This window comes from Arachis hypogaea, chromosome 4 (genome assembly GCF_003086295.3).
Source record: "Arachis hypogaea cultivar Tifrunner chromosome 4, arahy.Tifrunner.gnm2.J5K5, whole genome shotgun sequence".
In the NCBI taxonomy this organism is placed as follows: Eukaryota; Viridiplantae; Streptophyta; class Magnoliopsida; order Fabales; family Fabaceae; genus Arachis; species Arachis hypogaea.
In genome coordinates this window covers 17,957,454-18,101,632 of record NC_092039.1, presented here as the reverse complement: position 1 = coordinate 18,101,632, position 144,179 = coordinate 17,957,454, and the positions used below count along the sequence as shown (strand labels likewise).

General features: G+C 34.1%; 10 protein-coding genes across 16 annotated transcripts; 7 read left to right on the top strand and 3 right to left on the bottom strand.

Annotated features, from left to right (window-relative positions):
* The first annotated feature begins 10,743 nt into the window (after positions 1 to 10,743).
* Positions 10,744 to 17,192, top strand: LOC112796426 (condensin-2 complex subunit CAP-D3). The gene is made up of 9 exons (XM_025838859.2): positions 10,744 to 12,327; positions 12,973 to 13,713; positions 14,234 to 14,725; positions 14,806 to 14,897; positions 15,151 to 15,238; positions 15,380 to 15,494; positions 15,580 to 15,706; positions 15,802 to 15,976; positions 16,185 to 17,192. The coding sequence occupies exons 1-9, from the start codon at positions 10,816 to 10,818 to the stop codon at positions 16,878 to 16,880; spliced, it is 4,038 nt and encodes a 1,345-aa protein (XP_025694644.1). The 5' UTR covers positions 10,744 to 10,815; the 3' UTR covers positions 16,881 to 17,192.
* A 2,183-nt stretch (positions 17,193 to 19,375) lies between these two features.
* LOC112796425 (chaperone protein dnaJ 49) lies at positions 19,376 to 25,396 on the top strand. 5 transcript variants are annotated; one of them, XM_025838855.3, is made up of 3 exons: positions 19,376 to 19,516; positions 19,674 to 20,838; positions 24,798 to 25,217. In XM_025838855.3, exon 2 carries the CDS (start codon positions 19,736 to 19,738, stop codon positions 20,831 to 20,833), a length of 1,098 nt encoding a protein of 365 aa, XP_025694640.1. In that variant the 5' UTR covers positions 19,376 to 19,516; positions 19,674 to 19,735; the 3' UTR covers positions 20,834 to 20,838; positions 24,798 to 25,217. The 5 variants fall into 5 exon arrangements, with proteins under 5 accessions (XP_025694640.1, XP_072091289.1, XP_029153640.1 ...); XM_072235188.1 differs by lacking the exon at positions 24,798 to 25,217 and adding an exon at positions 21,410 to 22,034; XM_029297807.2 differs by lacking the exon at positions 24,798 to 25,217 and having other exon boundaries at positions 19,674 to 21,011.
* A 35,037-nt stretch (positions 25,397 to 60,433) lies between these two features.
* Positions 60,434 to 68,290, top strand: LOC112796424 (putative E3 ubiquitin-protein ligase LIN-1). Of its 3 annotated transcripts, none has more exons than XR_003818087.2 (16): positions 60,434 to 61,335; positions 61,734 to 61,806; positions 62,130 to 62,248; positions 62,829 to 63,899; positions 64,025 to 64,166; positions 64,632 to 64,871; positions 65,241 to 65,535; positions 65,664 to 65,785; positions 66,144 to 66,263; positions 66,430 to 66,561; positions 66,650 to 66,772; positions 66,957 to 67,067; positions 67,151 to 67,297; positions 67,387 to 67,528; positions 67,797 to 67,913; positions 68,027 to 68,290. XR_003818087.2 is itself a non-coding variant. In XM_025838854.3 (16 exons), the coding sequence occupies exons 1-16, from the start codon at positions 60,650 to 60,652 to the stop codon at positions 68,042 to 68,044; spliced, it is 3,639 nt and encodes a 1,212-aa protein (XP_025694639.1). In that variant the 5' UTR covers positions 60,434 to 60,649; the 3' UTR covers positions 68,045 to 68,290. The 3 variants fall into 3 exon arrangements, 2 of the variants coding, with proteins under 2 accessions (XP_025694639.1, XP_025694638.1); XM_025838854.3 differs by having other exon boundaries at positions 65,241 to 65,529; positions 67,400 to 67,528; XM_025838853.3 differs by having other exon boundaries at positions 67,400 to 67,528.
* A 25,411-nt stretch (positions 68,291 to 93,701) lies between these two features.
* On the top strand, positions 93,702 to 101,756 carry LOC112796422 (protein pleiotropic regulatory locus 1). Its single transcript, XM_025838852.2, has 17 exons — positions 93,702 to 93,958; positions 94,058 to 94,082; positions 94,247 to 94,361; positions 94,958 to 95,039; positions 96,655 to 96,720; positions 96,994 to 97,078; positions 98,819 to 98,911; positions 99,409 to 99,472; positions 99,546 to 99,631; positions 99,766 to 99,867; positions 100,004 to 100,087; positions 100,310 to 100,370; positions 100,498 to 100,564; positions 100,671 to 100,748; positions 100,937 to 101,001; positions 101,184 to 101,261; positions 101,363 to 101,756. Exons 1-17 carry the CDS (start codon positions 93,819 to 93,821, stop codon positions 101,533 to 101,535), a joined length of 1,464 nt encoding a protein of 487 aa, XP_025694637.1. The 5' UTR covers positions 93,702 to 93,818; the 3' UTR covers positions 101,536 to 101,756.
* Positions 101,757 to 109,648: 7,892 nt separating this feature from the next.
* LOC112794712 (uncharacterized) lies at positions 109,649 to 114,217 on the bottom strand. Its single transcript, XM_025836694.1, has one exon. It carries the CDS (start codon positions 114,215 to 114,217, stop codon positions 109,649 to 109,651), a length of 4,569 nt encoding a protein of 1,522 aa, XP_025692479.1.
* A 3,960-nt stretch (positions 114,218 to 118,177) lies between these two features.
* LOC140184065 (UDP-glucuronic acid decarboxylase 2-like) lies at positions 118,178 to 118,791 on the top strand (the record flags this gene model as incomplete). Its single annotated transcript, XM_072234347.1, has 1 exon — positions 118,178 to 118,791. A coding segment is annotated over one exon (573 nt), but the record flags the coding sequence as incomplete, so codon positions are not given.
* Positions 118,792 to 119,460: 669 nt separating this feature from the next.
* LOC112794711 (UDP-glucuronic acid decarboxylase 4) lies at positions 119,461 to 121,207 on the top strand. The gene is made up of 6 exons (XM_025836692.3): positions 119,461 to 119,603; positions 119,708 to 119,787; positions 119,882 to 119,965; positions 120,061 to 120,135; positions 120,306 to 120,398; positions 120,650 to 121,207. Exons 1-6 carry the CDS (start codon positions 119,468 to 119,470, stop codon positions 120,872 to 120,874), a joined length of 693 nt encoding a protein of 230 aa, XP_025692477.2. The 5' UTR covers positions 119,461 to 119,467; the 3' UTR covers positions 120,875 to 121,207.
* LOC112796421 (probable 3-ketoacyl-CoA synthase 21) lies at positions 121,195 to 122,987 on the bottom strand. Its single transcript, XM_025838851.3, has one exon. The coding sequence runs from the start codon at positions 122,985 to 122,987 to the stop codon at positions 121,509 to 121,511; it is 1,479 nt and encodes a 492-aa protein (XP_025694636.1). The 3' UTR covers positions 121,195 to 121,508.
* Positions 122,988 to 129,107: 6,120 nt separating this feature from the next.
* On the bottom strand, positions 129,108 to 131,730 carry LOC112796420 (pentatricopeptide repeat-containing protein At5g50990-like). Its single transcript, XM_025838850.2, has 2 exons — positions 131,527 to 131,730; positions 129,108 to 131,408 (listed from the first exon to the last, which is right to left on the bottom strand). The coding sequence occupies exons 1-2, from the start codon at positions 131,660 to 131,662 to the stop codon at positions 129,892 to 129,894; spliced, it is 1,653 nt and encodes a 550-aa protein (XP_025694635.1). The 5' UTR covers positions 131,663 to 131,730; the 3' UTR covers positions 129,108 to 129,891.
* Positions 131,731 to 140,292: 8,562 nt separating this feature from the next.
* Positions 140,293 to 141,659, top strand: LOC112796419 (phylloplanin). The gene is made up of 2 exons (XM_025838849.2): positions 140,293 to 140,535; positions 141,233 to 141,659. The coding sequence occupies exons 1-2, from the start codon at positions 140,346 to 140,348 to the stop codon at positions 141,508 to 141,510; spliced, it is 468 nt and encodes a 155-aa protein (XP_025694634.1). The 5' UTR covers positions 140,293 to 140,345; the 3' UTR covers positions 141,511 to 141,659.
* Positions 141,660 to 144,179: the final 2,520 nt, after the last annotated feature.

The following is a 144,179-nucleotide window of genomic DNA, read 5'->3' as shown; positions in this document are numbered from 1 at the left end:
TGCTTGGGCTGAGCATTGAAGCTTTCATGTGTAGAGACTTTTTCTGGAGTTAAACGCCAGCTTTCATGCCAGTTTGGGCGTTTAACTCCAATTTTTATGCCAGTTCCAGCGTTAAACGCTGGGAATTCTGAAGTTGATTTGCAACGCCGGTTTGGGCCATCAAATCTCGGGCAAAGTATGGACTATTATACATTGCTGGAAAGCCCAGGATGTCTAATTTCCAACGCCATTGAGAGCGCGCCAATTGGGCTTCTGTAGCTCCAGAAAATTCACTTCGAGTGTAGGGAGGTCAGAATCCAACAGCATCTGCAGTCCTTTTTAGCCTCTGAATCAGATTTTTGCTCAGGACCCTCAATTTCAGCCAGAAAATACCTGAAATCACAGAAAAACACACAAACTCATAGTAAAGTCCAGAAAAGTGAATTTTAACTAAAAACTACTAAAAGTATACTGAAAACTAATTAAAATATACTAAAAACATACTAAAAACAATACCAAAAAGCGTATAAATTATCCGCTCATCAGTTTCCTAGCAAACATGAAAGTCACGGGAGTCACTCTCGCTGGGCAAGCCTTAGTTTGAGGTTGGTGAAGCACTTTGATTCCCTTTTTTATATTTTTATATTTTATATTATGGATAGTTTAAATATAATAGTTTGGAATATTAGGGGTGCTTCTAATAAGTTAGCATAGGTGAATTGTAAAGAGCTTGTTAGAAAATTTAAACTTGTAATTTTTATTGTGGTTGAAACTCACTGTCCTTTTCAACACTTGAAACTATTTTTGGAAAGACTTGGTTATCACTCTATTGGTATAATGGAAGCGTCGGGACATAAAGGGGTATCACTCTATGTGTTGATGCTTTCAATCAGTGTGTTGCAGTTGAGGTTCAGATAAATAATGTGATTTGGTGGTGTAGTGGTATCCATGGTAGTCCTCAATTTAATACCAAAGTTCTGCTAAGGGTATTATCTTGTTACTCAGTCCTCGTCTTTCTACGGGCCATGGATTATTCTTGTTAATTTTAATGAAGTATTATTCTCTCACAAATCTAAGGGTTGTCTCTTTTCAAGTCGCCATGCAGATCGGCTTGCTATCTCTCTAGGGGATAGTGATCTATTTAACTTGAAGACTATTGGGAGACGGTTTTCTTGGTACAAAAGGGTTAAAAGTTGTGATGAGGTGGCAAAAAAGCTTGACCGGGTCTGTATCAACAGGAGATGGTTATCTCTCTTTCCAAAGGCTTATGCAGAAATTTTAAATAGACTTTACTTTGATCATTATCCTATCCTAGTGCACTGTATAGGTCGTCCCCAACTGAAAAAGAATAGACCTTTTTGGTTTATTGTGGCTTGCGCAACTCATCCAGAGTACAGAGATATTGTGAACCAGTTATGGTGGGCTGGCTACAGAGAGGTGCATGGCAAGCTTTCAGAATTGAAGAAGAACTCTTTAGAGTTTAATTCTAAAGTGTTTGCCAATATTTTTGTTAGGAAATAAGAATTGGAGAGGCAGATTAATTTCCTTCCGAAGCGACTAGAAGTAATGGAGGATTTGTCTATTCGGCAAAAAGAACAATAGCTGATTGAGGAATTTAATAACACGCTTGTGCAGGAGGAACTTCTATGGTTTCAGAAATCCAGAGAGTAGTGGGTAAAATTTGGGGATAGAAATACCAAGTTCTTTCATGTCCAGACTCTTGTGCGGAGAAAGCATAATAAGATTCATGGTCTCTTTCTTCAAGACGGGTGTGAAAAACGGATCCAGAGGTCCTTAGAAGGGAAGTTGAATCCTTCTATAAACGCCTATTCTACCAGTTGGAGGATGAGAATTTAGGTTGTCTTGGTGATGTGCTGCTGCCTTCCCTGAATGATGAAGCCCGTTGTAGCCTCGCAGCGCCAGTACTTTGAAAAAAGTTAAGTCAGCTATTTTCATTATGCATTCTTTTAAGGCACCGGACCCTGATGAATTTCAGGCTTTCTTCTTTAAAGAATACTGGGATATTGTTGATTTTGATGTTTGGACTATGGTTCGTCATGCATTCTCTGGTTTGGATATGGATCCAAAGATGATGGAAATTTTGTGGTTCTTATTCCAAAGGTAGAAAACCCAGTTTCCATGAAGGATTTCTGACCTATTAGCCTCTGTAATTTGGTTTACAAAGTTATAACAAAGGTCTTGCTCAATAGACTTCGTCCCCATCTCAAAGAGATTGTTGGCCCTTTCTAAAAGGGTTTATCCCCTGAAGAGAAACCCCAGATAACATCATTGTAGCACAAGATGTTCTCCATTTCATGAAGAAGACAAAGTCAAAGAGAGGCACCTTTGCCTTTAAGATTGATCTAGAGAAAGTGTACGATAGAGTGGATTGGAGATTTCTGAAACAAACCCTTGTGAGTTTTGGCTTTTCTCTTCCGACAATCAATCTGATTATTCGTGGTGTCACTGCTTCCTTGCTGTCTATCCTCTGGAATAAGGATAGACTAAATAGCTTCACTCCGAGTAAGGGTCTTAGACAAGGAGATCCTATGTCAACATATCTATTTGTGTTGTGTATGGAGAGATTGTCCTGTTCTATTAATCAACAAGTTGATAGGGGCTTGTGGAAGTTGGTTGCGATTTCTAGAGGTGGTCCAAGAATTTCTCATTTGATGTTTGCCTATGATTTGCTTCTTTTCTGAAAAGCCCAAAAATAGCAAGTTCAAACTGTAATGGTAGCTTTGGAAAACTTCTGCAGAGCTTCTGGGATGAAGGTTAATGTGGAAAAATCTAAAGCGCTATGCTTTATGAATGTTTCAACAACAAGAAAATATATTTTCATTGAAGTGTTCTCCATCTGATTAGTCCAGAACTTGGGCAAGTATTTAAGGGTGAACCTTAATCACTCTCGGGTGACACGCGCAACTTTCAACAATGTTCTGGACAAGATTTGGGGAAGGCTAGCCACCTGAAAAGGGAGATTGCTTAATAAGGCAGGTAGACTTTGTTTGCTCAATTCGGTAGTGACTGCAATTCCTACTTAACGCATGCAAGTATCTCTATTCCCTAATGGGATAACTAATAAGATAAAATCCATGGTACAAAATTTTCTATGGAAGGGTCAAGCTGATGGTAGAGGCCTGAATTTAGTTAACTGGAAGGTGTTAGTCACCTCTAAGAAGTTTATGGGTCTGAGAATTAGATATCCTTTTGTGCTAATATTGCTCTTCTTGGAAAGCTAGTTTGGCAACTCTTTCACCATCCTAACAATCTTTGGGTTCAACTGTTGACAAAAAATACCATTCTTTTAAGGATAATTGCTTCAGTTGGTCTCAAGGCAGGGGATCTTATGTTTGAAAGAGTATATGTTGAGCTTGGTATATCTTAAAGGAATGTTTTATTTGGTGCATTGGGATTTAGAACATAACTTTTGGTTTTCTAAATGGAGAAGAGAAGGGCGACTGTGTCATGAGATAGATTATGTTCATATTTCTAATTCGAATCTTCGAATCTTGGACCTTTGGTCATCTGGATAGTAGAACCTTGAGAATATCTATTCTCCTCTGAATTAGACTTTGCAAAGCAACATTAACTCTTCCAACCTGAATGTTCACGCTGGTTCAGAGATTAGATGGTGTTGGACTGGTGCGACTTCAAAGGTTTATGACGCTCATAGTGGTTATTTGTGGCTCAGAAAGAAGATGTTTAGTTGGGAGGATAGAGGGAACTAGTTTTGGCTTTGACGTCAACATGTTCTAGAAACGCAAACATTTTTGGCCCGACTATATCTTCGAGAGGCTCTTCCTACTATTGCATTTCATTTTAGGAGGGGCATTTTGCACATGGATAGCTGTACATGATGTTTCTCAGGTAAGGAATCAGTTTTACCTTGCATTCGAGATTGTCCAAAAGCCTAGCTAGTTTGGCAAGCTTTGGGGATCTCTGGTCAACCACTTGATTTGATGAGTTGATTCTTACATAATAGCAAACAATGCCCCTTTAGATTCTTTTCTGGTCTCTGGTGGATTTGGTGTTCGAGGAATCACGAGATCTTTCTTTCCCACGAGCCTTGGACCACGAACAAGGTGACTGGTATGGCTTTGTCCTTGGAAAAGAAACTTCAGAATATTTTTAAGTTACAACAAGTGTCTATTTCCTCCACCATTAGTGGCTCTTAGATTTCTCCCTCGGTGAGTACCTTTAAGATTAATTGTGATGCTAGCTATCCTGGCAATGGTCTCGGATTAATTTTGCCTGTGTTAGCAGAGATTGGAAGGGAAAGTGGCGACGAGGCTATCTGGGAACAATTGAGAGTCATAGTATTCTGCAACGAGAGTTGTTTACTATTTGGAGAGGCTTTCTTTTAGCCTAGGACTCGGGACAAAGAGATATTATATATGAGACAGACTGTGTGGAGGCCTTTATTATTGTCAATAATTTACAGGATTACTCTAGTTTTATTGATCTTTTGGTGCTAAAAATCCGAGATATCATGTCTTGAAAATGGCGTGCTGATTTCCAGTTAATCTTAAGAGATGCAAACACAGTAGCAGATATCATGGCAAAGACTGCTAGGGGTGTGCAAAAAAACTGGTTTCACTGAACTGAATTGAAACTGAACTGAAACTGTTTTAATTAAATCGGTTTTTTTTAAATAAAAAATTGAACTGAAACCATAGTTTTTATGAAAACCAGTTTATTAAAAACCAGTTTTTATGGTTCAGTTTAGTTTTAAACCAAATTAAAACTGATTTTATTTAAACTCTAAAATTAGTTTTTACATACTCTTTCTCTCTCTCTACCTTCACTCTTTCTCTCCCCTTCCTCTCTCTCCTCTTTCTCCTCCTCCTCTCTCCCTTCTCTCTTTCTTTCCCCTTTCTTCCTTCTCTCTCTCTCTCTCTCCCTCTCTCTCTCTCTCTCTCTCTCTCTCTCCCCCTCTTCTTTGTCTCTTTCCCCCTCCCTTCCCCTCTCTCTCTCTCTTCTCTCCCCCTTCTCTCTCTCTTCCTCTTTCTCCTTCTCCTCTCTCTCTCTCTCCCTCCTTTCCCTCTCTTTTCCCTTTTCTCTCTCTCTCTCTGTCTCTCTCTCTCCCTCCCATCTCTCTTCGTCTTTCTCTTTCTTTCTCTCATTTCCCTCATCTTCCTCTCTCTCTCTCTCTTTCTCCTCCCTTCTCTCTTCCTCTCTCTCTCTCCCCTATTTTCCTCGCTCTCCCCTTTTCTTTCTCTCTCTCTCTCTCCCCCCTTTCTTCCTCTCTCTCTCTCTCTCTCTCTCATTCTCCTCTTTCTTCCCCTCCCCTCTCTCTCTCCCTCTATTTCCTTTTTCTCCCTCTCCCTCGCTCCCCTCTCCCTCGCTCCCCTCCTTTTCCTTTCTCTCTCTCTCTCTCTCTCTCTCTCTCTTCCTCCTTCTCCTTCTCTCTCCCCTTTTGTTTCTCTCTCTCTCTCTCCTTTTTCTCTTTTTTCTATTTCTCTCTCCTATTTTTCTTTCTCTCTCCCATTTCCCTTCTTTCTCTCTCTTCTTCTCTCTCTTTCTTCTTCTTCCTCTCTCTCTCTTTCTCCTCTTTCTTCCCTTCTTCTCTCTTTTTTCTTTCTCTCTCAACCTTTTCTCACTTTATATCCCTCTTCTCTCTCTCTCCTCCTCTTTTCTCCAAAATAAAGAGAAGGAGAGAGAAAAAAGAAAAAAGGGAAAATAAGAGATAGGAAAAGAGAGAGAGGAGGAGGAGGAGGAAATAGAGAAAGAGAGAGAGGGAAGGAGGAGAAAGAGCATAAGAGAGAGAGAGGGGGAAGGGAAGAGGAAAGGAGAGAGAGGGAGAGAGAGATAGAGAGGAATATGGATAGGGGAGAGAGAATGAGAGAAAGGGATAGAGGGAGAAAAGGGAGAGAGAAAGAAAGGGGAGGGGGAGAAAGAGGGGCAGGAGAGAGAGAGGAAGATAAGAAGAGAGAGGGAGAGAGAGAGAGAGAAAAGGAAAAAGAGGAGAGAGAGAGAGGGAGAGGGAGAGAGAGGAAGACAAAGAGAGGGGAAAGAGAGAAAGAGGGAGAGAGAGAGAGAGAGAGAGAGAAGAGGAAGAGTGAGAGGAGGAGAGAGAGAAAGGGAGAGAAGGGGAGAGAGAGAAATGAGGGAGAGAAGAGGGGAAGAAAAGAGAAAAAGGGAGAGAGGGAGAGAGAGAGAGAGAGAAAGAGAAAGAGGAGGGAGAGAAGGAAAGAGAGAGGGAGGGAGAAAGAGGGGAAGAAAGAGAATGTAAAATCTAATTTTATATATGTTAAGAGAGAGAAAGAGGGAGAGAAAGAGAGAGATGGGAGGAGGTGGAGAGAAAAGGAAAAGAGGGAGAGAATGACAAAGAGAGGAAGAGGGATAGGGGAGAGAGAGGGGGGAGAGGGGAAGGGGAGAGAGAGAGGGAGAAATGAGGGGGAGAGAGAGAGAGAGAAAGACAAAGAGATGGGAGGGGAGAAAGAGGGGTAAGGGGAGAGTGAGAGAAAAGAAAAAGAGAGAGACGAGGGAGAGAAGAAGAGGGAGGGGAAAGAGAGAGAGAGAGAGAGAGAGAGAGAGAGAGAGAGAGAGAGAGAGAGGGGGGGGAGAATGGAGAGAGAGAGCTGGAAGAGAGAGAGAGAGAGAGAGAGAGAGAGAGAGAGAGAAGGAGAGAGAGGGGAGGAGAGAGAATGAGAGAAAGAGTGGGAGAGAGGGAGAGAGAGAAAATGTAAAAACTAATTTTATATATGTTAAAAGTTAAAACTAATTCTAGCCTATAAACTAGTTTAAACTGGTTTTTTCAATTAAAACTAGTTCTATTTTTATAAACTGGTTTAAACTGGTGCACTGTATTGTAAACTAGTTTAAAACCAATTTCTTATTTAAGGACTCTTTCTCTCCAAGTGGAGCTTCTGTTCCCTTGGAAGGAGTTTGAGAGTAGTATTCAACGGAACTGTCTTTCTTAAGCAGTTTCTTGTTTGTTTTTTTCTTTCTTGGTTGTTGTTTGTTTTCTTTTCAGTCACAAACAAAGTCACATAATAATTTTTTTCAGTTTATTACTTAAATATCTAAACTTTTGGACCATAAAACTTGAAAATTTTTTTATTTAAATTAAATAAATATAGTAATTACGAAAATGAATAAACGGTGGTATTTATAAATATGCATCCTGGGACACATCTCGAATGCTGACGATGTAACCCCAAAATGGCCATATCTCGGATGCTGTGACTCTGTGCTATGATAGAGTGACGCTGAGTCACATCCTGGGTACAACCAGGATATATGTAAGGGCTGAAATTGAATACTGAGCATTCGAGATAGGCGCATAATGTGAATGGGGTCTTAGCACCCAAGATATGAGCAATCGTCATGGATGGGGTCTCAGCATAAAGCTCGCATGCATATATAAGTCACAATATCTAAGAATTATATGCATAACCACCATTTTTTCCACTTTTGTAACCTTCTAAACACGTGAATTTGAGCTCCTTCAAAAACTATGACACCCGACAATATGTCCACGAAGTAGACATCAATAGACCGAATGCTACTTAGCATGTAGTTGGAGCTTTAGACTTTGAGGTTAGTAGTTTAACATTTTTTTATTGTTAGTGATTAATAAGTTTAGATGTTTAGTCTTAGTAACTTAGTTAACGGGATAGGTATAGTGAGAAGACTAAGTTAAAAGATCTATATTAGTTTCATTGGTATACCTAGTATGATTTTATACTTTGTATAATTGATTGTGATTACTTAAGTTAAATAAATAAAATAGGTAACTAATTATAAGTTAAGTTAAATAAATAAAATAAGTAACTCTCATTTAACATGTTAGTCCAATAAATAGGTATCTGTTGCATTTAATACATAAGATTATCTCGGTGGTTTATAAGTTTTAGTAATGTTTAGCAACAATTAATGGTTTAGTCGTAATTAATATGTGTGAGTAAATGTTTTAGAAATTGCAGAGACCACCGTTACTGTTGCCACTCTGTGTAACCCTGGGTCTCCTACTGCCGGCCATCCTATTTCCCTATATAAGGGAGGCTGGATTTGGACATGCAGTAGAGTTGAGGAATTTTATATTTGACAATTCCTTGATCTCTACATTTGTCGAGCGGCGGAAGCCCGAGACCCACAAGTTCCCCGTTCCATGGGGTGAGGCCAAAATTACGCTCCAGGATGCTGCTTACCACATTAGTCTGCGCATTGTTGGAGAGCCCATTGGGGATTGTACCAGAGACTTCCAGTGATGGCATAGACACCCCATGTGGGAGTGGGTTGAGGATTTACTTGACGCTAGGCCACCATCACAATCAGAGGGAGGGAAGCAGGTTTTTGGGGTGAGGATGACCTGGCTCAGGGACAGGGTTACACACATTCTTGCTGGGGCAGCCCTAGATACAACCCGTCAGTATGCCCAGTACTACTCGATGATACTTATTGGGGGGTTTCTGTTCACAGACAAGTCTACTACACTTGTCCCTTTGAGATCACTGGCGTTACTAGAGAATTTCGATTGTTGCAACCAGTTATCATTGGGGTCTGCACTACTCTGTCATACATACCACTCATTGTGCATCGCGACATCACGTGATGTGATTGACATTGCATGGTATATGCCGCTTTTTGTCTCATGGATCTTCCATAGGTTCCCGTGTTTTAGTCCGGCAGATACGATGTCTTTAGGTTCCCACTTGCTTCTAGGTACGTACATATTATGGAGTAATATGTTGTCTCAAATTCGAGTGAAAATACGACCATGATTCTATTGTCTCAAACTCAACTAATGAGAAAGCTATAGGAAGAATATTATTGTTACCATCTTGAGCCACAACAATTAACAGCACGCCCCATACTTTCTGTACAAGTGTGTCCCGTCCACAGATACGAAAGGCTTGCAATGCTTAAACGTTTCAATATATGGATGAAATGTCCAAAAAATCTTATCAAACTGATTCCACTCTCCGTCAACCATGTCCCAGTTGGAATAAGGAACAACAATGCATTTATGAATCGTACCTAGGAGGCACTCCTACAATGCTTATAAGAGTGCAGGTATCCTGTTGTACGACTCTTCTCAATCGCCATAAGTCTTGACAACCGCTTTTTGCTTTGCCATTCACACCTTTCGACACGAGGGCTTGAAATGGTAACTCTGATGAACCGTACTTTGTAACACCATGATAGACACTGACGGGTCAGTCTTTATCATAGGTAACACGACCTTGCAAATCAAACCACTACCCAGCTGAGCATGATCCTAAGACATGGTAGATGCCAGACAGGTATGTGATCCACCGAACCTACGCACCTCCCTACAAATTTCACGTGGATGTCAACATTATGCAAAATACAAAACTAACGTAATAGACTCTAATGCATCCAAAATAAATTGTAACATATACAAGTAATTCAAGTTCTATTGTAGTGCCACACGAAGACTCCATGGACGACTGTTGGCAAATTGCTTGCAACGACAGTGGTATTTAAGCCTATCTGACTCCAAAATTCTGTACTCCGCATTCTGTCGAATACTGTAGTTCTTCACTGTCATTAGAATTGCTTCACGGTTCCTGAACCTATGCTCAACTCGGAATTTCATCCCACCATCAGTATTGTAATCCTCCTCGTCACTGGCGTTCAGAAGATCGTTTGGCTGCATTGCGTCCAAGTCAGCATCTAATAATGACTAAGAACATCAGACAGTCAAGGAATGGCCAAAGGGGGTGGCAGGAGAAACCTACCAACACCACTGTCGGGAGTCTCTGGCACATACTCATCTTCAGAAGTTGTATTACTTGACAACCTGGACCCGACAACATAAGTTGAATCGCCCTCACTGCCTCGAGTGGGACAACTTCATGAGTCGAAAGAGATGGTCCACCACCAACAACCACGTTACGGACCGCAGCATACAACTCCATCACATGTTGCGGCATTAGCTGTGCATGAACGTCGAACATTACCCTCACTCTGATCCCCATCAATCCAAAATAACTGGTTGGTAAATCCACTGTTTGAATGCGCGTGCAAAAATCTATATGCAACTCACCCAACCTCCTTCGTACCTACTCCCCCCATATTGCTCAGGATGACGGTCTTTAGTCCATCCAGGCTATCAATCAGATTTATGCACAACATGACAGTCTTATCAAACTCGAAAATCACTCCTTCATCATGATTTTTAACTATCCCATTGGGATAAATCACAACAAAGAAGAATTGATTATTCTCCTTCAGAATAAAATGGAAAGAAGAGAAAGAAAAGATTGGTTTGTGAATTGTGTGAGGGTAGGTATTGGGATGGACTCTATAAATAAACTTATTCTCCAACATATCTTGGGTGCAGAGACATCTAAACCATAATACACATATCCCGTGTGCTAAGATCCAAACTAAATCCTTGATTATATCTCGAACGCTGAGGAGGGAATTAGAAAATTGTACATATCTCGGGTGCTGAAATCCCCTTCACATTTTGCGCCTATCTCGAATGCTTAATATTCGATTTAAGCTCTTACACATATTTCGAGTGCACCCAAAATGTAACTTAGCGTCATCCTATCACAGCACGAGATCATAGCATTCGAGATATGACCATTTTAGAGTTACACCCTCGACATTCGAGATATGTCTTAAAATACATTTTTGTAAGTATCTCACCGTTTATTATTTTCGTAATTACTATATTTATTTAGTTTAAATAAAAAAAAATCTAAAACTTATGATACATTAAAATTAAACTCTCTATTGAAAAAGAGAAAAAAATAAAAATAGAAGGTTTAAAATAACAAAGCGGGAAATGAAAATTCAAACGAGAAGAACAGAGAGGCGTTGTGGGTTCGTCTCAGTTTTGAAATCCCCATTCCCATGGAGGAAGCCATATCCCGCTTGGTCGCCGAGCTCGACGACCTCCGCCACCACTTCACCACCAGTTCCGCCGCCGCCAACCCAACCCCTCTCTCCCGCCAATCCCTCTCCGACCTCAACTTCCTCCTCTCCGACGCCAACGACACCGTCCCCATCGACGCCCTCTACGATGAGCTATCCGCCAAGTCCCTCTCCCCTTCCTCCCTCGTCCCCCCTCTCTCCGCCGCCATGGACTCCTCCCCAAACCCAAACCACTCCCTCCTGGCCTCCAACGCCTTCCTCTCCCTCCTCCTCTCTCCTAACGCCCCCGTCTTCACCCTCTTCACCCCTCTCTCCTTCCTCTCCCTCCTCCGCTCCCTCCGCCGCTCCCTCAAAGCCTCCCCAGCCTTCACCCAGCCCAATTCTTCCAAAAATCGCAAGCGCCGCCGTGCCGGTAAGGCTTCCAGGAAAAACCCGTCCCAAGACGATGCTGGCATGGACGAAGAGGAAGAGAATCAAGAAAATGGAGGAAGCAATTCAGTGGATGTTAAGGCTTTGCTCGTCGTGCTGGAGAAGCTGGTTTCGGTTATGGATCTGATTCACTTGGATCGGTTCCCGGAGAGTCTTAGGTCTCTGGTTCAGTCGATTAGCGAGATTCCTGTGACGGCAGTGGAACTTTGCGAGAACGGAGGGCAGTATGGTAAATTGTTGACACTCTGTTCCCGTGTTCTCAGGAAGGTTCTGAAACCTGAGCATGGAGAATCTTCGAGCAGCGCTTCTGAGGTGCTTAGGTCCCTTTCTCTGCTTGTTTTCATGCACAAATCGCAAGCAAGAACCTTCGCACTTGATTTTGTTAAGACGGAGATGACGAAATTGGCGAAGGAGAACGATGGGGTGAAGAAGGCAATGGTTAATTTTCCAAGGTATTTGGTTAATAAGGCACCGGAGAAGGCTGAACCGCGAGCATTGGCAGTGGAATCAATAACAGAGATTGTGCGTGTAATGGAGTTTGAAGATCAAGTTTCGTTTGTGAAGTACGTGGTTTCAATGTGTCAGGGGAAATCAAACCTCAGGCTCTTAGCAGTTGATCTTGTTCTTAGCCTTGTAATGTCGTTGAAGGATCCGTTGGGTTTGGATTCAGAAGAGGATGGTGGTGATGATCCCTGGGGGATATGGTGCTTGGAGGCATTGGTGAAACGATGTTCGGATGTTATTGCTGCAATTCGGACGAGGGCTTTGGCAAACTTAGCTCAGCTGGTGAAGCTTTTATCAAGGAGTGATAGGAGTAGTGTGGTGCTGAAGAGGTTTATGGGGTTTGGTGATGGCAATGACGGTGTTGAAATGAATAATATGCTTAGGCAAAGGTGTATGGATGACAAGGCAGCTGTTAGGAGGGCTGCACTTCATCTTGTTACTAACTTGACTGCGCTTCTTGGTGGCACAATAGATGAGGTGGTGCTCAAGACAATGGGGTTGGCTTGTTCTGATCCCCTTATTAGCATGAGGAAAGCAGCAACTACAGCTCTTTCTGAGGTACTTTTCTATGCTTGTTGTAATATGTTTGACCAATTAAAAAGGTATATACTTTCAATGTCTTGAATTTTAAAAGGTAAACAATGGGGTTGTCCTTTCTTATTTCTTATTGGTTGGTTATATAACATTTTTAAGTCTTGTCCCATGTTTGACTGTTTGAGAGAATCAGGCAAAGCTTGTTGAGAGAGTGAAAGGAAAAAAATTGATAACAGTGGATGAGAAAAGAAACGATCTTTTCTTTTGCATATTGCCCTTCTGTCAGGAAGCTTTTATGTGATGCTTTCATGGCTAATTAGTTGTGTCTGTTGGCTAAGGAGATACATACAAGTCACAATCACAATGGCATATGTGGAGGCCGTACGAATGTCGTTCCATTGTGAAATATTTGTTACACAAGATTAAGAATCAATGTTACTCGCGGTTTTTTGCATGAAGTTCCTAATGATAAATGATGCCCTATTGTGTTAGCATAGTGTGCTTAAATGTCAAATTGTTAGATGTATACTATATATAGGTATGCATATTTGTATAGCTTGCCCGAGTTCATCCGATTCATCCTAAGATGAGTTGGAGAGTTTAGTGTGTAAAAGAAGAGAACATTTAAGCCTGAGAATCTGAGATGAAGTATACATTGACTGTATGTAGGCATTTAGAACATTCGCAGCAGAAACAGTAATCATTGAATGGCTACATTCAGTTCCACGTCTAATTACTGACAATGAAACTAGCATCCAAGAAGAATGTGAGAATATGTTTCAAGAACTTGTTCTGGACCGGATATGTAAAGCTGCATCTGCAACTTCATCACATAGTGAAACGATGTCAGCCAGAAAAAATAAAGAGAAAAGTTTCAACAAAGTGTTGGAGATGCTCTTTCCTAAAGGAGTTCTGTATCTTCTGAGGGAGATTTGCAATGGCGAGGTGAGCCCTTGGGTGAAAAAGATTTGCACAAACCTGGGCAAAAAGAAACGGTTGAATCACAAAATTGTTATTGCACTTCAGAATATAATCAGGACATCTGAGTCTATCTGGCTGAGCCATTCCTTGCCAATAGAAAAATGGACAGCGCCACCTGGTGCTTGGTTTCTTTTATCTGAGGTGTCTGCATTCCTTCCAAAAGCAGTGGACTGGGAGTTTCTTCATCATCATTGGCAGCTTCTTGACAAACATGAAGTTGAAGGCGAGTTTAGAAGCCCGTTTAAACAAGTAGAGGCATTTGAAAACGAAGAAAGCATAGAATGTGATGCTGTTGCCTGGGCTAGTGATCGAGTTTTCCTCTTACAAACAATCTCTAATGTATCTGTGGAGCTCCCTCCTGAACCTGCGGCTAATTTAGCTCATAACTTGCTCAAAAGAGTTGAAGAATTCAATATGCATTCAACAGAGGTAATCATTTTTTATTTTTTTAACAAAATAAAGTTCATTATTGACTTAACATGAATAATTATTTTCCCTCTCTCCTTGAACGGCCATATGAATGGTATGAATGTGTGATACTATACATTTAGTGATGAACATAATGTAATATACTTGTCCAACTGGAATTAGAAGTTCTGCACCATGTTTTGCAATTTTTTGACATATTAAATATTGTTGATTACATCTGTCTCTGATCCTGATTTCTGATGATCTTTACTGAGTGTTGCCTTAAAATTTACACCTCTATTTGGTCTTTTAAGCTATGTATATGCCATCCTCTAAGTTTTACATAACTTTTCATGAAAAAAAAAGTTAATTGATAAACAGGATAAATAACAATAAAATCAAATCTGCACAGAAATCAACATGGACAAATTAAATTGGGTACGATAGCTGTCAAACAGAATGATAAGGGGACAAAAACATTGATACATTCACCTCTAAGTTCTAAAATGTAACATATTGAGTTGATGCTTTTGCTTGATAGGTTGATGCTCATGTGAAGGCACTTAAAACGTTGTGCAAGCGAAAAGCTTCGAATGTCACGGAGGCAGACACATTAGTCTTGAAATGGGTACATCAAGTACTTTCCAGAGCTTCTAAAATAATAGAGAAGTTCATTTCAGGGAATTCAAAGCAAAATGCAGAAAATAACTTTTTCACTCCACCTAGAAGTTGCTCTAGAAAAAGAAGGTCAATAGCAACATCCAAGTCATTGACAAAAGCAACTACAGCGATTTATACAATTGGATCTGCAGTAATTGTTTGCCCTACTGCTGATACGAGCACCATAGTTCCAATATTACATACTATCATCACTTCGGGGAGTTCTGGTCCCAAGATAAATAATCTAACGGGTCCTGCAACTTTTCTACAACAAGAAGCTCCTTCTTTCTATATTCAAGGGTGGTTAACCATGGGCAAGCTTTGCCTTGCTGATGAGAAGCTTGCAAAGAATTATATTCCACTGTTTATACAGGTTGGTCCTATGACTTTGTTTATGACTTAGTTCTGCAATATGTTGACTTGCTTCCTGATTGAAATGTAATACTTGCACAGGAGCTTGAAAAGAGTGAATCTGCAGCTCTTCGCAATAACATTGTGGTGATGATGGCAGATTTTTGTGTTCGGTACACTGCTCTGGTTGACGGGTAAGCTTGCAAATAGATACTGCATTAAGTGAATTTAAATTTTAGTTTAAAGTGTATAATAGTGTGGATGAAATTATCTGGAATTCTTACGCAAATAAATAAAACAATGGCACATTGTAAACAGATGAGTAATTTCTATTTTGTGCCAGGGATAAGCCATTATGCCATAGTCCAGCATTCACTTAATGCAGAATGCATAAATTGAACAATGTCACTCTTTGTATTCTAACATCTTTTTCGTGGAAGTTATCAGTTATATAACAAAGATCACCAGGTGTCTCTTGGATCCCTGTGAACTTGTGAGAAGGCAAACCTTTCTATTGCTGTCCAGATTATTGCAGGTATTGTTTGTTTCCTTGTTTCTGTGATTTGTCTCTATTTCCCACCATATTTGAGTTATTTTGGTTTACTGGTTATAATCATACAAAAGAAGAAAAAAATTGAATAGAAAAGAATGCTAAAATATATTTTCCTTTTACTAGAGAGACTATGTGAAGTGGAGAGGAGTGCTATTTCTTCGGTTCCTTTTATCACTTGTTGATGAATCAGAAAAGATTAGGCGGTTAGCAGAATTTCTCTTTGGAAATATTTTGAAAGGTTTGAGGCTTATGGTTATACTTGCAGTTATGTAAATTAATTTGTATCTTCTTTGTTAAACTGACTATTGTGTTTCTATCATCAGTAAAGAGTCCTCTTCTAGCATACAATAGTTTTGTTGAGGCTGTTTTTGTTCTGAATGATTGCCATGCCCATCATGGACATCGCGAGTCCCAAGTATCACGAAGGGAAAGCCAAAGTTTTTCCATCAGGTAAAGAGATCCTTAATTAGCAATTTTTATGAGTTATAGCCACTAGTATTTAGTTGAAGCGTTGTTTCATGCCGAGTCTCTGGGGTTCTTTTCAGGGGTAATGATGAACCGTCAAGGTCTAAAAGAATGCACATTTATGTTTGTTTACTGAAACAAATGGCTCCTGAGCATCTTCTAGCAACTTTTGCCAAGTTATGTGCAGAAATTCTGGCTGCTGCTTCGGATGGTATGCTCAACATAGAAGATGCAACTGGACAGTCTGTTCTACAGGTATTATTCTGCACTAGGTTACAGGCAATGCTAATCAAGTTATATACTTGTATCAGTATATGTATGCTATTGGCAATGGAAGAACAATGCAAGTGATTCTTTTCAGTATAACAATCCTGTTTTCTTTTTCCATCATTTTTACTGTTTTGTGAATTTGTCTAGTTTCCTATTCAATTTTTTTCAAAATTCTAACAATAGTTGTGTTCAGGATGCCTTTCGAATTCTTTGCTGCAAGGAGATTCGGATTCCATCGTCTCGCGCTTCATCATCCGAGTCAGCAGATATAGAGGAAGAAGGGGGAGAAAGTGGAGCTGCGGCTAGAGGAAAGGCTATAACTCAGGCGGTGAAGAAGGGTCTTATCCAAAACACAGTCCCAATCTTCATAGAGTTGAAACGATTATTGGAAAGCAAGAACAGTCCCCTTGTAGGGTCTCTCATGGAGTGCCTCCGAATCCTTCTCAAGGACTACAAGAATGAGATTGATGACATATTGGTTGCTGATAAGCAGCTGCAGAAAGAGCTTGTTTATGACATGCATAAATATGAGGCAGCAAGAGCCAAAGCAACAGTTGCTGAGGCAGCAGCGTCAACCAGGCCAAATACAGGTGCAAATCAATCACCTGAGGGTGCTGAGAATCCGGCCAAGGCGCAAGGACAAGACGGCAAGTTTCCAAGTGGTTCAAAAGTTGCTTCAGCAATGGCAGATGCAGCGGCTGCAGCTACAGCACGTTCTGTGCTGAGGGAAATTAATAGAGGTACAGGGACACCACCGTTAAGTTCTTTGAGTGTTCCTAAAGTCAGGTCTTGTACTGGTGTAATCAATGCTAGTCACGATAAGCAGCGGATGGATGATCTACAATCTCTGAAGAAAAGACACTGTTTTGATTCTGACGATGAAAGGTAACATCACATCACAAGACAAGGTATTTTACTAGAATCCTAGATCTGCTTGCTATAGTTAGGTGGATTGAAGCCTGATGAACAAATCTTTTAAGGTATTCTGTTGCACGTTGTTCCTTTCAAGTTATGTAAATATAAAAGGGCATGTGACAACGGATTTGTTCATTGGTAATTTGCTATCTTTCACTTGTGTAGCCTATTAGTAAGCTCTTGAAGAAACCTCCTTGAATTTAGAAGTGTGTTCAAGGACTGGAAAAAAAGCCAAAATGTTAGGCACATGCCAAAAATTATTCATTAAATCAATCATTTTTATTTAGATAGAGGTTGTTTAATTTAATTTTAATATGTATTTTATATTTTTATATATATTATATACAAATAATTAATTCAACAACTGATTTTTTTATACAAGTAGCATAGTTAGAAAATGAGAGATAATATAAATGTAGGAAGGCATTAGCAATGATTCTATATATATATATATTTTTTTTTTGAGAAGTAGTAGACAAATGTCAAATTATAAGTTCAACTTATTTATATTTTTAATTAATTTTATTATATTTTGCACTTAATTTGGTTTATATAATAAATATATTATTTTTATATTTAATTTAAATTTAAATGGTGAATAATTACTCTAAATTAAAACTTCACTAAAATGTCTCAATTCTTATGTTATGCGCCATATTAGGTGAGATGAGCAAAACATGGGAAATAAATAATGAATGTTTTACAATACAGAAATTCAAAATAAACCAAGCCAACACATGTAAACATAGAAGCACATCGTACCACCCTAACTAATTGAAAAGTACATTTTAATTTACAATTCTGTCTAGATTCACGAACTAGTCCTTCGAATTCATAACGTTTATCATTTTAATTCTTTAAATTTAAATTTATTATACTGATTTTTAAAATTTAGTTTTGGACATCATATTAATTTTTAGATTTTTTTAATATTGAATCAACCAATAAAATATTGTACTAACTTTAACTTACTACCTTAAATACAAGATTAAATGGTGTTATTTTATTTTAGTGTATAAATAAGACAAAACGAGAAAACGAATAAAAGTTTATATAATATAAAAATTATTTTATCTCTTTTTATTATCTAAAAACGATATTATTTTTACTTTATTTAAGCGTTAAAACAAAATAATATCATTTAACTTTGTGTCTAGTATAATAAATTAGAATTAGTTTTATATTCTGTTTGTTGATTCAATGTCAAAAAAAATTTAAAAACTAATATGATACTTGAAATTAGATTTTAGAAATTAATATAATAAATTTCGAATTTAAAGTTACTAAAATAATAAAAATCATATTATTTGAAGAGTTAAATTATGGTGTGATAACTTTTAATTCAGCAAACTATTTCAAAAATGAATTTGATTTTTTACGCAAAAGTTAATTAACATAATTAAAAATAAATAAAACAATATCTATATGTTTTGGATAAATTTTTAAGTTAAATATAAAAAAAAGTTTTTTTATTGATATAAAAATACATATAAAAATTAAATTTGTATAACTATTGAAAAATACGCTATGATTGATTAGATAATTGAGTTTTAATATATAAAGTATTTTTAATAAGAATTTAACTATTTTATATTTTAAAAATATATTTTAAAAGAGTAATAATAAATTTTTTAAAAAATTTTATGTATTTAATATTAGAAATATAAAAATATTTATCTTTTCAATAATTTTTAATAAAATAATTTTGTTTAGAATTTTTAAAATGTGTTTTTAGAGTATGTATTTTTTAGAATAACAATTCAATCTCTAACTTTTTGGTTTGCAGACATTTAAGTTTCTGAGAATTTAAAAATATATTTAAGTGTCCGGATTCTTCAAAATCTAGACACATCGGTCCTGAGTTTAATTTGTCGCATTTTAAAAATTCTCCTACGTGTGTATTCGTAATGACCAGATCAGTACAATTAAAATCACGCTTGATTTATCTGTTAGGTCTGACGGACCCAAGTGAACATAAAGAATCGATATGTCTCGATTTTAAATAAGTTAGGTAGCATTTAGAGAAGAGACTAATATTGAGAGACTGAGACCGGGAGATAGAGATCGGAAGAAAAGAGTTGGTTGAGTGTGTAGAGAAAAGAAAAACCAAATAGATAGGGTTAAATTTTTAAGTTTTGATGGGAAGTATTTTAGATACAAAATATTATTAAAATTTTAGTTTCTATCCTCAAAATTTTCAGTTTTCATTATCTCTACTTTTTAAAAGTATTAAAATACTGAAAATTTAAGGACGAAGACAAAAATTTTAATATCAGTCTCAAAATCAACAATCATAATACTGGATTTCAGTTTAATTTCCATTTTAATACTTTAAAACAAACACATTCCTTTATGAGTTAAATATATTTTCAAACTCTAAAGACTTAAATATCCGCAAATAAAAAAATCAACAACTTATTTATCCTTTTCACTTTTGATTTGGTGACTATTTGTTCTTTTCACTTAATTTTATAACAAAATTATTTTAAACATTTTAATTACTCTTACTGAAATAGTAAACTATTAATGCAACAGAAGAGTATCCTCATATCTTCACTGACAATTCTTCTTGTGTTGTTGCTGTAGCTGTCTTACACTCTTACTTCTCAGGTAAACTAAATTCTCTTTTTCTCTCCTAATAATCCATTTACCAAACCCTAATTTCAATCATTTTCCTCAATTCCCTCTATTCATACTTCATAAGTTCAACTGTTTTTTTCCTTTTACTAATCTGATTAGGTTTCTGAATTTTGAAATTTCGAGTTAGTGCGTTAGCTTAATCAGGTACCGAGCGAACTCGGCGCTGATTCAGTCGTCGCCGCCTCCGCCATGGACGGCAACAAGGATGAGGCGCTGCGCTGCCTTCGAATAGCTGAGGAAGCGATCGCAGCCGGCAACAAATCCCGCGCCCTCAAATTCATCGGAATCGCTCAGCGGCTCAACCATAACCTCCCCGTCGATGATTTGCTGAACATGTGCGAGCACCTCGATTCTCAGTCCTCTGCGTCTTCTTCTTCTTCAGAACATAAAGGTAACGAAAATCGCGTTAAGAGCAAACCGAACGGTATATCGAAAACTGATGACGAGGGTTTGAACGAGGAGAGGAATTACACGGAGGAGAATGTGAAGTTGATTAGGGAAATTAAATTGAAGAGTGATTACTATGCGATCTTGGGAGTTGAGAAGAGTTGTTCGGTTGAAGAGATTAGAAAGGCGTATAGGAAACTTTCCTTGAAGGTTCATCCGGATAAGAACAAGGCACCAGGTTCCGAAGAGGCCTTTAAGAAGGTCTCAAAAGCATTTAAATGCTTGAGTGATGATAGTTCTAGAAGGCAGTATGATCAGACTGGATTGGTGGATGAATTCGAGTACAATCAGCAGTACAGCGTTCCGCGCCGGAGGAGGAGAACTGCAGCAAGCCGGGATTTCTTCGAGGATGATTTCGATCCGGACGAGATATTCAGGGCCTTTTTTGGACAATCTGATGTGTTTGGGAGGCAACATGTTTACAGGACAAGGGCAACCACCCATGATCATCATCATCAAAGACATGGTTTTCAGGGTGTTGCAGGTGGAACGGGGCTTAATGTTATGCTCCTTGTTCAGTTGTTGCCGTTCTTGATCATTTTGCTGCTTGCTTACCTGCCATTCTCTGAACCTGAGTATTCTCTGTACAAGAATTACTCATACCAGTTTCCCAAGACCATAGAGAATTATGGGATTCAATATTTCGTAAAGTCTCAAGCTTTTGATCGTAACTATCCACAGGGGAGTGCTGCTCGCACTACCATTGAGGACAATGTTATAAAAGATTATAAAAATATGCTTCGGCGTTATTGTCAGATTGAGATTCAGAGGCGGAGTTGGAATAGGAATCTGCCTACTCCTCACTGTGAAAAGTTGCAAAACTTTGGAGTAGTAGCCTGATGAAGGTAACTCTAGTTTAAATGTAAAATTTGCCCAACATTTTTTGTTGTTAGAATTGGTAGAGGTTTTTAATGGATTGAATAGCATTTCCTTATATTTTTGCCATTTTTTGATACTTTTCTTGTACTTAAATAAGAGACTGCAGTCTCCAAATATATTTCATATTTACTTATGTTCATTTCATATTGTATTATTCTTTTATGTCTAATTCGGATGTCTAGAAATTTGTTTCCAATGATCAAGGTTATGCTTCTGTAGTTTGCTTGCTGTTATAATAGTAGGAATTCTTGGGAATTGTTTGTGAGTTGAGTTTTGGAGGGACAAAGAGGGGAAGAGAAAGCATGTAGTATAATCCAAAACTCTCCCTTTTCCTCCATATTCTTAACTCACAAACACCTTACACCTTAGGTATTTTATGAGCCTTCTGATGTCTGAAACTATGTCAATATTTTGCTTGTCATCTAAGCCATGGAGTCAATCCCACTTAGTTGAACAAGTCTTTGTTGTTGACTTGTTTTAGTTCTACTACTCTCACAGTTGATGTTGAATAAAACCTTATTCCTTATTGATTTGTAGCTAGAGCAAACAGTCACTCTCAAACACCCTTTGCTTCAATATGGTGTCAAAGTAGTATCATCCTTTGGTACCTGGTCATGTTACTATACTGGTATCAAGTTCCCATCTTGTTTCCTTGCCCCGTGTTGTCACAGCATTAGTGACTGTTATCCAGCGTGATTTTTCTTCTTCCTGTGGGTTCCTGTTTGGCTCCTAACCAATTGATATGGCATTCCCTCATTCGACTCCGGTATTCACCAGCATAGAAGTCTGAAGGGAAAAAAATAAAAAATCTCTGTTGTGAACCACCCATTGGTGGCCTTACAGATTAGCACATGGAGCTTTAAGCTTATAATACTTCTTTTTAGACTTGTTGATTGTTGGTACATAAAGCAAAGCTTTCCAAGCGTTATTTACTAGATAACTCATAGTTTTTCATCTTGGAGTGGCCTATACCAAAACTGCTATAGTAGTATAGTGGATAGTGGGACAACCTTATCAGAGATTTATTCCAACATAGTAGGATGGCTTATGGTGTCTACGGAAGCGGGATAATTCCACCTCAACACCCAGCTCATTGTTGCATCTCTTCCTTCTCTTGTAATCACTGATACCAAACATATGGTAAAAAGCAAATTCTTATCCCTTTCAGCAGAGTTTTATGGTCCAAACCCACCACCTAATGTGCCAAGGTCAAACAGTTGCTCTCCCTTCCCTGCTCCCACTTTTTCTATATTTGCAGTGGCGGTGGAGCCCCCAAAATGGTCCCTGAGATTCACAAAATGTACCGATTTAGTTTCTAATTTCCCAATTGCACTAATTACGTCCTTCAGATTGTAAAAAATGCATCAACGTGGTCCCTCTCGAATTTTTCGTTCATATTTCTTGCCCGCGGGAGTGACGTGGCGAATGATTGCCATACTGGAGTGTCTAACGGTTGCATGATGTGGCAAATGAAAGTTTATGATCCAATTTGGTCCCTGATCCCTTTTTAAACCCTAACTCAGAAGTAGCGCACAACTTCTTCCTCTTCATCATCTTCTTCGCCTTCTTCTTTTTCTTCTTCTTCTTCTTCCCTGCTCATTCTCATAGCCGTTGCTTTGCTGGTTGGATGATGGTTGGACGTGCTGATGAAGGAGAGGGAAGTTCTATGCGATCAACCACAAAGAGGCCAAGTCAGAGCAGAGGCTCGCGAGTACCAGATTAGTGTGGGTGTGGGAAACGTCCCATGAAGAGCCCATAGAAAATCATGTCAAAATCAAACTACTAAAATCTAAATCTTTTTAAATGTTTGCCAATAGTTTTCTCTTGGACTCAATTTAACTCTAAATCTTCGGATACCCTCCATCTAATTAAGCCAAACAAAAATTCATTCCCATGCCTTGCACTGGAGAAACGCAATGCCTAAAGGAAAGCTTTAAACATTTTCCTTGTTCTCAAGAAGGAAATATAGAATGGATAATGCATCTAAACCTTCTAAAAGATTCTAATTTCAAGAAGCCAACATCATAAATCAATAATTGAGCATTAAATCTGAAAAACTCCAATTTGATAACTGATGCATCAGAAGTTGAGAACACAGAATGAACACCAATGTTTGGTAAGGAATTAAGATTGCATCAAGTCTCCCAAGAATGATAAATGAGGGTGCTACAAACGAAAGGTAATGCAAGCTTTAAAATATTGGCTTCCAACATCACAGGTCAGCAAGAAGCATTAGGTTTCTAATAGTTAACTCAAGCATAACTCATTCACAACATCCAGGAAAAATAAAAACCAAGTACAACATTGCGTATGGGAACAGTTAGAATGGCATGTGCATTGTGCATGTCTGTTGCAATAGATTCTCTCCGCCAAACATGTCAAGCAAAAACTATTACTTCAAATTTTAGCCGAATTAATTGTTTTCTAACCTGTGAAAAGTCGTGTGAGCCACAACTACATCACCATCAAAGACACAACCAGCAAAGTGTCCACCAGATGCAAGCAGTACGATTCGCACTTTGACCTTATTGAAGACCAACAAATAGATTTTATTTAAGAATTTCTCTTGATTTATCACGCATTTCATTGCGATTTTGAGACTCATTTTCACAATTGCATTTCCAGAACCTCAATATTTAATTATTAAATAGTTTAGTTATTACACTGACAAGAGAACAAATTCCGAACAGTACAACAGGAATATAACACAATTGCAATTTCAGGTACCCCAATAAAAAAATGTTTGAACATTATTTTTGTTTGTATGGTAAATTTGACCCATATTTAGTGCGAGGATAAAATTGAGTGAATTTTGAAACTGAAAATTCCAAAGAAATTATTGAATCTCACATTGATTTGTCATCTGGCATTTCATTTAAGGTATTCTCAGGGGGTGTTCTTGTTGTTTACACCTCCAGGCTCCTCTTGTGGAACATAACTCAGATACAGAACAGCTTCTTTCTCCTCCATCAGTTTAGGCGTCGAAACTCCATGTTCGAAATAAACCAATCTTCCATCAACATTCTTCTTAAACATTCCACCATGATGGAACATGATATCTAGCAACTTTTCCATCTGTAAAGAAAAAAAAAATACATTTTATCTATGCCATTATAGAAATGCCTATATTTTTGATTTGAAAACAGAGCATTCCGATAACCCCTACCCACACCACCAGGTGCAAAAAACTTTAACTACTAACATAGCATCCATGATTTTTCATCAATCTACACCAAATTCCCAAGTAAAATCTATAATGATGGATATGTTACCACTATGAAAAACAAAACAACACTATCTAACATACTGCATGCCTACCTCTGTCACAGGGAATTTCACGCAGAATCTTTGCTCCTTCCTTCAGCGATCTTGAGCCAAGGATGACCAGGTTCCTCTGAACTCCAAAGTGTTTCACTCCGAAAAGCCTCGACAGGGCTCTCGAATGTTAGGGTTTGGCGCTTTCAGTTCACAGAAGAAGAGGAAGATGAACGTTTTGTTAATACTTCCTACTTGAAACGGCGTCGTCTAGTTATGGGTTTAGCGCCAAAACTCAATACGACGATGTTTCCCAACCTCCAGCGTGGCAATCATTCGCCACGTCACTCCCGCCGGCAAGAAATATGAACAGAAAATTCGAGAGGGACCATGTTAATGCATTTTTTGTAATTTGGAGGACGTAATTAGTGCAATTGAAAAGTTAGGGACTAAATCGATGCATTTTGTGAATCTTAGGGACTACTTTGGGGTTTAACTCTCTTTTGTTTTTTAAGGACTCTAAATAGGAGTTATACGACAGTTCAAATATTGTCTTCTTTTTACAGTGTACTCATAGGCCCGTGTGTAAGTTGCTACATGTATAATTGTTTACTTGTCTTTAGGAAGCCTGGTAGCAGTTTCTGAGCTTCTGTGCACATTTATTGTTCAGGATATCTATTGGAGCACTGCTTGTTAATTGTAACAGCTCTGTGCTACTTGATTTGTTGCCAGTTAAGTGTCATGTTCATCGTGCTCCAAGAAATCTCTGGCAAATATGCTCGAAAATGTGCTCTTGCCGCTGCTGGGACTTACTTGGATGGGATTATCTATTATGTTAAACATGGTTAACAATTGTGCTGAACATGACAGCAAAAAAGTACACAAGAAGTCGTCAGTATCATTAGAGAGGCCCTTGAAAATAAGTCCAAGATTTGAGCTGGGTAAAAAATAGTACTAGCATGTAACAACCTACATAAAGTAGATTGGGAGCATGCGTTGATACTTGATAAATTATCGTTCTGTGCTATTGCTCCTTCATTCAATTGAGTGAATATTCGATATGGTGGTAATATCAAATTGAATTTGTGAATTCTCCGTTCCTATCATCAGGAAGTATGACTTTCTGTGATTGGTGATGAACTTCTATTATCTTGTGGGACCATAATTCCACTTTACTCATGCTGACAAATTGGTACTTGGTTCTTGCTAGTCAGCGTGTCAGTTTTGAATTCCTTTACAATCTATCGAACTTCTATTTGGATGTGAAAACGTGGAATTACATTGCTTCCTTTGAATGAATGGACAACTGAAAAGATTTCTTTATTTCTTTCTTGGGAGACTGAAGCATCTCACATGGTGATTGGTGTTTTGTTGTGAACAGGCCTAGTCAAGTAGTCATGAGTAACGGGTTGACTGGCATTCACTTAGTTTTTCACTTTTTGGATTTTTTTAATTTAAATTAAATAAATATAGTATTTACTGAATTAAATAAACGTGGAAGAATTTATTTAGTCATATTTCGGATAGAGTGGGTAACTTCTAAAAATGGTCACATCTCGAGTGCACTGACCCTATTCTGTGATACAAAGTCTGAGAGACATATCTTGGATGCACGTAAGATATGAACATGAGCGCATACTATATTGAGATATATAAAAACTAAAAAGTATATTAATTTAAAATAATAAAAAATTAATTGAAAAAGTTTATTTTCTTTATTTTAAAATAATTAAAATTAATTTTATATATATCAATATTAATAGGTAGATAATATTATTTTTTATCTTAACCAATTTTTGAAAAAAATTAAGAGAAAAGGACAAATTAGTCCCTGACCTTTTAACCCGAAGACATTTTCGTCCCTGAGCATTGGAAAATACATTTAAATCCCTGACGTTCCTAAAAACCAGACCGATCAGTCCCTTCGTCCGTGAGCCACCGTCAGACCAGACGGAAAATGCTGACTTGGCTCCCCATAAGCTTACGTGGCTCGACGGCGTTCCAGCGTGGCACGTTAGTAGGTTGGAGGATTTGAAAACAGGACACATAAGTCCCTCTAACTCAAAACGACGTCGTTTTGAGTGCTGCCCCTTATATACAGTCTCGTCCCTTTCCTTGTGTACAATCTCTATTACACCCACAATCCTTTGACAGAATTACATAAAACCCTAAAGAAGACCAAAGATCAAAGACAGGAATTGCTCTGTTTCTCCCTCCAAAAAAAACCACCATCCAGACTTTCCAGGTTCCGACGTGCATTAGGTGTGAATCCAGTCTGATTTGCCGTCTTCGTCACTGAAGGTAAGAATCAGTTCCATTGCTTATTGAGTCGATTGTGTAGTTCAATAGTAAAGAAAGAATGAACTGTTGTACATGCATGGTGATAGCAATGGTAAAAACTGTATGTGCGTTGTAACAGTGAATTTGATTCAATGTTAGGGCAAAGGAAAGTTCTTGGTTGTTTTCTGTTTCTATTTTTTGTAGGAGATTGATGTATGAGTGTAGAGGTAGTTGATCGTTGATTTCTGTTCTTATTTTTTTCTCCAGATGGTAGATGTGTTTGTGGTGCCAGTTTTCCACCATGGAGGTAGTTTTGTTAGAAACAGTAATGGTTCCCTTGTTTATCAGAATGGAAAGGTAGAGAAATTCCCTGAAATGGACCTGGATTTTGTGAATTTTGGGGATTTGATCACACTTTTTAAAGGCTTGGGGTACCAGTCGTACAAGGCAGTTTATTGGTATGATCCATTGAGTGAAGATGTTGAGTCGGGGCTGCACAGTTTGACAGGGGATGCAGGGATCAATGCCATGAGAGAGAACAAAATGAAGAATACAAAGACGAATGAGTTTTACGTGTACTTTGACCACCCAGTTGATGAGCCTGAGATTGTGGAGGATGGTGGAAACAAAGGCAAGAGTCCTGTGTTAGAAGAGATTCAGAGTTCATCTTCAGATGATGGATATGAGAGCACCGAGGATGAGCCATATAAACCGCCACCACCCGGATATGAAAGTGAAAGTGATGATGATGATAATAGTCCTGAGGACAGAGCACGCAAGAGGAAGAGAGTAAGTAAGGGAAAGGAAAAAATTGTGTCTCCACAAAAGCCATCTGCAAAGAAGCCATGTGCCAAGAAGCCAGCTGCAAAGAAGACAGGTGTGAATAGGAATAGGAGAAGTTGGTTAAAAAAGGGACAAAGCAGTAGAATGGGGACATCTGAGGTGAATAGAAGGCAGCAGGCCAGTATGGAGCCCAATATGCAGGAGCAGGCCAATTCTGGGCCCAATGATCAACAGCCCAACAGAGGTCCAACTGTTAGGTTCTATGTCAGTGCAGTCCTAGAGGATGATGATGATGACCCCATATATGATTACCATTCTGAGGATTTACACACTCCTAACTCCACTGATGATGAGTCCAGCAAGCACACATTTCCTGAATTTGATGATCATTATGCTTTTGGAGAGGGCAGGTTTGAGTTGGGGACAAGGTTTGCAACTATAGAGAGATTTAAAGAAGTTGTAAAAGACTCTTTCATTTCTGAGGGTAGAGAGCTTAGGTGGATTAAAAATGATAGGGAGAGAGTTAGGGTGGGATGCATGGATGATGACTGCCCGTGGTTAGTTCATTTATCATACAATAAATCACTGCAATGCTACCAAGTGAAGACTTACAAAAACGATCATACTTGTGCAAGGGACCTAGGAAGTAACGCTGTTGATCAACATTGGATTAGTAAGAAGGTGGAGAAGAGAATGAGTTCACAGCCTCACATGAGAACAAATGAAGCAATTGACTTTCTGAGAGAGGAGTTCTCAGTCACTGCACATCCAAAAATGGTCTATAGAGCAGTTAAGGAAGCAAGGGAGAAGATAATGGGAAATGAGAGGGAGCAGTACAATAATGTGAGGGATTACTTGTTTGAAATTCTAAGAAGCAACCCTGGCTCCAGGGCAGAGGTGTGTGTAACTCCAATTCCTCAAACCCCTCCAGTATTTGATAAGCTGTATATAGGGTTAGAGGCATGCAAACAGGGGTTTAAGAGTGGATGTAGGCCTCTAATCCACCTTGATGGTTGCTTCCTGAAAACATACTATGGTGGACAACTCCTAACTGCAGTGGCACAGGATGCGAATAATCAATTTTATGTTGTTGCTTACGGAGTTGCAAGGTCTGAAACCAAAGAGTCTTGGAAATGGTTTCTTACCCTACTTCAGGAGGAGCTGGGGGATGTGCAGACTCATGGTTGAAATTTCATGTCCGACCAACAAAAGGTAACAATAACAACTACTTATAATATTGATAATTGTTCAATTATTTCAATATGAATTCAACTGCAGTTACACATTTATTCACTGAGGTGCCTAGTTTAATAATGCAATTGTTCAGAATTTACTAGTTATGTTTAATTGTGAAAACCTTTGTGTACTGTGTTAGGGATTACTGCCAGCTTTGAAGGAAGTGATGCCAAATGCACATCACTGAAACTGTGTGATGCACATTTGGAAGAACTTCATAAACCGATTTAAGGATTTGTACATTCGGGAGGTGGTTTGGGATTGTGCTAGGTGCACCACCATACCCGAGTTCAAAGAACAAATGGAGAAGCTCAAAGGTATTAATCAGGGGGCATGGGAATATCTTTCCAGGTTTGAGCTAGCAACTTGGGTGAAGGCGTATTTCTCCCACGGGCCAAAAGTGGACAACCTCACAAATAACATGTGTGAGGTGTTCAACTCGAAGATAGTCAACTACAGAAGCAAGCCTATCCTCACAATGTGTGAGGAAATTAGGTGCTACCTAATGCGGAGAATGGTTAAGCATAAGGAGCTACTTAGTGATTACACAGGAAAGCTTGCACCAGTTCAGCAGAAGAGGATGGAGCGTCTAATAAGGCCTAGCAACAAATGGCGTGCTGACTGGACAGGTGATGATGCACGCAAGCGTTTCGAAGTAACTCGTAAAGCTACAAAGGTGGATGTTGATCTAATGAGGCAGACCTGCTCCTGCAACAAATGGCAGCTGACTGGTTAGTTCTAATAAATGGCATTCAATATTTTAATTTGTTGGCTGTATATGTTAACTTGCTGGCTGAATTTACTTTAATATATCGTTTTCATGTTGTTAAGTTGTTGGCTGAATGATGGACTTATATATGGTTTTCATGCTGTCAATTTGTTGGCTGAATCATGCACTTATATATGGTTTTCATGCTGTTAAGTTGTTGGCTGAATGATGCACTTATATATGGTTTTCATGCTGTCAATTTGTTGGCTGAATGATGAATTTAGTGTTATATATGGTTTTCATGCTTGCTGAATGAATGCTTGGGTCAAGTCTAGTTCATGCTATTATATTTTGTGTTAGGCATGCCATGTATCCATGCCATAGCAGCCATAAGGAAGATGCATGATAATCCAGAGGATTATGTGCATCCATGGTTATGCATGGAGTCAATACACAAGACATATGCTCATTGTATTCAGCCAGTGCCAAGTGAGGAGTTCTGGACAAGGACTGAATATTCTAGGCCGGATCCTCCTATCATAAAGAGACCAATTGGCAGGCCAAAAGTACATAATAGACAGAAGGATCCAGCTGAGCCAATGATGCAACAGGGAGATAAGTTGAAGAGGTCATTCAAAGTCACTTGTAGTAAGTGTGGTTCAACGGGACATAACTACAAGACATGCAAGGACGCTCCATCTGATCCCAATTGGAAACCTAAGACAAAGAAGCCCAAGAAAGGTTCCACATCTCAGTCAATGGCAGTCATCCCACTGTCACAATCAGCTCCAAATGATAGTGTAAGTAATTTGCTTTAGGAGTTATATGGTTTGATTTCTTAACTATGATAGGAGTTTATGTGCTTACTTGAATATTTATTTACTAGTTCTGTTTTATATGTTTAGGAGTAATCTACTTGATTTGTTGTCTATTTTGGTCAGGATGCTCAACCTAGTCAGGATGCTCCATCTGTTCAGGATCATAACATAACTACTCAGCAATCCACACCTGATGTAAGTTACAATCTGTTCAATGTGCATGATTGATTATTGGGTGACTACCTTGTATAATTTGTATGACTAATTACAATGAGCATCTTGTCAACCCAGCACTCAACACAGGTTTCAAGTGGTGTCATCCCAGGTCCTTCCAATCCTGTGGCAGCAACACCATCAGTACCCCAAGTCAGGCCCGCACCAGTGACCAGAAGGACACCTTTTCGGCCTCCACTCCAAGTTCCATCTACAACAGCCCAAAAAACTCAAGCAGCTCCAGCGAGGATGAGGCCCAAGCAGAAGATATTCAGGCCACCAGCTCCACTATGCCCCACTCCACAACCCCCTCAAAGTCAGCCAAACTCCACTGGCCCACAACCACCTCAAGTCGTACCAGGAACAAGTGGATCAGCTACCCAGGAGACATTAGCGGCAGCAAGCCCGGCCACAACCAGATTGTTCAAATTCATCCCTAATCCACCTACCATTGTGCCTAAGAAGTGAAGATCTGTGTAGCTTTTAGTTATGTTTTTTTGTAGTTTGGCTTATGCCTTATATTTTGTGTTTCAGGCTTACTTTTGACATGTTAAGCTTCATCAAACTGTTCAGTTTAGGAGACTATTTCATTTTGGGAAGATTTAGTAAACAGTGGCTATGAAAAACTTGAAATCTTGTTTAGCAATATAACATCTTCTTTCTAAATTATGTATGCAACTACTGCCTCTAATTCCTCAATGTTTCCAAGTTTATTTACATATTCAAAATATAAGTTTAACACACTAATATTATAACTAGAGTTCCATTTAGATTACAGGACCCATGACTTGCCAAAATGGCATGTTTCAATACACAACATAAACCTACAAAATGCCATTCTCTATCATGATTGCTATAGTTCATCTCTCAAGCACTAGCTACATAAAAGGCAACAACAACAGCAAATATAATTACAGAAAACCACAAGGCTAATGGATTTTTCTTCTTCTCCAAAGCAATAATTTTCTCCTCCAAAACAGCCATTCTTGCATCCAGTTCATCTTCGTTTTCCTCTTCCTCTTCTACAACTTCAACATGTTTCTCAACCAAATCTCTGCTGTCACAGATGCAACAATTGCTTCCTATTCTGGCAAGATGCTCATTGACCCAAACAAAAAATTTGCAATGAGGTTCCTTTCCCTGTCAAAATCACCAACATCATCTACTGCCCGCATCCATCTCAGATCAAACCAAAGCAAGAATTTTTAAACTAACCTTGTAGAATGGACAACCCAAGAAGATTCTGTTAGGGTTGCTTCTGGTCCTCGACTTATACATTATTGCATAAACTCCACAAAAACACCTAGGGGCGACGGCGTCGTCTGGATGGTCAGCATGAACACCACCTGCTACTGAGTTTGAAACAGAATTTTCTTCTCTTACTCCACTAACGCTTCTTCTTGAGGTTGATGATGCCCCCTTCGTAGCCATTAATAAACTCTGAACAACTCTTCTCCTCAACACCAGCCACCACCATTAAGGAACGACCCAGATGAATTTTAGTATTAGGGCAGCACTCAAAACGACGTCGTTTTGAGTTAGAGGGACTTATGTGTCCTGTTTTCAAATCCTCCAACCCACTAACGTGCCACGCTGGAACGCCGTCGAGCCACGTAAGCTTATGGGGAGCCAAGTCAGCATTTTCCGTCTGGTCTGACGGTGGCTCACGGACGAAGGGACTGATCGGTCTGGTTTTTAGGAACGTCAGGGATTTAAATGTATTTTCCAATGCTCAGGGACGAAAATGTCCTCGGGTTAAAAGGTCAGGGACTAATTTGTCCTTTTCTCAAAAATTAATAATTTCACTTATGTTTAGACAATTAAATTTTAACTTAATAATTAATTAAGCTTGGTTAGTTTTAAAAAATATATTATATATCAATATTTATTAATGTTGAATATGTTCTTAAATTTTATATATAATGGAATTTAAAAATACTGATATGTTCTTAAATTTTATATATAACAATATTTAAAAGAGTTCTCATATTAAAATATTTAATAAATTCTCTGGGGAGAATGCTTGGTTAGTTTTAAAAAATATATTATATATCATCAATATTTATTAATGTTGAATATGCTCTTAAATTTTATATAAAACGATATTTAAAAGTACTGAAATGCTCTTAATTTTATATATAAAAAAACGGTTCTTTTTCCATATTAAAATATTTAATAAATTCTTTTGGGAGAATTTAAATTTACTAATTAAAAAGTTATGTTAACACAAATTTAATTAGTTATGTAATTTTTTATTTGTTATGCTATTTTTATTTATATTATAAGCATAATGGATCTTGACTATATATCGGATGCAGTGCTCCCGTCTTGCATCTTCGCACGTATTTCGGATATATTGGTCCATATCAGAATTTAAGTATATCTCGAATGCAGTGTATCCGAGATGCGTTCATGTTCATATCTTGGGTGCACCCGAGATATGATTTCTCAAACTCCGTATCACAAAATGGGATCAGTGCACTCGAGATATGTTCATTTTTTTTGTTTTTCCCACTGTATCCAAGATGCGACTAGAAACCTATTTTGGTAAATACTTACATGTTTATTTAAATTGGTAAATATTATATTTTTTAATTTAAATAAAAAAACTCATTTTTTTTAACGCTTCTCTACCAAAAAGTAGGGAAGAATGGACTCTTTTTATTTAAATAAATATTCAAAATTCATTAATTCTCAAAATGCGCACATTTAAAAAGTAGGACGGAAATACACCGTGCCAATCCAAGGGAGCTGCCCGCGAAGTGGAAATCACCTTCAAAACTCTGCCTAGGCACCCGCAAAATGGAGGCTAACATGTCAGAGCAGGAGCTAGCGACTGCGAGTTGGAGCTGGCAGGTCCAATCCTCGTCGAGGCGCATGCAAAATGGAGCAAACCAGGGGCAGCACCAGCGAATCGGAGCACCTCCATGGGGGCATTCGCAAAATGGGCCAACCCAATGGCGGCGACTGCGAATTGGCCTTGTCAACGGTGCCACCCGCAAAATGGAGCTCAGCAATCGAGGCTGCGATTCCCATTGCATGGCAGTCCCTTGTGCTGAAGGAGGCAAGGGTTGGAGGAGGCAGCATTGCTTCAATATAAAAAGGGAGGGGACCAATTTGTTGACACAACTTCCCTTTTTCACACAATGAAATGACGGGAGAGAGAAGGAAAAAAATATAATGTTGTGGTGAAAACAAATTAAACTAGACGAGTGGGATCAATGTTGTAGAAAATCTTAATCGCTTGGATCAGTTTCACATTTCTACGCCTATGAAGTACGGACACTTCGTTGAGTTGTCGTGTCTGCGTATCGGGCATATTTTGGACACGACACTCATCGACCTTCGTCCGACATGCGTGTCTGCTGTGTCCAATTGTGTCCTAATAAAAAATAAAAACTTCTTCTACGGACACACTTAGAGACAACTAAATAACGTGTCACTGTGGCCAACCTTATTCTTAACATGTATTCTTGAAATGAATTTAGAAATAATATATATTATTGTTTATTAAAATAAAAAATATTTTAAATACTTTATATAATTAAAAGAAGACATTAAAAATAGTTAAAATTTTATTTTATACTTTAATATCAATAAAAAAATTAAAATATCGTTGTAATTTATCTAAAAAATATTTTATATTTATATATATGTCGTGTCCCATGTCTTTTAAGATTTTGGCCATTGTCGATGTTTACACTAATATTATTTATGGGAGAAATGTTTATTAGTATTATTTTGGCCCTTGTCGATGTTTACACTAATACTATTCGTCTTTTTTGTTCTATTATTTTATATTGATAGTTTTTTAATGTTATTTTTACTGTATTTTTTATTTTTGTTATTGTGTTTATTATTATTTTTATTCTTTAATTTTGTGAAAATGATTTTGAATTTTTTTACTGGTTTGATTTTTCAGTCAATACGTCTTTTAAGTTCGCATGGTACATTAGTTGACGTTTTTCTATTAAATCCGCCTGATCCAAACATGGAGACTTGAGCCTTATTTACGACGTGCAGGATTCTATTATGCTTCTCTCATCGACCGTGAAGATTGACCTAGTTTTGTTGTACGATGTCACAAGCACTCGTGGAATCCCCTCTCGATTTGCATGAATTTCCTTTTGCAGGAATTGCGAGAATATCTGCCCGCATCCGATATGAGCTTGTGCCTGTTGACCTTTGTTCACAAACAATGCATTAAGACGATGGTAGGTAGACTTTACAATTGCGTACACCGAGAGGTGACGAGTTCCCTTGAGAACGGAGTTGATACACTCAGAAAGATTAGTGGTCATATGACCATATATGCAGCCCTCATCACGGTGATGCTCTAACCCTTGGATCCACGCCATCATTGCCGGAGACGTGATTGGATCCTCGCTGCTGATTAACTCAAGGTAATATTGTGCTTGCTCTTGCGTCTTCAAGTATCCATCGTTTAGTGGGTGCTCTTTATCCTCTTTACTCTTGAAATTTGCTATAAAGTTAGAGGCAAAATTTCTCATCCAATAAACATTATGTTCCCACCCAGACCCATCTCGCTCCAATGCTGCCTTTATTGCAGCATGCCTATCGAAAATCAGCAGAATCCCTGGTTGAGTAGCTATGTGCCTCCTTAGGTTGGTAAGAAAAAAGAACCACGAATCCATATTCTCTCTCTTGACAATCACAAAAGCGATCAACAGAATGTTGTTATTCTCATCTTGTGCAATTGCCATCAACAGGGTGCCTATGTACTTTCCATACAAGTGTGTTCTGTTGATTGATACCAAAGGCTTGCAGTGCTTGAATGCTTCAACGCACAATGGAATTATCAAAATACTTGATAAAACACAACACTATCACAATCTAACATGTTGCCAACGTAGTACAACCTAGTTTGTAGGTTAACGATTGTTCCTGAGACGGGTATGTTCATTTAATTAGGGGTGTTATCGGTTCGGTTTGGTTTGGTTTTGGACCAAAAATCAACCAAACCGATCTGTTTGGTTTTCACAGAGTACCAACCAATCGGTTTGCTGTCTGTACAACAACCGAACCGAAATAAAAGTGGTTTGGTTCGGTCGGTTTTTTTGGTTTTTAAATCCTAACTAACAGAAAATTAATTCCAGTAAAATGATGTTCAAAACAATCAATAAACTAAAATAACATTACATTACATTCAAATTCAACACAATTTCAACTCATTCCAACAACTAAACATAAAACAAACACATTTGTTAAGTCTAAAATTTCTATTTCAATGCATTACTAAGCCACTTCTTTGGTTTGGTTCGGTTCAATTCGGTTTCTGCCGAGCCAACCAAAAATCGAACCGAACCGATCATTTTAATTCAGAAAAAAAAATCAAAAAACCGATTTTTTTGGTTTTCTATTCAGTTGTTGTAAATTTCGTCTCGGTTTTGCGGTAAATTTCGATTTGATTTGGTAACTTACACCCCTACATTTAATAACAAAGGAGAAAGGATTCCAGTTACCAAGAATAACAAAAGCAAATAAATTAACATGTTTTATATACTTGGAACGAAAGTTTGCAAAGCATTGAAATACTTCCAGAGTTGATTGTATGAGTTGTCCGGATCTCCATGAATTTTTGCAATTGCTTTATGCTTTGTATGCCAAACCTTTTTGTACGAAACTTTGTACCCATAAGCTGACTCTACTAAACCCTGCAACCCTTTCTACCAATCATCGTGTCAACATGAACCATGGGGAATAGATGTTGGCATATGACACTACTATCAAGTTGGGCATGATCATGCGATATTGAATTTGCCAGACAATTGTGCGGCCCCTGGTAAGGTAAGGTGCACAATATGATACGCTACACCTTTCTTCTTCTTATGTTTCTTCTTTTTCTTATTCTGCTATTTGTTTTTGCTTCCATTTTAGCCATGCCAGAAGTAAGATATTGTCGTTTCACTACCGTCGATGTCGCTGCTTTATTTGTACGCTGGCAAGCTGTAACACCCCGTTACCCTATGCCTTATCTCACGCCGTAAAACGAAGGATAACAAAGTGTCACGACAGTTCTAAGGCTCATATATATATATATATATATATATATATATATATATATATATATATATATATATATATATATATATATATATAGAGAGAGAGAGAGAGAGAGAGAGAGAGAGAGAGAAATAGTAATACTAGAAGCCCGATAAAGGAATAAAAGCTCAAATTGCATAAAGTGAAATTACCAAATGTGAAGCGTTGACACACGATAACTAAACGCATATTTACGAACGTAACGAGACATAATATATGTAAAACCTTGTAGATAGCTCCAGGATACACAAGGTAATAATTAAAATAAATAAGATGTATATATATAAGTTTGATATACCAAAGAGAGGACTAGTCACAGCCTGCAAAGTTTAGGCCGGCTAGTCAAACTGAATACAACGTAGATTTGAAGTTTAAAATAACTTATACAACTTATCTCTCAAATCAAGCCTCTAAGGCCATAAAGTCTAAAACAGAACAGTGACAAAAAGTACTACAACAAAATAATAAAAAATACCAAAAGAGAGCATAAGATTCTCCGCTTCATTACCATCTCGTAACTTACCGAGGTGGGTCACGACCTGCATCTGAAAAATATCAACAACATATGATATGAGAACCGGAGGTTCTCAGTATGGTAATAGTTAGGGGTGGCAAAACGGGTCGAGCCCGTAGGGCTGATTTGCTAAACCCGCTAAAAAGGCGGGTCAGGCTAGGAGTTGGAGCCCGTCAAATTAAAAAAAACCCGCCAAACCCGCACTGCCAAATTGGTGGGTTTTGGCGGGGCGGGACGGCCGGCCCGTCGGGCCGAAGATTTTTATTTTTCTTTTTTTTTATTAAATAAAAGAGTAATTACTATTATAAAATTAATAATTATAGAAGTTTTAAACACTTTTTTTTCATTTTTTGTTTTTATTCTTCTTTTAGTTATTAACTTTATTTATTTTATTTTACAATTTCGTATATATGCTCAAATTATATGACTTATTTTTTAAAATAAAGATGATTATATTGACAAATATTATTTTGAACAATTTTATTAAAGTTTAAAATTTAAAAAAATAGTAAAAAATTTATATTATAATTTGACTATTTTTTATTTGTATTTGATTTTTTAATTATTATTTTTGGTTAATTTTAATGAATTTTATTTAAAAAAAAAAGTCAAGCGGGCTAACCCGCCAACCCGCCAATCCGCCATAAAGCGGGGTGGGCTAGCATTTTGAACCAATTTTAGTTGGTGGGGCGAGCCGATCCGCCCCGTTTATGAGGCGGGGTGGGGCGGGCCAGCCCGCTTTGTCACCCCTAGTAATAGTGCCTAATATATAAGATGTAAAGTTCCGGGACGTCGAAGGCAATACTAGAACTTCACGTCAATACTGATTTTCAAGCTTAACAAAAATAAATAACTTAAACCATAAACCATAAACTATAAATAGGGTTATCTAAACTTAGAGGATTTCTAACTAATATCAAATCACACTGTTGTATCCCACAATATTCGTCACCAACCTACTCTCCACGCGATCCTATCGCCGCCGCCTACCTAACCTCCTCAATACCAAACAATCACAAATAATACAAGCAAGTAAAACACAAGTAATATACATGTACAACAAGTAAAACAACTAGCAAATAAGCATATTATTCATTTAGGTAAGAGATGCAATTAGGTAAAGCAAACAAAACACATAGAAGATGCACATGATGAATGCCTATCCTATTGGCTTGTGATATCACTTGTCGGTCCATAAATGCCAACCCGACACACCCTTTCAGATGTCACCTTTCTGCCACGTCCAAGGATATAGCTCCTGGCACACTTTTGTATCGTTCCAAGGATATAGTGCCTGGCACACTTGCATGCTCCAAGGATATAGTGTCTGGCACACTCTTGGATAGAGAAGAAAAACAACAACATATGGTACATTATAAATCGTTCTAAGGATATAGTTCCTGACACACTTTCCACCTCCAACAAGTCTATCAACCTCAAATCATCACCAGCCATCATCATTTTCTCATCTCAATCCACTTTCAATCTTCAAGTCTCAATATTCCAAGGATATAGTTCCTGACACACTCTCCTTCAATAACCATCAAGCTCATTATAACCATCATCAGTTCTTAATTTCACAAGTTACCATCCATTCACAAGTTCTCAAGCCATTGCCAATAAAACACTTCGCTAGTTCACCCACAACTTCAAAAACCTAAGTTGCCGTCTTCTAAACCCATACAGAAAATTACCAGTTTAGCTCATTAACCCATCTCTATTAGTCTTAAGATCTAATTACTAGTTAGCAATCTTAAACAGTAGATAAAGAAGTTTGGAAAGTTAGAAAATCCTTTAAAAGTGAAGAAAAACTATTTTTCAGTAAAACACGGTGTATGCGTACGTATACATTTATGTATGCGTACGCATACATACATTTTGGCCCATTTTGCGTACGCATACACATGTATGCGTACGCACAGGTGCCAAACAAAATGGCATGAATGCGTATGGGGGAATGCATACGCATGCACTCCAGACTTAGAAAATTTTGCAAAGTTGCAGAAATCAATTTTAAACCCCAAACTTTAAACATTCATAACTTCCTATACAAAAATCTATTTTCATCAAATTTTATATCAATTTAAAGATCTTTTAATGAAATTTAATTTAAGATAAATTTTAACTAATTTTGAAAACTGAGGCTCAAGTTATAATCCGTCAAAGTTCACCAAAAATCAAGTTTTACACAAAAACATCAAAATTCTCAAATCTCCAAATTCCATAGCCAAAACAAACCGAAACATACCCAAACATCATAAAATACTATCACACACTACACCTTACCATTCTATTGTACTTTCATCACTTCCACACCTAATTCACTCAACCTTCTCACCATAAATCAACACAAATTCATAATTTCCAACTTAAGATCTCAATCATCAACAATTTGTACAATTCACTCGTCATAAACATCATTCATCATCTCCAATCATAATCCTCATAATTATCATTATTCAATCTCAATCTCCATAATCAACACCATGAACATAAATAGCACCAGTACTTGTGTTATCAATTCGGGCTTCTTTAATGGAAGAAAGAAATTGGATGAATAAACAAGTAAAAAATAAAACAAGCATTTAATTTAGTGGCTGTGGATGTGGTGGAGGGATGGGGTGGAGTGAATAATGGAGTGAGGAGGGCGAGGAGAAGGATAATGATAAAATGTATTTTGGTCCGAAAATTAAAAAAATAATGATTTTATATCATTTTGTAACGTTAAAAATGAAATTAATTAAAAAAAATTAGGAATAGTTTTTTATTTTGACCTACAAAATTATGGACAAAAAGAGTACTTACCTTAAATAGTATTATTATATTATTTAGTTTTACTTTCACCCAAGAAAGGTGTGTTTCTAAGGGACGTGACATAAGGGGAGAGTGGCGGTCTCGACTTCCCCAACTTTTTTTAATAGTAATAAGTTATTATGTATAATTTATTTTTTTTAATTTATTTAGTATTTAATTTAGTATAAATAAAAGTCCAATCTAATTTAAATATTAATAATTTTTAATATTTAAAAAGTAAGTAAGAATATTAAAAAAATCTGAAAAAGATATTATTACTAATATTTTTTAATTAAATAAAAAATTTTAAATCTCATGAAGTGAATTCTTTTTCTACTTGTCTTTTTTTATTCATTTGGTATTAATTCTCTCTATTTTAACTGCTACAATTAAGAGATCTTTTTCAACTATGAATATTGTGAAAAATAACTTAGAAACAAAATAAAAGATGAATTTCTTATTAATTGTTTTTTTAATTAGATTGAAAAGAAAATAATGAAAAATTTGATACAAATTCTACTATCGGTGAATTTTATGATACGAAGAATCGACCACTTCGTTAGTAAAAAGTATACACATATTTTTTTTACTTTAAAATATATTCTCTGTCGATATATTTTTGTAATACATTATATATCTTATATTATATAATCTTTTTACATAATTTTTAATATTATATGTGTTATTGGCTCCCCATAATATCATTTCTGGATCCGTCCCTTCTAACACTGTTCCTTTTTGGAGACATGGCATTGCTATATCAAAGAGGCCTTAGGTAGTTAAGCATGCGCATAGCGAACAAAATGGTCAACAAAGATATAAAACATACAGTAAATTAAAGTAAGAGAAAGCCATGGCTGTTTGGGCTGCTACATAATATATATATGGTGCACCGACACTGGAACATGTTGCCTCATCCTTCCTTTTCCCATGTTCATAGAGGCCTGACTCCTGAGTCCTGAGGCAAACTTACTATCTTCCTCTCACCGTCCCTTTTAGAAGATATTTACTAACATACTTCATTGTCCAAAATTGGGGTCCATAATAAACTACAATTGTTACAATTGTCCACGTTTTTATATAGTTGTTCAAATAACATCCAGTTTTAAACTGTTCTAATTTTGCACACAAATAAAATGCACCAAAATTAAATTTAATTGTTAAATAGAGCATATTATTACCCATTTGAAAATGCTTATTAATACAACTTACAACACCAGCGAACCATTATAAGTTTATAACATATATTATCATCATCATCGAACATTAAAAGTTGAAACAAAACAAAGAAGATGTAGAATATACATTACATCATACAAAATACATACAACACAATGTAGTATATATGAGAGGCAGATCTAGCAACGGCATTGATAACACATGATTAATTAGTTCAGCCATCAGAATCATCTCCAAAGAATGAGACCCTACTGTAGAGGAGGATCAAGATGAGGAGAAGAACGAGGGCGAAGGAGGCGCCATCCGAGGAAGGAAATGATAAGGTCTGAGAATGCTTCTGTGAAATAGTCACCGGCAAAAGGAAGGGAAGTGCCACCACAATGGCCACCGCTAGTGGTAGAACGAAGGATGCCGTGAGGTAGTGGAAATGGAGTTTCAAGCTTCAAAGAGTGAGCCACTCATGAGTTCTAACTTCTAAGTACTGTTTTGAAATACCTAGTTTAGCTAGCTTACTTTATCTTTAACCACTTTACCCTTTTGTGTTTAAATGTTTAAAGAATTAACTAATTTACTCACTTTTTCATTTAAATAAGTATTAAATGTTCTTGTACATATAATAATATATATCCTTTTGTGTTTAAATGTTTAAAGAATTAACTAATTTATTCACTTTTTCATTTAAATAAGTATTAAATGTTCTTGTACATATAATAATATATTAGCTAGTGATAAAATATTTCAATTTATAACAAATTAATATTTAATTTGTTGAATAAAAAATAATATAAATATATATATATAATTTTTTTTATCACTATATTAAAAATAAGGGAGTTATATGTTTTTAACTTTATATATAGAATTTATAATATAAATATAATGATATTAGATGTATATATGTTAGAAAATTAAATCAAGAAATATGCAAGTAATAAAAATTTAGAAAAGTCAAAAACAAAATTCAATTTGAATTCAAAGTGGTTACAAGTTTATGGTTTATCATCAAGATTTTACAAATTTTTTGTGCTATCTATCAACTTGCATGAATTAAAATTTTTATTAAACATGGTTAAAGAATTAAAGAAGCAAAGTTTGAGTTGAATACAATAATCATCAATTAGCTAGATATTGCTAGAAGCTAACATATTAGAAGCTTGAAGAGTTTTGAAGAATATTCAAGAGAATAGCACAACTACAACATTCTACAATATTGAAGAAATTCAAAATCAAATTGAATTGAAATTAGAAGATTATGAAACTACATGAATACAAATTGAAAGATGATTCATGAAGCCAACTCATAAAATGGTGGTCATTACAAAACTGAGTGATTTATAAATTATTATTTTAGTAGAAAGCATTGTCTATATAAAGGCACATATGCTTTGTGTATTGTGTGTTTCATATATGATTATGTGAAGTCCTTCTTTATTCTATTATTTTATGAATGTTAGTGAGTTTGAGAGATTACAAATATGATAGTATTACTTAAGAAAGTGAGTGATCTTGGGGCCAATTGAAGTGTGGATATTATACTAACAATATAAAAAGTTAATTACAAATTAGTTATGGTATATGAAAGTACGAATTTAATATTTTATAAAAAATTTAATTAATGAATTATAAAAAAAATATTGATTGCTGTTGTCAATTATTCTTTATATTAGTTATTTCTCTTTATAATAGCTTGGATATAAGTTCGTTGCCCTAATAATATTTTCGCAATTTTTCTTATATATTCAAAGAGAAGGTAGATTGGTGGTGGAGGTGGCTAACTATTTCTGGTGGTGCTAGGTGGACGGTTGAGTTAATGACTGTGTTGTGTCTTTTTGTGACATACGTACCTGAATGTTGTGGGCTCAAAATTAGTAGTAAGTTTCTTACAAATTAGCATGCGAATTTTACCTAGTCATAGCAATATCAATTATCGACCAAAAAAAAAAATAGCAATATCAATTAATGGATTAGTTTATTAAAAAAAACCCTTATTTTTACTCATATAATCGTTGCTTTCTATATTATTAAAAAAATAATTATGTACACATAAAAAAATAGATATTAAATTAATATATATATATATATTATTTTACATATTTTTAATATATTTTTTATGTTTTAATATTTAATTATACCGTTGAATGATTTAATGACTAATATTTGATATTATTAATAGAATTTAATTTTGACATATTAATAGTATAAAATATTTTATAAAATTATGTAATTATATTTATTTTTGTAGATATTTATTCACATAATTAATATAAAAAAATTATTTTTATTAATGTCATATTATATAATTTAGTATAAGTGTAAACTCACTTTACAAAAATTCTCATAAATATCTCAAGATGTCTAAAACAAGGGGCAACAATATCCTTACCCGAGAAAATAGGCATTAATTTTCTGCTTAGAGGGCAAATGAAACTTTGATGAGTGGGCGTAGACTAGCTGGGGCCTGGGGTTGATTATGTGAAATATGTTGCATTTCTAGTGTTCTGAATAAGCGTTTAATCCATTCATATCCAATAATTCAGACCCAATTAAATCCATTAAAATTAAATAATTAAATTTCTCTAGACAGTGAGCTGAAAAATGTTGTTCTACATTAGTAATATAATTAACCTGATCATATTTTATCTGACGCTAGATATTTAATCTGCGCATTAGATCAGTATGCTTTTTTTTTTCTAAACACAATGGTGGTATTTTATTTAATAGAAAAATAAATATAATATATAAAAATTAGGACAAAAGAAATAAAAAAATTTAAATATTCACGAATAAATAGAATAAATAAAATTGTAAAAAGAAAATAATATAAAGAAATAAATAAGAAAAAAATTAGAATATTATACATAAGACAAAATAGATAGTTTCTGATTCAACTTAAAACGATGTTGCTAGCACTTCTTTTAGAGACTCCTGAATATGCTCGAAAACTCATCGACACATCTCTTTCTAAATATTTCAAGCTATAATCAAAACTAGTCGAGCTCTATGAGAACTTGTTCTCTGAAGTCTAGTTTGTAACATCGAATCTCTCCACCAATTGAAAAACAAGGAACATATAGAGTCTGGGATGAGGTAAGATAAATGATTCTTCTTCCACACTAGATTAGCGTCTCCACAAAAAAAAAATAGACGGTGCATGAGTGATTCTGGTGTTGACTTGTAGATTGGGCAAGTTGTCGGAATGAATGAGAATCGTTGGTGGTTGAGAAGCAGAATAGGAAGCTTGCTATGGAGGATTTTGGACGCAAAGAGCAGAAGCTTGTGAAAAATTTTTAGCTTCCATAAATGACTCCAAACTGGCCTCTGTTGCATGAAGTTCAGACAGAATTCAATGGAAGTATGATAAAATTGGTAAACAATCCTGTACCTTGATACAACATCATATATTTTTGCTCTATTTATCACCAATTGAATTGTGTTTTCACTTTCTCCTGGGATTACGAAGAGGATTCGTTGAGCAATTTTTGAAGAAAAATGTATGAGATTAATGCTTGATTACACTATTTATTTGACAAAAACAGGCTTTTTTCACTTATAATAGATGTTAACTATCTGATAGTAGTGCCGCAGATGGTAGAACAGTGGAGTAAGGAAGAGGGAGCCATGATTCACTGAAGATTCGGATATCACCAAAACTTACTTTTCAACTAATGCATTTCTCTACAACTCGCCTCCCTTCAAGAATATTTTGCCAATCACAAGAAGGTAAGGTTCCAACTTCTACTGTAAGAATAAAATTAAATTTGAAATATTTATCTTTAAGTATTTTAGAAAAAAAAAAAGCATTAGGTTAAGTCATGATTTTTCAAATTTATTTACCTAAAAGAGCCAGGTTTTGAGTCCTAAGATCTTTGAAATCAAGTCCACCTTCTTTTTTAGACCTAGTAATCTTATCCCAACTAATCCACACTATTCGTCTTTGAGAACCTTGCTGTCCTATTAGAACTGGGTTAGAATACTATGAATTTCATTTAACAAGCTGTCTGGAAGTTTAAAACATGAGAAAGTGTAGATTGGTATGGCTTCACCAACTGCTTGAAGTAATACATGTCTTCCTTTATTAGATAATAAGCACATTCTCTATCCTTGTGTCCTTTTGAGAACCTTATCTTTGATTAAGTTGAATGTTTTTTTTTTCAGTAGATCCAAATATTTATCATGTGCATCTATGCGAGAAATATTCAGTTGGGCTGTTAGAAAAATTCTAATTAAGGGGTGGAAATAGGTCAGGCGGCCTGTCAGGTGCCTACAACCTGACCTATATTCGGCTTGGCTTGGCTTATCATAAAATAGTTTCAGGTCCAAACTAATTTAAAAGTCTAATTCTGTTAATAAGCCAAATCCAGACTCACAAAATAGTCTAATAGGCCTGTCAGACTTGTTTGAGCCTATTAAAATATAAATAAATATAAAAATATTTTTTATAACTAAAATAGTTATTAAAAATTTTAAATGTTATACTTTTTTATAAATATTTTTTCATATTTTAAACACTTTAAAAAAGTTTAGATATTATTATAAGAATTGAATTTAGTATATTGCATATAAATATTTTTTAAAAAAATTAATTTTTTTAAATATTTTTTATTTTTTATTTTGATAAAAAATTATATATATTAGACTTTTTATCAGGCTTCACGCCATGTTAGGTTCAATAACAGTCAGGTTTAGTACTTAAAATAAAATTGATAACAATCTACAGGCCAGGTTCAGGCCATTAAATACATTATAGGACTGATCTGTTAAGAGTGAAGTCTAACCTAGTCTGGCCTGTTTCCACCCCTAGTTCTAATTGGCCCATGAGTGTTATTATTGAAAAACAAGGCCGATTTATTAAGATTAACTCTTCGTTCACTAGAGCTCTCATAAGATCCCAATAATTATAAAATAGAGGCATAACTATCTTTCGAGACTTTACTGAATAGAATAGAATCATCAGCGAATAGCATGTAATTTATAGTTGGGCATCCTCTGTTTATTCGAATTTCTCGAATGAGACTGTTTCACTCTGTTTTGTGTAGCAAGACGAAAAGTCTTTCTGCACATAATAAGAAAAGAAAAAGGAATATAGGATCACCTTGATGGATGCCTCTATTTTATTTAAAAAAAATCATAGGGTTGACCTTCCACAATAATAGAGTAAGAAATGGTTGTCATCAATTCACGAATCTATTCAATGAATCTCGATTCAAAACCCAAATTCTCTGTAACAAACCATAGAAAATGCCACTCCTCCCTATTGTAGGCTTTACTCATATCAAACTTGAGTGTCATTTCGTATCCCAAGCCTCACGTCTTTTGTTTAAAGTAGTGCATACATTTGTATGCTATAAGAATGTTATTAGAAATAAGTCTACCTTTTAAGAATGCACTTTGAGTAGGAATAATTACCTTATTCATATACCATTGGAGTCTGTAGACTAGTACCTTCGATATGATTTTGTAGACGACAGAGGATAAACTGAAGAGCCTTACCTGAGTTATATCACTTGTATATGGGACTTTTGGTACTAGACAGATATTAGTGTGGTTAAAACTTTTCAAAATTTTACTTTCAGCAATGAAACTTCTCACAGTTCAGAATACGTCTTCTCCCACTATATCCCAGTAGAATTGAAAGAATTTAGTCGTTATACCGTCTTTTCCCGGTGCACTCTAAGGGTGGATACTAAAAATAGCTTTTTTCACCTCATGCATAGAAATAGGTCTTCTGACCTTACGGTTCATGTTAGTTATAGTCTTAGGCTCGAAGTTTTGAAAAAATATTTAGGATCCGCCTGAGTGGAAGACATGAAAATACTCTTATCAACCATCTTAACAATATCAGTATTGATTGTTACCACATTTCCGTTATCCCTTCACAGATGTCATATCTTATTTTTTCTGGTTCTAGATTTAAATGCTTGATGGAAGAAGTTTATATTTTGGTATCCTTCCTTCAATTATTTAATTCTAGATTTGTTTTTCTAATAAAATTTCTTATACAAATATGATTTTTTCAAGCCGATGTTCAAGCTCAAGTAATTCAGCGCCTCTCATGATATCCGATGACTGTTTTTGTTCTAAGAGAGCAGTAACTTGTACAATCTCCTTTTTAGAATTAGCAGAGGTGTTCTTTTGCTAGAAAATCAATCAGCGTCTAACAAATTTAAGCTTTTGAAATAATCTAAACATCGTTGAACCTTCTATATCTGAGTTCCAGACCTCGCTAATGAAGTTCCAAATTTGTTCTTCACCACATGAGCAGGATTAAAACTTGAATCTCCTCTTTGATCTCTCCGATTAATAGTTAATGTTTAAAAGGAGGGGTGTGATCAGAACCTGCCTTTGATAATGTATAGACCATGGGTTGAGAATATAATTGGGACCAAAATTAAATTCATCAACAAACACTCTGTCAAGCCTTTCTTGAATTAGTTCACCTTCTCTATGTCTGTTACTGCAAGTAAACGGTCTAAACCTACCATTCCCAAATCAATCAATGAGTTATCTCCAATAAAGTCATTAAAGGGAGCAATAGAACAATGAGATTTAGGATTACCACCAAGTTTTTCACCTTGATCAATAATAAAATTAAAATTATCAATAATAACTGATTTATCTTAGAGTTGGGAGAGCACCAAAAGAGTTTTTTAGAATTGGATAGCTGAATATTCTCATTACAATTTAAATAAACGCCTACAAAGTTTCATTCAATGTTAAAAGAGACATCTTTTATCAATATAAAACTCAGAATAACTAATAGTATGAACAACAAAATCATCCTTTCATTCCAATACAAGTCCACCCGCACTACCAGAAAGATCAATAATTTGCTAATTAGAGTAGCCACAAGCTTTGAATTTTCTTTCCACTTGTCGAGATTGGTTTTCTGTTTCGCAAAGAAAAACCAACTCGAGGGAGTAGGATTGAACAATCCCTTTAAGGTTGTGAACTATCAGGAGTCTCCCCAAACTTCGACAATTCCACGATAACACTCTCATGGGCCTTAAAGTTCTATTGACCGGCTGGCACCCTCCACCCTCTGATCGAAAATTGGCTTTTATTCAACATACATTTTTTTAGCCACAAGCTCATCTTCTTTATTAGAGACTCTTTGTTTTGTCCCACCCAATTGGTTAAGTGAATTATGACTTTGTCTTGTTATCTAATTTTTAATTTTTTGCTATTAACTTCTTTTATTATCATATGATTATCTTTCTGGATTTCATTCATGGAGTTTGTGATATCCTCTAACATAATAGAAGAATCAAATTTTATCAATAACTGCCAAGCTAATTCCAAAATTTAGCTGAGAGACTCTATACTCCTTGAAACTTCATTCCTTTCATCCTTCATATTCAACTTATAAAACTCTCAAACAACCAAGAAGGGGCAGGCTTTTTTTTATTGTGAAAGCTTAGATTGTTGATTGTTAAAATTACTTGCATTATCATTACTGTCATTGTCAATTATTTTTCCTACCTGATTAGTCTTGATCCAGTAGCTAATGCTTTTCACTTTAATATCATCTGAAGTAGAGTCTGACTTGAAAATCTGGCAGTGCTTTGAATCATATCTAAGATGAGTACAATAGATGCAAAAGATTCCAATACGTTTATATCTCAATCCAATTCCAGCAATTTACCTCCTGGAGCAGCCATTCGAATTGAGTCCTTCACCTTTTTATCACCATTGATCAAAACTCTAGATTTAAATATTCTGAATTTTTTTTCTCTAAAAGAAAAAAAGTCAATATCAATAATCTTACCAATTTTCTCATCCAATTTACGACCAACTTCAACAGTCTTGAATTTTTCTAAAATCTCCCATAATTGAATCCAAATGGGAAAAGAACTAATTCCTTCATACTCCTAAAAGTCAGCATCTGTCCACCTCCAAACATGTAAAACATAATTCTTAAAAAGTCATGGATATCCTTTCTCAATTTTGAGTATATCTAACTCGTTCTTAAAGAAGAATTAAAATTGGTTTGATCCTAATTCCGCTTATCTAAATTCATCCGACCTCCTCCAAATAATCTTCAATGCATTGTCAATAGTTCCTATTAAAAAGACCTTATCAGCAAACACATGATCAAATAGACTCTTAGTATATGCTTTCAGTCCCTTAAAAAAGTTTTTCTTTGTCACAAATATCAATTCCTCTTCTTCTTCTATACTCCTTGGGTTCAGATGTGAATTTTTTTTCTCCTTTTAGGTTCATAATACGAATTACGGTGTGATAATGATATAGTGAGAGAAAGATAAGAAGAATAGAAAGAGTGAAAAAAGGAGAAAAGGTTGTAAGGAATGAATTCGGATGAAAAAATGATTTAGAAGAATAAGAAGAGAATTAGAGAATTAATGTTGAAAAAAAAGAAGGAAAAAGAGTATATTCAAAATTATAAAAATGAGAGGTCAAACTCAAAATTTACTTCAATTGAACTTGGGACTCCTAACATAGAGGGATGCGTAGTTTTAGAGAAATTCTTTACTTTCTATTATATAGCCAAGAAAACCATCCGAATCAAATCTTTGAGATCCAAATTCTAAAAAAATCACTGATAAAGGTTTTTTTTTTTAGTTTTAGGATGACTTTTTGTATGTAAGAAATATATACTAACAATTTGACGTGGCAAATTAGTTAAAGTTGTTAGAATTAGTTAGAGTTTTTTAGATTATGTTATATATTATAGAGTAATGTTTTTGTCCAACATCAGTCAAATATTTTTAAATAGCTTGGTTTATCTTAAATTTTAAATTCTAAATCATAAATCTTAAATTCTAAATTATAAACTAAAATGCTATAGTTAGCTAATGATGGATAGCTAAAATTGATTTTTTATAATTTTTTACATGTATATATAGAGTACAAAAATATTATATATATGTATACACAAAAATTAATTATTAAATTAATTATTATTGTATAAATATATATTATTTTATTTATTTTTAATATATATTTTATATTTTAATATGTATTTTATACAAATAAGTAGTTATAGCTAGTTAATTTTAATATACATATAATATGGTTATATTAATATTGAACATCGATTTTAATGATGATGAATGCCACCATTTTCCCCTTCAATTCTAAAATCTTGTCCTTCAAATATTAATTTAACACGAGCAACAACTCAATTCTGAATGACACTTATAATTTGAGCCTTCACGTGCTAATTCTATTCCTTATAAGCATGCATGTTTGTGACCAAATTTTAGCTATTAAAATTAAACTAAACAGCTTGCCCTAATTAAACAGTATCTTATCTCGTGTTAGAATTGCTACAGCCTACACATGCTCACAAATTAAACAATGTCATAATATTGATCAATTTGTATTTTTCAAAAACATTTTTGCTAAGATTCTAATTAGAATATTAGAGTGATGCCAAAATCGATTTTGGATTTACCCAATTATTGAACCAATAATGAAGATCATCAATAATAATAGCTATTATTGGTAATAATAGAAAGAAACTCTCGTGAAGTTATAGCAAATATGATTTAATCACAATTCTTATTCATGAAAGCAACTGAAGAGTTGTTTCATCACTCACGTAAAATGCTTGTTATTAAAGTAGAAGAATAAAATAACTTATACCTCAGCTAGTTTTATATATCCAAACCAATCCTATTTTCATAGTTTGTGAGAAATTCAGAAATTTAAAAGAGGAAAATGTGATTTTCTTTTTCCCCCTTATACGTAAAAACTTGGGTTAATTCGTAATAATCATATTCATTAATATCAAAACACCACTAATAAATATTGAGAATATTTTCAAAAATACGAAATTGGTTATGAACATATCTCTATGTTGGCATTTAAAATCAAATTTGTATTTAGTTTCTTAAGAGTGGGGTTAGGTCAAACATATTAGGAGTCCCATTTATTAGGATTTTCACATTTGTTGATGATATAGTTTGATCTTTATAGATGTAAAACAATTTTAAAAAATGAGTAAGTTAATCATTTAATCAACTTAAGTTTAGTTAATTTTGATATCAAATGAATCAATATATATTAAAATGTATTTCCTCTAAATTGAACTAGGTATAGATATTCAGTCTAATGTAAAATAGAGTGTATTAAAAGAATTTTTTAATTTGATTGAGAATATCATATTCTTGATATTCATAACTTTTAAAAATGTAATAAAACAATTTTCACGCATCAACCTAGGTTTTCCGATTCTAATCCAAACTCAAATTAAAGTCGTGAATTTTAGTCATTTATTAGTATATTATTTTAGCTTCTAGGCTATGTATTCTTTTTAGTCTCTTATCTACGTCACGAGTGAAAACAACGTTTTATTATAATATTTCACACAAGTAACGTGGTGATGGTATTTAACTAATCGGACACTTCAATTTCTCCTAATGGAGCTACCTCACCAAAATTAAAGTAATCAAGTTTAATTTTTGCATAATTAACATGCTTTTTTAATACGACAAGTTATGATGATGATAACTTCATTCCTTTTAGTTTCAAATTCTTTGATAGATTTTCTTTGCTGTACTAACTTTTAAAAATTAATAGTCAAATTAGTTCTTAAATTATGATTCCTTTTTTAAATTTATTATTGAATGATTTTATCAATTAAATCGATCTTTTAAAAATTATAAATTAATCATTTTTGTCCTTCATTCATTCAATAAACAGTTTTCATTAACAATGGATGATATGATATGTTAACTCACATTATACATAACACCTAAATATTTAATAATTAGACATTAAACAAATATATTTATAAAAATATATCATTTTAGTGTCGTTAGATTATATTAGGATTATGCTTTATATAATTGAAAAAATAGATTAAATTGATAGATTTTTATAAATATATCTGTTCAGCATCCAATTGAACATGTTAAGTGTCATGTATGCCGTCAGTTAATATTTTATATCATCAATCATTGACGGAAACTATTAATTGAGTACGAAAAGACAAGAATGATTAATTTGTAATCTTTAAATGACTAATTTGATTGATAAAATTTTTCAAAAACAAATTTAAAAAATAACCGATCTTTTAGAGATTAATTTAACTATTAACTCAACTTTAAAATCATAATCATTTTTATTTTTTTATTTTTTATCTTTTTAAAAGAGTCTGTTTGTTACATACTTTTCAGGAGCAGAGTGAGTGTATATGTAAGGTATGGAAGAGAGTTCCTTTAGATGAGAGTATTATTCCAATAAATGAATGGTGTATTGGTGATTTGGTGTTGTTCCCTTCACAACTTTATGTAATGTCATTTTCATTACAGACATAAAGGCAGCCTCTTATAGCAAATAAATAAATAAATGACACCACACAATACAAAATACAAATGTACAATACTGTTTCATCTTTTACAGCTAAAGAATTTGAGGATCTTTGGGAATCTATATCGGTAACCCTAAAATCTTATACTTGTGTTAAAACGTAACTTCCCTTAATTTTAAGTTTCAAAATTATTACATGTGTTTTGATAGCTGAGTATTCAATTCAACTTAAATAATTCCCATTTTGAATAGTTTTATCAAACCAATTTAATCCTTAATGGTGTCAAATTAATTTTTACATTTTTTTTTGAATAATTTATAGAAACAATAAATTTCAAATTTTGTCTTTCACCAAAACTATGGAGTAGAGTTTGTTTTTAATTTGATAAATTTGTCACTTAATATATTTTTATTTGGTGAATTTGTCCCTAACTATTAAAAACGAGACAAAAAAAAAATATTAGTGGAATCGTGCATGTATTAATTTCTTACTAAAATATTAATTTGTCATCCTTCTTTTGAATAACAATGATTTAACTAATCATTTTTTAAATTTTAAGCGACAATTTTCTTATTCTTATAGTAACATATATGTTGAAATGTCACGCGTATATTCTTCATTTTAACTCATTTTATCAATTTCAAGTCTTGCATATAAAAGAACCACGAAGCTAGTAAAAATTATAGTTCTCACGAGTTATTTGAGTTAGGCTTTAAAGTAGTTTCTAAAATTAGTCACACGTATTAAAATAAGTTTTAAAATTTTAGTTGTATTAGTTACGTATTTGAGATTGACAAAAATATATCATATTAATCCTTATAAATATTTAATAAAAAAAGACTAAGAGATTAATATAATATATTTTTGTCAAATTTAAAAATATAATTGATACAATTAAAATTTTAGAAATTATTTTAATATAAACAGCTAATTTCATAGATTATTTTAAAATTTAATTTCAAAATATTTAATATTTATATGCAAAAAAATATGTATGTAATGGCGCGCGGAGCTTTAAAAAAATTTTAGGGGCCAATAAAAAATTTAAACATAAAAGTTATATAATAATATTTATATTATAGTAAAATTTATAAATAAAATTAATTTTAAAACTTGTCAAAAATATATCAAAAAATAAATAATTTTATAAATAAAAATAATTTTAAAATAATATTCTTCAAATTTTGAATGCGTTAAGATTTTTAATAATTGAATTAAAATAAAAATTTTGATAATTTTTTAATATAAATAACTAAATTATCTTTAACAAAATCTATTTTAACTTAATTTCTTAATCTTGTCTACATCAGCTTTAAAATAATTAATTTATATATTGGGAATGTTTAAAGATTTCATTGGTCTTTAATTAATTAATTGTTGTTATTTATTTGAAATAAAAAAAATGTATTAAGTGAATGAAAAAATATAAGACTTGAACACATGACATTTTACTTTGTTAGTTTTATAAAAAATTTGAGAGGGGGACATAACTTCCCATTGTCCCTACAAAAATTTACGAGATGACGATAAATAAATTTGTTTTTATACGTATTCATATGTATCTGTATTTATATTTAGAGAAAATGATAAATAAATTTTTAATTTTTTAACTCAAAAGTAAATAAATTTTTTATTAATTGAAATTACAAAAACGTCTTAACTTTTTAAAATATGAGACATTTAAATCTTTTAATTCAAAATATATAAAAGTTAAATAAATTTTATATAAAAATTTAGATGTCTTACATTATAAAAAAGGTAATATATATTTTTTATTCTTGAAATTTGTCAAAAATTTAAAAAATATCCGTAAGTTTTATTTTATTTCAATTTTGTTTTTGAAGTTTTTTTTTTGCATCAAATATACTTTTGACAGCTAAATTTTCATAAAGTTTATGATCAATCCAATAATAATACATAATACCTATATCTGATTTACTTGTTAAAAATTATTCTTGTAAAATTATTTCTAAATTTATCTTACATTTTTTAAAAAATTAGCCAAAAGTTGTATTTTGATGCAAATCAAAATTTTCTAGAACAAAATTGAAATAAAATAAAATTTAAGATATTTTTAAAATTTTTAATAAACTTTAGAAACAAAAAAAAATATACTTTATCTTTTTAAAAAATAATTTTTTTGTATTTTTTAATTAATTATAATTTATTTATCTTCTAATTAAAAAAGCCATGACCTATTTATTCTTTTTCCAATATCTATGCATGCTTTCATTGTTCTAAAACCGTATAATCTTATAAAAAGGTGATTAGAGAAAAATGAATATATTAGTTGTATTCTAACTAAGATAATATTAAAACCCTAACTAAGATATAAGAATGACACTTTTTTATTTTTCATATTGAGAAGAAGATGGAGTATCATAGGATTATGAGAGTACATGTTGCTTTACGCAAGTGTGATGGCTTAAAAATCGGTGAGTCCGATTTCATGACTTTTAAAATTTTTTTGTATTCAACAAAGAAATCGCTGGGTTCGATTTCTTTGGACTCAAAAAAATTTGAACGTAAAGCATAAAATCGGTGGGTCCGATTTTCATGCACTGACCTTTTATGAACCACAAATCAGACGGTCAATCGGACCGTCCAATTTCTTCTCTTCACTTAAACGCCGTCACAACAGTGTAAAACTTTCCCAAGTTCATAAATTGGACCGTCCGATTTCTTCTCTTCACCTGAACACCGTCACAACAGTGTAAAACTTTCCCAAATTTCATAACCCAGCATTACACCAAACTTAATCTCATATCGAACAAAATTAGCCATAAGAATGATATTGAATATTCGGAAATGGTCCAACTCAAAATAAAGTCCAATTCCGACAAGTCAACATAGTCTCTCTGTGGAAGCACGAGCCGCACAGTTGTCAAAGGAATCAAATTAAAGCCTCATAATGTGTTCTTCACAACAATACTTCCAAAACTCCTAAATTGACATAACAGCTACCAATGTTTTGCAGATTCATAACATTGCTACATGTCATCAACCTCTATATGTAGCTAAAATCCATTCCAATTTTTTGTTGGGGCTCAGTTCTCATCCCCCTGCTACCTCAATCTCACAATGATCCTTTTTCCGTTTGTGGAGAAATTATAACAACTCATAGAATGTTGCAACTTGCAAATCATGTAAATGTACATCATTTTGTCCTTTTAATATTATTCTTGTGTTAAGTAAAGATTTAATTTTATCTTTTACATCAGAGAGTAAGTATATTATTAGATTTTGAATAAAACTCAAATTAGTATTTTGAATAATAATGCATCGTTTTTATCTTAATTTTTTTTTATCAAAATTTAAAGTTGTCTCCAACGTTTTAAAGGATCTATTTAAATTTAGGGTTAAGTACGATTTTAGTCCATAAAGCATAAGTCGAAAATTTTTTCGTCTCTAACCTTTTATTTTCATACAAAATCATCTCTACATTTTAACTTAGTTTTAAAATCGTCCTTTTTACCAAAATTTTAATTTTTATTACTAAATTATTCTTAATAAAAAATTATAAATTAAAAAAAAAAAGAAAAAACAGAATGGATGAGAGAAAAGAAGGGACGATCACGAGAAGGGGGAAGGAAGAAGAGGGGAAAGGGGAAGGGGGATGGCGCTGGCGAAGCTTGGAGCCGCCGTCGCTGTTGGAAATCAGAACTAGGGGGATAGAGGAGACGCGAGCCTTGCCGCCATCCAAGAGCTCGTGAAGAGAGAGAAAACACACCGCTAGGGAGAGGAAGAGGGGTGCCTCGTCGTCGTCGCGCTCCGCCACTACTGACGGTGCTTCTGGTCCTCGCCGCTGCTTTTGGTCCTCGTCTCCGCTTCGCGTCCTCGCCCTGCTCTTCACCATTGGTCTTCTCCAGCGTTCTGTTTCTGATTCGTTCTGCTTTTACTTCTAATTTCTTCTACTTTTGATTTGATCTCCTGGTTCGGATTTTATTATTCTTGTGCTTCTGATTCTGATTTCATTGATCTTGTACTTCTGATTCGGATTCTGTTTCTTTGATCTTATTGCATGTCCATGAGCGACTGTTTCTGCGTTTGTTTTTGCTTCTGTTTCTACATTTGTTTCTGCAGGGATAGCTCCTTTGAGGGGTCAGGGGAAGAGGAAGAGGAACGACGACTGTGTAAGACGGTGCCTAGGACTGCGGCAATGATGACAACGATGAGGATTATGGAGGAGATCAGTGACTGTTTTTGCGTTTGTTTCTGCGTTCTATTTCTGCGTTTGTTTTTTGTTCTCTTTTTTTCCTTATTTGGTGTTTACAAGTGAAGAGTGAAAATAAGAAAAGAGAACTATAATATCTCTGTTTATAGAATAGGAAGAGATATCATTAGCTCTCTACTTCTGTTTTTATGTTTTTTTTTTTGTTTCTGTTTTTGTTTCTGATGAAGAAGAAGAAGAGATGTTGTGATGAAGAAGAAGAAAAAGAAGAAAAAAAATGGTATTTTAGTTTGAAGGACGATTTTAAAATTACGTTGAACCTTAGAAACGATTTTGTATGCAAAAAAAAAAAAGTCAAAAACAAAAAACATTTTCAGTCTATATCTTAAGAATTAAAATCATACTCAATCCTTAAATTTAAGTCAATAACATTTTAAAATTATTACAATATTATCTTACCGTTAACTCTATTAATAATTCTATAATAAAAATACACATTTGAACATTATAATCCATTGTAGTAGACTGATATCAAATTACTATTAGTAAAATATATAAAATTAAATAAATAAAAGAAAAATAATGCTAGCAATATACAAAATCCTAATTACATTTTATTCTCTCATATGCTGATAATATTATTTTTCTTTTATTCTCTCATATCCTAATTACATTTTACTACAGATTATAACCTTTATTATGCATTTTAGCCATAGAATTATTAACAAAGTTGATAATAGAATAATATTATAATATCTTTAAAATATTAAGAATTTAAGTAAATTTTTTAAAATATTAGAGACAATTTTAAAATTTATCCCAAATTTTAAGAAAAAAAATGATATTTTATTCTTCATTTAAAAACAAAAATCTAATCATGAATTCGAACTCTTATCTTAAGGTAGCGTTTGTTTTGAGATATTGAGACGAAGATTGGAAGATTGAGATTTAATATTATAGGGTAAAGTATTAAATTGGTCTTTTACTTTTGGACGTAATATTGTTTTGGTCCATAAGGTTTAAAGTGTCCTATTTGAATCCAAAAAAGTTTCCTTTAGTTTCAATGTAGTCCCAGCGTGAGGTCAAAGTTAAATAATTAACGGAATGTCCTATAGGACAGTAGTACAAGAACAAGGTCGATAATTTGGAGAATAAGTATAAGCTCCAAAGGCACAAAATCAACCGTGGATGCATTAATACATTTATTTATCATTCTTCTTAGTTCCATAGAAAATATTTCATTTAAATGGTAAGAAAAATGATAAATAAATGTATTGATGCATTCACGGTTGATTTTGTGTCTCTAGAGCTTGTACTTGTTCTCGAGATTATTGACTTTGTTCTTAACTGCTGTCACGTAGGACATTTTGTTAATTATTTAATTTTGATCTCACAGTGGACTACATTAAAACTAAATAAAACTTTTTTCAATTCAAATAGGACACTTTAAACTTTAAAGGTCAAAACAGAATTACGCCCAAATGTAAAGGACCAATTTAGTACTTTATCCAATATTATATTTATTGGTTCAGAGACTGGTATTAAAATTTCAATATCTATTTTTAAAATTTTAGTATTTTAGTACTTTCAAAAAATGGAACTAAAGAAACTAAAATTTTTAGTGACAGAAATTGAAATTTTAATAAAATATATACTTAAAATATCTTTATTTTAATTAATTAATTCTAATTTTATTTTTTATATAAATTAAATTAAAATTTTATTTTTATTTCAATCTTTATTTTTTATTTTAATTTCTATCTTTCAGTTTTAATGTCTGAATCTGTCTCTCTTCTAAACGCTAAGTAAGAGAGAGTAAACTATTTGATCACATTCAAGTGATTATTAATTACTGAATTGTGTATCTGATAGTTAAAGATAGATGTCGCTATTTACTCAATCCTATTATCAACTATTTTTTTTTTTTTTGTCATGACCCCATTATCAACTATTAAACACTATAAATGAATCTAACTTCAACATTACATAGGCTTTGTTTTAAGATGCATGACCCACAAACCAAAATCAACATTAAAATTTGTAAGAAAGTTGCTCCTCGGTGTCCTTAAGATCTTCACACAGATTTTTTTTCTCCCTTGCTTCCTAATAAAACGCATATAATTGTCAATTCGACTTGGACTATGTCATGTATAAATTAAAAATACTATTAAATCAGTCATATGTATAAGAAATAAATTTTAATATAAAATATACATTAAAAATTAGTTAAACAAAATATATAATTATATATATATATATTTAATTTTGATACATTAACTGTGTAAAGTATTTTATACTGTTGTGTAATTACATCTATTTTTTGGATGACCAATATAATTAATATAAAAAATAATTATTTTTATTGATGTGATGTTACGCAATTAAATACGCGTATAAAATTAGTTTGCATCAAAAATTAAATTTTATATATAAATATACAGTAACTAATTTTTGGTGTGCATAACTGCATATAATATTTTTATTGATATTTACATTTGATTTTCATAAGATAATCTAGTTTTTTATAAGAGAATCTAGTGTTTTTTTTTTTTTTTCTAAAAATGCAGTGCAACACTTTCCAATAGAAACGATGAATGAGCAGTTATCCCATTATGCAAATGGAAGAAAGAAAAAGTAAAGAGAGAAAAAAGCAAAGGCATTGTGATAAGGTACACGTGAAGTTGAGCACTAAAAATGTTAATGCTTGTTTTCAACCTTTTTCCCTCTCAACAGAAAAGAAGAAAAAGGAAACGGTCTATTTTTTGTCTGAAAGCAATGGAAGATCAAACGGTGCCAATAAATATTTGGAATCTTGCTGGAATAGTCACGGGACAGAAAATAATACACTCTTGCTATTTCAACCTTTTAAAAATGGTTCTTAAGTGTTTATCATACTATAGGTTTAAGGCTTGATTTGGTATTTAATTTAAGGTAAATATACAGATATATTAGGAGATATAAATACGTTTAAGAAAGAAGGTAGTTTCAGAAACAAGTAAAATATTTCTGTCTAAAAGTAAAGGTTTGTTTGGATGAATTTTTTTAAAAAAAGATTTTTTTTAGTTATTTTTTTTAAAAGATTTTATAAAAAAGTAAAAATAATTTTATGTTTAGATATCTCATGCAAAAAAATCTTTTTATTTATTAATTATGTTTTGATATAACAATATAAAAGTATTTTTTATATATTTATTATGTAAAAAAATCTTTTTTTTAAGAAAAAAGATCTTTTAAAAAAAGATGTAAATTATAACTTCTCAAAAAAGATGTTATTTTTTATTTTTCTAGTGTTTTACTTTTACTATTAGAAATTTGCCAAACACGCTAGAAAATTATTAAAAAAATTATAAATTTTTTTTTTACCAAAATAATGACACCCAAATAAACACTAAAATTTAATTATTTATGAAAGTTACTGAATTAAAATTATGCATGCATTAGGTACATTATAATATTTAGATACGAAAATAAAAAATAACAAGAATATAAAAAAGACAATTTTTTTTTATATCTGATTTATGTATGTTTGTACAATTTCTTTCGTAAAACTTACTAAACGCATCCTATTAACAAACAATAAGAAATTAAGAATGAAGATATTAAAGATGATTGAATTTAATTTGTATGTATTGTTAGTATAAAAGAATTTTAGCGTACTATTACGTTAGTAAATTTTGAAATTTATTATTTAAAAAGTTATTTAAAATGAATTATTCTAATTGAATAATTGTATAAATTTTTTTATAAAGTAATTATTTAAATTAGTTTTTGAGGTTTTAAAATCGAATATTTTTAGTCCTAAATTTTAAAATATTTTAGTGAAAATTTAAGTATAGTCAACTTCACGTGAAGTTGATAATTGAGAGTCGTTAGATGATTTGACTATTTGATTAAATTTTTATCTAACGGCTCTCATCTATTAACTTCACGTGAAATCTACTATACCTGAGTTTTCACCATATCTAAAATTGTCTTTAACATTTATCTCCGTTAGACAATATAATTCTTGTTCAAATTTGATTTAAAGAATATAGTATAAAATAATTTTTTAAAAGTTTAAAAAATTTTAAAATAATTTTTAAAGATTTTTAAAAATTCTAAAATAATCACTTCAATTAAACAAATCAAATTAAAAGAAGACTGAATTATCTAGGAGAGGTAAACATTAATAATTATTTTATATATTTTAAAACCTAAAAAATTAAAATATTCAAAAATTAATTGGAATAATTTCTCATTTTGTATATTATTCAGTGAATCAAAGCTAAACTCAGCATTGATTATACCAAAACCTAAAAGGACAGAATATGTGTGAATATGATATTTAAATATTAAATAAAAAGGGAAATTAATCGCTAATACTATATAGTTTAGAGAAGCTTGCATAGGTCCAGTTTCATCATCATCTTCACCACTCAAAGAACCAAAAAAGCATCAGAAGCAATAATCAGTTCTCCACCCTTTGATCTTGTTGATTACTATGAGAAGATGATAGACCTCAAGTACATTTGGGTTCTTGTTTCAATCAACAGATACATTCATGAAACCTTGTCAAATGAGAGAACAAGGAATGCTCTAAAGCTGAAATGCACCTCAAAACTAAGGATTCAAAAGCAAGAGTTCTTTGAATTCTCTGAGCAATCAGTGCTATCAAATTTGTACTGGGGAATTGACAGCATTGAAGCTGCAATTCAAGCTCAGAAGCCAGAGGAAAAGTCCTTCAGGCTCATGAACTCAGAACAAATGCTTCAGGTACCAGCAATGCTTGATGAGGAAGAAGTAACCGCCACGGTTTCAAACCGTTACTTGGTGTGCTGCTCCTATTTTTACCTCTCAGTTGTTAGGAACCTGCAGGGTGATGAGTGGCAATCTGCACTGCATTTTCTTCAAGCTGTGTTGGTGTCACCAAGGATTGTTTGCAATGAATTTGCAACTGAACTCTCTCAGAGCCTTTTCCCTCAAGAAACCATCATGTTGCTGAGAAGGAAGAAGCAGAATGTGAAGAACAACAGTGGAAGCATGAGTTCTAGTTCTGAGGATGAAGTGAATGAAGCAATTAGGGATATTGCAAGAAGTTATAAGGAAGGTTTGGTGTATTATCAGGTTATGCTTTATGGAGAGAATCCATGGTGGAGAAGTTATTGCAGCACCAAACACCAATCACCACAATATGTGTAAGAGTTATTATTCATACTTGTTGCTTTTCAAAACTACTTTGCCTCAACAATGATGCTATTTTCTGACTCAAGAACATAAAAAGGTTATATTTTTAGTTTTGAGTAACTAAATTTCCCCTAATCATGTTTTTAACACCAATAATCCAGATACAGATTGTGATGTTTGAAGAGATAAAAAGAAGATTTCAAGTAATTTTAATGACTAATAGGTTGAAATATGTTGCACATTTCATCAACAGTGCTCAGTGCTAACAAACATGAACATAATCGTAGTTATTATTCTTTAAGGTGATGATTAAAGTTAAATAAGAGACTGCCTTTTGAAGCCAAAAATAACACATTGGAGTTTGAAATGTTTACTTTGTCATCTGAAAATAACTCATTGCCATGCTCAGGGATGCACCAAATACCAGCTGTGTTTCTCCTAATTCATTTCAACATGAACCAAGATTGAAAACCTGCAATATGGTAAGTCTTTCTCTGATTTCTAATACTAGCACATAAGGTTATGTGTTTCAATTTGGGAAAAAAATTTGCAATTAAAATCTTGTATATAATTGAAGAAAGTGAGTTGGTTTTTCTAAGACTAAGTTTAAAATTTTATCAAAATATGTGAAAAAAAATCTGCTTTTTCTCCCAGTAAAAGGGGTTTAAAAAAGAGAAAAAAAATTCCAAATTTTACATTATGCAATAGTTTACTTAGAATGTCAAATCATAGGTGCATCAAAAACTTCTCTGTTTTGCACATTTATTTCCCCTTATGTTTGTGATATATCATGAATATAATGCAGTATGATAAAGTTCATCCACTTGGTCCCCAAGATGTGATGCATAATATGGAAGACAGAAAATTTCACATAAGAGCCAAAATAACAAAAGCAAATGATCTACAGAGAGAAACTTATGACAGGTTTGGCCACTAATGAAGTCTTAACATCCAAGTTTTGTTTGTTTGTCTCTAACTTTATATCAGTGCCTAGTAGTAGTATAGGTATCTCATTATTACAGTTCATAATTGTAACATTCACATTTTGTTTGTTTGCCTCCAACTTTATTTCAATAGTTAGTGTGTAATTGTAGTATCCACATTTTGTTTGTTTGTCTTTCATTGTATGTATATAAATTTTTAGTATTTGTAGAATGGGAAATTTATTGTTTTTGTCCCCATAAGATTTGTGAGATTTTGATCCAAAAAATTCTAGAAATAAGCGAAATTAGTCAGTATTGTTATCGTACATACAAATCAACTTCACATTTATGGTTCAAAGCATAAGCATCCATTTTCAGTTTAATCTTTATGGAACCCAATTTTATTTACTAAACGAAAATTTTTGCACCATAACCACAAAATTTTACAGGGACCAAAACCATATATCACTAATTTTGCACAGACCAAAAGCTTAAATGACCCATTGTTATAAAAAATAAGCCTATTAGAGGCAGTTCAGTTCTATAATTCATAATTGTCTTCTGGAATTTTATCTTTCTAGGAAGCTACATCAATCCTATGCCTTGGATCATGCTGTGAAATATTCCGGGCAAGAACAGCTGAATGAAAGAAGTGTGGTTAATTTTGATTCGACCATATTCAACAGAGCCAGGGAAGATTCTACTTTATCCATCTCAAATTTCCATGTAGATGATGGAATAATTGAGGAAGCATTGCAGCCACTAAAATTCCATCTCTTTGACAATGTAACATCTAAATCTCCTTCCAAACATTGGCTCAGCCAGAAAGATCATGAAGAAAGTTCTAAAACAAAATCACGAAGATATTCCCTACAGGATCTTTCAGGAGTGATTCAAAGAATCTCAGAACTGCATTATTCAGAAGCATTAGGAAAGTGTGGACAAGAATATACGGTTGACATTGCATCTATCTATGAGTATTTGACCGATTCATCAGGCGCTAGTTATGCTTCCTTGAGGGATGCCATCTTGGATGAACTGCTAGTAGCTATCTCAACATCCAAAGAGGAAAGAGAAATTAGAGCTTCTGTGTCTATTCTCACTACAATAATTTCAAGAAACAAATCAGTCATAGAAGACATCAAGAAGAAAGGTTTAAAGTTGTGTGATCTTGCTAGTGCTCTAAAACAAAATGTTCATGAGGCTGCAATTCTCATCTATTTGATAAATCCATCACCTATAGACATAAAAACATTGGAACTTCTACCAATACTTGTTGAGATTGTATGCACCTCACATAGTTACAAGAATAAGCCAGAGCCCCTTCTTCTGACGCCTCATGCAGCATCATTGATGATCATTGAAGAACTAGTGACTTCGTTCGACTATGCAACAAATAACATGCATTTGGCTGCGATCAGTTCCCCTCATGTTCTCAGTGGACTTCTAGAAGTTGCTAGGAATGATAATCTAGAAGAGTTTTTCTCTTTAACCACCATTCTTATAAAATGCATGCAGTTTGATGCACAATGTAGACAGTATGTATCACAATACACTCCTCTTGCTCCTTTTATCCATCTTCTGCAGACGGAAAATACCCGCGCCAAATGCATGGCACTTGAATTTTTCCATGAAATCCTTTGCATACCGCGGTATAACTATGCAAACATCCCTTAATTTACATTCTATTTTAAGATAATTGACTAGAATTTGTTGTACTTGTACTGTCCTTGTTCAAGGAAGCTTTGTGTCATTAATCTTCACATTTGGTTTCCAGATCATCAGCCATTAATCTGTTGCAGCGTATACAGAAAGAAGGAGGCATCAATGTTATGCAGATACTAAGGATTTGTACTCATCAATTACAACCTGATCACCAGCTTTTTGCAGCAAACATACTACTTCAGTTAGAAACATTGGTAAACTATGAAATTCGGAAAATTTTTATCCTCACTTTTCAGTAATGAAGCTCCCTAGGATGAAAGATTGATTTGATACAAATCAGTATACTGGGATATTTCATTTCATTTTCTTTAACTCAGTATACATGGTGTTATTGATTAACTAATACAAACAGCAACAACAAAGTCTTATCCCACTAGGTCGAGTCGGCTTATTGATTAGCTAATAGAAGAAACAAAAATATTCATCAAAAGAAGATATCATATGAATCACATGTTAAAAGTTTGTTCATTTGATCACTAAATGATACATTTTTGGCACAAAGCCGTAGAAACTTTTTGCCCTGTAGTCATGTCAATTCAATTTTCTTAAATGTTTGTGTTCACGAAAATTTTTTTGACAATGGCCACATGAATTAGACTAAGTTATTGTAAAATATGAGGACCAATAAATGACTAACAAACCAAAATAATATCATGCAGAACCCATGTGATAAAAGCTTGTTCAGAGTAGAAGCAGTGAAGGTCCTTCTAAGGGCATTGGTATCTCAGGAAAGCTCAGAGCAGATATTATCTGCATCCATTTTATCAAATCTTGCAGGAACATATGCGTGGACAGGAGAACCATATACAGCTGCATGGTTGCTGAGGAAGACAGGATTGAACTCTCCCTATCACCACAATATGATAAGAAACTTCAACTGGTTGGATCAGAGTCTACAGGTACAGCTTCCTTAAATGTTTATATGAGAAAAAAGTTCAAAGTTCATCTATATCTACATACAAACGATTTTATAAAAATGATAAAATATGAACACTTAAAGCAATCTTCATCAATTCTTAATAATTATGTTAGATATGATTGACTGTTCCAAATAATAGATAGGATGATCAAATGAACAATATTATTTTTAGTTCATAAAAGTAGCCAATAATAAAAAGAAGTTTAATCTAGCAGTATTGATGCATATACACATACGATATGCATACATGAGGAAAGTTGAGGTATTTGTGCATCATAGAAATATATGTATATGATTTGTGCTGTTCAGAAAGATATAATGGAGATGAGCGAATTTCATGATTATGCAGGATACTGGCACAGACTTATGGTGCAGTAAAATTGCAAAATCTATGTTAAGTGTTGGAGATTCCATCTTCCATGCTTTAGAGAGTGGATTAAGAAGCAAGATGAAAATGGTCTCTAGAGATTGCCTTGTAGCAATTTCATGGCTCGGATGTCAAATATCTAAAAGCTCGGATAGCCTCAGATATTCGGCATCCGAGATCATACTGAGTGGAATCGAGCAATTCCTGCATCCTGGGATGGAGCTAGAAGAAAGACTTCTAGCATGTCTATGCATTTATAATTATGCCACTGGTAAAGGTAACCTGGCCACCTTAGCATATGAGAATTAAAAAATGCTATAAAAAATGTCTTAATCATAGGAATTCTGTTGCTGCACTATGTGTTGATTATGAGTTTTTTCTTTCCTCTCTATTTTTTTAATGTAGGAAAGCAGAAACTGATTCATTTCTCTGAAGGAGTAAAAGAATCGTTACGACGTCTTTCAAATGTAACTTGGATGGCTGAGGAATTACACAAAGTAGCTGATTTCCTGTTGCCAAACATATCAGTAAGTACTCATTCATGTATCAGGTAGTGATAAAACTTGTATGAATAACATTTATATAATGTCCCCATAATTGGCACAATTGATGTCCCAACATTGCATAAACATAACAGGTGAATTTATTCCTTAAATATTATGACACAAAACTATGTTTATCAGCAGGCTAAGATCAATGATCAGAGTAAGGAATAAGGACTAAAAGGAATTGCGTAATAATTAAATGACTTAAAGTATTATTGTTTTTTAGGTTCTTAAATTTTCTTGAGCTTCTTGTTGTTGTCTATTTCTTTATTCCAGTACCTTGCACTAACTGGTTTATTTTCTACATCACCTCAAATCATTATTATGGTGGTAAGAGCAGCGTATTTCTTGTGTTCACACACAAATCCTTGAGACGAGTCGAAACTTCAATGTAGCAGTTTGCTCCCTCATATACTACAAGGGACTCCTATTCAGTGGATATTCAGATGGTTCAATCAAGGTAAGAACACATGACCCCAGTGAAGGTGTTATGGATTTCTTTTGTTCTAAGCATGGAAAAGAGTTCATGTTAAATCATGTTAGACATAGTAACTAATGTCTGTTTCTGAGGTGAAACCTTCTGAATGGAAAAAGTAAAATCAGAGTTTGTTGGTGAATTAAAAAAGGTGTGGGATATTAGAGGGCACTCAGCTAGTCTTGTATGGGACATTAAGGAGCACAAGAAGTCCGTGACATGCTTTTCGCTATCTGAACCATCAGATAGCCTCTTAAGTGGATCCGCTGATGGAACCATAAGGGTAAGGTTTAACTTTCCATATGCACACCAATTTCTATTATTCTCAACCAGGGTGAAACTGTTAGCTTATATAACACAAAATCAAATAGGTGTGGAGAATGGTCCAGAGAAAGTTGGAATGTGTTGAAGTAATAGTCTTCAAGGAACCAATCCATCAGTTACATGCATCGGGTGAAACAATTTTCGCGATTACTGAAAGCCAAGGAATAAAGGTGATGCTTCGGAACTTAGTCATGATTAGTGCTGCATTTGCATAACAGTGAAGCTTTTCAAAGCATATTCAGACACAAAACAAATGTTCCTAATGATGCTTCTAATTACTAGATTAATGCAGAATTGATAACTTTTAAGACTCCAAAACAATTGTTATATAACACCAACATTTTACATTTACAGATAGCTAATGATTCAAGGGCAATCAGAAATATTTTCAAAGGTAAGCATGTAAAATGCATGACACTAACTAGAGGAAAGTTATACATTGGCTGCACAGATTCAAGCATACAGGTTAGTTTCTCTGTTGTTGTACAAACACATTCTACCATTCTAGGACCAATAAGATACAAGTAAACATGGTGTTTCATTTTTAGGAGTATTCCACAACATACAACAGGGAACAAGAAATCAAACCACCAACAAGGAGTTGGATCAAGCAAAGTAAGCCAATACATTCAATTGTAGCATACAGAGATTGGCTCTATAGTGCAAGTAAGCATGTTGAAGGCACAACATTCAAGGTGAGAAACTAAATATTGTTATGAGTTTCAGATTTCAAAACTTTAAAAAGAAAAAGAAAAAAACAAACCATTGCTTTGTATTGACATAGATGAATTCTTTAGGAATGGAAGAAAAAAATTGGGAAACCCAAAATTTCAATCCATTCTGACAAAGGAGATAGTATGATGGCTATGGAAGTGGTAGAAGACTTCATATACCTAATCTCCAGCTCATCTGCAAATAGCATTCAGGTTAGTTAAAACAAAAATAAAGATATTACATTAGAAAATTCAAGCTATGCTTATAGAAAAGATATATAGTCATTTAATTATATATAACTATTTCATTAAAGAGATTTTAACACATTCCATAACCACAAGTTATATCAAAATAAAAGATTTGATAGTTGATGATATAAAACTTAAGTGCAAAATGTTTAAATATCTGTCAAATATAGCCAAATTACAACCAAATCAGGTTATCATCAACTGTATAACTTGGAACAATCTTCTAAACCAGATCTGGTTGAGAGGGACACCGAAAAAACTTGGGAGAATATCGGCCGGAAGCAAGATTACAAGCCTTCTCGCCGCAAATGACATTATTCTTTGTGGTACTGAGATGGGACAAATCAAGGTACATGCACAACACATCTAACACCTTTTAGTTAATTTCACTTCAAAAAACAAGAAAAAGAATGCACAAGACAAAATCCTAACCCCAATTTCTTAATGTTTCATTATCTACAGGGATGGATCCCTTTGTAGGAAGAGTTTCAACACACACTTCCCTTTCAAGTTAATTTGGTTTCATGAGGGCTTAGTCAACTTCCAAAATCTAATGCCACAAGATTCTAATAGCTTCAGTTGCCAAAAGCTAAGAGTACATAATTTACATATCAGGGATCACTGCATAGTAAATATTATTATTGTACAGAAAAAAAAAACATTGTAACAAATGTTATTATACTAAGCTAGGCTGATATCCCTTTCAGCTATGATTTTGCAAATTTATATGAAGTGTTATCTTAATTGTGAAATGGAACCTCATTGTAATCAGGTGAAATAAATCAAACGCAAAGCAGCAACTACAAAATGTACGTTTTTCCCCCTTTCAGATCAACGTTCGAATCTTATCTTAAAATTTGTAATTGGTCATGCAAGGGGAGAAAGAGGTGTAATCCACTACTATAAAATTATGATGTGTTAACTATACATATTGTGAACTTATATTTGAATAAAAAAGTATATATATATAAAATGGGTAAAGGATAAATAGGTCCCTGAACTTTTAATTCGTGGACATTTAACTTCCTCAAGAATGGAAAATATAATACGATTCCTGACCTCTCAAAACGCCGTACAAATTGGTACTTCCGTTCAATCTGCTCTCTAATGTCAAACGGAAAAGTCAGATGTGGCATTCATGTGGCGATAACGGAGTGATGTATCTGTTACGAGGTAGGATAAGATGTTGACATTCATTTGAAGGACAACTAGGTCCTTCTGCTCTGCCCTAATTCTCCAAAATAGTCCCAGACGCCATCGCACTTGTATAGTTAGGGGTTTGTTGTGTTCAGGGCGTCTATGGTCAGTGAAAGAGGTTCTTTGAGCACCCAACGAGTCCGATTGCCGTCTCATATTCGTTGCGTGGAGGCTGGAGATGAGAAGGACGGCATTCATCGATGTGCAAGTGTGGCGTGTATGCTGTACTATACAAGTCCAGGACGCCAACTAACCCCAACCAGTTGTTTCTTGGGTGCCCCTTCTTCAAGGTAACATGGTTCTGTGAAGCTTGAAGTTGGTTCATGTGTTTAGCTGAATTTTGATTTTATTGTTGATGTTGCAGTTAAAAAATTCATCCCACTGCAAGTTTTTTGTCTGGATTGATGGTCATGTTGCGAAAATTGGGGTTACAGAAAAGTCAATTACTGACAACGGAGTTGACGACCTGGAACAGTACTTGTGCAAGAATAAAGTAGAATAGAGGCTGGTAAGTTAGAGAAGAAGCTTGCTTGTCTAGAGAGGGAAAAAAATCTAATCTGTGGATTATTGTTGTATGTTTGGTAGTAATTTGTACTGCTATTGTTGTTATTAAGTGTTACTAGATGTTGAGCATCACTCTTGTGAGAAAAAATTAATATAATGTAGTTATGTTTATTCTTTGATGAATGATAATATGCTGTTGTTGTAACATCATGTCTTTAAATGGCTATATATAATATCATGTTGATGGTACAGGTATGTAAAATTCATTAAATAATTTGGATCATTGAACATTGAACTATAAGATAAGTTTGAAGGATTACAATCCTAACAAAATATGATAAACAGTCTCATAACAGGTCATAACATGAGCATCATAATTTTGCCAAAAAGATACTAAAATGCATAACAAATGAAAATAAGTTTGTCCAATTTTTTACATCAGCTACGACTAACTTCATAAGATAGTAACATTATTTCTTGGAATTGTTGACTCCTGGGGTGGGGATGAACCGAAACATTCTTTTAGTTCCAGTGTTTGCTACAACCAGAGTCTCATCAGATGGTCCTTCAGTTGCTTCTTCACTTGGCTGCTGTGATCCATGTTGTTTGCCATCATCCTTCCTTCTAATTGGTTGTTTTGGTCGCAAAGTTTTGTTGGATGGCCTTGCTGGAACTTTGGCTAGAGGTTTGAATGGAACCTGGCCTTACCTTACAAGGACTGCAGAAACATGCACATATGTAGCTCCTGGAGCAGCTTGTTGCTGGACCACATCTGGAGTTGTGATAGCTGCAGAATGGTTCTGTTTGGTTGGAATATATGAATTATGCTCTTTGCCCTGAAATGAAGAAAGACAATGTGGTCATCAAACAAATTAAAAAAATACAAATATGTCCTTTTACACTTTTAAAATGGACAACTAAATCTTTCAACATTTTATCGGAAGGACATAAAGATCCTTCGTCCAGATAAGAACCTCTGTCTCAGGTGCTGATTGTGACAGTGGTAGAACCACAAGAGAAAGGTTGTCATGGGTCTTCTTCTTTGGTTTCCTGGTTTTAAATTTTCAATTTGGGTTGGATAGCGCACTCTTACAAGTCTTATAGTTGTGCCCTGTTTGACCACATTTGCTTTAAATCTTTGCCTTTTAAACTCATGTGTTACTTTTTTTTTTGCTTCTCCTTGGGTTCAACCCCTTTCCTTGACGATGGAGACACTTGTTTTCTCTTTTCTTTGCCAGCTCTAACCCTTCTGCTCTTATCATCTTCACCACTCTCACTCCTACTTTCATAACCAACTGGTGGTGATTTATGTAGCTCATCTTCCTCACTGCCATCGCTATCATCATCAGTAGATGAGTCATCCAACTTCTCCAAGTCATTTGGATCGACTTCTTCCTCAACCTCATCATTTTTCTCACAATCATCATCTGCGATCGCAAGTTGGTCAACAGAATGGTAAAAAAATGTAAAACTCTCCCGTGTCTTTGTTCCTCAACTTAGCCTGTCGCATTTGGTTGATCCCTGTATCCTCCCTCAGTACATGTAACCCTGACACCATATCTTTGTGCCTTCTTATACGATTGATATCTTAGTCCTTTGAACATCGTGATCAGATCTCCAAAATTGACAAAATCCAAGTTCATCGGAGAAAACTTCTCAACTTGACCATGCAGATAGACTAACTCACCAGTAGGTGCCCTTGAAAGGTTACCCCCCATGATGGAACATGGGAACACTGAATACATCAACCATCTGTAAAATTTTTCAATCCACAATACAACACAAAACCAACCTTTATTATCAAAATCTCCAAAACCTTTCTAAACAATACCTGACAAATGCTCAACCCCACAACTAATCACCTATGACAATCACTTACAATCCCTATCAGTCCCATCCTACAACATTGATAACAAATAATGGGCATAAGCAGAACAAATTTGAACAACAATATACTTAACACTCTTAACGGCAGACGCAGGTATAACCACAAAGGTTCAATGAAACTGCTTCATAGAACAGCAACGACATCGTCTTAGTGCCCAAGGACCACAACATCCCATTACTTTCTCCAGTCGACCATGTCAACCTCGTTCACACCATCCTGGAGACACGTACCCATTGCTACGCCACATAAGCGCCAGGTAATCTGAACCTGTAACGTGTTACGAAGCAAATTAAACAGAAGGACCAATTTGTACGGCATTTTGAGAGGTCAGGAATCGTTTTGTATTTTCCATTCTTGAAGGAGTTAAATGTCCACAAATTAAAAGTTCAGGGACCTATTTATCCTTTATCCATACAAAATTAACTTGAATTAGGCTACCAGATCAAATGGCTTTTTTTTAATAAAAAATTGTTTATTTACCATTATAAATCAAGTCACGGGAATTTACCAATTTGTGCCTTGCATGCATAAAATGCAAAAAACAAATTTACACTTTTTTAAATAAATAAAAAAATTATTTACGAATATATGTAATTGTAGCATTTTTACATATTTACACTCTATTATTTATTTTGTTTACATTATAAATAAAATAACACTGTATATATCTCGTTTACACTGATAAGCACGTTACACATTATGTGGTATCATTTACACTGTAAATGAGTTAAGTAACACCTATATATTGAATTTGTTTATAGCATGACTTGAAGTCACTTTTGAACCATTTCTACTTGTTTTCTCCCACCGTTAGCAGTTTCTATTCACATTATTGAGGCACTCAGAGATTATGATGCGTGCAGATGCATGAGATGAGGACATCAATCGCCTGAACACGATATAACATATCACTGGCGCAATCGACTTTTAGGTTAGTGTTGTTTTTTTCATGTCTAAATTAAATAAGTATATAGTTATTGTCATTGTTAGAGTACTTTTATAGTAGTATCTGTTAGGTGGTTGAATGTATTGTTAGTAAGTATTAATTGATAAGTATGATTTAACTTGTTAATTAAATTAATTTATTTAGTAAATATTTATTGCATTTCGCTATTTCTTTAATTTGATTTCTATATTTTTAATTTTAATTTTGATTATGGTAGATAACTTTTTTTTAACTGTTATTCAATGTTTTAATTGGACTTACGATTGTTCGATATGTTTTTTGACGTTTGATTTTCAAAAATTAATTATTTTGTTTCCAACTAAGTTATGAAATGTGAAATACTTGTTTAGTATATTTTTTATCTTTTTATTTTGGCATTTAAATGTTTACTTTTGAAATATATTTCTTATTCCACTCTTTTATTTTTTATCCGAGGTCTTGTTTACTTTTTCTTAGGCGAGTGAGTCACACGCTTGCACCATCGAACGCCATTGTCTCTTACTTGAGGGAGGATGGGTTTGGCGACACGGTGCAACTCAGGGACTTCGTGTTTGATAACTCCCTGATAACTGAATTCGTAGAGCACTAGCGTTTGGAGATCCACATTTTTTACCTGCCATGGAGTGAGTACACCATCACCCTGCAAGATGTTGCGTACCACCTAGGGTTACGCACACACGGGGAGCCAGCGGGTAGGTGCTTGAGTAATTTTCAAATATGGTACAGTCACTCAACCTGGGAGTGGGTAAAGGAGCTCCTTGGTGTCAAGCCTCCTCATGCTCAGCAACAGGGTGTGCAGAGGAAGGAGTCTTTCTCCATCAAGCCTAGAATACTTTAGCGAATTGATTGCAGTCGCAGACCACCAAGTGCCCATCATAGTACAATATGGCTCTAAAATCACAAACTGTTCCAGGACAACAACTATGCAATGCCTGGAAAACCTTAGCACCTTATTCTCTGACTCCTCCCAATCACTGTATATTTGCGCAATTGCTTTTTGCTTCGCCATCCAGATCTTTCTGTACGATGGTTTGAAGTGATAGTTTTGTCTAACTGCACCTTACAGAACATGGATACTGACTGATGGACTGGACTGTATCAGGGACAGGATACTATAGATGAGGTTACTGTCCAACTATTGATGGCCCTGAGACACGATGGGGACTAAACAAGTATGCGCACCTCCAAACCTATGCACCTCCCAAACGAAATAAAATATACATGGTACGCATTTATAACAAATATAATCATGATAAATAAGAATATACACCATAATTAAAGTTGACCTCACCAATATCCGAGATTCTATCGGAGGACAACATGGAAACTCCAAGAACATCATGCTGCAAATTGCCAGCAATGCACATGGTGCTTTAATTGATCCGACTCCACAACTCGGTACTTAGCACTTCTGTTAATGATGTAATTCTTCACACCTTGCATTACTGCCTTTCTACTTTTGAATTTGTGGCCAACCCTAAACTCCACACCATCGTCTATGTTGTAATCGTCTCCACCCATCTTGGAAAATAGAGTTTTCACGTGCATCGTGTCCAGATCCAATGTATGATAATAATTGGGTACAACTGATAAGACCGGAATTAGGTGCGGGCAAGTAGAAGATATTGAATAGATGCATCGACCGAAGTCTCTGGTACAAACTCCTCCTTCTCATCATCTTCAAAAGAACCACTATAGTTGCTATCGGGAACATACTCATCATCGGACTCCTCACCGTCCGCATCCATGTCTTCCACTGGATTAGCACAGTGTAGCGGTGGTGGTGCAAGAGGTGAGTCATTCTGTACAAAATTTGAGTGGCCAGATCCACCGCTACGAACATCAACCTTTGTAGAAAGCTTCATTACTTTTTGCCATTATTCTCCCATGGATGTCAAACATGAGGCGTACATGCTCATCGCCATGGAATCAAAACAGACGAAACCGAAAAACTCCATTTCCTATCGGTTCTAGCAAGCTATACCTAACTCTTCTAACCTCTTTTCTTCCGCTAGCACCAATGCTCTTTAATATCAGACTTTTTAGCTTAGACAAAGAACTTACTCGCCAAATGCGTAATAGAATAAGATAATCACACTCAAATATCATCCGAGTATCACTGTTTCTCATATGACAATTGAGATACACACTTGCAACCACATATTCACTACCACTAGACATTTTTGCTTAATTTTTGGAAGAAAAACAAAGGAGAAGAAGAAGTGAAATGTTTGTGAAAAGTATAAATAATTACAAATCCTTTTATAGTTGTTGAAAATTTATCGTACCGTATAAACGTCATAACTTATTGTTTATCTCATTTACAGTATAAACACAATAACATTGTGTAAATGAAATACACATAGTATTATTTTGTTTACATGGTAAACGAGATAAGTAATAGAGTGTAAATTCGTAAAAACGTTACAAATTATCTATATTCGTAAATAATTTTTTTTTATTTTAAAAAAACCCAAAAAATTAGAACTCTTATTTTCGCTAATGGTGCTAGAAAAAATATAACCTAATAAAATGAGCATTTAGGCAGTGAAGTTAAAAGGGTTATTAAAGTATATATGATGCTCCATTTTTGTATAAGTAAGCTTGACAAAAAGTAAAATGATTAAATTTTTATTTTAATAATCAATTACCTATATTATTATTATTATTATTATTATTATTATTATTATTATTATTATTATTATTATAAACTTCTCTGCAATAACAATTAACCAACAATATAGTGAATTATATTAATCAAATTATGTTCAGAAGAGAGATAATTTAACTAAAGTTATTTGAAAATAATATATTTTAGTTATTTTATGTTTTTATTTTTTAAAAACAAAACCCCACACATTGCAAAGAGATTGCAAAGTATTTTTCAATGTTAGATATTAATATTTTAATAAAAATTAAAGAGTTAACTACAATAGAAGTTTGTTCAACTTATTGTAAAATAAATAAATAAATAAAAAATAAAAAATATAAATAAAAGACTTTCATATTAATATTTATCAATATTAACATCTTAATATAATAAAGATGATTCATATATATATTGACTAATTATAATTGCAGCATATAACGAGAGAGGAGTGTTTTTATATATATTGTTGTGTATATAGTGTGAGACTTAGTCTTCTATTTATAGTTGTACTAAATTTTTCATTTTCAATCTTCATTAATGTAATCCATTTGAAAACTTAAGAATTCTCTTTCTTGAGAAACTAAGCCATCTAAATATTAATAACCATCCACATCTATCATTATCACAATACTTTTTTTTAGATATCAATTTAGGATTATATCTCTTTAAAACTTTACTAAACAAAAATTTAATGAAAAAAAAAATTTCAGTGAAAAAAAATAGTACAATATCATTTATAATAAAAACTGTCTCATTAAAAACCTTGTCAAGAAAAACTCAATAAGGATAAAAACCTGACTAAGGAAAAAATAGTATAATTTGCCCTTCTTGTCGACATTATTTAATATCTCGATATCGATGCATTCCAATCTAATCTACTAATTTTTCAAAAGAGGATTTTGGAAGTGACTTTATAAATAAATTTATCAGATTATCGCTTGAGTAGATCTGTTGGATATTAATTATTCTTTGATTTTGAAGATCATGATGAAGAAGAATTTATGAGAAATATGTTTTGTTATATCACTTTTGATGTATCCATCCTTAAATTGAGCAATGCGTGATATACTATTTTCAAACAGAACAGTTGAAACTATTTTTCTATCAGTCAGTCCATAAGATGATAGAATATATTAGATTAAACTCTTGAGCTAAAAACACTTGTGACTTGCTTCATGTATCACTAGTAGTTCAGCATGATTATTAGAAGATGCTGCTGCTATCGTCTGTTTCTTAAACCTCCATGATATAGCTGTATTACCATATGTGAATAGATATCTGTTTGAGATCTTCCTTTGTATGGATCAGACAAGTATCCTACATCTGCATAGTCAACTAATTGTGACTTGGATTCATATGGATAAAATAGTCGCATATCAACTGTTTCATGAAGATATTGAAAGATTTGTTTGATTCCATTCCAATATCTTCTAGTTGGAGAGGAAGTATACCTTACTAATAAATTTATAACAAATGATATGTTAGGTCGTGTATTATTAGCAAGATACATTAGTGCTCCAATGACAATAAGATATGGTTCTTCAACACCAAAAATATCTTTATTTTCTTTTTTAGGACAAAATTGATCATTTTTCATATCCAAAGACCTTATAATCATTGGGGTGCTTAATGGATGTGACTTATCCGTATAAAATTTCTTTAAGATTTTTTTTGTGTATGTTGTTTGATGAATAAAAATTATATTTTGTATATACTTGATCTGCAGGACGAGACAAAAATTTAGTCTTTTCAAGATCTTTCATTTCAAACTCTTCTTTTAGAGCTTTTATAATTGTTGGTATAACAACTCGAGTTTTTGAAAATTAAATAATAAGTTATTCATAATTTATTAATTTTAAAAAAATTATTTTTCTAAAAGTAATTAAATTAAATTTTATGATATTTTAAGATAAAAATTCATTAAAATTTTTAAATAATTTTTATTACAATGAGATATTTTAAAAAAATAAAATAAAATGAAATAAATTATTATTATTATTATTGGGTAAGGGGATAAAGGAAAAAGATTTGGCCGAAGCCTTTAAGGGAGTAAAGAAAGCAAATTTTAAACATGGCTCATATGCCTTATACATACATATATAATCACATTTTTTCTTGGAGTCATTTACTTGGCCAAAGCCATTAAGGCAAAAGGAAAGAAATAAATTGGCAACGTGGCTTTTAATGCCTTTATACATATATATTATCATGACACTTAAGCCTTAACACCACAAATCCTCAAATAATCACCCTCATGCCTTTTATTATATTCAATATCATCACTGAATTAAAACTTGGAAAGGGAATGAAAGTGAGACCGAGTGTCCTTGAAGGAGAGTCATGACACCGTCATGATTTTTGGGGTCGATTTTTTTAAATCCGTAATTCCAATAAAAAAATCTAATCTGATAAAATTGTTCATATTTTTTTTTATACATTAGTATTACTTTTGTCCGGTAAAAGTTGACGGTGATATAGTTCCTTTTCTCTTTAAGTTCGGTTAATTGGAGTTTTAGGAGGTATAGATGATTTCTGACGTTTTTCTCTTCAACAATTCGGTCAAAAAACTTCTCCGGAGTTTTCATTGATTTTGATTCCATACGGAGGTAGGGGGTTTCGTTTTTAAATTAAAATTTTTTAATTCATGAATGTTCAAAAGCTTAATGAGTAACTGTAAATAATTTATGACTGTCTAGACTGGTTGAATAACGAATTTGTGTTGGATTTGTGACTGTGAAAATAATTGAATTTGATGAATATGTGTTTGATTTTCTGAATGTTTAAAAATGTTAAAGATTCTGATTTATAGCTAGTTGTGATGAGAATTGTCGAAACTATAGCTGTGAATAAATTATGTGTATGTTTTGGTAAAATGATGTATGAATTGAGAATAGTGTATGGATTGAGATAAGTTAACGAATGATGAAAGTGAGGGACTCCGTGAGCGTGGTGAAATCTATTTTAAGGAAAAGTTCTGCCAAGTTCTTGTAAAAATATACAAAAAAGTTATTTTATTTTATAAACCTGATTTACAAGCTTATTTTAAAAAAAGGACTCTATGTTAGAAAAATATTTGGTTTACATATTTATTCCTATTGAGAAAAAGGTCTTTGTATTAAAATTTTGATTTATTAGTAATGAATAGAGAGTTGGAAAAATTTTGATATTGGAACTGGTTAGATTTCAGATTTGTAAATATTTTGAATATTGGACCTGGGTTGTTTGATTTATTAAAAGTGACCTTTGAGAATTGAAAATGAATTTACAGTATTGAATTTGATTTGTTTGAATTATCAAAAAGGGTTTTCGAGAATTAAAAATGGTTTGGTAGGGATTCTTAAAGGGTGGCAAAGCCCGAATTTTTAGAAAAAATACTGCAAAAATTTTATAAAACTCCAAAGCTTATTAAAGCTTTATTTAAAAGAAAGTTGAGTTTAAAAACTATATTATTCGTTTTTGATTTGTTAAGAAAAGAATAAATTATACTATGATTTTGAGTTGTGAAGAAAAGCATTTTGTTTTGAGATCTTTTATTAGAAACTGAATTTTTCTTTAATTAAACGTTAAAGAAGTTTGGATATATAGAAATTAAAGGTTTTAATGCTAAGATTGAAAGTATACCTATGTGGTGATGTGGAGGTAAGAGTGATTGATTATTTGGTGATGCGGAGGTATGTGTAATTAAGCGGTGATGCGGAGGTACGTTTAGTAATGTAGGTGATGCGGAGATGTGTGTATGCAATTGGTGATGTGGTGGCATAATAAAGAGAAAGATAATGAAAGTGCTAATGCGGAAGTGCCCACCTAACTGATAGCCTAAGATTGCTAATGCGGGAATGTCCGCCTAATTGATAGCATACTGCTTGACTAAATGGACCTTTGTGCCAAATTGCTAATGCGAAAGTGCCCGCCTAACTAACAGCCTAAGATTGCTAATGCCGGAATATTTGCCTAATTGATAGCGTGCTTCTACCGTGATGTCAAGATATCCTAACTAACATGGGTTCGCCCATAATGATAATTGTGCCTGACTGACACGGTAAAAAAACCATATTGGGGTTCGCCCCGAGTAACGTCGAGTTGCGTGTAGACAACCTGTAACACCCTGTTACCTTAAGCCTTTCCTCTAGCCGTAAGGCAAAGAATAACAATGTGTCATGACAGTTCTAAAGCTTATACATTAATAAATATAGAAGAAGATAATAACACTAGGAGCCCGATGAAGGAATAAAGTTCAAAATCGCATAAAGCGGATTTACAAGCGCGAGGCGTCCACACACGATAACTAAAAGCGTAAAGGCATAGGGTATAACATGAGACTTAATATAATAATAGTCAAGATAGATATACATAAGTGTAATAAACAAAAGAACTCTAGTAGTAGCCTGCGGAGTTTAGGCCGACTAGTTATAAACAGAAAAATACAGAGTCTTTGAGTTAAAATAGCTTATACAACTTATCTCTCATGTAAGCCTCTAAGGCCATAAAGTCTAAAACAGAAAGGGTGAGAGAAAATATTACAACAAAATAAAATGGAAATAAACTAGGAAGAAACCATACTCTGCTCTGTCACCATGTCTGCAATTTCACCGAGGTGAATTACGACCTGCATTTGAAAATAAAAAATAACATATGGTATGAGAACCGGAGGTTCTTAGTATGGTAACAGTGTCCAATATATAAGATGTAAGGTTCCGGGACGCCGAAGGCAAGCCTAGAACTTCACATCGATACAGATATTCAAGCTTAGCAAAAATAAATAACTTAAATCATAAACAATATACAGGGTTATCTAAACGTAGGGGATATTCTAACTAAAACTAGTCACACCGCTATATCCCACAGCCTTCACCAACCAAACCTCCGTGCGATCCCATCGCCACCGCCTACCTAACCTTCTCAGCACCAAACAATCACAAGTAATGCAAGGAAGTAATGCACAGTTAATATTCAAATATAGCAAGTAATTCAAGAAGTAAGTAGGCATGTTATATATTTAGGCAAACTCAATTAATCAAAGCAAACAAGCACATAAGAGATGCATATGATGAATGTCTGTCTTATTGGCTCGTGATATCACTTGTCGATCCGTAAATGCCAACCTGACACATCCTCCCGGATGTAGCCTTTTCTACCACGCCAGAGATATAGTGCCCTGCACACTCATGCAGCAGCGAATCTGCTATGCCAGAGATATAGTCACTGCGCATTCATGCAGTAGGGAGTCTACTACGTCAGGGATATAGGCCCTGCACACTTCATGCAGAAGAGAAGAAAACAACAACAACTACTCATGCAGCAGAGAATTCTGCTACGCTGGGGATATAGGCCCCCACACACTCATGCAGCAGAGAAATATGCTACGCCAGGGATATTGACCCCACACACTCTCAACAACAACTACTCATGCAGCAGAAAATCTGCTATGCCAGGGATATAGGCCCTGCACACTCTCATATGATCCAACAAGTTCATCATTCATTTTTAGTTCTCAACTCATCATAACCATCACCGGCCCAATTTCTCAATTTATTATCAACTATCACCACCTCCTAAGTTCTCTGAATCATCACCAATACAATACTCCGCCCGCTCAGCCACAACTTCAGAAACCTAAATTTCCATCTTTTAAACTTTTATAGAAAATCATCTATTTAAGTCTCTAACTTATCTTTAATATTATTAAGGCCTAATTACTAGTTAGCAACATTAAACCATAGATAAGGAAGTTTGGAAAGCTAGAGAACCCTTGAAAAGTGAAGAAAAATCATTTTCAGCAAAACAGGGTGTACGCCTACGCATGCATTATGTATGTGTACGCAAACATACATTTTGGCCAATTTCGCGTACGTATACGGGCATTCGCGTACACATAGGTTCCAAACAGAATGGCACGTATGCCTATGGGTGGTATGCGTACGCATGCACTCCCAGACTTAGAAAATTTTGCAGAGTTGCAAAGATCAGTTTTAAATCCCAAATTTCAAATGTTCATAACTTCGTCTACAAATATCCAATTTCTACAAACTTTATATTAGTTTGAAGATCTTTCAATGAACTTTAATTTAAAATAAATTTCAACAAATTTTGAAAACTGAGGCTCAAGTTGTGATCCGTCAAAATTAATCAAAAACTAGTTTTTACCAAAAATTAACTAGGTTCTCAAACTTCCAAATTTCACAACCAAACCAAACCAAAATATACCCAAACCATCACAAAACACTGCCACACACTACACTTTACCATTTCATATCATTTCCCTCAATTTCACACCTAAATCACTCAACCATTACACCATATATCACTACCAATCCATAATTTCCAATTCAATCATAAATCCATATTCATAATCATCATCAACCAACAACAACATCAACAACCAATACAAATCCTCATCAATTCCAATAAGCATCACCATAAAATATCTAACATTAACCAAATCCATCAAAATCTTTATTCCTTAAATTATCCTCATAAAACTCACTTTCTTCACCAATTGTAATCAACATCAATATTCATACTCCTCATCAATTAATCTGAACATTAGCAATCATTATCAACATCCATGTTACCACAATCAACACACACTTATCAACATCAACCAACATCATAATACATCATTAACACTAATGATCCTCATACTCGTATCAACATCACAATCATCATCAATTATCATCATTTATCATCAGTTCAATCCTATCCTAAGGTCCACTAGCCTAAGTGTCTACAAATATTACATATTATATAAAGAAAATCGAAACCATACCTTGGCCGATTTCTAATATGCTCAAACACTAAACTTGATTCCAAAAAGCTTTCACCAAGCTCCAAACCACCAAAGCCAAACCAAAAGCCACCACCAACTCCAAAAACAAGCTTCATACATACAACATAACCATGCATTATCAACTAAAGCTCACACTATATCAAACATCAAAGATATAGAAGTTCCTTACCTTATCCAATGGTGATTGGGGCAAAGTCCAATAATATTCCAATGCTAGATCACCCCTAAACAACCAAAACCACAAAAATATACTCAAAATCTATAACAAAAAATGCACAAAACTAGGGCAAGAAACTGGAGCTTGGGCTACGAGTTCTTACAATCAAAGCATAGATAGAAACAAAGAGCTCGATGAGAGCTTCGCGTGGCCACAAACAGCTCGTCAATCAGAGCTCTCGTAGCTCAAGTTATGGTCAATTAAAGGAGAAGATGAATAGTAACTTCTCTTCTCTTCTCCCTTTACTACCATCAGCGCCCCTCTCCCCAAAATAAAGCAAGAATGAGCTGAATGCTCATTAAAAGGTGTTTATATATGTTGAGCTTGGGCCCAACTTGGGCCCGGTCCAACCCGTATGCGTTTTAGGTCTGTTTGGTCCACTTTGGGAAAAAATCTTTAAGATTAGTGCCCGGTTTTCAATTCTAAATTATTTTTTGTCCTTTCAAAACAATAAATTAATTTTCAAAATCTTATTTTTCAAAATACGTGGTACCGAACATACTAGAGCCGGTACTGCCGACTTAAGCATCAGTACGTATTTTTACAAAAATTTTTTTGTAAAAGATATATTTTCCAACTCAGGAAAATTCATTGAATTCAAATTTCACCTTTATATTTTCAAATTAAAACTTCTAAATTTTGAATCTACTTTGGGCACTTAAAAATTATTGTTTTATTAAAACGGTTATGCCGGTTCTTACATTCTCCCTTCCTAATAAAATTTTCGCCCTCGAAAATTCGGATCGCATGATATATCCTCCTCGAAGGTGTTCTACTGTATCAAGGTTTCCTCTCGTCTTTCGCTGTGTCACTCTGATTATTTGTCACTAAAAGAGTCCGCAAATTTCTCCTTAAAACCAAGTACTGCTTTTGTAACATTTTTCCAAAACTTTCAAAACAAGATTATTCTAAACCAGTTCATTGTTAAAGCTTTCTCAAAAAAGTCAAAAATCATTTACTCAAAAGTCGATTACTTTAAATCACGAGTTTCTTAAATAAAAATTTTTCAATTTGAATCCCTTTCAATAAGATAAATTAGAAACCAAATTCACAAATGAACAAAATCATAGAATTCACTTTTCTTTTAAACCATATCATTTAAACCAAGAGTTCTGACTTACTTTCAAAACCAAATCATTTAAACCAACAATTTCAAACCAAATTTTCAAAATCATTTTAAACTTTAAAACTTTTTTCAATAAGATTCAAGACCATACAAGTTAGAAATTGAAAATCATAGTTAAAAACCACAAAAGCATCCGTCATTACTTCTGTTGCCACTAGTGCTGAGCCGCACCCATCAACCGATATGCCGCAAATTTCACAAGCAGATTTTCCAAAACATGTTGAGCTCGTAACACATTGGCTAAGTTAGTCATGATCACTACTTCTCCGTTAACGTGATCGACCTCATCCGTGAATTGTCATTCGGGTTTCTTTTCTACACCAAACAATCGATATCGAGGAAATCAGTCTCAATATCTCAAGCTCAATGCTTCAATTATCCCCAAAGGCAGTCACAAACAAGCATGCTATACATATCAAACAGATATCCTAAATAGTACAAGAGAAAAATGACCTAGAGTGTCAATGAAGCACAATCGGTCCATCCCTCAGGCTCAGGAGGACGAACCGCTCTGATACCACTAAATGTAACACCCTGTTACCCTAAGCCTTGCAAATCTAGCCACAAGGCAAAGAATAACAAAGTTCCATGACAATTCTAAAGCTTATACATTAATAAATATAGAAGGAGATAATAACACTAGGAGCCCAATAAAGGAATAAAATTCAAAATCGCATAAAGCGGATTTACAGGTGCTAGGCGTCCAGACAAGATAACTAAAAGTCTAAAGGCACATGGTACAACATGAGACTTAATATAATAATAGTCAAGATGGATATACATAAGTGTAAAATAAACAAAAGACCTCTAGTCGTAGCCAACAAAGTTTAGGCCGACTAGTTACAAACAGAAAAATACAGAGTCTTTGAGTTAAAACAGCTTATACAACTTATCTCTCATGTAAGCCTCTAAGGCCATAAAGTCTAAAAAAGAAAGGGTGAGAGAAAATACTACAACAAAATAAAAGAGAAATAAACCAGTAAGAAACCATACTCTGCTCTGTCACCATGTCCGCAATTTTACCGAGGTGATTTACGACCTGCATTGGAAAATCAACAACAACATATGGTATGAGAACCGGAGGTTCTTGGTATGGTAACAGTACCTAATATATAAGATGTAAGGTTCCGGGACACCGAAGGTAATCCTAGAACTTCACATCGATACAGATATTCAAGCTTAGCAAAAATAAATAACTTAAACCATAAACAATATACAGGGTTATATAAACTTAGGGGATGTTCTAACTAAAACTAGTCACACCGCTGTATCCCACAGCCTTCACCAACCAAACCTCCATGCGATCCCATCGCCACCACCTACCTAACATCTTCAGCACCAGACAATCACAAGTAATGCAAGGAAGTAATACACAGTTAATATTCAAATATAGCAAGTAATTCAAGAAGCAAGTAGGCATGTTATTAGGCAAACTCAATTAATCAAAGCAAACAAGCACATAAGAGATGCATATGATGAATGCCTGTCTTATTAGCTCGTGATATCACTTGTCGGTCCGTAAATACCAACCTGACACATCCTCTCGGATGTAGCCTCTATTGCCATACCAGAGATATAGTGCCCGACACACTCATGCAGCAGCGAATCTGCTACGCCAGAGATATAGTGCACTACACACTCATGCAGTAAGGAGTCTACTACGTCAGGGATATAGTCCCTGCACACTTCATGCAGTAGAGAATTCTGCTACGCTGGGAATACATGCCCCGCACACTTAAGTTCTCTGAATCATCACCAATACAATACTCCGCCCGCTCAGCCACAACTTCAGAAACCTAAGTCTCTATCTTTTAAACTTTTATAGAAAATCATCTATTTAAGTCTCTAACTCATCTTTAATATTATTAAGGCCTAATTTACTAGTTAGCAATATTAAACCATAGATAAGGAAGTTTGGAAAGTTAGAGAACCCTTGAAAAGTGAAGAAAAATCATTTTTCAGTAAAATAGGGTGTATGCCTACGCATAATACGTATGCATACATACATTTTGGCCCATTTTGCGTACGCATACAGGAGTTTGCGTACGCATAGGTGCCAAACAGAATGGCACGCATGCTTATGGGTGGTATGCGTACGCATGCACTCCCAGACTTAGAAAATTCTGCAGAGTTGCAGAAATCAGTTTTAAATCCCAAACTTCAAACGTTCATAACTTCCTCTACAAAAATTCCAATTTCTACAAACTTCATATCAATTTGAAGATCTTTCAATGAACTTTAATTTAAACAAATTTCAACAAATTTTGAAAACTGAGGCTCAAGTTATGATCCATCAAAATTGATCAAAAACTTGTTTTTTTTACCAAAAATTAACTAGGTTCTCATACTTTCAAATTTCACAACCAAACCAAACCAAAACATACCCAAACCATTACAAAATACTGCCACACTACACTTTACCATTCCATATCATTTCTCTCAATTTCACACCTAAATCACTCAACCATTACACCATATATAACTACCAATCCATAATTTCAAATTCAATCATAAATCTACATTCATAATCATCATCAACCAACAACAACGTCAACAACCAATACAAATCCTCATCAATTCCAATAAGCATCACCATACAATATCTAACATTAACCAAATCCATCAAAATCTTTATTTCTCAAACTATCCTCATAAAACTCACTTTCTTCACCAATTGTCATCAACATCAATATTCATACTCCTCATCAATTAATCTCAACATTAGCAATCATTATCAACATCCATGTTACCACAATCAACATACACAATTATCAACATCAACCAACATCATAATACATCATTAACACCAATGACCCGCATACCCCGTATCAACATCACAATCATCATCAATTATCATCATTTATCATCAATTTAATCCTATCCTAAGGTCCACTAGCCTAAGTGTCCAGAAACATTACATATTACATAAAGGAAATCGAAACCATACTTTGGCCAATTTCCAATATGCTCAAACATCAAACTTGATTCCAACAAGCTTTCACCAAGCTCCAAACCACCAAAGCCAAACCAAAAGCCACCACCAACTCCAAAAATAAGCTTCATACATACAACATAACCATGCATTATCAACTAAAGCTCACACTACATCAAACTTCAAGGATATAGAGGTTCCTTACCTTATCCAACGGTGATTGAGACAAAGTCTGACAATATTCTCATGCTAGATCACCCCTTAAACAACCAAAACCACAAAAATCTACTCAAAATTTATAACAAAAAATGCATAGAAACTAGGGCAAGAAACTAGAGCTTGGGTTGCAAGTTCTTTCCATCAAAGCCTAAATAGAAACGAAGAGCTCAATGAGAACTTCATGTGACTGCAAACGGCTTGTCAATCGGAGTTCCATAGCTCAAGTTATGGTCAATTGAAGGAGAAGATGAATAGTAACTTCTCTTCTCTTCTCCCTTCACCACCCTCAGCGCCCCTCTCCCCAAAATAAGGCAAGAATGAGCTGAATGCTCATTAAAAGGGGTTTATATATGTTAAGTCTGGGCCCAACTTGGGCTCGGTCCAACTCGTATGCGTTTTAGGTTCGTTTTGCATACTTTGGGCAAAAACCTTTAAGATTAGTGCCCGGTTTTCAATTCTAAATTTTTTTTGTCTTTTCAAAACAATAAATCAATTCCAAAATCTTATTTTTGAAAATATGTGGTACCGAACATACTAGAGCTGTACTGCTGGCTTAAACACTGGTATGCATTTTTACAAAAAATTTTCGTAAAAGATACATTTTCCAACTCAGAAAAATTTATTGAATTCAAATTTCACCTTTATATTTTGAAATTAAAATTTCTAAATTTTGAATCTACTTCAAGCACTTAAAAATTATTATTTTATTAAAACGGTTGTGCCGGTTCTTACATTGTCGAAAATTTGCATCGCATGATATATCCTCCTCGAAGTGTTCTACCGTGTCAAGGTTCCCTCTCATCTTCCGCTGCGTCACTCTTATTATTTGTCACTAAAAGAGTTCGAAAATTTTTCCTTAAAACTAAATACTACTTTTGTAACATTTTTCCAAAACCTTCAAAACGAGATTATTCTAAACCAATTCATTATTAAAGCTTTCTCAAAAAAGTCAAAAATCATTTACTCGGAAGTTGATTACTTTAAATCACGAGTTTCTTAAATAAAAATTTTTCAATTTGAATCTTTTTCGATAAGATAAATTGGAAACGAAATTCACAAATGAACAAAATCATAGAACTCATTTTTCTTTTAAACCATATCATTTAAACCAAGAGTTCCAATTTACTTTCAAAACCAAATCATTTAAACCAACAGTTTCAAACCAAATTTTCAAAATCATTTTAAGCTTTAAAAATTTTTCAACAAGATTCAAGACCATACAAGTTAGAAACTGAAAATCATAGTTAAAAACCACAAAAGCATCTGTCGTTACTTCCGTTGCCACTAGTGCTGAGCCGCACCCATCAACCGATATGCCGTAAACTCCACAAACAGATTTTTCGGAACATATTGAGCTCGTAACGCATTAGCTATGTTAGTCATTCTCACTACCTCTCCGTTAACGTAATCGACCTCATCCGTGAATTGCCATTCGGGTTTTTTTTGCACCAAACAATCGATATCGAGGTGATCAGTCTCAATATTTCAAGCTCAGTGCTTCAATTATCTCCAAAGGCAGTCACAAACAAGCATGCAATGCATATCAAACATATATCCTAAATAGCACGAAAGAAAAATGACCTAGAGTGTGCAACAAAGCACAATCGGTCCATCCCTCAAGCTCACGAGGACGAACCGCTCTGATACCACTAAATGTAACACCCTGTTACCATAAGCCTTACCTCTAGCCGTAAGGCAAAGAGAATAACAAAGTTCCACGACAGTTCTAAAGCTTATACATTAATAAATATAGAAGGAGATAATAACACTAGGAGCCCGATGAAGGAATAAAGTTCAAAATCGCATAAAACGGATTTACAAGCGCGAGGCGTCCACACAAGATAACTAAAAGTATAAAGGCACAGGGTACAACATGAGACTTAATATAATAATAGTCAAGATAGATATACATAAGTGTAATAACGCAAATATAGTTTATGGTATGTGGATAAACTGACCAAATAACGCAATATTATTACATCTACTACAGGGGAATATGTTTCTTCATAATCTATACCGGATTTTTGTGAAAAATCTTGTGGCAAAGTCGAGTTTTGTAGCGTACAAATTTATTTTTTTTATTTTTTTCTCACAAATACCCATATGTATCCAACAAATTTTACATCTTTTGGTATATGGACTACAGATCCAAAGACTTCACGCTTTGCAAATGAATCTAACTCAGCCTTCGTAGCTTTTTTCCATTTTGGCCAATCATTCTTTTGTCGCCATTCTTCGACTGTTCTTGGCTCAAGATCCTTACTTTCATGCATGATGTGTAATATCACATTATAAGCAAATGTTTCATTGACAATTGTTTTATTTCAGTTCATTTTTCTCATATAAAGACATAATTTATTGAGATCTCATCATTTTCAAAATTTTCAGAGTTTTCAGGTACTTGAACATCTTCTCTTCGTCAAAATTATATCAGAATTTTGGACACTTTCTGATGTCTTTTCTATATCTTTATCTTTTTAACAGGAGTACCATTTTTCTTTTTAATTATATCTTTATCTTTATCAGAATTTTGTTTCAGCAGCTATTTGTCTAACTAGAACATCAATTTGAATTGAGGCATTTTCAATTGGTATATAGGATTTACTTATTATTTTCGTACAAGAAAATGCATTAGGCAATTTATTTGCTATTCTTTGCAAATATTTAATCTTTTGAACTTCTAGTTCACATTGCTCTGATCGTGTGTCTATATGCATTAACGATGATGCATTCCAATTAAGTTCTTTCTCAAGTGACTTATTCTCTCCCCAATGTTGGAAACATTAATTTATTAAAATGATAATTTGCAAATCAAGTTTTAAACACATCTCCTATTTGTATATCAAGATACATCACTATTGAGGAAGAATCATATCCAACATATATCCCCAATTTTCTTTGGGTTCTATTTTGGTGTGATAAAACGGAGCAACTGGAACATATATCGTATACCCAAATATTCTCAAATAGAAAATATTTGGCTGTTGGCCAAAAGCTAATTATAGAGAAGAAAATTGGTGGTAACTTGTTGGCATTAAGCGAATAAGTGCTGCAGCATGTAAAATAACATACCTCAAGCAGAGGTTGAGAGATTTATTCTCATAAGTAAGGGTCTAGCAATTAATTGGAGCCATTTAATAAGTGACTCTGCTAGCTCATTTTGTGTATGACATAAGCTATTGAATATTCAACACTTATACCATTGGCCATACAATAAACATCAAGGGTTTAGGAAGTGAATTCACTAGCATTATTAAAGACAAATAATTTTGATTGAATTTTCTGAAAAATGTGCTTTTATTCGAATAATTTGAGCAAGTAATCTCGCAAATGTCAGGTTGCGAGAAGACAATAAATACACATGGGACCATATCGAAAATGCGTCTAATAGGAACATAAAATATCTAAAAGATCCACATGGTGGATGAATAAATCCACATATATCGTCTTAAATCCTTTCTAAGAATTCAGGTGACTCAAATCCAATTTTTACTGGTAATGGTCTTAAAATTAGCTTTTCCTGAGAACATGCAGCACAATAAAATTCACTAGATTTAAGAATTTTCTAGATCTTTAGTGAATGTCCATGGAATTTTCAATAATTCTCTACATCATGGTTGTTTCAGAATGGCCTAATCGATTATGCCAAATTATGAATTTATTTGGATTGGTTTCTGGTTTACAATGACATGTGATTCAGTTGCACTAATTTTAATATAATATAACCCAGATAAAAGTGATGGTAACCTTTCTAATATAACTTTTTTATTTGAATCATGAGTTGTGATATATAAGTACTTATGATTTTTTCCATTCATTGTTTTAATATGATATCCATTTCGGCGAATATCTTTAAAACTCAACAAGTTTCTTAGAGACTTAGTAGACAATAGTGCATTATTTATTATAATTTTGTTCCACTGGCAAACAAAATTATAACTCTTCCGAAGCCTTCTAACAAATTGCCTCAGCTAATAATGGTATTAACACATTCTTCTTTTGGTACAAGATGAGTAAAATATATATTACGTTTGAGAATGATATGCGAACTTGCACTATCCGCAAGGCAAACATCTTCATTATATGTTCTTACCATTTTTTCAAAGACAAATAATAATAATAAAATGAATAAAAGTACATGCACAATAAAATTATATTCCTGATTAAAATTATTTTTTTAATAAGCTCATATACTAAAAATTTTATTATTATTATTATTATTATTATTATTATTATTATTATTATGGAATTTGACACATTTAATGATCATAAATATTAATATTTTATTAAACATTATTTATATACATTATACTTGAAATTCCAATACATAAGAAATAAAACTTAACAAAAAAGATTTTACATTATTTATTTATATAAGTACTTAATGAACTCAAATATTAAACTTTTCTAGCATTGATTAAATGACCAATATTTTTTTCAGAATTCTCAAAGAAATCAGATACTTCATAATTAGTAGTGTAATTTTTAGCAACATCCCTTTGAAACAAATTTGCCTCCTTTTATCATCTTTTTTCAAGGATGCTCAATAAAGATCAACTAAGTGTCTTGAGATACGACAGGTAGTGATCAATAGTCTTTTTCACCACAACGAAATCATTTATCATCTGTTGATTTATTTTGCCTATTATTTTTTTCTTTATCTCATTTCTGGTGAGATCCTTTATTGTGAAAATAATTTTTCTTTCTTTCATAATTTTTTTGTTACCAAAACCTTGTCATTTATCTCTTTTGTGGTTATAATTTGTCGCATTTACTTCAAGAAATGGGGTTGCACTAGCTGGGCGCACTTCATGATTTCTTAAAAGCAATTCATTGTTACAGTCAGCAACAAGAAGGCAAGAAATTAGCTCAGAATATTTTTAAAATTTTTTTTTTCGATACTGCTACTATAGGAGCACATTCAAGGCATGGAAGGTCGAAAATTTTTTTTCTAACATGTCATTATCAGTTTTTTTTTCCACATAATTTCATTTACCTCACATTGCTGAATTGTATTCATTTATGAATTTAAAATTCTGTAGACGCAAGTGTGTCTATTCATATCAGGCTTGAGGAAGTATTACTGTCTTTTGATGATTATACATTTCTTCAAGGTTCTTCCATAGATCTGCAAGATCTTTTAGTGTGAAATATTCATTTTTTAATCATTCGTCAAGATGACGACGAAGAAAGATCATAACTTTAACTTTATCTTTTTGGGATGCTTTATTTGTAACTTTAATAGTATCCCCAAAATCCATTAAATCAAAATGAATTTTAGCATTTAATATCCATAATAAGTAGTTATTTCTAGATATATCAAGAACATTAAATTTAAGATGAGAGAGTTTTAACATAATAAAAATTTATTATCTAAGTATTGTTAAAATTTGATGAGAACTTTGTACTGATAATGTCTTATAAAATAAATAAATAAATAAGAGAAAATAAATATAAAATAAAAAATATAAATAGAAGTCTCTTATATTAATATTCACCAATATTAATATTTTAATATAATAAAGATAATTTATATATGAATCCCGCTAGAGAGCCAATGGAATAAGTATACAATCTGTACAATGAGCTGATTCTTTGGCCCAATATGAATAAAAAATTAAAATTATCCACATTTACCCTTATTCCAAAAGTCATGTTCATTTTTGAGATAACCACCACCACATATTCAATAATCCTAATTTTTTCTCAATCACCCTTTCTTCCTTTACCGTGACGTTTCAAACCAAACCCTTCACATACAATGTTGAACATCCCACTGTCTCCCCCAATGGAACTCTAATCAGTGCTGAACATCCTTCACCGCTAGCTTCCATCGCGTGTCTCCCGCCCACCAGACTCCAGCGGCTCGCCCTCGGTCACAGGTATACAGGACACCGGCGGTTCAACCGAAGGTGCGCCATCAAGGTTAAAATTCTTGTATAAGATCACACACAATAAGTCATGACAATTTTATATAACCATCTGTGTATAAGAAGAAGTAACCATCCGCTATCGTACAGGTTCAAATATCTAGGATAAATTACTACTAATTTATCAAACACAATACACCCATACTATCTAGAATAACCATCCGGTACTAGGGATAATAAACATCTAATATCCTACTGAATCGAACATCCAATTTAAAATACTTGAAACTAATCACACGATGACGGGAACACACGACGGATAGATGGTGCTGGACGAGGGCCTGTGCGGACGACGACGCCGATGGAAGGAGAGTCTGACGGGGAGAGGTGACCGGTGAAAATATAGTTTCCGATAAGAAACGGAGATGATGGAGATGATACCGTATTGAGCAAGTGACGTCTTTGTTGTGATCCTATAACTGACCTTAATCCTATCTTGTTTCAAAATTTAAATTAGAATAATTTTAAAATTAATTAATTGCCTATAATTTAATTTTAACTTGAAATTAACCTCATTGTATACATTGTACGACACATGTATTGGCTCCCTATACTTTTTCTTTATATATATATATATTGACTAGTTATATATTACAACATATAAAAAAGAGGAGTATATATATATATAAAACTGTAGAATAAATGACCATTTGTACCCATGAAAGATGAAAACACTGACATATGTATTCATACTAAATCGAAACTAAACTTGTATCCACGCAAGATGCTCTCCGTGTGACAAAAGTACCCTGTCTTTGGAGGGTTGGAGTGCTACGTAGGATACTTTTGTCACACAAAGAGCATCTTGCATGAGTACAAGTTTAGTTTCGATCTAATATGGGTACATATGTCAGTATTTTCATCTTTTATGGATACAAATGGTCATTTATTCTAAAACCATACTAAGTTTCTCATTTTTAATTTCATTAATATAATCTATTTAAAAACTTAAGTATTCTCCTTAAAAAATTAAGCCGCATTAATACGCACTCACATCCATCCTTATCACACAACACAACTAGGGGTGGCAAGTGGGGAAGCTCGCTCCGTCCCGCCCTGCCCTGCTAGAAGCCCGCCCTTTGGCGAGCTGGCCTGCCCCGCGCCGCCTAGTGAGATGGTCTCAGAATCCTAACCCGTCCCGCCTAACGGCGGGCTGGCGGACCGGCGGGTTAAGCCCGCCAAATATCCTCTTTTTTTGTAACTTTTAACTATTAAATAATATATATAAAGGCATAAAAATCTCTCTTATTTTTTACTTTTAACTATTATAATTTCTAAAAGTATAAACAAATTATAATTTTTATATTCACAAACATTAAAGTCTTTGTAATTATAAATATCTAATAAATATAATTATAAACTAAGTTTTCATCCAAAATATAATTATAAATATTGTTCCCAAAATAAAATAAACATAATCCAAAACATAATTATAAATATTGTCTCTAAAAAAAATAAATATAATCCAAAATACTCAATTTTCATCTTCATTCTCTTGTAAGTTGGGTTGGAGAAGTTGGATTTTGGCAAAAAAATTGTAAAAATACTCCTTACTAAAAAAATACTAAGCCCGTCAGAAAAATTCATTTCGCCCTGCCAAATTTCACATTCTAATTTTTCAACCCAACCAATCAAATTACTTTTATTATTTGACGATTCTAATTTTTCAGCCCAACTCGCATTTTTTGGCAAGTTACGCGGCCACCGTTAAACACAACTAACCTTTCTCATTTTTCAAATAATTCAAAGCGAACCTTAAAAAAAGGGGCAAAAAGAAAAAGAAAAAGGAAAAGGAAAAGACTGAGGAACAAGGCGAGGACAGCAGTTAAACCCTAAAGAAGAAGAAGAAGAAAGGGCGATGACAAGTGCTACGTCGTCGTCGGAGGTTGAACCGGTCGAGCCGCAGTCACTGAAGAAGCTCAGCTTCAAGTCCCTGAAGCGCGCACTCGATCTCTTCTCTCCCACTCACTCTCACCTCGCTCCTCCCGATCCCCACAGGTTCCACCTTTTCCTTTCTTCTTTTCAATTTCCCCCAAACTCTTCACTTTTTTTCTACTTCTTTGTTTGCTCATTCCTGAATTTGATTTCCTCCTGCAGCAAGAGAATTCGCACTACCCACAAGGTTAGTCTTACTTTTTCGTAATTGCGGCATTTTCATTTTAATTTTTATAGCCAAAATACCAAACCCTAAGATGCAAGCGGGAGCGTAATGTACTTTGTGGATTAATCTTTGTAGCTTGAGTGAAATTAGGGAGTGATGTTATGTGGTTTGGAATGAAAATTTAGGTACTTGTGGAGTATGGTGGAATCAAACTCTCTACTACTCAAGCTCCTCGTCAAGCTAATTCCGCGGCGCAAGGTCAAGCTCAACCGGGGCCATCTAATGCACTTGCTCTTCTGGGTATGATCATCTTGGTCTCAGTGTGTGCATTTTTAATATATGTGCCTTAGAGAGGGAAAAGAAAAGGATCAGTTGACTTTATGGTGTTCATGAAATTAATTTCCTTGTGGTATGCGCCGTTACAAATCGTCCACGGAAGATCATTTTAATTAATCTTAAAGGATGCCAATCAATCACGATGTTTGTGATTTTATATAGTTTATAAACTTGGTCTTCTTATGCTTTAATTCTTTAATTGTTGTCTTCGATTTTCTCCTTTATATATTATGACCTAAATGCATTTGGTGTTTAGGAGTGACGGATCCCGGTATCCGGAAAATTTGGGTAGGGGTACAAAGATGATACCAGATATAAATGTGGGGTCAAATTTAATGAAAAGTGCAGGCAAACGATACATACAATTATATAACTATAACAAAGTTTCTAAAACTTTGTCGGGGGCATTTGCCTCCCAGCCAAATAATCCATCATTGGTTTTAGTATTGCTTTCCCTATAACCCTTTTCTTTGAACTTTAGGTTGGAATGTAGCATTGTGTTTTAAGAATTTTCCATTATTTAGTGCCCAACATGCTGATGTTTTTCTCTTATTTGACAGGTCCAGGAGATTCCAAAGATACCCAGAAAGGAGGACCCCAAAATGCTTTGGTTGTTGGTCCAACTATGCCGTCAACAGCTTCGTAAGTATACCCTCCTTGCCTATTTTTAGTTAACTTTTCTATGCCTATTTGTAGGAAGGAGACTTAAACTCAATAATTTGTTTGTCTTGTAATCATTAGAAATTGCTTTTTTATGCTTCTTCAATTACTTACAAATTTTATTCTTTGATATATTAGCATATAGAGCAGTTTAGGTTTGAACCATATTCTGCTGGAAAATTTTTAATAATATAATGAGTAAACTACCATTTTTACACATGAAAGTTTTAAACGCTGACAAATCTACCCACGAAAGAACGAAATTGAAGTTGTACCCATGAAAGATGAGTTCCGTACTACAAAACTATCCAAACCCTAAAAAACTACAAAAAAAAATCCCAAATTACCCTTCTTAACCTAACCTAACCCACCCAAATCCCTAACCCTTTACCACCACTAAAATTCTTCCTCTCTAAATGCCATCCACAACCGCAGCCACTGTCACCAAACTCTTCGCATCCTTTCCCAAGTTCAAAGCTGAACCATCACCACATTCCCCTATTCTCACTTAGTCACTTGGCAACCGCTAACTCCCAGGCAAGTCTTTCCATCTCTGATCTCTGAACACAGGAGGACCGTTCAAGTTTCACGCTGCTTAACCCTGAATCTCGCTGCCGCGGACAACAACCTCCGAGTGGTCTTCGCAGCCGGCGGCACCGGCAGCCACATGTACCCTGCAGCAGCCATCGTGGATGAGCTCAAACTGGCCAACCCCACAACGGAGTTCCTCTTCGTTGGCACTCCAAACAGCGTCGAAAGCACTGCAGTCCCTTCTGCAGGGTACAGCTTTGCCTCAGTTCCTTCGGTGAGGTTGAGTCGCCCCTTCATCGCCCCTCACAACCTCTTCTTCTTCTGTTATCGTTTGTTAAGATCCCTCATCTGTTGCTTTTGCCGTTTGCGTGATTTCGACCTCCATATCGTTGTTGGAACTGGCGGCTATGTGTCTTTCCCCGTTTGCCTTGCCACCAAATTAAAAGGGATAAAGCTTGTGATCCATGAACAGAACTCTGCTCCTAGTTTGGCCAACTCTGTTTTTGCCGTTTGCTGATGCCATCTTTGTCGCTTTCAACTCAACTGCTGAGTTGTGGTGAAGGTGGCACTGACGGTTGTGGATGAGATCTGGAAAATTTTAGCAGGTGGTAAAGGGTTAGGGATTAGGGTGGGTTAGGTTAGGTTAAGAAGGGTAGTTTGGGGTTTTTGGATAGTATTTTAGGGTTTGGATAATTTTGTCATACGGAACCCATCTTTCGTGGGTAGATTTCTCAGTGTTTAAAACTTTTATGAGTAGAAATGGTAGTTTACTCTATAATATATAATGCCCCTACTCTATATTCTAAAATAATGCTTGAAAACACCAGTTTGGTTTTCAAGATAGTTAGAACTATACTATATTTAAGCATGTTGGAAGATTGCAGAAGCTGATAGAAGCTTGCTAAAGTGATAGAGTGTTTGCATTAACAATTGTGCGGATGGTTCTTAGTTGTAGTAAGGAAATCTGTTGGTTTCAAAACTGAAACACACATTTTCCAATACAGCAAGCTTTTGAAAAGCTGTCATTGAAGACCAGTGGTTCTTATGTTTTTGTGTTATTTTACAGGAATGATCGTGGTTTTACAGGCAAAAGCACAGCAGTTATTTCTGCTTCTTCTGGTTCATCTGAAAGGTTCAGGCTTTTGCCACTTTTAATCTTTCAATGCTCAAGATATTCTAAGATGATTTACAATGTTTCTAAGAGTGAGATGCTCATTTTGTTGGTTATGTATATTATCTTCTGTAATTTTTTTACCTCAATATGTGTATTTACATTTGCATTTGGCTATGTAGGATTGTTTTTATATACATTACATAATTCAGATTTACATATAATATATAGTTGACAGTTCTGTTGGATTGGTACTTTTGACAAAACACTTATAGTTTCTACATGATTATATAGGAATTTATCCACAGCTGCTTTAATGGAAAGAATGCCAAGTAAATGGCCACGTCCTGATTGGCATGCCCCATGGAAGAATTACAGGGTGAGTTACTGAGTATTTTCTATTAATTAGATTTGAATAATGGATGATTGGTATTAGGGTCTTTTGATTACATACTCTGATCACTTGAATCAGAACAAATTTAATCATCCATGACTTGGTAATCCTTTTTGTAGTTTTCCCTTTACTATACCAGAACTTGCCTGGGGTTTGAGAGGGAATGAGGGATACAAATCTTTGTTTCACCTTCTGTGATTGCAACATTTCTCCCAAACATAGGAGAAAATTTTCATCTTGATTTGTAGGGTGAAACCAATTAAAGTGGAGTCTAGAATAATGAAACACTGAAATGTGGTAGCATATTTTCAATTTGACTTCTTCTAGTTTATCCTTCTATTTCCCCTTTTCATCCATCTTCAACCTATTTTCCTTATTCATGTAAAATTCTCCCCCTCTGCTTCTTCCACCATCCCCAATCACCAAAATTTTTGCTACACCATCAACACATACAACAACAACAACACAACAATTAATTGATTCAATTAAAAATAAAAAAAAAGAGAGAAAGAGGGAGATGGAGAAATAGACATAGACGAAGGGAGAGAGAGGCAGATTGCAGAGAAGGAGAAGAGAGGAAGTAGGAGGAGATGTGGCACAGGCGAGGGTAGACCCATCGCGCTGCTGTCGCTGGAAGGAAGTTTGAAGAGAGACGAAGACATGAAGGGAAGGATAGAGAGAGAAGAGCGAGATAGAAAGAGAAGCAGAGACAACAAAGTCAGGGGGGGGGGTTCCTCAACTCTTGTTGCCGTTGTGGAGCAGTCTTCGCCATCGCCAACATGCTCCGGTACTGCTGTCGCCGGAGAAGCCGTCAGATTTGCCAGGTGATGGAAAAGGATGGAGAAGGAGATGCAGAATGAGGGTTGTAGTTGGGGCTGGTTATAAGTTGACAATGAAGGAAGGAGATTGAGTTGGGAAGGTGAGGATAATTAAACTGAAAAATTGGGAACTGAGGATGATGGTTAGTGGGAGGAAGAAAGTATTTTTGTCCGAAGGATGATTTTAAAATAAAATTCAACGTTAAGGACGATTTTGAATGTTAAAAAAAAAAGGCCTTGGGAACGATTTTGATTTTCGGTCAAAACCATAGGGACCAAAATCGAACTTAACCCAAGAAGATTCTTATTTTCTAATTTATTTCAAGCATAGGTTTGCTGTGAACTAGCTAAAACCCATTTTCTGGTCTAAGTTGACTTATAAAAACCAAGATATTTAACAAATAGTAACAGCAGCAACAACAACAAAGCTTTATCCCACTTGGTAGGGTCGGCTACATACATACATCAAACATTGCCATTGCCTCTTATCATGTATCATGTTCGTAATGAGACCGTTGATAGATAGATTTCTATTGAGTATTGACTACCTAATTTATCGTTTTTTTAAGTTTTCTTCTACCTCTCGCCACTTGTATATCTTCCATGTAATCTATCTCCTAACTCGATGCTTTGCCAGTCTTCTTCGCATATGTCCAACTCACCTAAGACAAAACTCCACCATCTTTTCAACATTAGGCACTACAACTTTCTTTCTTATATCATCGTTTCATATTCTGTCCATGTGTTTATGGCCGGTCATCCATCCAATTATTCTCATCTTGACCACATTAAACGCTCACCCTTTGCCAAATTTTCTAATGCAGTATGACTGGTGTAATGTTTAAGGGAACTTTGTTTTGATATATTTTTTAATTGATTGATTTTAACCTTGTTTTATTTCTTGTAGGTCATCAGTGGTCACTTAGGATGGGTGAGATCTGTTGCAGTTGATCCCAGCAATACATGGTTTTGTACTGGTTCTGCAGATCGTACCATCAAGGTAATCGATTATGAAATGCATATCATAGTTGCTTGTTATGTCGAAGTATGTAGATAAAATGGAAAAATGGTATTGAGTGAGGTTTAGTTGTTGATATTCATCTGGATTCCTTCGTTGTAATTTCATCTCAAGAAATATCTTCTTTTTGATAGTACTTTAACTGCTTTATATGTTTGATAATGACGAGACATTTGGTACTTAGAATTTAGAAAGGTATTTTTATTATTCTGTTGAGGAGTAGCCTTTTGTCAGACTTACCTTTACTCATGTTGATGAATTAATTATTATGAATATTAACTTTGTAATTACCATATTCACCTTGCTGTAAATTTAAGCTAGAAACCTGTCGGGAAAAAGTTTGAAGCTAGAAATACGTAACCCCAAAAAAGAATTGAACCTACGGATTTGGAAAAATATGTACCTATCATGTGAAGAATATAATTTCTTTAACTGTTCCCGTTCTGCCCCTCTGCTTAATTAATTGTTCATCTGAGCAGATATGGGATTTAGCTAGTGGAAGGCTAAAGCTCACACTGACTGGCCACATCGAGCAAATAAGAGGTAAAATACTATAACATTATTAGTAGTGTCTAATTGTGAATCAAGTCAATTATAATGGTATGATTTTTTACAGGCCTTGCTGTCAGCAGCAAGCATACTTACATGTTCTCTGCTGGTGATGATAAACAAGTTAAATGTTGGGATCTTGAACAGAATAAGGTAAGGAATTCTACTTCTCTCTCTCTCTCTCTCTCTCTCTCTCTCTCTCTCTCTCTCTCTCTCTCTCCTGAATTTCAACAATGACAGAATATCTATCAACAATATGCTACTAAAACTCGTGATGCTGTGTTAAGGTTATTAGGTCCTATCATGGTCATCTTAGTGGTGTCTACTGCTTGGCTCTTCATCCAACAATTGACATTTTACTTACTGGAGGGCGTGATTCTGTCTGCCGGGTATGGATGCTGTTGATAAAGTTACCTGTTGACACATTAGATGGATGCCATACCTGCTGAACAGTATCATATATTTTTTTGAATTTGTATTATGTACAAAGATTATAGCTAAGGAGTGGCAACATTAACTTTTCAGGTCTGGGACATCCGTAGTAAAATGCAAATTCATGCTCTTTCAGGACATGATAATACTGTCTGCTCTGTATTTACACGGGCAACGGTATGTAAATTATTCTGTTTTCTATGTTATTTTGTCCTTTGATATTCTCAATGGTCAATTATCTATATAGTTGGCTAGATTTCCCTCTCTGTTCAGAAGACAGTCAGGTGAATTCAGACTGGTTTAGTTCTTGGTTTGTTGATTATTAAATGGAAACACAGACTACAACTTTTAAATTTAACTTTGGAGCAAAAGTCTAAATTTTCTTTTTTCTATTCACAGGATCCCCAAGTTGTTACAGGTTCTCATGACAGCACCATCAAGATGTGGGATCTAAGATATGGTAATTTATGGTTTTATTTTAATTTTTATATCTTCTTGTTTGTATCTGGTTATGCTGTTTTTTCATATTCCCTTGCTTTTTCCTGTGCATCTTTGCTATCTATCTGACATGTGATGTATTCTTGCAGGTAAAACAATGTTAACCCTTACAAACCACAAAAAATCTGTTAGAGCCATGGCACAACATCCTAAAGAGTATGTCCCAATCTCCGATATTGTTAGTTCTTCGCCCCCCCTCCCTCCTCTCTCCCGCCTTCTTTTTTCTCTGTCTTCTCACTCTTTTCATTGTTGTTGGCTGCAGGCAAGCTTTTGCATCAGCATCAGCTGATAATATTAAGAAATTCAGTCTCCCAAAGGGAGAGTTTTTTCACAATATGCTGTGAGTTCAGTTATTTAATGTTACTAAACCCATGTGATCATGGGGATCATTAATGTAAATTGGACTTGGATTGTTTCCTATGGAAAACTAATAACATTTTTTTCAGCCATCTTATAGTATCTCACTTGTCATGTTCAAAACATTGTTTGCAATACATGGGTTCTAATTGTATCTTGTTTCATGTGCAGCTCTCAACAGAAAACTATCATCAATACGATGGCTGTCAACGAGGAGGGTGTGATGGTTACAGGAGGTATGAACCCTAAAACTGCAAAATTCTATTTAAAATGCTTGATAGAATAAATTCAATTTATCTGTGCCGGTTTTTCATAACTATTTGCTTAGGGGTTTTTCGTTGACACGCATAATTCTTTCTCGCATAGTATTATTTATGATTTATTATTCAACATTAACCTTATAATTCATCTGTTGAAGGTGACAATGGGAGTCTCTGGTTCTGGGATTGGAAGAGTGGTCACAATTTCCAGCAAGCGCAGACAATTGTGCAGCCTGGTATGGTTGTTAGGCCTTAAGTTGTATTCTTACTCAGATCTAATAATAATGATATACACATACATACTAACACTTTTGTCTCTCTATCTACTACCTTGTAGGTTCACTGGACAGTGAAGCTGGTATTTATGCTTGTACCTATGATGTAACGGGTTCAAGGCTTATAACATGTGAAGCTGACAAGACAATCAAAATGTGGAAAGAAGATGAAACTGCCACTCCTGAAACCCATCCTCTTAATTTCAGGCCCCCTAAAGACATCAGGCGATTTTAGCTTCAATCCTTATTATCAACCAATCAATCTCTATACTATCCCTGTGATACATTTTATATTTGGTTATTTGTAGGTCTGATGTAAAATTACATGTCAAAATAATTATCATGAGTACTATCCATTTTTGTAACACTGGATTGCATGTACATTAATAGTTAGATTTAGATCCGTATTATATATTTTAATAGAATTGCAGTCAGTTTTGTGCAGACTTACGAAAACAGGTGTGATTTTGTTTTATCTCATTTCTCCATCACCCCCTTAACCGAATTGATTTGGGCATAGTGTTCAATGTTTTCCGAAATAAGTATAGGGAAGAAATGTTTATTGACTAATTTCAATCATTTTCTTCCCATAAAAATGACTTTTTAAACTTTCATTTATTCTTATCTACACTCTTTCCCAGTTTTGTTTCTGTCTCCAATCAAAACATAAATTCTAGAGTAAAAGTTTTTTTCGGTCCTTAACCAATTATCCGATGGATAACTATTATAAAAACACAAATCGATTTCTATCCACTTTTGTATTTGTTTAATCTAGTTCCTAAAATCGGTTAACAACGGGTTAACGCTGACGTGTCAGGTAATGTCTCTTTTGTAACAGGGATAAATTCCTTCTAAACTCTTCAACCGTCTCCCTCCTCTAAAGCTCTTTTTTCTTCCTCTCCTTCCTCTTCTCTACCGCTATCGCACTCACACTCCCCCCTCTCACTCATCCTCCCCCTTTGCCACCACCACTGCACTCACAATCATCATCGTCTTTAACAATATCATCACCACCATTTATGCATGGTGATTAATAAAAAATTTATATTTTCCTAAACTTTCTCTCTCCTCTCCTCCCTTTCCTCCCTTTATGCATTTGTTTTTACTTTCTCGTTTCTCTTCATTACTCACTGCTACCATCACCACAACATCATAAGTTTCATTTATTTTAACACTCAAATTTTTCTTTTTTTAACCTTTGTTTTTCTGGTAATTTTTTCGAAAAACAAATGGATTTTTCCTCCAAGCGATCAGGATACCTCTTTAGTGTGATTATATTTTTGGCTTTTGAATTTTTGGATTCTGATGATAATATTATTGATGATGATAATGATTGTGATGAGGATGAGGAGAAATGAATACGGTGATTTTGATGATGATTGCGGTGATGATTTTGATGATAATTTCGAAGAGGAGGTAAGGCAGATTAGGGGTGTTGGGGTTAGGGGTTTTGGAGTTGAGAGAGGAAATGGAGAAGAGGAGGGAGATTGTTGAGGGGCTTAGGGGCCAATTTGTCCCTATTACAAAGGAGACAAAATCACGTAGACACAGTTACCTGACACGTCAGCGTTGACTTGCTGTCAACCGGTCTCAGGAACTGGATTGAACAAATACGAAAGTCGATGAGGACCGATTTGTGTTTTTATAATTGTTAGGGGGCGCAATGTTTTTATAATTTTATTTCTGTTTAATTACTTATTTTATGGTCTTTATAGTTTTGTTAAATTTGCAATTAGATTCCTTACTTTTTTTTTAGAGTAAAAGATAAATAGGTCCCTGACCTTTTAAAACGGGACATTTTCGTCCCTCAAGATTGGAAAATACATTTCGATCCCCACGTTCTAAAACGGTCGACAATTAAACCTCTCCGTTTGTTTTGGGCCAAAAACGGCAACGGAGCCAGCTGGCATGTAGGGGTAGCATCTGACGTGTCCGTTACACTTGCTGAGGTGGATTGGGACGATTTTTTAGTGGACAAATTAGTCCCTTAACTGCAAAACGACGCCGTTTCCATCATCCCTCAAATTTGAAGCTTCGCAATGCCCATAACACCTAAGAGTGACTCCACATATTACCGAAAACCCTATCAGAACACAAACGCCCTTCTCCCTCCAAAAAAATAACGACTTCCAGTTGAGAGGGGTGGTGTGGTCAGTGGACGTAGTTGTTGTTGAAGGTTACGGCAAGCTTTGCGTGGAGAGGAAGCTGCCATCATCTACAGAGGTAAGAATGATAATGAATAGTATGTATGTTGTTTAACTGAGAATGCATGGGGTTGGGATATGGGGTGACTGCATACTTTTTTTTTGGGTAAAAGAATGAGGAAAGCTATGTGAAGTTAAATGATTTCGAAATTCTGATTAGGTAGGGTTTAATCTTTGATTTATGTACTTGTGCACAATGTAGATGGATGATATATTTGTGGTACCTGTTTTTCACCACGGAGGCCGTTTTGGTAGAAAACCAAGTGGAACTCTTGAGTATATAGGTAGAAAAGTTGATAAATTTCCGAAGATGGACTTAGACTTCGTGAATTTTGGGGATTTGGTGACATTGTTCAAGGGTTTGGGGTATGCATCATATAGGACTGTGTATTGGTTTGACCCAACTAGCAGTGATCTTGAGGCTGGACTGCACATTCTGAGAGGAGATGCAGGCATCAATGAACTTCGAGAGAACAAGATGAAGAATTCAACCACGGATGAATTCTACATATACTTTGACCATCCCGTTGATGAGCCACAGATAGTGGAAGAAGGGGCTGCGGCAGAAGCAGGGGTGGAAGAGTTTGATGAACCTATTGATGTGGACAATATCATGAGAAAGCTCCAATCATCACCATCCAAAGAAGCCGATGAGCAAGAAAGTGAGGAGGATGAAATGTATAAACCTCCTGCGACTGACTCGGAGACTGTTTCAGATGAGGACTGTTCCAGTGTTGATGAGAAAGATGAAAGGATGAGGAAAAAATGAAGCCTGAAAGGAAAGGACAAGGTTCTGCCAAAGAAAAATAGCAGTGTGAAAGAAAGGATAGGGGCAGAGTCAAGTGGAGTTAAAAACAGAGGTGGAGTAAGGAGTGCAAGTAGTAGTGCTGCCAAAGGTGATGAGCCTACTGTGAGGAATAGAGAAACTGCCAAGCCCAAAGAAACTGGGCCAAGAGAAAAGCCCAAAAAGACCAGGCCTGCTGCGAAGCTCAAAAGGAATAGGCCTAATACAAATCAACAAAGAAGTAGGCCTGCTACACATGCTGAAGAAGCTGTGCCTACTGTGCAACCCAGGGATATGCCTCCAATTGGACTCTATGTGAGTGAGGAGGTTTCAGATGATGATGATCCGATTTATGAGTATGCATCAGAGGAACTTCACACACCAGTGTCTTCAGAGGATGAGGGAGAGAAACATGAGTTTCCAGTTTTTAATGAAGAGTATGGGTTTGGGGAGGGTAGGTTCGAGATTGGAACCAAATTTGCAACAATTGATGGGTTCAAAGAAGTGGTAAAAGATATGTTCATTTCTGAAGGGAGGGAACTGATGTGGATAAAAAATGATAAAGAAAGGGTGAAGGTTGGCTGCTGAGGTGAAGACTGTCCAAGGCTAGCACATCTATCCTACAACAAAATATTGTTATGTTATCAGGTAAAGACATACAAGGCAGAGCATACATGTGCTAGAGATCTGGACAGTAATGCTGCTGATCAACACTGGGTCAGCAAAAAAGTGGAGAAGAGGATGACAAGTCAACCTCATATGACAACTAATGAGGCAATTGACTTTCTTAGAGACGAGTTCAATCTAGTGTTGCATCCGAAGATGGTTTACAGGGCAGTAAAAGAGGCCAAAGAGAGGATTATGGGAAATGAAAAGGAACAATATGGGAAGCTTAGGGACTATGGCATGGAGATCATTAAGAGCAATCCGGGCTCGACTGCAAGAGTAGATGTGATACCAATCCCTCAATCCCTACCTGTCTTTGACAAAACATATAGCTGCTTTGAGGGTTGTAAGCAAGGCTTTAAGGCTGGGTGTAGGCCTTTCATACATCTAGATGGAGCATTTTTGAAGACATACCATGGAGGCCAACTACTATCAGCAGTGGCACAGGATGCGAATAACCAATTCTACGTAGTGGCATATGGAGTTGCAAGATCAGAGACGAAGGAATCACGGAAATAGTTCCTCACCTTGCTTCAGGAAGATCTGGGTGATGCACATCAATTTGGTTGGAACTTTATGTCTGACCAACAAAAGGTTAGACTTCTAAATTACTGCATATTAGTTTAGCATGTTAAGTTACTGCATATTAGTGTAGGATATTAATATAATGCATGTATGTGTTAGAAATTAAATTTCTGCATATTAGTGTAGCATATTAAACCACTGCATGTATGTGTTTAAAATGGAATTTAGTGCATATATGTGTTTGCAATGGATATTACTGCATAGTAGTGAATGAATTTTGAATACTGCATATATGTGTCTGCAATTGAAGTTATTCCATATTAGTAAATGTAATTTAAACTGCTGCATATATGTGTATGCAATATTATGTGTTGGCAGGGTCTGCTACCAGCCTTAAAGGAGGTAATGCCGAGAGCACATCATCGGAACTGTGTCATGCACATGCGAAAAAATTTTATAAATAAGTTCAAATATATGCACATTAGAGACATAGTATGGGACTGTGCTAGGTGCACCACTGAACCAGAGTTCAAAGAGACCATGGAGAAGCTGAAGGGGGTGAATAAGGCGGCATGGGAGTATCTGATGAGGTTTGAACCAGCCACTTGGGTTAAGGCTTTCTTCAGTCATGGCCCCAAGGTGGATAACCTAACTAACAACATGTGCGAGGTATTTAATGCAAAAGTGATTAAGTACAGAATGAAGCTAGTTTTGACTATGTGTGAGGAAATTATGTGCTACCTAATGCGGAGAATGACCAAGCATATTAGGCTGTTAGAGCACCATAGTGGAAAGCTTGCACCCGTTCAGGAGAAAAGGTTGCAGAGGCGGATAAAATCCAGCAGCAGGTGGATTGCCGAGTTGGTGGGAGATAACGAACAAAAAATATTTCAAGTTAGAAGAAAGCAGACCAAAGTAGATGTGGATTTGATCAAACACACTTGTTCATGCAATGTTTGGCAACTGACCGGTATATCTTTAATTTTGAATGATTTTCTTTAAGGCTGATCTAATATAGTGGGGTAATATGTTCTGAATGATTTTCTTTAGGGCTGATCTAATATAGTGGTAGGTAATAAGTTCTGAATGATTTTAGGGCTGATCTAATATAATGCTAGGTAATATGATATGTGATTTTGATTCAAGCATGCCATGCATTCACGGTATTGCTGCAATTAGAAACAGGCATGACCAGGTAGATGATTATGTGCATCCCTGGTTATGTATGGAATCTATTCACAAGACATATTGGGTAACCACTGACCAGTTGAGGGCTGCTCCACCACCCATCAAGCAACCTATTGGGAGGCCTAAAGTACACAATCGCAACAAGGATCCTGCTGAAGCTCAAGTTCAGGGTGACAAGTTTAAGAGAAGCTTTCAAGTGACATGCAGCAATTGCAATGAGAAAGGCCATAACTATAAGACTTGTAAGGGAGCACCAAGCAACCCAAACTGGAAACCAAAAAAAAAAAAAGCTAAGAAAACTGATGCAAACACACAACCCTTGGTGCTGCTGCCCCTTTCACAATCAGCCCCTCAACCAGAGGTATCCCTGCTATGCTTTAGGATCGATCTGTACATTTTAAATTTTGTCAGTGGTTACGATGTCATTATAACTTTTTTTAAGGACTAATTTGTCCATGTTGTTTCGTTGCTGGATCTATGTTGCATAGGATCAAAGCCAGACACAAACTGAAAGTTTGGCTGAGAATAGTGCTGTGCAAGAGAAGTCTCCAGTAAGCCTCCCCCCAACCCCTAAATAATACACTCATAATGCCAATCACTTTACTCTTGTCCATGCATTTGAACAACTGAATAATTCGATTACTTTTGCAGAATTATGTTATCAGCCAGAATGCTGCAGCAACAACACCATCTGCTCCAGTCCAACCTCCATTCAGGCCTCCATCCCAGCTGCCAAGAATGGGGCAACCCAAAACCCCAGTTGCTACTTCTACATTCAGACCCAAGCAGACAATCAGAAGGCCCCGAGCAAGTGCAAATCCACCTTTAAATCCACCACCAACTCCACTCCCAGATACAACCCAGACTGAAAGCACCAGTGCCAGTGTCGCTACATCAGAGGAGACCTTGAAAGTCACTGGCAGTGAGGTCATAGGAATGAATTTCATCCCAACTCCTGGATCCAACAATCAGAAAAACTGAACACTACTGAATGAATTTATGTTTTTTGTCCTAGTCTTTAGTATGAATTAAACAACACTGTCTACTTATCGTAGTTTGGCAAACTTGTTTATATGCCAACCATATGTTTTGTTATTTTGTGGCAAACCTATGCTGTTATGTTTTGGATTAAGACAGATACATTGTTGTTTATATTTTGATCATAATCTATGCAGAATTACTAGCTTATATAATAGCTGATTCACAGTAAATTTTTTTCTTGTTCAACAATGGCAATTTTCATTGAATAGCCAACAATGGCAATTTTCATTACATCATCAACATTGTACATCAATTCATCATCCTCACCACTTTAAAAAACATACAACAACAACAAAAACTACACTAATCAAAGTAATATGCCACATACTCATTTTTTTCTCCTTCTCCATACATAACAGTTTCCTCTCCAACTCTTTCATTTTTTTCTCCAGTTCCTGACTTCACACCAGTTGAATTTTTTTTTCCAATTCCTGACTTCGCACCACATGATCTTCAACGTCTACACCTCCAACATCATCCACAGCACCCAATGCTTCAGACTCCGTGGCCCTAATTTTTTTCAGGTGTTCATCAAGCCAGACAAAGTACTGGCAACGCCATTCTTTAACCTAGAGCAATTTTTCAGATAACGCTATAATTAGACACAGAACACTCTCATCTAACTACTATCAAAATAATCGCTCACCTTGAAGAATGGACACCCGAGAAATATCCTATTGGGATTAGATGCTGTTCTTGACTTGTAAAGAATGGCATAAACGCCGCAGAAGCACTTCGGCTCAACCCCATCTCAATCACAACCTCTTGCAACAGCGCCTGAAGATTCCCGTCCAGCTCTTGTGCATGAAGAACCCCCCTCACTCATCATGGACGATCGCACAAGCAGCAGCCATGACGTCCCCCCTTGCATTTGGATGAAATAGGGCTCACTGGTGGAAACGGCGTCGTTTGGCACTTAAGGGACGAATTTGTCCACTAAGATTTCCTCCCAATCCACCTCAGCAAGTGTAACGACCACGTCATTCACTGCCCCTCCATGTCAGCTGGCTCCGTTTCCGTTTTTGGCCCAAAATAGACGGAAGGGTATAATTGTCGACCGTTTTAAAATGTGGGGGATCAAAATGTATTTTCCAATCTTGAGGGACGAAAATGTCCGCGTTTTAAAAGGTTAGGGACCTATTTGTCTTTTACTCTTTTTTGATTAGGTTCTTATATTACTTTTAATTTTGTAATTAGATTTTTTTATGTCAAAAATGTTAAAATTAACGGAATATTTCTTCTAAAAAATGTGGTCGATGATCTAATTAGGTTTTTAATTATGGATATTTTTTATTTGAAGAGAAATATTCAGTTAATTCTAATATTTTTTACATTAGAAAAGATCTCGTTACAAAATTAAAATTAGTGGAGGAATCTAATTAAAAGTAAAAAATGTAGAGATTTAATTACTAATTTGGTAAAACTATAAGAATCAATAGAATAATTAAACTTTTTGAAAGGCTACAAAGAGTGGTGACTATAGAGAGGCTATTTTTTTATATTAATTAAATATATAGTACATTGTTATTGAATGTTTTGGTGTTTTTTTTATACTGCACTTTTTTTAAATTGATATTAATCAAATTAGATTGTTTGATTTATTTGAAAAGAGAAAATACACTACAAAATTAGAGGATTTGATTTGTATGTATTTTTAAATTTTTTTATTTTTAAAAACAAAAATTAAATGGTCTAATTTTAATATTAAAATTTTTTTAATTTTTAAAAATATAAATAAGACGATTCGATTTGTGACCGTTTGTTAAAAAAGTTAAACAATATAAAAAAAAATCAGAGATATCGATTTATTACATCCACAACAGTATTTTTTTTTTTTTGGACGTGGCCTTGGGCCGGCCAAACAACCCGGCCCAAGCACCAGAAACTAAGAGACCCGCAACCCGCAACCCACCCAGCCCCGCGCCTGACCCTGAAGCTCCCTAACCCTCGAAGCCTCTGCCTGGACTTCTCCCTCCTTCACCGCGAGGTAACGATGATGCATGTTGATGAATCGGAGCTCCTCCTCTCCCGATGCCTATGAGGATTGAATTTGTTTGTGTTTTATGCTGAATTGACCTGTTGCTGCTCCACACTCCCTGATGTTCGTCCCCTATCTTCCTTCCAGAACCCGTTTCAGGCGCTGCACCTCCTTCCTTTCGACTCACTCGGATCTGTCTTGCAACCACCGTTGAAGCCTCGAAATGATCATCGCTTCCTCCTATCTGGCTCACCGCACTGTGTTTCTCTGCCTGAGCGACAACGCCTCCTCCTCGATCTATGCTTGCTCTATTGGAGATTGACTCGTGGCTGTCCCTCGTTAGTAGGTGCAATGGTTTGGTGTGATGCTGTTCCCTGGTTATCTCTGATGGCTTGTCCCGGGTTTCCGTTTCTAACCCTCCAGGTAACGTTTCTTCCATTTGCATTTGCTGGTGGGTGGTTGACGCAGCATCATTGTTGGCTAGATCCTGTATACCTTGAATTTGTCTATTTTGGTGATGCTGAATTGTTGCGAGAGTTGCTTCTGATCTGATTATATTCCTCACTTGAATAGGTGGGTTCATTGTCCACTGTCTCCCGAGATTATTCTCCGCTGCCATCGCTGCCAGTTGGTGAGCTAGTTTGTTGCCATCCCTTGGAGTCCAGGTAGCTCCAACATCTGGAGCCTCTTCCAGCAATTGGAGAATGTCTCGAATGATTGCATCTGCTTCAACTATGGGCGTTCTTGCCTTGATTGCCTGAACTAGCGGTAAGCAATCAGTTTCGATTAAGCAATTTGGAATCTGAATGTTCTTGATGAGTATGAGTGCTTCTCTATATGCCTGAGCTTCCGCTGTTAATGGTGATGTTGTCTTGAATGTTGCTGTTATCCCAGTGATGACTTTTCCTTGCCAGTCCCTTACTACCGCTGCTAGAGCTGCTGTACTTGTGCCCCTATGGAAAGCTGCATCCGTATTCACTTTCAATCTATTCTTTGGCGGCGGTCTCCAGGTAATTCTCTTTCTCACTCCGCCTCTGTTTGTATCTGGAATGTTTGCTCTACTGGACTCCTGAGTTGCTCTCTGATATTCTGATGTTAATAATTCTGATTGGATGATTACCTTTTGTGGGTTGATTTTTATATGCTGAAATATATACTGGTTTCTTGCTTTCCAAATACACCAAGAAAGACACCCTAGATTGCTTAAAATTTTCTCTTGTTCAGTTCCTGTTTCTGCCTTTATTCTTCTGATTTTGTCCAATATCCATTCTCCAAAAGATCTTACATTATAGGCCGTAGGAACGATTTGAATATTAGATCCGAACCACACTGCTCTAGTCCATGGGCACAAAAGTAGCGCATGTTCAATTGTCTCCTCCTCTCTCTGGCATATGCTGCATGTGGGCGCCACTGTAATTCTCTTCTGATGCAGATTCTTGTTTACTGGCAAAATTCTATGTACTGCCTTCCATAGGAACATTCTGACCTTTTGAGGCACCTGTAGTTTCCAAATAACTTTCCAAACCTCCCTCCAGTCTTGACTGGTTGATGGCTTGCAGAATCTTCCCTCCTCCTTCAAATCCTTCTCCTCCTTAGCAACATGATAACCGGTTCTCACAGTGTACTGTCCATCCATTCTGTACTTCCAAACAAAGTGATCCTTCTTATTGATCAAGCTAATAGGAGTCTTAGTTATTAGTTCTGCCACGCTTCCCTGGAATAAATCATGAATCTTTCTCCTGTCCCAACCCTCCCCGTCTATAATCAGCTCACTGACTTTTCTAGTATCTCCTGCTCCATCTCTTCTCAATTTTCCTATCCCTGCTACCCAATTGTCTTCCCAAATATCAACCTCCGTACCATTCCCTATACTCCAACTTCCTTTCCTTCTAAGGAAATCCCTTCCTTCTAGCAAGCTCCTCCATATCCATGAAGCACTCCTTCCTTCTCTCGCCTCCCATAGGCTGCAATTCGGGTAATAGATGGCCTTTAGGATCCGAACCCAAATAGCATCTTCCTCTTTTAACATCCTCCAAGCTTGTTTTGCCAGTTGTGCTATATTTTGGCATTCTAAATCCTTGAATCCCAGCCCTCCGCTATTTTTGCTCCTTGTCAATTTTACCCAACTCTGCCAGTGAATGCTTCTTTCCTTGCCATTGCTTTTCCACCAAAATCTGGCCACTGCTGCTTCAATTCTTTTGCAAAATGATTTAGGGAATTTAATGATATTCATAGCATAGACTGGGATCGCCTGTATTACCGCTTTTATCAAGATCTCCTTTACTGCTTGATTTAAAAGCTTCTCTTTCCATCCTTGCATCTTATCCAACATCTTCTCCTGTATCCACTCCAAAGCCTTATTCTTGGATCTTCCCCATCTTGCTGGTAGCCCTAGGTATCTTCCCGGATCCTCCCATGATGCCATTCCCGTGATTTCCTCAATATTCACCCTCCTCTGTATTGATACCTGCCTTCCAAATATCAACCCTGATTTGTCAGTGTTAATTCTCTGTCCTGATGCCTCTGTATATTTATTTATAATTTGAATAATTTGATAGATCTCCTCTTCTTGTGCCCCTGCAAAAATAATACAATCATCAGCAAAAAGCAAGTGGGTAATAACCGGTGCTGTTGGAGCAAGTCTAATTCCGGATATAAGATTTTCCTCCCTCGCCTTATCCATTAGAACTGTAAAACATTCAGCAGCCAAAATAAATAAATAGGGCGATAGCGGATCTCCCTGTCTGAGGCCTCTCTTTGGAATGATCTTAGTCGAATGCTTGCCATTTATTTTAAATCTATAGCTCGCGCTTTTCACACAACTCATAATCAATCGGACCCATTCTCTGTTAAAACCAAACTTTTCCATTACCCTTTGTATAAAATTCCATTCCAGCCTGTCATATGCCTTGTTCATGTCTAATTTGATGGCTATGTCATTGCTATCCTGATTTCCTTTTTTGTTTAACTTATGAAAAGCTTCCTGCACAATAACTATATTATCCTGTATAAGTCTTCCTTTTACAAAGGCACATTGGACTGGAGATATAATGGCATCTAATACTCTTCTTAACCTCCCCACCAAGATTCTCGTCACTATCTTGTACATGAAGTTGCAACAGCTTATGGGTCTGAGCTGATTCAGGCTTTCCGGTTGGTTTGTCTTAGGAATCAAGACAATAGTCGTTTCTCCCAAGTCCTCCGGTAAGCTGCCTTCCCTAAAAATCTGTTTGACCACGTCACACACTTCTTTGCTCAAAATCTCCCAATGTTGTTGAAAAAATAAACCATTTAGTCCATCGGGGCCTGGAGCTTTTAAGCCTCCCATGCTAAACACCGCTTCCTTTATTTCCTCATCATTGATGTTTGCCATTAACTCCTCATTCATTTCTCTCGTGATTCTCCTAGGAATATTTGATACACACTCCTCCAGGTTCCTATTTTCTTCTGACGTAAACAGCTTGGTGAAATGCCTTTCTACCAATCTCATGATATTTGTTTTCCCTTGTATCCACTGTCCTGTCTCATCCTTTAATTTCTCAATTCTGTTCCTAAGTCTTCTCTGAATAGTTGTCGCATGAAAGAAGGCTGTATTTTTATCTCCCCACTTTAACCATTTCAGCCTAGATCTTTGCCCCCAATACTTCTCTTCTTGTTTCCAGAGCTCCGCTATTTGCTTCCTTAATTCTCTATCCTTTTTTTGCTCCTCTTCTGTCATACTCGCCTCCTGTATTTGATGTAGCTCTGTTTTCTTCCTTTCTATTTCTTTATATGCTCTTTTGAACTTTCTCTTGCTCCATTCTACTAACTCCCTGATGCATCTGTTCCTCTTTTTTGTAAATTGATTCCAACAGTTTCGACCACCTTCTTCCCTTTGCCAGCTCCTTTTGATCACCTCTTTACATTCCTCATGTTCTGTCCAGTAAGCCTCGAACCTGAAGTCCTTTTTTATCCGGACTCGTTGCTGTGTATCCAAAATTAAAGCACAATGATCCGAAGTAACAGCTGGAGATGCTCTCAATATGACATTCTGATGTAATTGCAACCACTTCCAATTTACTAATACTCTATCTAGTCTTTCCCTAGTGATGATATTATTCCTTGGATTGCTAAACCATGTGTACTTACTGCCTTTAAGATCAATATCTATTAACCCATTATCAGCTACGAACCTTCTGAAAGTTTCTAAATAAATTCTAGGTTGTGGATGAATGCCTACCTTCTCATCTTGGTATAAAATGTCATTGAAGTCCCCCAAGTAAGCTTGAGGTACTTCCTTATCCATGTTGCTTACCGTAAGCTCCTGCCATAGCTTCCTTCGCTTTTGAAACACTGGATTCCCGTACACAAAAATACCCTGCCAATTCAAATCATGGTTAATATTAATATTTGCTTTAATGTAATTATCACACCACTCATAAATATTAATATTTATATTAGATTTCCATATCAGACTTAGACCACCGGACAAGCCCCGGGGTTCCACACAAAACATATATTCAAAATTAAGCTTTCTTCTAATCCTATCCATTTTTTCCTTACTAGCCCTAGTTTCCATTAAAAACACTACTAGCGGCTTTACTTTTTTACATATCTCATACAACTCAGAAATTGTCGGGGTAGCCGCTATTCCCCGACAATTCCAACTTATAATACTCATGGTTGAGGTTGGGGCATGTTAAGGCCCGCCTCCTCAGCCATATGTATTCCCCTACTCTGCCTGGGCACATGTATAGCTAACTCTAAATCCCCAATTTCCACAGCTGTGTAGACATTCTTCATTTTCTTGTGCTCCTTGTCCTCTTGTTCCTCCTTGCTATCATTGTATGTAAGCATCGGCACTTGGCTGTTGTCTCTTTTCCTTTTCAAGGTCAAATTCACTTCCAATTTCTTGGCTAAATTTGCTTCCCACTCAGCTTGTTTCTCTGCTGCTTTGTCTTCATCTTCATTACTTGCTAATTCCACAAAATATACATTTTCACCCACGCTACCATGTTGACTTACCAGATCCAGCTCTCTGTTCTTTGTCTCCTTGGGTGGCTTGCTCAGTTCATTGTCTTGCATACCTCTTCTCCCCACTTCCTGGTTTCTTCTGCTGTCCATTCTTACTATACTCACCTGCTCATCTTTCTTCCTTGCCAACATAAGCCTTTTTAGTTCCTGGCCCATGGTTTCTTTTTCTCTTATATCCTCCTGGCCCATTTTCCAGTTTTCCGTTTTGAAGCTATTCACCTCTATTTCTTCTGTTGGAACTTTGTTCAGCCCACTCCCTTCAATATTCCCTGCTTGTAGAGGATTTATGTATTGGATGGGCCTGATATCCATCCTCAGTCCATTTCCACTTGTCTTCTGTGCCTCCTCCCCCTTGGATCCTTTGTGGGCCTTTGTGTTGCTGGCCCATTCCAACTTTCTTTCTCTTATGTCCATAATAAGGTTTTTAAATTTCATCGCTGCTCCTAGGTCACCCAGTATATCTCTGTCATCCCGAAATTCTGGGATTTTCTGAGCTTCCTCTACCTGCTCTTCTACCTCTGCCATTTCTTTCTCTAACCCAATTTGGTTCTCCCATACGCTTTCTTCCCTGATTTTCCGCTGCTGAGCCTGCTCAGACCTTATCCTGCTTTCTTCCGAGCTTTGCTCATCACTCTCCTGTCTGGGGTTCCTTCGCTCACGCGCCTGATCGTCCTCTGTATCATTTTCTTCCTGCTGTTTTGAAGTTCCTTCTCTCCTGTTTGATCCTGGTCTAACTTGGAATACTCCCAAACCTGGAGAATACTTCTTCTTGGATGGATCCCAACAGGCCATTGCTGTTGGATTTTTGCAGTATTTTTTCTCATGCCCCAATATACCACAATTGAAACAGTAGCTATCTGGTAGCCTTTCATACTTGAAGAAGACCCACAGTGGTGGTATTTTCTCTCTGTCTAGCCAGAAACCTGTTGGTAAGGCTTTGGTAATGTTGATGCTAACCCTTATCCTCAAGTATGATCTCCTAAGAACACCATCGACTTTTGGATCTTCTACCTCGGCCAGAACCCCTAGCATCTCTCCAATAACAATGCCTGTCTCCTTTTCTATGAGGTCATGTGGGATACCATGCACTTGGATCCAGAATTCCATGAAATCGTGATCCACTTCAAACACATATTCTCCCTCCCTCCATAATCTGAGGTTGACCATATTTCCCTTGACATTCCAAGGGCCGTTCTGCATAATCTGCAACCCTTTCTTCCTTTCCTTAAAGCTGAATAACAGCTTCTTTGATCCAATATCAGTGACTGCCACTTCTTGCGGGTTTCCCCACATTCCTAGTAGCGCATTTTTGTACGCTTTGATATTTATCTCCTTGTCACTTATTACCTTCCCTACTATGTTTAGGCAGTCCCTCTTGTATCCTAACTCACCAGGTTTGTTGAGCTTGATGACTTTTCCTTCAATGCTGTTCATGTTGTGAACTCTGAATAGGATGATTGTCTATTTCAGGTTTTCGGCTATGTTTGTGAGGATATGACTATGTGTGTTAAGAGAAGAAGGCTCCCTGTTGGAGATGAACCAAAAGTTCACCGAAGACTCTCCTAATGAGAGAAGAGAAGCTCTCCAATTGAGAGTTGTATAAATGTTACAGTGCAGTTAAATTTCAAGGTTAACTTGATTGTGATAGAAAAGGATTACATCCACAACAGTATAAATCACATCTCTTTTCACATGATTTTTTTTTTTGGGTCAGATTTTCACATGGTTTTTGTACATGGGAAAAATAATAAGCGGACCAGAGGTGCTATGATTCCATCAAAAGAAAAAAAAAAGGAAGAGAGCATTGAATGTAGCCATGCAGGGCCTGAAGGCCTAAACCAAACCCAGCAACTCTTTTCCAACCCTCTATAGTCTATCTCTATCCCCAATTCGCCACAAGAAACCTTCACATCCATATTTTATAACGGATTTAGATTCTCTAATTTTAAATTTTACTTTAGAGAATAAATGAGATCTTTCATAATTTATTTTATAGATGAAGCTAAAAATAAATATAAAAAAATTATTTAAAAATAAAAAATTATATTTTATTCTCTAAAAAAATTTAAATTTTAGAAAAACCAAATCCTTTTATAACAACTTTATCAGAGAGAGAAAGCCCACCTAGTAGAAGGGTTTATTCTAACTTCTGAGCTAGAGGTGGTGGATTCTGGTTTGGGTCCAGGTAGGATTTCCTCTTCAAGGATCTTATTGGGCCATGTTAATTTCGCGCTTAATTACTTTTGCATCATCCTAGTAACAACAATATATTTAATCATTATTCGATTTGTGTGTGTCATGGAGCAAGCTAATCTTTTTTATGGGTGAATGTACTCTATAAAAATGGAAGAAGGTGAAAATTAAAATGATAGTATTTTAATTTTTTAGAATCAAACTTATTTAGGAATAATTTTTTAAATTTTAAATTAAATATGGGAATATAATATTTTTATCTTAAAATTTTTAAGAATTATTTATAATTCTTTTAACTATACACTTTATATTTAATCAAATCGGATTGGATTGATTTAATGATCAGCTCACTAGTTTATTTAAGTAAATATTAGAAGCTTTAGATTTTACTTTATGCATTTAACAATTTATTGGCCAACAATAAATTTTTAAATAAAATTTTAATTCATAAAAAATTAATTATTAATTTATCAAATTAAAAAGTATAAAAAAACAAAAAAAATATATTTAATCATTTTAAGTCAAATGAATTAAAGAGAGATAATTAAGCAAAAAGAAAAAAAAAGACTCATATTTTTTTCAACCAAATGTTAATAGTTTAATTTTAAACATAAAAAAATATTTTTAAATTTCGAGCCAACTCCGTCAAAATTGAAAATACTTATAAGTTAGCTATAGATTAATCATTACATTTATAGTAGTACTTGAACCTAAATAAATAAATAAAAATTTAAGATTTTTGGGTTTGGTCCACTCAAGACCAATTTTGATTGGATTTTTTTATATTTTTCCTTTTCAAGTAATATTATGCTTCTATATATATACTCTTAAATAATAATTAATTAATAACCCGTCTTACAATGAACAAATTAAATATTGAAAAGAGCATGACGCGACACCTAGTTGAACTGTTTTAGTTAATAATGGAGAATGCATACACGTGGTTTGTGTCTCAATCTTGTATCATTATATGCATGCATGAGAGTGGTTCCTCGATGATCACCACAACAATGGTAATGAATGGTTGATGAAACGATGAAGAGCGATTATGAAGCCAAATTTCATGCATCACAATTCCACCAACACAAACACCACACACACCCCTCACTCTCCATTTCCCACCCATGCATTCATTCACTCACCAACACATTCACATTCTCAATTATCCCTTTTCTTATATTACAAGTAACTAAGTAATAACTATAACAAACCCGTTTTAATTAATTAGAATTAGAATTAATTAACACTATTATCTCAGCATGAGCTCTTCTCCCGCCTCTGAACTTATCCACAGAGCCCAAAGCCGAGCCCGCAAGCCCACCACCGACCCACCGCACCCTCCCCAGCCCGGAGCACCAATTCTCGCGCCTTCCGCAACCGCATCCCCTTCCTCCTCGTCGGCATCGCCATCTCCGCACTCTTCTTCCACACCTTCCCGATTGTCGCCGACTCCTCCGAGCCCTCCGCCACGCTCCCGACACGCCGCGTCCTTCTAGAAGATTCCAGCTACGCAACGAAGACAACTTCCAAACCCGACGCGGTTCGCGTTCCCGGCGGCGTCAAAGGGCGGAGGAAGAGGATAGTGGTGACCGGAGGGGCTGGATTCGTCGGGAGCCACCTGGTGGACCGTTTGATTGAGAGAGGAGACAGCGTGATTGTGATCGATAACATGTTCACGGGTAGAAAGGAGAACGTGCTGCATCACCTTAGGAACCCTAATTTTGAGCTGATACGACACGACGTCGTTGAGCCAATACTTTTGGAGGTTGATCAGATCTATCACTTGGCTTGTCCTGCTTCACCTGTTCATTACAAGTATAATCCTGTCAAGACTATCATATCCTTCCTCAAATCATAACCCAATTATTATTCTTATTATTGTCTCATCATGCATGACCTTTAACATCACATACACATCAGAAATATTCACATATATTAAGTATGCTGTTAATAAAAGGATCATATTATTCATGAATTGGTTTAGACATTTGTATTAGTACTAATATGCTAAACAAGAAATATGAAAGAAAAAATAAAAAAAATACATGAGTGTGATGGATACAAGAACAGATGACTCTACAAATTTAGAAATTATACTTTTGGAAATAGATTAATTTTCATTATTTTGTAACATTTTTTATGTTGTAGATGATTGAGTTAAATGATTTTTCTAATTAGATAAAAGAAAACTATTAATATTTAAGCACATAATTAAATGTCTATTTTAAAAATAATAATATTTTTTATTAAAGTTTCCTTTTTCTTCTTTATATATATATATATATATGTTTTTAATTTCTATCATGTCAATTTTGTTTCTTCAATAAGATGCTTTGGTTTTGCAATTTTATAATTATCAGATTTTTATTTTTACTTTTATTTTTCTCATTTTATTCTTTGATAGACACAATACCAAGTGATGGTTTTATACTTCTGTATAAAGTTTAAAAGAAACTTTAGTAAGCATAGATAAAAAAAAAAATAATAAATAAATAAACAATAGCTCACCATTTATAATGACTAAACACATATTGGTTGGAGTCCTTGATTCTAATGTGTGCACAAGACGAATGTGATGGGAACTCTAAACATGTTGGGGTTAGCAAAGAGAATCAACGCCCGGTTTTTGCTTACGAGCACTAGTGAGGTGTACGGTGATCCTCTTCAGCACCCTCAAGTTGAGACTTACTGGGGCAACGTTAATCCAATTGGTATAATATTATATATTAGTAATGAGACTTAAAAATTATTATCACGTTTTCATTAATATCATTGCTATTGAATGTTTAATTTATTTATGGGGTATTAATTATAGGTGTAAGGAGTTGTTATGATGAGGGGAAGCGAGTTGCTGAGACTTTGAGCATGGATTATCACAGAGGTGCTGGTATTGAGGTTTGTAATTTGTTCACACTTCATATACATTAATATCTTCAAATTGTTGTTAGTTAATTAATCAATGAAATTAATTAAATTGTTGTATATATAGGTAAGGATTGCTCGTATCTTCAACACATATGGACCAAGAATGAGCATTGATGATGGACGTGTGGTTAGCAACTTCGTTGCTCAGGTAAATGAAACTCTCAACCTTAGTTTTATTGGGTTTGGTTTTGTTGCTTTGTTAGTTGCTACACTATTTGCTCCTTGTTCCAAACGCTTTTTCAGGCATTGAGGAAGGAACCAATGACTGTATATGGAGATGGGAAACAAACAAGAAGCTTTCAATTTGTTTCAGACCTGGTAATTCTTGTTTTCTTACCTATAGTTTATACAAGGTACTATTGCAATTGATCCATCATCTATTATTGGATTGAATTTCAATCGAAGAGTTAGTCCTTGTTCTCTATATGAAATAAGTATATTTAAGAAGATTAGAGGAAATGTTTGACATGGGTTTGTGTACCCAACAGGTAGAAGGCCTAATGCGACTAATGGAAGGTGATCATGTTGGTCCTTTCAACCTCGGCAACCCTGGTGAATTCACCATGCTTGAACTTGCTCAGGTATATGTATATACTAGCTTGAACTATCTTGCTTCATCATCTTCATAATATGGTGAAGTCTCATGTGTAATTGTCTTCATATAAAGTTGATAGTTGAATCGTTAAATGATTTGATATATTTAACTAAATTGTCATTCAACGATTTTCAACTATCAACTTTACATAAAGACAATTTCACCTTTTCATAAATATTTGTATAAGAACTCAAAAGGATATGATATGAATTTGAGTATTTGGTTTAATTTGTGCAGGTTGTGCAAGAAACCATAGACAAAAATGCCAAGATAGAGTTTAGGCCAAACACAGAGGATGATCCTCATAAGAGGAAGCCAGACATTTCCAAAGCCAAAGAGCTTCTCGGCTGGCAGCCCACCGTGTCCCTCCGCGAAGGACTTCCTAGAATGGTCTCTGATTTCCGACAAAGGCTATTCGGCGATTCCAAAGGCTCTCTTGACGGTTCTCTCTCTGCAGAATAAAGTCAGGAAGAAAGGAAAATCACACAGAAAAAGAAAATAAAGATGCACAGAATATCAAAATCTGGCCTGCTTAGATAGCTATATTAAGATTATATATATATATATAGATATCTATTTATTACTCCAATGGATAGGATATACATATATTTGGCATCAAAATAAGCAGCATCAATGCCATGGCAAACTTGTTTCATTAGAGATATATTTTTTTCTTTTTTAATTGTATTTTATAGTATATTGTATTATACTACCCTCTTGTAGCATGTATTCCAAAAAAAAATTCTCTGCTAAAATTTTTAATCTCAGGTGGAAACGTGTTATGAGAATAAATGGATGAATTTTTATAACTCAGTGACAGAAGTAAAGAAGAGGTTAAATGCGGTACTTAATAAATAAAATTGTATTCTCTTACATCATTATGCTTCATCCCTTTTGAAATCTATCACTTGATTTGTTTCTTCACTGAAGTCCTAGCTAGTGCTATTTGATAAGATTTTTGCAGATATTACACCTTATTCGTTTACAAATTAAAGATCATTGAAAAGGAATAAAGAAGTTGGAGCTTGAAAGTTGAAAGCAGCAAAACACAAAATGTGGACAAGGAACTAAAACTCCACAATAGTGATTAGCAGCTTCAACTTATTTTCATATCAGTTACTTGTACAGGGTACATGTTAATTGTATCCCTCCAAGCACTGCCATTGTCCGGGGTCACGTCCTGTAAACATTTCCACACAGCGCTGCTACACTTGAATCCGCTTCCAATGGCGATTTGCCACACCCTATCGCCACGTTTCATCCTCCCTTTCGCTTCTGTGTAGCTAAGCTCATACCAAATCGAAGAAGACGACGTGTTTCCAAATCTGTAAAGGGTCATGTTGGATGCTTCCACGTCCTGTTTCCTTAACCTCAAGCTTCTCTCGATGGCATTTATGACAGATCTTCCCCCGGAATGTATGCAGAAATGCTCGAAGGCGAGATTGAAATTTGGAGTATAGATGCTTGATCTTCTTCTATACAACACCTTGCAGCATATAATAGAAATTACATATAGGAATTGCTCTCTCAATGGCAAAACTAATGGCCCTAGTGAAGCTATGTTCTTCTTCAATGTATCTCCGGCCACATGGACAACATCCTTTGATATCGAAATACCTTCTTTGTTTTCTGGATCCACATCCTGGTAGACACATCTATGAGCTTGATCATCTTGAGCATTGATCGTTCTAACAATATGTTGTAGTTCATACTTTGCTTTATGTTTATCATTAACCTTGCTAGACATCAATATAGCAGCACCACCCATTCTGAAGAGACAATTAGTCAGCAACATGGAGTGTACTTTACCTGTGTACCAATTCAGATTAAGGGTCTCTGAGCTCACAATTAGAGCTAATGAGCCCCTATGAACCCTCAACAAGTCCTTAGCCAGACTCACCGATATGATTCCGGCGCTACACCCCATACCTGATAGGTTGAAGCTCATGATGTTGCTCCTCATCTTGAACTTGTTAACCACCATGGCACTAAGAGATGGTGTAGGACAGAACACACAACTGTTGGTGATTAGTATGTCGATGGATTTTGGGTTGATGTTGTTTCTCCAAAACAGGTCTGAGATTGCTGAACACATTATGGTTTCGGCCTCATCAAGGGCTAAGGCAAGAGATTTTACTTTTGGTATCTGTGCTAAAGATGAAGTAATGGCTGTTTCCTCGCTGAATCCAGATTTCGCTATGATCTTGCACTGGAAAGCAACAGACTCTGGATCTAAATCATCTAAGACACTATTCTCTTCAAACATGGCAATAGGTAGCCTATGAGAACTAGGTGGACGGTAGCAGGTAAAGTCTATCAAGTAAATTGGTGCTTTTCTTCTGTATGCAAAGTAGAGGATTGCTAGACCTGCAACCAGTACCAGTGCAAAATGATGTGAAGATGGGAAAATAAGATCAATGATAGTGCTGACATGCTGTGTCAACATTTCCAATAGAGAATACAAATTGTAAGGTTCTATTTTGCCAAAATGTTTATGAAGTTGAATTGTAATGGAAACATTTTTTAAGCACAAAGGTTGATCATGTAAAACATGATGGCCTGAGATTAGGGACATTTTAGGAAAAGTAGTTTGGCATGACTTGAGAAAGAGAGTCCAATGGGAAAGAAGGGCAAAGATCACATTTTCTCTTCCCTCCTTTAATTGGTTAATGGATATCTTGTGTCAGAGGGGCTATTTTACAAATTTATTTTGTTACTGGTTAGTTTTATTAAATCTGAAAACTATTTGGGTTTATGTAAAATTAGTTAACGATTTTTAAGATGGAATTATTTGAAGCTAATGATTCTACGTTACGATTAATCAGAGACGATGGGGTTGGGTTGAAAAGGAAGGATTTTCACCGTTGACGTCATTTGACGCATACTAGAATCGCGCGGATGTTTACGATTTCCATCACTGATCATCAATAGAGTTGCAGGAAGTTCCCCCACCCCATCCCCTCGCGGAATCACACTGCAAAGCTTTGCCCACTCGTTAGTTCGGAAGATGAAGATCTGCATAGTGTCCTCGCCGGATCGAAAAAGATCACCGTCGGATAACAATGAGAAGTAAACAGTCGCGTGTCGTGGCAAGTGTGGTTTGGTGACCAGCGAAGCAAAAATTGCTGTAAACTGATAGGTACCGGTAACTGGCGAGACCACGGGCACACGTTACGGAGGACTATTTAATATATATAGAAAACCTGTTAGATACATTAATTCTCACCATATTTTGAATGTGAATTTATGTATATTTATATTGATTAACCTTTGGCTTTTATTATAGATTTAAATTCAATTAAATATTAAATTTCGGTTTTCAAATAGTTTTAAATTTGATTTTAAATTTATTTTGAAACTAATTTAAGATTCGGATCATACTCGCATTAACCACATTGATATTTTCAATATGATAATTACGTTTGCACTTTCTTCGATGTTCATACGAACTCAGCATTAATTAATCATTTGGAATTCTAATGAATAGTAGTGTTTGATTTGTTGGATGATTACCATTTTAATTTTTTTGTTAAACAAAAAGTCAAAAATAAGATTGGTCAGATTCGTCTACTGGTCATTAATTTTTGAAGTTTTTATAAGAATGGAACACTTTATGAAAAAAAATCATAAATAAATTTACATTTTAAATTAATTTTATATTCTAAACCAATTATTATAAGCTAAGTAATTCGGTTCAATTAATTTTATTAATTATAGTTATATGATATCGAAAATAATTTTATTAACTATAGTAAGATATCATATAAAATTAGTACTTTTTTAAAATAATTGTATAGATTATAATAATATAATTTAAAAAATTAGTTATTTTTTAATAATTTTATAAATTATAGAAATATGATATGAGAAATTAGTAAATTTTTAAAGTAATTTTATTAATTATATTAATATGATGAGAAATTAATAATTATGTTAAATTAATTTTATTAACTAGTCACCAAAAATATGTATAAAGAGTCACCAAAAAAAATTAATTTTATTAACTATAGTAATATGTCATGAAAAATTATTAATTATATAGAATATTAATCATACTAAGATACTATAAAAATTAGTACAAATAGAGAATATAAAGAGAGGATAGAGAATACATAAAAAATTATTTTTTTTAATAATTTTATTAATTATAGTAATATGATCTAAGAAATTAATTTTTTTTAAATAATCTTATTAATTATGTTAATATGATATGAGAAATTAATTATTATGTTAAATTAATTTTATTAATTATAAAAATATATCATGGAAGATGATTAATTATATAGAGTATGAATAAAATATGTAATTAGTGTTTTGTGTTTTTTAAAAAAAAAAGATAAATATTTTTTGTTACACAAATAAAAACCTCATCAACCTTGAACGATAAATTCTAAATTAGTAATTTTAAGAGTAGTTTAATTAATTTTATATATATTAAAAATTAACAATTTTATTACATTAATTTTATTAATTATGGTTAAATGATATAGAGAATAAATTTATCAATTAAAATTTTTGTAATATTTTCTAAAAATTATTTTGTTTTTCACAAAATCTAATAAAAGAAAGACAAAAAAAATAATAAGATTGATATTTGCATATATAAGATAAGAGTAATATTTTTTTTACTAAAGATAAGAATAATATTACAAAAAAATATTTTAATGAATAGTTGTGTTGGATTTGTTGGATAATTACCCTTTTGAATTTATATTATTTTATATTATTCAAATTTATATCATTTAAATTTATATTATTTTAACACTTTTTGACTATAATTACTCTTAAAAAGAATTTAAATTTATGTATTAAAAATTAGCACCCTTTTGTTATAATTTGTTACTACTTTTCTTTAGTATTCTTTTTGTATTTAAGTATAACTTCTTAATAAAATTTATATTATAAAAATTAATAATAATAAATAAAATATATACTAATTTAAAAATATATAATAAAAAATACACAAAATCATATAAAAAAATAAAGTTCTATAAAAAAATATGTATTAATAAAAATAATTAAAAAAACATATCAATAATAAATACTAAAAATTCTATTAAAAAAATACAATGATATACATAAATGAACATAAAAAAAATTCTAAACAAAAATATCCATACTATTAATAAAAAATAAAAAAAATTGACAAAAATTAAAACTTAACAAAGAGTACTAATAATAATATTAAAAAAATATTTGTTTGTAAAGCATAGCTATGAAAAAAATTCAAGAACTCTATGATTGTTTTTGGTATTTTTTATTATAGATGAAATTGAATAGCAAAATCGGTAGAATGTCAATTAATTTTTTAATTTATGAAGTGAATGGAGAAACTAAACGCAAAAGCTACAATTTATTGCTTCTGGTAAACGGGAGTTCAAACCCAAAATCATGTTCGCGCGTTCAAAAGAAAAAAATTAGCCAAACAAAAATTACAGCGTTAAAAAAGATTGAACGCATTTCTTGTACTTCCAACGTGTTTACCAAACACACCCTAAGTAATTCGGTTCAATTAATTTTATTAATTATAATTATATGATATCGAAAATAATTTTATTAATTATAGTAAGATATCATATAAAATTAGTAATTTTTTAGAATAATTGTATAAATTATAATAATATAATTTAAAAAATTAGTTAATTTTTTAGTAATTTTATATGAGAAATTAGTAACAATGGTTAATTTTTTAGTTAATTTTTTTAACAGAGCTAATGTATAATTTATTGAGAATTGATTTATTGTCTAAATTTTTTTTATAAACTTTATAGTATGTAAAAATAGTAATCTTATTTTTTTTATTTAAAAAATTAATCATAATTTTTTATTATGTAATTAACTTAATTAATAATCTTTATTATTGTTTTTCTAAAAAAAATTATGTTTATATTATTTGTATATTTTTTAATATTAATAAATATGTAGGTATTTGTACTATTATATTTATTGTCTTAGATAATGGCTTAAGTTACTTATTTCGAATGTTAAATAATATAAATTATATTTTATATATTAAATTCATCAATTTATTCATATTAAGAGGAGAAAAATTATATAATAGATCGTATGTTATAAAGATTAGTTAATTTATATATAAATTATCTTTAGAAAAATAAAAAAATAATTTATCACATATAATAATCTTTGATATATGTAGTGTTATATATATTAGGATGATCTATTTTAATTATGTGAGTAATTATTATTATTCGCTTTTTCATTAAGATAGTAAATAATATTTAAAATTAAAAAAAAAGATAATTAGAATTTTTTTAGTTTGATTATAAAATTTATTGTAAGTTTACCTAACTTTTGTATATACTAAATTATTATTTACTAAAATAATTTGATATTTACTTCAATCAAATCAAATGATTAATATAATTAACTAAATTAATTAATTAACATAATTAATTATAATTAATCAATTTATATAAATTACAATAAATTGTGAGATTTGAATGTTTAATCAAATTAATTAATTGATATTATTAATTAGTTATAATTGATTTACTTTACAGAATTGATAGAAATAAATTGGGAAACACTCTCAGAAGCATGCCACGTCAGCTCCATCATTAAGTGCAGAAATTCGATTTTTATATAATAGAATAGATAGAATAGATAGATAGATAGATATAGAATATTAATCACATAGTAAGATACTATAAAAATGAGTATAAATAAAAAGTACATAGAGAGGACAGAGAATACATAACAAATTATTTTTTAATAATTTTATTAATTATAGTAATATGATCTAGGAAATTAATTTTTTTTAAATAAACTTATTAATTATGTTAATATGATATAAGAAATTAATTATTATGTTAAATTAAGTTTATTAATTATAAAAATATGTCATGAAAGATGATTAATTATATAGAGTATGAATTATAGTAAGATGCTATAAAAATTAATAAATAAGATAAATATATTTTAACTAAGTTGGACTAGTCTAGTCATCTAGTGATTAGCTCAATAACTCCAAACCTTCAACTCTAACCCTTAACTTCTAACTCCCAAACTCTCATAATTAGTGTTTTGTTTTTTTAAAAAATAAGATAAATATATTTTGTTACACAAATAAAAACCTTACATAAATTCTAAATTAGTAATTTAAAGAGTAATTTAATTAATTATATATATATATTGAAAATTAATAATTTTATTACATTAATTTTATTAACTATGGTTAAATGATATAGAAAATAAATTTTTCAATTAAAATTTTTGTAATATTTTCTAAAAATTGTTTTGTTTTTCACAAAATCTAATAAAAAAAAAGACAAAAAAAATAAGAATGATATTTGTATATATAAGATAAGAGTAATAATTTTTTTTACCAACGATAAAAAACTCAAATCCAATATCTTAAATGAGTACATGGACATTTGAGTCATAACTCGAGTAATATTTAGATATATAAAACATATTTTTGTACATAAATCAATACGAAATAAGAGATTAATTTTAAAATATTCAGATGTGCTTACAATATTTTAATATTTATATCCACGTATATTTTAATATGATATCAGTATTATTTTAAAGATAATATCTAATACAAATTTTAATTTTTAATTTTTAATTTTAAGTTATTTTAGTTATTATAAAAGTAAAAAATAATACTCAAAATTAATCCCATTAAACTGCTCAATAATTTATTCATAAAAAGATATAATTGTATTTGTATAAATGATAATTTATGGTTCAAAAGATATAATTAATGGTTAAAAATGACCGAATCTCATTTTAAGTTTTGATGGAATATTCTTTTAAGTTTTGACGGAATATTCCAAACCGCGTTTGAGAGAAACAGGGGTGTGTGGCCATGGCTAATCAGCGGAATTTGAAGGAACAGTACAGAACATTCTAAACCAAGAAACTCTCAAATAGGTCTTTCTCGGTGACAAAGATGGTGTTGGCAAAACTACATGCAGCTCAATACTCTCATTCTTCTCGTCACTGTTCACGACTCTGTTCTCATAATCTCTACCGACCCAACTCAGTGAACTCACAATCTCAGCGATGCTTTTTAACAATGATTCACAAAGACTTCAAATTTGGTCAATAGCTTCACTAATTTCTATGCTATGGAAGTGAATCCCACTGTTGAGCATAAGGATGTGGGCACTTGGAATGTGAGCAATGGATTTCAGGCGTGTCCAATAAGAAGCTGCCGAAGCCACCATGACTGAGTCGGGGAGGAGAAGGAGTTGGTAGCGCGACGAAGAAACGAGGAGGAGAGGTCTTGGAGATTCAGTCGTTGTTGGCGTTGGAGATAACGGAGGAGGCTGTGCGCTTACACGGCAGAGGAAGGGGAGGAAGAAAACTTGGAGGAGAATAGTAACAGCAGTAATAGATAATTAAATATGAGTAATCATTTAAAAAATAAAAAATGACCCCGTTATTTTATGTGCAATTGCAAAAAAAACCTCCAAAAGACAAATATTTTTATTTTGACACTTTTTGGCTAATGGATGCGCCAAACACGTTTTTGGCGTTTGGATGCGCTAACAGGAAGCGCGTACCGAATCCGTGCCCGGGAAAGAAATACAAGAGAAATGGCTGTGGTTGGTAACATGATATTCTTTTTTTACCCTTTATTTTCCCCAAAATATATGCTCTTTTTAAGTTTTTTTTCCCAACCTCAAAAGGATCAAAATTGGACACTTTTTGCAAACAAATGCAATAACAGTTTGACATTTATATGAAGACATTGCATATATTAAATCTTATGTTTATACTGTTATTTTCTTTTTATACATGATAGTTTGGTCTCTCATAATTTTAAGAAGTTGGTGACTTGGTGGTTCTTCATATCCATATGATGTAGGTTAGCCTAATTTGACCTCCACCCATTCTTCATCCCCCTAATTAAAAAGAATACAATGGCCTAACACTCACTTCTCAGAACAATAAGTAATCTAACGGCATCATCGTAAGCAATTAATTCTGGTAACTTGGTAATGCATGCCAAAAGCATATTCTTACCCACATAGAAAGGTACTTGATGATTTGCAATATGCCAATAAACTTGCTTTCCGTTGACTTTCACACAATCATGCATAGCCCAGGCAGAATAACAGGATGTGTTATTCAGTCCAATCAGAGCATTTCAATCTCCAATGCTACCCAATTAGGCACTTGATACCATCATAATAATATGAACTCTCAATTTCAGTGCTTCTAACTTCTAAGTTGTAACGACGTTTTTTGGGCATCAGTTGTAACAACAATTTTATGGTACCCAAGTGATGCATTGTTAACATGGGCAAGTTCAAAAAATGCCAACTTGAAATCCTCAGGTTTTCCACTTGACCACCCTTGCTTGCAACCATAGCTGTTGCAAAATCAACATTGATGGTATGCGATCAGCTGGAGGTAAAGGAAACATTACCCTTATTGAGAGGCACGCCAAAGATTCAAGTGCTATAAGTGCCTAAGGGTCTAAGTATTACTTCAAATAGCTACCTCTACCAGTAGTCTCTGCAAGAGCAAAAACCACCTTCAAATTGGTGAAAACGGATGCGATCCCTCACGATTATTTCTCTGTTTAATATTCTGGACACAATTTTTATCCAATTATGACAGTCTTGACAGATACGAAGATTCTTGAAAATTCTGATTTTAGTTCCAGGGCTAGTTTTCAACACGGCATAGACCAAGGCCAACTTCTCACTATGAAAGTTTAAATTTTCCTCTTTTTCCTCTTCGGAAACATCCATCAAAACCAACTCTGTCATGGGAGCAAAGCCTTCCAGCTTAGCCCTTTGGTTCAGTCCTTCCAACACTCTGTAAATTGCTTTCATTTCAGCATGCGAGTGATTGGCTGCCTTGAATTGGTGAATGCTGCCCCCCAATTCAATCCAACTCTTACCCTGTTTTTTATGAACTCCTCCCTTTTTCATCATCTGTCTCACCCTCTCAGCACTATCCCAGTTCTTTAAAGAGCAATACATATTCGATAGCAGGACGAAATCACCACTCTCAAGACGTGATATATTGGCAATTGCAACTTCACCAAGTTCTTTCTTTCTATGGTTTCTACAAGCACTCAAAAGTGCTCTCCAGATAACAACATCGGGCTCAATTGGCATAGCTTTAATCATGTCATACGCGTCATCCAAAAGCCCTGATCGTCCTAACAGATCAACCATGGTACCATAATGTTCAAGTTGTGGCTGAATTAAAAATTGGTTCTGCATCATATCAAAGTACTTACGACCTTCTTCAACCAATCCACAATGGCTACAAGCTATCAGAATCCCAATAAAAGTAACACTATCAGGCGAAACATTTTCCATCTCCATCCTAGAAAACACTGCAGCTGCATCCAAAGCAAGCCCGTGAATTGCCAACCCATTAATCATAGCATTCCAAACCGACACATGATCGCGCACACCATCTTCAAAAACACATTTCGAAACATCAATTCTACCACACTTAGCATACATGTCAATCAATGCAGCACTCAGTATATAGTTCAGCTCAATCCTCTTCTCCACCATCAAAGTATGCACCCACTTGGCATTAGCAAGAGCCCCAAGGCGTGCGCACGCAGTAACCACAGAAGCAAATGTGAACCCGTCGGGCTCAACTTTAGCATTCAGCATCCCCCTGAAAATGCTCAGTGCATCAACAACCCGCGAGTTCTTCACGTACCCTCCAATCATGGTGTTCCAAGAAACAACATCTCGAACAGGCATTTTAACAAACACCTTCTTGGCAACATCGCATTGCCCAACTTTCATCAACCTTTCAAGTATCAAGTTCATGTTGAATAGGTTCGAAACATGGGTGAAAGCATGATGAACAACGTGATTTGCAATGTGGGGTAGGTGACAGTTAGCATAGGTTGAAACCAGAGAAGAAACAAGTGATGGGTACGTAGCATACCCAAGTACTACAACCCTTGCATGGGTTTTTGCTGCAGTTTTGGAATCCCTGGAAACTCTGCATTGTTCAAGAACCCTGTGGAGTACCCTGTGATCTGAAACAAGTATAAAAGCTTGAAATTAACGGTTTTTGCATTAAAAAAAATGAACTTTGTTGCATAGAAGTGGGAATTGGGAGAAAGTGAGAAAGAGAATGTGGGTAGGTGTACATACCTGTGAGAGAATAGCAATGGGAATGGAAAGGGGAAGAGAGAGACAAGGAACGATTAGGGTTCCAAATCGAATAGCATGATTCGGAAGAATGAGGAAGCTTGTTAGTGACAGTGAGTAAATGTGTTAACTTGATCATCGTCGTCGTCTTCTTCTTGAGCAATGAGCATATTCATTTGTCCCTCTTCTTTTTCTTTCTAAACAACATAATTTTATTACTTTTATTATTTTTTATTTTATAAAATTTTAAGAACCAAAAATATTTAAAATAAAAAACAAACTAAATGCATCTTAAAACTTTCTTTTTAAGCAAAAACTTAAAATTCTAATATTAGGGTAAAGTAAATATTTATATTAAATTTAAGGGTAAAGTATTATTTTTGTCTTTAATATTAGGGTGGAATTCTAATTTGGTTCCTAACATTTCAAACGTTTTACTTCAGTTTCAAAATTTTTTTAATATATTATTTAATTTTAAAAAATATTTAAATAGATTCAATATTGTTACATCATTAAATTTCACACAAACATTTTGCATATTGAAGAACTAATAATATTCGATTTCGATATGTAAGTAAAATTAATTCATTAACAATCACTTTTTTTTTTATTTTAAAGCGTTGATGATTAATTGTTAAGATTTAGAATTTTATAAAAAAATTTAAAAAAATGTTATAAAAAAGTTTTGGTTATATTTTTTTAACATACAAAAAAAATATGACTTATTTAATACTCATTCTATTAATTATTAGGATCAAATTTTATGGTAAGATCACATTAAACTTATTTAAAATATTTTAAGATAAAAATAAGATGTTTAAAATATTAAGAACCAAATTAAAATTTACCCAAAATATTGAGAATCAAACTAATACTTTATACTAAATTTAAAAAAAAAAACGTGTGTTGCACATAACAAATTTTGTTCAATAGATTTTTTTAATAAAAGAATAATATTCACTCCTTATCAAACTTCGCTCATTTCTATAGTATTAATTACCCCCACATTTCGTCTCTTGCATTGCCAAGGATATTCTAATAATTTCATTTATTCTTATGAATATAACGTAAAAGATATTCTAATTTATAATCATCAACCAAATGTGCCAAATTGGTGTAAGGAAGCTAACCAACCACTCCCTGCAAATTTCCTTAATTGTACATTAGACATTATCACTCGTTTGTTCCTGGATTAATTTGTTAGTCTCCTAATTCCTATAATGCTAGTGAAATTAATGAGCTTTTAAGAATTTGTTAGTTAATTTTTTGTTGGAATCAAAGCTACAATAGAAGGAATTAAAAGTTGGAATCGGTTCAATGATGTTTGAGACAATATTTGTTGTGTAGATAAGTCTTGATTTTCTTCTCTAATCATCCTCCAAAGTAGTCAAACTATCAACCTCTAGAATTATATCATTCCAACGTTGATCCTTGCTCACCTAAACACCCCATCAAGCTATTGCATGTTGGATTTTTTTTTTTGTTGTTGTTGTCAAAAGATAGATAATTTTATTAGATGGAATAATTGGTTTACATCGAACTACAATCAAAAGAAAGAAGGGAAGTTCTACGGTGCTTATCACACAAATAAGCATACTATACTGATCTTAGGTGTCAAGTCACTGGGGATTGAAGGTAATTTTTTTTAAATAAAAATAAAAAAGATTAAATTAAAGAAAAATATTTTAAGAAAGTCAGTCACACATACATCACGTTAATTTATAAAATTTATAATCTGAGACCAATTTTTTTTAAACGAAAAAGAAAAAATATTAAATTATAACAAAAAAATCTCAAATTCTAAAATATATCTCAATAAAAAACTAACTATTACGTCCATATGCAAAATTTTTTCAGTAAAAAAATAGTTTATTACATTATTTTAATTATTTTATCATATTAATATAACTTTTAATAAATTTTATTTTATTTTAATTAAAATAATAATGTATCATAATAATACAAATTCTGGAAATATTTTTTAAATAAATAAATTAAATATTTTATTTATTAAAATATATTATTTAAAAGAAATTTATTAATTTATGTAGTATTAGTTATTTCCTTTAAGTTATTTTTTTTCGTCTCAAAAATATAAAAATTAATAGAATATTTTTTAAAAAAAATATGAGTTTAAAGACTTAATAGATTTTTAATTGTGGATATTTTTAACTTGTATTGTAAAAAAGTTATTCTGTTAATTTTAATATTTTTAAATTAGCAAAAACTTCATTATAAATTAAAAATAATACAAAAATTTAATTAAAAAAATTATAATAATTTAATTATAAATTTAATAAAATTATAAAAATAAAAAAATAATTAAATATTTTAATAAATATTAAATTAATGTATATTTTTATAAGTAAAATTATTTTAAAGAAAAAGTTAGGAGTTAGCAATTTTATTAAATTTTGGCCAGCATATAACCAGTAAAAAAAAATGAATAATTCTATATTATTAGATGAAATCTCACGATATTAAAAACATCATTAATAACTATTTGATAACTACTAATTACAAAAATTACCAACTCCCTAACACTCATCTTATTTTAATTTCAGCTTTTACTCAAATATAATTAATAATTTATCCCATTTTTTATTTTATAATGGACCATAAATGCATCAATTCCAATGAGATTGAAAATGTTACAAATTGAGGTGATGTATGATTGTATATCTCATTAACGTACTTATATTAGAACGTTTTCTTTTAATTTAATTTTTTTCATTTAAAAACAAAATTGCCTTCAATTTTCAGTGATTGACACGTAACGTCAGTATAACATGCTTATTTTTGCTGTAAGCACAGTAGAATTCTCCAAGAAAAAAATGGAAAGTTTCAACTAAAATAATATCCAACTAGAAAATAGAAATGAGCTTATGGGTTTTTAAGAGCTCTTCATGTAGTTTCTGCCATCAAAAAAAAATTTTTTTGGGAGCCAATAAAGTTTATTTTATTTTTTACTCTCCAATTCTTCCATGTTATATGAGTTGTCAGGATTTTTAATCGTTGATAATTTTTACTCTTCTAAAAAAATTCGGTCAGTTGTATCTACCATCGTCAAGGATCTTTAGCTCGGAGAGAAATGGACAGTTGGTTGTCGCTCCAAACTTCAATGATGTCGGAGTATGACTAGAGACAATAAAAAACAGACTCTTCCTCTAATCTGCATCTTGAACAGTTCAAGTTCACTACAACAATTTTTGAGTTTAATTTCTTCTTAACTGGTAAACCTTCGTGTATCACCTTCCACAAAAAGCTTTTAATTTTCAGCGAACACTTTAGCTTCCAAATTGATTACTATAGTGAGCTTTTTTGACATTGTTCAAGTAGAAATTCGATGGGAGGGTGAAAGAATTGGAAAGCAACATTGTACCCTGCAACCACGGAGTAACTTTCATTTTTCGTCTTTATACAGGTCAGTGTGTCTTCTCCTTCTTGAATGACTATTTTGAGTATGGCTATTGCTATTTCTATACTAAAAACACTGTTTATCAATGTCTGATTCTATTTTCTGACTAAATTAACTCTAAAACTTATTCTGGTGTGTGTCTTGTATTAGTGTTAGGAATAGGAGTTATAGCAGTAAACTCAGGAACTCATTAATCCTCTTTAATACTCACTGAAACGCTTCTGTCAATTTTTCATAGCAAACTCTTCTCCAACACCTTTTTTCCCTCTAACACGTTCCTCTATCCCAAGATGGATTATTTCCAAATTCATCTCTCAAAAAGTTAGAAAATTTATAATATTTGTTTTTATAGATTTTATGGATTAGAGAATGGGGCTTAGTTAAAATTCTCCATCCTTGTTTAACTAGTATAGTGGGGTTGAATGCCTTTAAATCTTTGAAGTTTAAACTCCCTTGAAGCCTCAGTTTGCATTAAATTTTTTAGCTAATCTATTGCATCATTCTTTCTGTATTTTTTTGTCCCATCAAAATTGCACCATTATTCTCTGAATATCTTCAATCAATGTCTCTAAAAATTTGAAACAATTGAGGGTATAAATAGGAATTGTTGCTGCTACTGTCTTGATTAGTACTTCCCTGTCACTTGAAGAAAAAAGTCTTCTTTTTCAGTGTAATAATTTTTTAGAGACTTTATCCTTAATATAGTTGAAAGTATTCCTTTTAGATTTGTGCATAACTTCTGGCAATCCCAAGTTTTTATTTTGATTGCGTGGGAAACCCACAAGTAATAGCTAGCTGATTACGAACTTGGATAAGAGTGTTTTTGCTGAAAAAATCGAGGATTTATCTAGATTGACCATTTATCCATTGATCTCTTCATATGCTTATAAGATCTCAATTAGGTGGTAGCACTCTTCTTCTGTAACTCTAAGAAAAAGTATTGAGTCGTCTGCAAAGTAAAGATAACTGACTTTCGGGTATCAATGATTAAGCATCAATCTAAAAATATCATGTCTCTGTTCTTCTTTGTGGAGCAAGTAGGAGATTTCCTCTGCACAAAATAAGAAAAGGTAGGGAGATAAATGGTTGTCTTATCGCAGCCCTTTATATGGATCAAAGAAACCATGAGGTTGTCATCCATAGTAACAGAATAAGAAACTATTGTCACTAACTCCTTAATCCAATTCATCCATTTATCACAGAAACTGAGTCGTTTCATGATCTCCCAAATAAAACTCCATTCTACCCTATCATACGCTTTACTCATACCGAGTTTCAATGCTAAGTCAAACTCTCAATAAGTTTTATTCTTTAAAAATGCATAAATTCATGTGTTATCAAGATATTATCACTAATGAGTTGCCCTTTAATAAAAGCACTTTGATTGTTACTGATGACTGTTCATAACATATTGTAGTCTATGCACCAGAATTTTTGAAATGATCTTATAAAACACATCGCTAAGGCTTATCGGCCGGATTTCTTTCATAGATGTAGCATGTAGAATTTTAGGGATAAGATAGATATGGTATATTTGAAAATTTTTAGAATTTTACCTCCTGAAAAAAAATTTTCATTGCTTGGTTCACATAAGCTTGAATTAATTCCCAAAAAAATTAAAAGAATTTGATCGTAAATCCGTCATTTCTAAGAGTTGAGAATGGATTAATAGAAAAAATTATAATCTTGATCTCTCTATCAGTAATCGGTCTTGTAAGGGCTCTATTGATAGTGACAGACACTTTATTAGGTAGATCTTGAAGTGCCTCTTCCTGGTCTCTGGGGTTAGAAGAAGTAAACAAATCTTTAAAATAGTTTTTGGCTATCTTTGCAATATGGTCAGGCCCCATGACTGCCTTGTCTTTTTCATCATATAACATGTGAATTTTGTTTCTTTTACTCTGAGTTTTGAATTTGTAGTAGAAGAATTTTATATTCCAATTACCCCCACCGAAGTCATTACACTCTAGGTTTCTCTCTCCAATAGCGTTCTTCCTCCTCCATAGCATCCTCCAATTTAGTCTTCCATACCCAAATAGTCACTCCATCCTCCTACTCTCTTTTAGCCGCTTTTACTGTAATTTTTTCTTTAAGATTGGAATTAATGATTTTTGAGTTCGAAAGAGAACTTTTTATACCATTCAACTAACTTGTGCCAGCACTTCTTGAGCTTGCCTGCTAATCTAAATATTGGAGAGCCCAAAATGTCCTCAACCCATACTTCTTTAACTAGGTTTTTCACCTCCTCATTTTCACACCACCTCTCTGAAAACCTAAATCTCATTTTAAACACTCTTCTCTGTTTGAGCACAACAACAGCGACTTATGATCTGAACCATTCTCGTCTAAGTGTAAAACAAAGGCATCTGAAAATACTGAACGCCAAGTCGTCGTTACCAACGCTCTATCAAGTCATTCTTTCACAAAATTGTCTCCAAATTGACGCTTTGATCAAGTAAATTTGTCTTTCACATAACCAAATCTACCAACTCTTCTCTATTGATAAAGTCATTAAAATTTTGAATAGTAGCTATTAGTTTTGGTCTTTCACCTTCTTTCTCATGATGTGCCTTGATCGCGTTAAAATCTCCAATCACAGCTATTTGTTCTCCTCCATTCTCCGATAGTTGCAGCACTTTATAGTATTGTTCATCTCTCTATCTTTTTTCTATATGTAAATACACTCCCATAACGTTCCACTTTAAATGATGTTCCTCTAGTACAAAATGTATTAAAAAAGAATCATAGTTGATAATATGAACATTTACTTCTTTTTTTTAAATAATTGCCAATTCTCTTGACAAATATATTGGATCCACTATAAAAATTGAATTGAAATCAATTCTCTTTAGAGTTCCTTCAACCATAGAGGCATTATTCTTGATTTCACTTAAAAACAATATCTCGGGAGATTAGGATTTGTGAATCCCTTTAATGTTGTAAACTGTTATAATCGCATAATTACTGAAAAAAATTACAATGAAATATTTAAGGCTATGCTTGAGTTGGTGGTTTATATTAAATAAACAACAAAAATTGAGACAATAAAAAATTAACCAAAAAAATATAAAATTATCTTATTTTATATCCTATAACTATCCCTAAAATAATTAAATAATAATAGATATAAGAGTATATACCCATTTTAGTTCTCAAAGAATTTTAAACTAGACATTTTAGTCCCCAACTAAAATTAATTATTCGATTGGTCCCTAACAATTAACTCCGTCAGTCACTTAGGTCTTTTACTCCGTCAACTCTAACGGAGGACAAAATAGTCCCTGACAACTCTAACATGGGACAAAATAGTCCACGATCTCCTCTATTCGAAAATGACATTGTTCCCTCCCAATTTTCATCATATCTCGCATAACACTAATAGTCTAACACTATAACTTTGAGCTACACAATACACACTCTACAACTTCAATGTTCACAAGAAAAAAAATCCTCAACTTGTTCTCAACCAATTCATACTCAGAAAACTAATGACTATATCTCTCAACTACTTATTATCTTCCATGGATCCCATGAATCTAGACAGCAAGTCAGATTTGTCAAGACCTGTCGTCGTCGTTGCCATCTCCCTCCTCCTTTGCCCTATCATCTCTATGACCACATTGTCCACTACTCCGATCGCTTCCTTCAGCTTCTTCTCCGAACCAATATTCAGTAATCGCTTCCGTTTTCATATGAGCGGCAACAGTGACATTGCTCATTGTACTGATAGTTTGGATGCGAGGTTGAAACTGTCTGCCCACTTGGACTCCGGAAAAGAAGAAATGAAGCACTCAGTGTCTATTTCAAATGAGAATTTGTATATCATGTCGAAGGATAATCTTCTCATGATATCCTAATGTCCAATAATCTATATTGCTTGACGGAGAGTGGAGAGAGGCGTGCCTTAGGGTAGTTGTGGAACTTGGTTTTGAGGATGTCCTGGACATTGTCGGGGTTGGAGGTGATGTTATCGAGGACGTGGAAGTGGATGCTTCTGGTGGGTGAAGTGCAGAGGAGGTGGATGTACCAGTCATAGAGATTTAGGAAGTGTGTGGTCCATGACATATTGAGGTAGGTGCGACACGTGTGGCAATTACACCATGGCTTAATCTTGGAGCTAAAGAGGAGGAAGGAAAAGATGGAAAAGAAGACTGTGAAGGTGAAGAAGGAGAATATGAATGTTAGGGTTATGCGAGATATGATAAAAATTGGGGAAGAACAATGTCGTTTTCGAATAAAGGAGTAAGGGATCATTTTGTCCTTTGTTAGAGTTGTTAGGGATCATTTTGTCCTCTGTTAGAGTTGTCAGGGACCATTTTGTCTTCTGTTAAAGTTGACAGAGCCAAGGACCTAAGTGACTGATAGAATTAATTGTTAGGGACCAATCGAGTAATTAATTTTAGTTGGGGACTAAAGTGTCTGGTCCGAAATTCTTTGAGGATCAAAATGAGTATATACTCTAAATATAATAAGGGAAATGCTAGGGGGACAATGACTTTGTTGAACAATATGAACAACTACCAATAAAATAAAAACACACTACACTTTCAAATTAACCCTCTAAATTTTAATATTAAAATAACCATCCGTACACTAGTAAAATGAACATCCGATATATTTATTGTTTACATTATTTAATATTTTCATTGTTCACCTATAATTTTCTATATAATAAATATGTATCTATATATAAATGTTATATATATAATTATAAATATTAAATTAAATAAAATACTTATAAATTATTATTTCCTTAGCATGCATTACTATTAAGTAAAATGAAATGAATCCTAAAAAGATTTTGATCAAATTCTATTGATTAAATTAATAATATTATAACGAATGAAAAGATTAATATTAATAGAATAATAAATTCTATTCTATTCTATTTTAAACTTTTTTCTTTCTTTGAAGACTATCATACTCTTTTAATCTTCATTTCACTCCATGCCTCTTACATACCATTAAAGTGATGAGCACCGGCGAGTGTTGGAGGAATCGTGTGATATAAGAAACATGATTATATGTTAAAAAGCTCTAAATTAGTGGGAACTCTACTTTGAAGACATAAAAGCTTAGTTGCTTACGTTTTTGATAGACCACATATAATGGCATAATTCTATTCATGCAAATGAAGCTCATAAAACATGTGCTTATAAAAATAAAAAAATAAAAAAAATAAAATAAAGCTGTATGGTTGAAAATAATTACTAAGTGAAAGAAAAGGAATATTGTCATTTTGGTATAGGTCACTTAGATAACAAGTTTTCCCACTACTACCCAAATTCCAACTATGTTATTGAAGCATGATAAAAATTTGGTGCTTCTCTTCGGTATAAATTGTCTAGCTACACAACTAAATTGTTGCAACCAAAATTTATTATAAGATATAGTTCTCATAGCCATGGCCATGAAAATTGTTGTTATGTTGTCTCTCTTAGTTGTTGTTGCAATGGCAATTCCTGAAGCCAAAGCTCAGCTTGGGATTCTAAATGATCTCCTTGGTTCAGCTAACATTCAAGGGACAGTCTTGTGCACTTTGAATTTGAAGGACAATGTTGATGATAATGGGGATGGAGCCCCAGCATTTTCAAGTAAGGCTGAAAATCCATTAATCATCATTTATTTGTTAATGATCAAGTTGTGAGTCGAGTTAAATTTTTGTGAATCGAATTTGAATTGAGTTTGACTCAGTTTAGTTGGGCCCACCTTTAATCTAATTCCAAGTTTTCAATATATTAGTTAAAATTTGCACAAATTTAATGCTCGAAAATATTTAGCAAGCAAAACAAATTAACAGAACTTATCTTATTTAGTACTCGTTAATTGTTATAATTTACTTTTTAGCTATTTTTTTATTTTTCTAGCATTATCGTTTGATGTTGTACTGATCATAAACAATAGCCTTAATTAATTAATTCATTAATCAATCTTGTTGTATATACGCTTTTTTATAATAAATACCTTTTTACACTAGTATTTTATTAACAACTAAACATGTATTCTTTTTGTTTTGTTAATTAAAAAATAATTTGTCCATGAGTTATACCATAAATAGCATAGTCTTCCTATATTCATTTAAGAAGTTGTGAGTTCGAGTCCTAATCTTTGGTAAAAAAAAAATAAAAATAAAATAAAAAATAATTTAAATACACAATTAATTTGTAACAACGGTATTTTGTATAGATGTCAAGAGTGTTTGGTGTATGAATAATATTTTTAAATTAATTAATTAATTAATTAATTATGTGATAGTTTGGTCTCGCCATTAATATTTGATATATTTATCAGATGCTCAAGTGCAACTAATGTGTGGAGGGAAGGTGCTTTCTAATGCAACAACCAATGGTGCCGGAAAATTCTCAATGAAGATGGATTCTGTTGATTCACTTGTATATGATTTATCATCAATGCTCAATGGTTGCAACCTCATGGTTCCAACACCACTCTCTGATTGCAACTCAAACCTTCCTTCTGTTGGGTCTCTTATTTCAACCCTGCGCTTTCTTGGGATAACTAACTCTGTTGCCAACATTACTCCATCAGGATTTCACTTTGTGCCCTCTTAATTCAACTTAAGTTAATTAGTTAAATCATGTCATGTAGTAGGATGACAAAAAACTATATGATTAAATAAATTAAGTCATCAATACTTGTATTACCTATGCCATTTCTAAATTAGTATTTGGACAAAATTAATTATGATGATGATTATTCACCACCCCCTCTTAAACATATATGGTAAGGCATCACATTGACTTATGTTGTTGCTTGTTGGTAACCGAAAGGTACCACCCAAAAAAAAAAGGAAATGGAAATTAACTATAAAAGGATTATATTGGGCTAATCATTTGTAATTCTCAGATCTCCTTATATATATTGACAATAATAGCATGATCCTTTGACGTTGTTAACTTGTATCTTAATCAGTCTCTGCTACTATGGGCACTAGTTTATTTGGATCCACTTCTCTGATTCTAAGTCTTGTGAAAATCATGAGATTATTGTATTCAAAACATATAATATGATTGTCATTCTACTAGTTGCATTCGGATAAAACAGAAACAATTATAAGTTTACTAGTCATTTGTTTAGAACTTGAATTTGAGAGAGTAAAACTATTAAAATACTAAAAGTATTAGAAAGCGCATTAGCGTAAAAATATAATAAGGTTTATCAACAAAAAAATTAAATTTTAAATTTTTTATTTCATATAATATAAAATATAAGAGAAAGTATAGGAAATTAACTCTTTAAGCCAACTTGAACAACTTTTCAAAAATTAGAATTTTGAAAAAATAGGATTAAAACGCATCATATAAATCTCGCAAAATTAATAAATAATTAGCTAATAAATTAATTATTATTCAAAAAATTAGAAAATTTAATTTTTATAATTTAAAGGAGAAGAAACATTAAAATTATGAATTTTGAACTAATTTTAAAGATTTTGACTCAAAATCGAGTCAATAGGCCGAACTAGTTGAACCGGCACTACAAAAAAAAGCAATATTTATAAAAAAAAATTGTTACAAAAAACTAGAATTTTAAAACAAAAAAATTGTAACAAAAAAAAACAGTATGTTCTGTTACAAAAAATTTTTGTAACAAAAAATAGAACTGTTACAATTCAAAGTAATATTTGTAACAAATTTTTTTAATACAAAAACCAAAATTTGTTACAAAAGTAGTAACAATTTTGGACCTTTAAAATATTTTTCGTAACAATATAATTTTTCCTATCACAAAATTTAGTTGCAAAATATAACTTGATTTTGTAACATTTTTTATTCTTTTAGTTAGAAAAGCACAATATTTATTTTATAACAATTTCTTTAATCGTAATTCGTTGAATCGTAAGACGGAATGTAAACGTAACTCGTAAAATATAAAAATTATGAAATTTTTTATAACAGAATCAATTTTACAAATAATGAAATAAACCTCAAATAAACCAAATTATCCATTGGACTATAACTAATATATACCATAACAAGTCAAAAGTCACATACTCAACACAAATTCACATCTCAAATTAAAAAACAAATTCACAACATACAAGTTTATACGCAACTAAAATAAATTAAGTAGCAAATAAACTAACCAAACCACTGTAATGAACAACTAATTAACTAAAGTCTAAACAAGTCATTTAATAGTCACTCTATTCTTCATCAATCATAAAATCTCCATGAATTTCACAAGTTTCTGCATTACCATCTTCATTATCAACAGCAAGAGGAGGAGGTCCTGGAGAAGTTCTTCAAACTCATCATCATCAAGATAAGAAATAGCCAGAGTATAAGAGCAAAAATTCAACAATTGAACTCAATTAATAACAAAAATTCACCATTGTTGTTCATAATTAATAAAATATATATAAGAATTAATTTCAATTATCACCATTCACTAAAGCAATATTCATATAAACAATAAAATCATCGTCTCATCACAGCAGCAACAAACCAACAATAAATACACGAACTTTCTTCTTTTTCTTTTAGTTCCTTTTTTCTCTTTTTAATCGAATGAATATTCAACAACAACAAAAATTTCAACAATAATAAAAATTCCATCATTCCTTTTATTAATCAATCCAAAACAAGATACAGAACAAGCAAAATTTAATTCAATTTTTATTAATCATTCATCCTTCTAATATATACCCATACCTGACCTCCCAAGTCTCAGAACACAAGTTTTCTATTTGCAGCTTCAATACGATCGATATTCAATTCCACAGTTGAAACGATTCGATCAGGAGAAAGGCTTTCTATGTTTGAGTATACTGACTTCATCCTCTTCAACAAAGTCTGTAAAGTTAATGTATTCAGCAACTCAGAAAAACATAACAAAGTTCAACAATTTTGTAAAAAAATGGTATTCAAAATATGCATTACTGTTTTCCCAGCCTTGTCAATCCCTAGAATGAGTACGTGAATAATAGTGGAGCATTTGTAACAAAATTTAACTAAAATTTTCAATAAATAAATCCAGTTTATTGTATCTACCAAACAAGTTAATATATCCCCGCGCACCAAGGCCTAACCTATTAAACACCGAGAACGAGCTTTTCTTCTTTCATTTCAGTCTTGGGAGTCACATTGAAGAAGAGAAATTGGGGAGAGAATCCTAACGTCTCCAAAAAATTCAATCGTCCATAACTTTCAATCCGGAGTTTCGATTGATAAGCCGTCAGCGGCCACATATTCGTCTCATAATTCTCTTCAATTCAATC

Coding starts and splice junctions, on each gene's coding strand:
- LOC112796426 (XM_025838859.2), top strand. CDS start 10,816: ATGGAGGAAGCCATATCCCGCTTGGTCGCCGAGCTCGACGACCTCCGC. Junction 14,726..14,805: donor ATATTCCACTGTTTATACAG/GTTGGTCCTATG, acceptor ATACTTGCACAG/GAGCTTGAAAAGAGTGAATC. Junction 14,898..15,150: donor TACACTGCTCTGGTTGACGG/GTAAGCTTGCAA, acceptor GGAAGTTATCAG/TTATATAACAAAGATCACCA.
- LOC112796425 (XM_072235189.1), top strand. CDS start 19,736: ATGGACGGCAACAAGGATGAGGCGCTGCGCTGCCTTCGAATAGCTGAG.
- LOC112796424 (XM_025838853.3), top strand. CDS start 60,650: ATGATAGACCTCAAGTACATTTGGGTTCTTGTTTCAATCAACAGATAC. Junction 64,167..64,631: donor TACTTCAGTTAGAAACATTG/GTAAACTATGAA, acceptor AATATCATGCAG/AACCCATGTGATAAAAGCTT. Junction 67,529..67,796: donor CATCTGCAAATAGCATTCAG/GTTAGTTAAAAC, acceptor CTTCTAAACCAG/ATCTGGTTGAGAGGGACACC.
- LOC112796422 (XM_025838852.2), top strand. CDS start 93,819: ATGACAAGTGCTACGTCGTCGTCGGAGGTTGAACCGGTCGAGCCGCAG. Junction 96,721..96,993: donor TCTTCTGGTTCATCTGAAAG/GTTCAGGCTTTT, acceptor ATGATTATATAG/GAATTTATCCACAGCTGCTT. Junction 100,749..100,936: donor GAGTTTTTTCACAATATGCT/GTGAGTTCAGTT, acceptor TTTCATGTGCAG/CTCTCAACAGAAAACTATCA.
- LOC112794712 (XM_025836694.1), bottom strand. CDS start 114,217: ATGGATAGGATTAGAAGAAAGCTTAATTTTGAATATATGTTTTGTGTG.
- LOC112794711 (XM_025836692.3), top strand. CDS start 119,468: ATGGGAACTCTAAACATGTTGGGGTTAGCAAAGAGAATCAACGCCCGG. Junction 120,136..120,305: donor TTCAATTTGTTTCAGACCTG/GTAATTCTTGTT, acceptor TGTACCCAACAG/GTAGAAGGCCTAATGCGACT. Junction 120,399..120,649: donor CCATGCTTGAACTTGCTCAG/GTATATGTATAT, acceptor TAATTTGTGCAG/GTTGTGCAAGAAACCATAGA.
- LOC112796421 (XM_025838851.3), bottom strand. CDS start 122,987: ATGTCCCTAATCTCAGGCCATCATGTTTTACATGATCAACCTTTGTGC.
- LOC112796420 (XM_025838850.2), bottom strand. CDS start 131,662: ATGATCAAGTTAACACATTTACTCACTGTCACTAACAAGCTTCCTCAT. Junction 131,409..131,526: donor CCATTGCTATTCTCTCACAG/GTATGTACACCT, acceptor TACTTGTTTCAG/ATCACAGGGTACTCCACAGG.
- LOC112796419 (XM_025838849.2), top strand. CDS start 140,346: ATGGCCATGAAAATTGTTGTTATGTTGTCTCTCTTAGTTGTTGTTGCA. Junction 140,536..141,232: donor TGGAGCCCCAGCATTTTCAA/GTAAGGCTGAAA, acceptor TATATTTATCAG/ATGCTCAAGTGCAACTAATG.